The 138,810-nt window shown below is 41.9% G+C and overlaps 3 protein-coding genes across 4 annotated transcripts; 2 read left to right on the top strand and 1 right to left on the bottom strand.

Moving 5' to 3' along the window:
• The first annotated feature begins 1,762 nt into the window (after positions 1-1,762).
• On the top strand, positions 1,763-14,241 carry mmaa (metabolism of cobalamin associated A). 2 transcript variants are annotated; one of them, XM_050045419.1, is made up of 7 exons: positions 1,763-1,836; positions 2,175-2,604; positions 4,326-4,448; positions 4,663-4,833; positions 5,671-5,756; positions 7,988-8,137; positions 12,922-14,241. In XM_050045419.1, exons 1-7 carry the CDS (start codon positions 1,828-1,830, stop codon positions 13,219-13,221), a joined length of 1,269 nt encoding a protein of 422 aa, XP_049901376.1. In that variant the 5' UTR covers positions 1,763-1,827; the 3' UTR covers positions 13,222-14,241. The 2 variants fall into 2 exon arrangements, with proteins under 2 accessions (XP_049901376.1, XP_049901377.1); XM_050045420.1 differs by having other exon boundaries at positions 1,763-1,843; positions 12,922-14,240.
• A 17,155-nt stretch (positions 14,242-31,396) lies between these two features.
• Positions 31,397-110,741, bottom strand: znf827 (zinc finger protein 827). Its single transcript, XM_050044327.1, has 15 exons — positions 110,220-110,741; positions 89,150-90,424; positions 86,732-86,904; positions 85,940-86,435; positions 76,193-76,471; positions 63,298-63,537; positions 59,296-59,350; positions 59,064-59,164; positions 48,628-48,765; positions 47,513-47,542; positions 47,202-47,373; positions 44,944-45,110; positions 41,163-41,372; positions 39,256-39,433; positions 31,397-35,536 (listed from the first exon to the last, which is right to left on the bottom strand). Exons 1-15 carry the CDS (start codon positions 110,260-110,262, stop codon positions 34,516-34,518), a joined length of 4,578 nt encoding a protein of 1,525 aa, XP_049900284.1. The 5' UTR covers positions 110,263-110,741; the 3' UTR covers positions 31,397-34,515.
• Positions 110,742-124,741: 14,000 nt separating this feature from the next.
• On the top strand, positions 124,742-128,349 carry lsm6 (LSM6 homolog, U6 small nuclear RNA and mRNA degradation associated). Its single transcript, XM_050045438.1, has 4 exons — positions 124,742-124,862; positions 125,316-125,421; positions 125,532-125,645; positions 127,580-128,349. The coding sequence occupies exons 2-4, from the start codon at positions 125,328-125,330 to the stop codon at positions 127,612-127,614; spliced, it is 243 nt and encodes an 80-aa protein (XP_049901395.1). The 5' UTR covers positions 124,742-124,862; positions 125,316-125,327; the 3' UTR covers positions 127,615-128,349.
• Positions 128,350-138,810: the final 10,461 nt, after the last annotated feature.

Below are 138,810 nucleotides of genomic sequence, written 5' to 3'. Positions count from 1 at the left end.
AAATAGCAGGAAAACGCATGAAATGATGTGTTCTCCTTTGTTTTATGAGGCACATTGTGACAGTGCTGGAACAGTTACAACAATCTTCCAGGAAGCTCCCGTGGAAATCACCGACCCAACTGTGTGTGTGTGTGTTTGTGTGTGCGTGCTGGAGTTCCATTTGACTGTACATGACGTGGGTGGTATGGTTGCACAGTGGTTAGTGCTGTTGCCTCCCAAGAGTTTGCATGTTTCTCCCAAATTCCACAGAGAGGCACGTCAGGTGGACTCGATGCTCTGAATGTCTATGATTTAAAGTGTTGGTGAGCGTCTACACTTCACATTAACAGCCTTGATAATCTATCAAGGGTGTGTCTTCTTTGAACTTTTATTTTCAGTATTACACATCTACTTATAATCAAATTTCCATTGTTTTACCAAATAAAAACACAGTGTACTTATTATTGTAATGTATGCAATGTACTCTGAGAGTCCAAGAGCCCATCAAATAAAAGTTCTTCATAATGATACCTGCTTTGTACAAAAGTGTAGTGCATTCACCTGAGAAAAAAATGTCCTGTTTTTCCAGATTAACAGGATTATCGTGTTAATTCAGCAATAATAACCTCTGTAATTCAGAAAAACAGCAGATTTTTATTTCTCAAGTGAATGCATTACGTTTCTGTAGCTATAGCTAGGACAGGCCTTCTCTTAAAATCTGTTTTGAATGACTTAAGTGCTTTTGTTTACCAATCAAACGGTGATAATTAACAGGTTTGGTGAGATAAATTCAAGATGAACAAGGCTCAAAAGTTAAATAATGTTACATGAAACTGTCCAAGTTCTTTAAATGATCAAGACTGGATTACAAACTGGGCAACTGCTCTGTGGTGCAAGACCCTTAAGAGGGCCCCAAAAACCCAAGAAGCAATATGTGTACAATACATAAATTAAATACACAGATATGTTTTACAGTAAAGTCCAAATAGAACATGCAAGGCTAATGGATTTTCTAATGTAAAATATATGCTCCAAAAAGTTGTAGCTTTTAAGCATTTTCTGTATTTTCTTTATTTATTCGTTTTGGATATAGACATTCCAATTCTCACTACTTTTCTAAATGTTTGCCCAGTTTTTTGTCACTTACATAACAAGGAAAAGAGCTCAACATTTTTTTTATCCTTTATAATCAAACTATTTGGAGTAGCCTCTGTCAGTCCTCTCTTAAAACTTTGCATGATTTAGTGTTTTACCAAAGAGAGGATTAGGATAAACAAGTGTTAGTGATTAGGAATTCAAAAAGCAAGATAAATGCAACCTATTTTCTTTTGTAATTTCTGTCAAGAGAAATTGTACAAAAAAATCTCTGCAGCCCATGGTGACTCAAAGTCCCTCTTTGTTGAAGGTGGTGCATAGTTATAAATAAAAAGTGCATTGGCAGTAATACCTACAAACAAGCTACAATTAACCATCTGGGAGTCATAACATAACATATTGCTGCATGCTGTCAAGTTTGATGATTTTAGGGGAGAAGAACCAGCTGTGGGTTAAGATGTGAAAGTTAAAATCTGCTGCCACCTGCTGGCTAAAGTTAGCTACTGTCATCATCAGAGTTTCATTTTTATTTAACACGTTTCCTTAACGTTTAACATATTTTTAAAAAATATCGTTTTAGATAATTTTGTAGACGTATTTATTTGTAGAGTTTAAAGATAATTCATTTTAATGAATTTTATAAACAAATCGACGGAAGCCTTTGTCAGGGGCGGCGTCCTACGTCACCGGAAACAGGAAGAGGATGAATGAAACAGCCGTTGATATGTAACCTGTGGCACCCGTAACACCTCCATGCAACTGGTACGAGGTCAGCGTGTATTCTTGTTTTAAACAATTTCTGTGAAGTGTTTTATTATATTTGTGACAGTTGCTTTTACACTCACAGGACGGGCAAACGTAGCGTTAAAGTAACGTTAGCTTAACGTCCGGTGGAAGATAACCGTTAAAACAGTTGCTGTTAGGTTGCTGTGTGGAAGTTAGTTAGCCGTGTCACAGCTAATAATACATGTTGGAATGTGAGATAACTACCGCAAAATTCATGGGACATGATATTTTAATTGTAAAACATTATAGCAAGAGTTAATTAGTTTTAAAAATCACCTCTGACTCATTGTTTTTCATTGTATTACTTCTCCTAGATGCCCCACATTTACCATAAAATGCGACGGCTTGGCTTCTCCCTCCTCCTCCGCCACATCTCCTCCCTCCCCTCCTCATTGACTGCCCCGTCAGTCACCAGGACATGCTGCCTCCACCAGAGGGTCACTGGTCCCCACAACTGTTATCAGAGCACCTTACCAGGTCACAGCTGCCAGCCGAGGAGGGGTGTGAGCACAGCCATCAAGCAGCACATCCAGGACCTGAGTGGGCCTGAGCAGAGACTGTTGGATAAACTGTATGAGGGGCTGATCGGAGGACAGCGGGCCTCTCTGGCTGAGTCCATCACTTTGGTGGAGACCCAGCACCCCAGGAAGAAAGAGCTGGCCCAGGTGCTGCTGCAGAGGGTGCTGGCCTACAGGAGGGAGCAGGAGAGTCGAAATGGGGGGAAGCCGGTGGCCTTCAGAGTAGGTGTGTGGTTTGGGTTTGAGTGGCTAAAGGTGTTTGTATTCAGCTGGGCATGTAGACAACAACAAGGGAGCTGCACTATACTGTACACACCCTGCCGACTGTAGTAGATACCTCTGTACAATCAAATGCAACAGATCTGCTAGAAATTCTATATTTCGGATGATTGTACAGTTCAGTTTCTGTTGGCACTATCAGAAAGGTGTTAATCCAACTAGGCTATATGTTTAAAATTGTGGTTGCAGTATTTGGTGGTTCTGCATTGGACTGCATTATCCTGAAATGTGTTTCTAATCTTCTGCCCCTGTCGTGTTTGTAAAATGGGGTTGGCTATCAGAAACACCTTTCAGTAAAATGCAGTCCAGTTCAACATATACCTCTTTGAACGATGTACCTAATTGAGTTGTGACTGAGTGTACATATACGGACCATGTCTCTTTCAAGTTACCAGCAAGTAAAGTAACACACACTATACAAAGCCGTAGGCGAGGGGTGTCCAAACTTTTTTTTAATAGGGGCCAGCTTAGATAATGTGAAAATACCTGGGGGGGCTAACTGCTCGCATCATATGGGTAATGCGTCAATGAGCAAAATGCAACTGTTTCTTCTTTCACTGGAAAAATATTCAACTTTCCACCACTCCTGAAAGTAGCAGCCCTTGCTGTCAACTTCAAGCTTTTTTTGCTGTGGCCATGTCTGCGACCTTGCTGGAAATGTCTGCTGTTGTGTAACTATAAAGTGAACTTGCATGACTAGTAAATATTGCATGGTGGGCCAAATATAGTATATTTTGAACAACTAGCTGCAGGTCACGATTGCCCCCTTGACCAGACTTTGGACATGCCTGCCTTAGGCTCACTGTGTGTGAGTTAGTTTGTGGTCATTTGCTTAAACACAACTTTAATTGGGAATTTACACCTGTGAGAACAATATAAACTAAAATGATTAACTTCTTCAGAACAGGTTTTGACACAGGGCCCCTCTACAGGACAGGGCCGCAGCAATGTAGGCTGGTGGGAGGTGGGAAGAGTTGCCGGCTGTGAATAATTTTGTCCTGACTGCAAATTCCCATTTCAAAGTTTTCTTATCAAAATACAGTGTTCCACATGTTCCTCAACACAGAAACTAAGGAATCACAGGGATAATTTAACAATACTATAGATCTGTTGTATGCCGTAAGTTAAATTATTTCAACCTCTGAAGCAAATTGAAAATGCTTTGCCATTACTGTTGGAAACAAAACAATGTGCCCTAGTTTCTTGACTAATACAGAAGAACTGATCTAAAATCCAATGATTTTTAAGGATTTTTCTACAAAGTGTGCAACAGACTTTAAACTTGTCGATTGAATATTCCACCAACCTTTGCAGGCATACTTTTTATGTACAGTACCAAGTAAATGGGAAAGTGAGTCCAAACTTTTGACTGGTACTGGTGTTGTTGCTGTTTAAGTCATTCTCCTTGTCTGTGTTCAAAACATGACATGCAGTCAGTGAAAACAGTGCACCACACATGAATTTGACACATTATACCGATGACAGATAACAGTGATTTTTACAAGAGCTGCCACATAGGCTTAGTCACCAGTGTTAGTTGCAGATCTGTAGGGGTGAGATTTATGCTGCTTATCTTGTATTTAAATCTGGTATAAAGTTATACAAAGTCAGAACAATGAGTTCATAGTGCCATTTGTCGCTGAATCAATTGCTTTGTTGCTTTCTCAGGTCTGTCGGGTCCTCCAGGAGCAGGAAAGTCATCCTTCATTGAGGTGGTGGGGAAGATGCTGACAGGACGTGGACATAAAGTTTCAGTGCTGGCTGTCGACCCGTCGTCCTGCACGACAGGAGGTAAACACAGATCATCATCGTAAGATACTGAGGAAAAGCTGTTATTGGGTGCTTTACAATGCACAAAAGATTTATGTGGGAAATTGTATTGTGATGTGTGTGTATTTTGTTGTATTTATTAGGCTACAGCTATAATTGTAGAATCAACAGCAGCACCGTTACACTATTAAATGTTAAATTTATGCTACAGACTGACTCATCCCTCTTATTGCAGGGTCTCTGATGGGTGATAAGACTCGTATGACTGAACTGTCCAGGGACATGAGTGCTTTTATCAGACCATCTCCGGCCTCAGGAACACTTGGTGGAGTCACCAGAACAACTAATGAGGCCATTGTTCTCTGCGAAGGGGCGGGATATGACATCGTCCTTGTAGAGACCGTAGGTAGGACACGGTGATTCCAGGTGTATCTCAAAATGAATTTCTCTATCTTCTCTTATCCACATAAGACACATTTCTTTGAAGCAATCATGGTTTCACCCTGTTAACTGATTTTTCCTGCTGTAATATTCACCTTTTTAAAAACCAAAAATTTAATATTTTCTTCATGTAAACTTTTTCTTCCTTATCCCTCCGCACATTGTCTTGATGTTTATCAGTAGGTCAGCGTATTGATAAAACATTTCAGATTTCATTTGTCATTTTTATGCTCCACATAAAAACGAAATAGTGTTTCACACATGCCACCAATCGATAAATATGATCCTGTACAATATTTGAATTTATATATTGATACAGAATGTTTCAGTGCTAGTGTCAGATTGACACACTTACTTTTTTTGTGGTTAACAAAAAAAAGCCAAACCTCACATATTCAGAACTTTGTCAAATTAAAGTTTTGAAGTCAGGAAAAATAAGAATTTGAGAGTATTAATCTCAGCAATGATTCGTTGTAACCTTCAGTACTCTGTTTTTGATTCTTAGTGCTACAGACACAGTTTGGTCATTGTTACGTGTAGAGGTTTGATACCCGCTTCTATTGCATCTTAGAGACTAGTATTTATTCTGTGTGATTAATGAAATTTGGTGAAAGCTCATGATTGTTCAAAAGTGTTATTGAACTTCTGAACAAGTCCTGTCCAAGACATTTTTTTTACACAGTGAATTACTTTTATTTGTCTCTTGTTCAAACACAGCACTGTAAATTCAAATGAACTTGTATTGTAACTGCAGGAGACAGCATTAAATTCATCTGCCATTAATCTGTCGTTTTGTTTCCAGGCGTGGGCCAGTCAGAGTTTGCAGTGGCTGACATGGTTGACATGTTTGTGCTCCTGATTCCGCCAGCAGGGGGCGATGAACTCCAGGTCAGTGAAAAACATGAGCCGCAAGAAAAAGCTCACCAGTGTCAGATGTTTCAAACTGTTAGGAGCAGGAGGGAAGACAATACAGTGGAAACTTTTTAAAGTGATCACATCTGTCTGGGTCAATTAATCACTGTAAGTGGATGATTTTTATGACCAAAAATCTTTTTTTTATGTAATTTTTTTCTTATTGCTGAGTACCATATTATTGAGATCTGTATATTTAATACATTAATATAAGGTATTGAATGTACATCTTCTTCATCTATTGAGTTTTATTGACTGTTTCAAAATACAGTACAGCTGCCTCATTACTGGGGCATTGTATGACGGGGCATTGTCAATCCACATGACGAGGGCGGCTTCAACCACAGGTGCTTTCCTTGCGCACATTTGTTTTCTGTCTCCATCACTAGCAGCTATAAGCTTCAAGGATGCTGTTTTTCATTGAGAAGGAATGACTTTCTTTTTCCCATTATGATTTCAACGTGCGCACAGCACCAGCCTCAGGTAGCCAGCTGGAAGCAGATAGGTTACCGCGAGGCAAAGTATAATGAGAGTACAGTTAGAAAAAAAATAGAATTACCATAGTTTTAAATTGTTTTTCCAATGTCGTTGTGTATGCAAAGACCCAAAATAAACACTGTAAGCAGACTACTTGATTACTGTAAGCAAATTATTTCAGCAACATCTGTAGAGGAATGTTTCTGTCTCAAGCTTTTTGATCCATACAGGCAGTGGATCACTGTAATCATGATAGCTATTGGGTGTTTCCACTGTGTGAGATGTGCCAGGTTGACGAACGCTTGCATCTAATGTGGCAGGTTATGACGTTGGTTCTCATAACCTTTAACCAGTTAACCAAACATTAGTCATTACTGCTTTACTGCTGTTGTCTTTACACAAACTTGTTTACTTTTTCCACCCACAACTTTTGAGTTAAAAGTCTTAGTTTATAGTTTTTATGGCGATGGACGACATGACAGCGCCCCAAAGTGAAGCCAAAACATCTTGATCACCCTCTGGTGGCTGGCTGCAGTGTAGATCCTAAATTCCGCCCCTTCCATAGCAGCAGTTCGGACTATTGCCAAACTAAAAAGTCAAAGTACACTTCAAATGAACTTTTCCCAAAGATGGGTTCTGCCATTTTAGGTGGCTCTTTTAACACTGATGTTTGTTCAAGTGTTCATTTTTCTGATAACTTTGGTTTTAATTAGTTATTCAATGTTATAAAAGGGAAGGGGAGGGTTGACAGCTATGTGCCAATCTGTGTGCTCAAGACCAGTGGCACTGCTCATGATTGGCTGAACAGATATGCAGACTCCAGCTCCAAATGATGTTTTATTTTCTGAGGTGTGTTGAGAGAGCGTCAGCCTCATTATTCAACACTAACACAGAAAACAGATGATATAATTCTAATGTTTTGAATCATAACTTGCATAAGTGCACTTACAGATTTACATTATCAAGGAGAAACTCACTTTGGCGTCCACATTTGTATGTAAAGATGAGTGTGTTGAGGAACACTTTATGCTAATTATTTTATTTATTCGCTAGATTAACGACTTACATAGCCAGGCTCATTTGCATTAATATTATGGTGATTGTTGTGGAACAGCTCGAGTGGCATTTATATTAATTAATGTAATTATATCTAAAATGAAACACATTGTCATAGAAACATGGAAATTAATCAAACTAAAATATAAACAGTAAACATATGTTATTCATCTTGAAAGTAGAGTAATCCCAACAGTACAGTTGAACTTGTTTAAACTATAAATTGCAGGAGTGCCGCAAAACTATGTGACATATAGACATTAAATTTTTATTGTTATATGACATATTACATCACTCAAGTAGAGCTAAATAATTTAATTGTCACATCTTAATCAGTTAAAGTCAGCTGCAGTCACTTTGTACATCTACTCTGACCCCGAGTCACCTGCTGTATACAAAGACCCGAATTTCAACAGGTGAATGTTACTTTTAAGAATAACCCTTACAAATGATCACAAGTGCTTCCCTTGTTTTGGCTGACAACAGTGAGGGATGGATAGAAAGCAACAATATCAGAATAACAAATAAGTAAAGTGGCAGCTGACCGTGGCTCCATCCATCCATCACTCTGTACGCAGATCCCTCAGCAGATTAGGTGTCTAGACATCAGATTTATTTACAGTGTTTTGAGAAGTTAATGATCCTCCTCGTTTAATGCCAAAATCTCTGTCCAGGGTATCAAGAGGGGCATCATTGAGAGGGCCGACTTGGTGGTGGTGACGAAGTCGGATGGAGACCTGGTGGTGCCAGCCAGGAGGATCCAGACTGAGTACACCAGCGCACTCAAGCTGCTCAGGAGACAGTCCAAGTCCTGGAACCCTAAGGTGTGTGTGTGTAAGGGAATGTGTGTGTGATTGTGTGTGTGTGTGTGGGTGTGGGTGTGGGCAGTGTAATGAGGGAGGGAGCCAACAACACAATGATTAGGCATTAACAAAAAAAACACAAAAAGGATAATTGACAAGTGTTCAACATTTGACCTACTGGGCAGCCGCTGCAGAAGTATCACTGCTCTGTGGACCCAACAAGCCGTCCCACTGAGGGGTCAGCTGACCCAGGAAGAGGAGGGAGGATGATGATGATGATGATGATGATGGTGGTGGTGATGATGATGTCATGACATCATGGTTTCAGTGCTGCAGTGTCTCACCCCTCCCCGCATGTCCCAGCTCACCCGCCTGCCTGGCCTTGTCCCTTTGTTTTCCCAGCCCAATGCAGCATCTGCCCACTGGGCAGGCTGCCAGGAAACACCCCCACGTCCCACCCCTCTCCTCGCCCCCACCCCCACCCCCACCCCCTACTCCTGCTGCTCTGAATACTCGGCTGCTGTGTCATGCATTTCGCTGATTAGAAGCCTGCGCGCTCGACATAAAAGCTGATAGTCTGCTCTTCGTAGTCTTCTGTCTGTATTTATCTTTACTTTTGCCGTCTTGCCTTCTTTGTGTCTGTCTGCTGGGCCGACAGTCGCACCATCCATGATTCAGCTTTCACTGTCTCTCATCTTCATCAGTCTGCCGTGTATTGCTCCTCTTGCATGAATGGCATGCCATGACTTTGATTTATGAGTTCTTGATCATATGTGTTAAAAGCTTTTAGGCTTAATCATATACTGCTTTTACTAACAACTGGGGCTGTAACTAACAATCTTTTCTCAACTGATGAATTATGTGTTATATGAAATACCACAGGGTGTCTACAGGTTCTTAAAAAGTCTTTTAAAAAAGTCTTAAATTCAGTGTTACAACAATAAGGCCTTAAAAGTCATTAAATAGTTTTAAATGAATTTGTGAGGTCTTAAGTACGACAAACATTTTATCTAATTTGATTTATCCATTTTTAATTTCTTTTTTTGAAAATAGCTGAAGCCTCTCTATGTAAACATCCACAATTCTAATGTTACAAATCTTAAAAAAAACAAAAAAAAAAACCTACTAATACTGACATTTTACTTCATATTTGTACTTACCTGTTGGCAAAATGTAGATTGAGTTAACTCACTCTTATAATCATGTTCCTACTTAACACCTACTTCTGCACAAGACCACATGTACACCACTTGCCTGCAGTGCTTAGCTACGATGCTTAAATAAGGAAAACATGATTTGTCCAAAAAAAAAAAAAAAGTCAGAAATTCGGTTTACAGGTGTCTGGAATGGGTCTTAAAAAGCATTAAATATAACTCTCTGATACCTGTAGATACCCTGTATTAGAAAAATGTTAAAATAAGTACAATAAAACAACATAAAACCCAAAAGTTTCAATAGCCCAGGGATCCATCTTCAAATGCCTTGTTGTCCGACCGACAGTCAAATATCTAAAAAACAACTGACAACGATATAAAACATGAAAAGCAAAAAATCCTCAAGTTGAAGAATCACAGAATATTTTGATTTTTTTGCTTAAAAGTAGACATAAAAGATGAATTAATCACAAAGTAGTTCAGTCAGCTCCGCAAACAATAGGACAAACTCAACAAATTGGAAGTGTAAATTTCCAATCACCTCTCAGTAGCAGTCTCTTTTAATGTCTTGGTTTTAAAGGGTTACTCCACCAATATTACGTTAAACACATTTATCATTTACTTTGTCAAGTCGGAGAATTTTACCGAGAACTCACCACTCGCCCTAATTTATTCTTTACTTATCTTTAAATATTAATTAAAGTCATGTATTAATTGTCTTGTAACTAGGTGCTAGAGCACTTTGTAACCCTGGTTTTGCAAAGTGCTGTATAAATAAACTGTATGCTGCTGTATAAATCTGCTTACTTACTCTAGTTACATCTAATCTCAGTTTGAGTATGTAGATCATCATATTTTGAACCAAGAGCCGTTGCGGTGTTCAAAAGGTGTTTGAAAGGCATTAAATTATGGGTTTATGTGATTAAGTGATTTTAGAGCTTGATTTGTCTCATGCAAGTCCTTCAATGTTGAGGAAGTGCAATACTAAATTACTGTACTAGCCTTTATAGGGTCAGTTTACCAACTTTACAAAAAAAATGTAGTTTCTCACTTACCCCTCCAAACAGTTCCCATAAAAGGTAAATTCATCAGGAGAAAATAGTTTGAGTGAAAACTGTTCACAGTGAGGTTTATGGATTACCAAGAGAAACATTAACATTTGTTTCTTTTTATTAGGGTTTTCAAAGTTAAACAGATGGTGACAGAAGTATAAAAGTAAAAATAGACTTTCTTATACAAAAATCTAGAAAATATTCAACAAGTCAAAAATACTCTAAAAAAAACACAAGTATGGCAAACAAGTTTGCAAAATACAATTTTTACAGTTAAATGTATTGTTCTATTTTAAAATGATTGAAGCATAAAGCAAGAAAACTATAAAAAAAAAAAAGCAAACACAACTTCATTCACCTCCATTTTACTGGGGGGAAGCAGAAATTTCAGAGACAGATATGGTATGTTAAATGTTGGACAAATAAAACCAAACCTGGTAAACATCAGTCGGGGACCTTTAAAGAAGATAATTAGCGAGCATGACGTACATTTAGTCTCTCAAAGTTTGATTTCCTGTTTTTGCATCCGACTCAATCAAGTCCTTGTAAAATGATTAAGTTAATGATGTAATTAGAAGATTCATAATTGGCTGTTGATCACAGGCCTCTAATATTTATCAGGCTGTCACATTCAACTTTGTCGATTACCAGCTGATGTCAAATTATCTCCAAATGATACATGTAATTTCATTACACTTTAGCCGTCTGGAGATCGTTGAGTATCTGTGGGGTTTGTTTGACATCAGCTCTGAGGTCTTCTCTCCTCCTATAAACCACCTTTTCCCTTTTTCATTCACACAGGTGTGTAATGATGTGATAAAAAACAGAAGGTTATTCTTTTGTATAAGCGCCTCTATGGGCACGCGCCCTTTCTGTGTCTGTGTTGAATATGGACGTTACCCTGAATTTCATCATGTGCTCTTGAATCTGCAGCAAGCTCTGAAAAGAGACATGCAGTCATTTGAACTAAACACATAAGTGACATTTATCTCTGGGTCGTCATGTGAACAAGATGTTAAGAGGAGATGAATACTGGTGCTGTGTGTAAAGTGGTAGATATGACGGCTTCTTACAGATTAGAGGAGCATCGCGAAAATATATTTTACTTATAATATGAAAAAAGCAGCAACTTCACAGCCTAATCTGCAGTTAACTATATGCAAAATGCTTTTTTTATTACCAAAAATGAATGCACCTTTAAATAATGACTTTGTAAAAAGAAACCAACACTGTTTTGCTTTGCAGTGGAGAAAGAACAGCATTTCTGTCAATAGTTGCTTTGGTATTTTTTTGTTTTACATACAGTATATTGCTTAAGCTAAGACATATCCAGGACTGCTTTTTATTGTTTACTTGTTAATAAACAATACACATTAATCAACACTGACATTTTGAAAATAAAAATTTAAATGTATCGGCTGCACTCATAGGCCCAACATAAATAAAAACTGACAAACAAAACAAAAACATTATACAAAGTGAAGTCACAGTTAGAAATAAAATGAGATTAATCATAACACGTTTTCCTAACCTAACCTATCTTAAACAAACATTAAATTGTAGACTGTAAAAATTTAGAGTTGAATTAAAACTGACCGAAAAAAACACTATACATAATAAAGTCACAATCAGAAATAAAAGGAGATTCGTCGCACCATCTTGTCCTAACACTGTTAAACAAACGTTACCATCAAAATTAACAACAAGTCAAAATTAAATGTTAAAGATTTTTAGGCATTTTTGCCTTTTATTGGTCAAATTACAGTTCAGAGATAGACAGGAAACAAGGGCAGAAAGGAGAAGATATGAGGAGAGGATATGACATGCAACCAGGGTTCTCATCTGTAATCAAACTAGGGACTTCATAGTTATATTTCATGTCTCAACCATTTGGCTATTTGGACAATTTTAACCATAGTTTAAGTTTGATTTGACAAAATACCATTTACTTTCTTTTTCCATTAGATCACCATCAGCACCAGCATTAGCACTGACTATTCTTCCCTACAATCATACACACTTAAACACACAACAGCCACATTAACACAACAAAAATAGCTAATTTTTAACATTTTAACACAAAATTTTAAATCAATCACAATATCTTAAGAATTCATTGCAAATTTGATTTTTCTTTCTCATCCAAAAAATGTATTTATTTATAAATAAACATAAATACTTGTTTGAATGACCTTATTCAAGGTAACATGGACAAATGGTCATTTTGTTGGTGAAGTATTCCTTTAATTCCAAGAATAAATGTGTACTGTGTATTAACAGACTATTCCAGAGGTTTTCTGCACTCAAAAAAAGGGCTGATTGTCCAGTTGTGCAACATTTGAGTGAGACAATACAGTTGCCTCTGGCAGCGGCCTTTGTTTTCCTGGAGATAATGTCCATGAGTTTGACAAAGTGGATCAAAGTTGGACGTGCTGTTTTGTACTGAGTGATAAACATGAGCCAGAAGTCCATGTAATGTTTCAAACTTTCATACTAAGTTAAGTATGGAGGGCAGTTTGCTGTGCCTTGACATCCACAGGCTGAATGGTCAGATTAAAAGACCCTTTAAATTCACACATGCACCCAACTGCTTCTTCAGGTGGTGCGCGCCTCCTCACACACCAATGAGGGCATCCCAGAGGTCTGGGCCAAGATGGAGTCATACCGGGACACCATGTTAGCCAGCGGTGAGCTGCAGGGCCGGCGACGGGCTCAGCAGAAGGTTTGGATGTGGAGTTTGATCCAGGAGAACGTCCTCGCCCATTTCCAGAATCACCCCAGTGTCAGAGAGGCTCTACCCCATCTTGAAGAGAGGGTCACCACAGGAGCCACCTCTCCAGGCCTGGCCGCTGACCTGCTCCTCAAAGCCTTCTCATCATCATCATCATCATCACCATAGTAATCAGCGGGACTGCACTTTTGGAGAAGTATGACTGATCAGGGCCACTCAGTGCCAAGGAGAGCCAGGACAGAGTGAGAATATGTGACCTTGACTCTGTGGTTTTGCACAAAAAGAAGCAGTCTTGCTCTTTTTATACTTAATTTGAAATTTAAAATACCTAAAGATAGACGTCACCCCTCCACTGAAACTTCCAGTTTCTGCATGCTTTAATCCAAATCAGGAGTGGGAAGAGAGTGCTGACAGTTGTCACTTCTCACCTTCAGCTTCGGGACACATCCACATTTGGACAGTGGACAGTAGAATGAAACATTTAAATTGCTGTGAGATATGAAATGTTGTGCTGCCAGCAGCCTGGTTTTCTAAAGCAGATACTGGGATTGTCTTCCTGGACAAAGACTCAACAGAGGACTGTAAAACTGTTGTTACAGCTGGAGAATAGTTTGCACAATACCCATCACTTTCACAAAAAGTGTTATTAAATGGTGAAGCTGGGACTTGTTGGTCTTGCCATAAATACTGACATGACGTACTGTAGTGGAAGTATGAAGCTGTTTATGCTTACACTGCCCACCCTGATCATACAGTGATCCATAATACACACTATTTATAACTCAGAAAGCAAACTGTTAACGAAAGGATCAGGCTCAGAGAAATGGGATTTGTAATGGCCAGTTGTTTCTCTTGTTGAATGCTATGGACACAAATCTCCCTTTGAAACCACTGGACTTACAAAATGTTTCTTACTCACTATTTGTGCTTCTGAGTTGAATAAGAATGATGTGAATCTTACTTGGCTAAGTGAATAACATTAAATCTGTCAGTACAGTTGGCCAGGCTTTTCCCTCTCCTTGTGTTTGCTCATGATATGAAAAAAGGGGGAGTGATTAATGTTACCTCCACGAATATTAGTCCTGAGATTTGTCAAAGATGTAATGAAATATTTTTTTCCTGCACTCTGGAGCCAGAAATGTCAGCACTAGATATCCCCTGAATGAGTCAGCTGCTTCTAATTCAGGCAAAACACACTTTAATATTTTCAGAATTACTTTCATAATGCACTGCACTCCTGGACGCCACCAGAGAATTAAAGACAAAGAGAAGTCACACACTCATAACTCCAGTGCAGCTACTTTATTAATTTAAACAGACATGCTGCTTTATTCAGGGTAAAGCAGTAGACTCCCGGTGTCACTGGTATATGCTTCTGTTATCTCTATAAAGGGCATTTTCAAATCACTGTGATAATATCCTGCTTAGAATATCAGTGCAAACGAGGGCTGCAACTAAATCTTATTTTTACTATCTATTAATCTGTCAATTATTATGTTTTAATTAATCTATTAATCATTTAGTCCACGGATACTCAACCTGCTTTGCCCGAGGACCACTTTTGAAAATGACAGGAGGCCAGTTAATGAACAAAAAATAATATTTATCAGTGAATCTATTAAAGGAATTGCCTTTTCACCCATCTTGGCCAAGAGGCAAATTCAGCTGCAGCAGCCCTGCACAGGTCAGGTGTACGTGTCTGGGGGTCCCGGGATCTTCCCCTTGCACTTTTTTGTAAATATGATAGGGCTGTCAAAATAATGTGTTAATTTCGGTTAATTAATCACAAAGAAAATAGCGCCTTAAAAAAATGTATGCTGATTAATAGCGTTCTGTGGTGCCCTTTGACCCGGTGCGTCATTGAAGGCCACAGTGGCTTTGTCATATGATGGAGGCAGACAACATTACTTTGCTTGGTTGGCTCCGTAAATTGAACGTTTATATTTAAAAAAACATCCAGATGGAACTGTTGATAGGAGCACTGTTCTGCAGTAAGGAATCTTCGTACCATCAGAGCACTTCAAGCCTGAAATATCACCTCAACACAAAGCATTTAGCAGCAAACCCGGAGGTTCGAGCTAGCACAGCCTCTGATGCTCACACTAGCAGCCAGCCTCATCAAGCCACTCTCGACTAGGCGTCAGACACAAACTGAGTAAGTCTACCTCTGACCGACCCTTTCAAAATTGACTACAGTGGACTGCAGACCAGTTTTGGTGATAGTGGACAGGCGGACAATTGTGTCCAAAATCCAGCAGCTTTACTACGACACATCTGCCAGAATTCATTTGAAATGATTTTTTAAAAATACTGTCGCAGCAACAGTTGATGGATCCAATTAATTTAGATTAATTAATCACGGAGCATTTAATTAATTTGATTAATTTGTTTAATCACTCTACAGCCCTAATATATAAACAAGCTATTTTTTATGTTTCTAATGCACTCTGGCAACGTATTTACATTCAAAGAACAAATAAATCCCAGCAGGAATCAACCTATTTTCATTAAGAAATAGACAATGGTCATCGGGCCACCCAGAACCCTAACGTGGGCCAGATTTGGCCCTTGGACTGTATGTTCAGAATCACTGATTTAGTCTGTAAAATGCTCGGAGAAATGTGAAAAATACATCTCACAATTCCTGGAGCCAAAGATGGCTACAAATTGCTCAATATTTGTCCGACTTAATCAGTCCAGAAACCAAAAATATTCATATTATAATGATATAAAACAGAAAAAAGCAAGATTGGCCATTTTGGCATTTTTGCATGACAAATGACTTGTATGATTAATGGTTTATCAAAATTATGATGAATGATTCATTTTGTGAAGATGAAATAATTGCTTCCAGCTCTAGTGTGGACACAAATGTTAGCATTTTTTAGATTTTTTTCAGGACTTATGAGTGCAACTTCTCTTTTTATGAGTTTTGGTGTTCTTCCATTAAGCCATTATATACAGAGAATGCACAAAATAACAGGAAGTACAACATAATGCAAGCGAGTACTGTGGCCACAAAATATTACCTGTTGTAAAGCACATAATCAGGAAACTGTTAATAATGACAGTGATAATGATAATAAAAATAACAATATATGTAGTAAATTCAAATATTACAATACAAATACTATACAATGAATGTACATTTAAACATTACAATGATTCTTATAAGTTGAGTAAAAATGATGTAATTCAGGAAATATAAACATGTAATAATTTCAGTCGGTTAAAAGCCAGTTTAAAACTATGCTCAGGTGTTTTTAGTTTCAGACACTGTTGGCCTAATAGTGCTCTTCTGTACATATGGGCTCAATATGTCCGAAATATAAACTTTCTGGCACGTCAGTCATATCCAGCTTTTTTCCTTCAACAGCTTAATAGTTCAGCGCTCGGAAAATGTGACATTTTAGGGCTGAGGAGAGAGATATTTTTCCGAAACGTGTTGGCACAATAAAATTCAGTGAAGTGATCAAGTTGCCATATTGAACTTTCTGAACTTTCAGTACAGTGCTGCGAATCGGAGAGATCAATAGGATCTTCAACCTTATTTTAAAAGTAACTGGAAGCCAAAGAGGAATTATAAAGGTGGGGTGATTTGATTTTTGTATTCTGAACCAACTACAGATGATTTTGTACTTTTTAATTTAACGCAGACTATAAAATCTCGATGATTGGATTTTATTTTCTACTTTATATAGTGTTCATGGTACTGTATCTCTACCCCCCTGTGGGTGTGAGTTTCTACTTTCTTCAGCCACTAGAGGTCTCCCAAATTCCACTCAGCTCTGGATTCATTATCCTAATGACTGGGCCCTGAGTGCCAACCACCCTCCTCTCCATAATGCCCCCGCCTCCTGCCCTCCATCCATTCTTCATTGAGGTTGCCTAGGGTGCCAGGTCACTCAGAGGTGAGGACATCAGCAGCTGCCACTCTCCTGGAGCACAGGCTGTACTGTAGTCCTCACCCTCGGTGCCAAACCCTCCTCGGCTACTCTCAATCCTCGCTGAAAAGAAAAAGGGAACGATGCTTGGTACAGTACAGAAGAGGAGGGCTGAGCGTGTTACTGTACAGCTTTCAACTTCACCCCTCACTTAGAAAGTAGCCTATATTTCAGGCCAAAAAGAAGTGAATTCAGTACTAATCCATGCTTGTCCTTGCTGGTTTGCTTTGGAAATACTGAGCCTGAGCCCCCCAACCGCTGGACGCGCTCCCAGGTCGCTGCTCGTTTGCTCCCGCCTGCGTACGAGAGGAAGAATGCCCCTTGAATGCAGATGGATTCATTAGGTCTGAGTAACACCCTTCTCCTCCATCATGCTGACACAAACACATACACACTGTAACTGCTCTGGCTTTGCAAAAGGGAACAGTGAGTTCTGCAGCTCTGGACACACTCCACACACACACACATGCATATACGTACACACACAGTCGTCTCCAGTGTAAACAACACCATGCGGTTTCACTAAGGAAGATTAACTCAAATGCTGCCGGATCGTGTTCGGCCATTTTAGCCTAAACACAGGACCCATCCACATGTGTTTAGCATTTTGCTGGATCTCTCGAATGTAAGCAGAGGACAGAGACTGGCTCTTTGATGAGGTTTTTTCATGTTTAATGGAGGGGCTTACATTGACAGCCTTTCTTTGTGTCAGCAGTCTGAAGTCAGAATGCTTTCCTGGCTCCGGACAAAACAAAACGGTGCCCTCATACTGTTGTAATTGCAGTCCCAAAACTCAGCTTTTCCCCCTCAAAACCTCAAAGTCTGGAACAAGCGCCGAACAATCGGTGCTGCTACAAATGTCAGTAAACAAAGCGAGCATATCGTAGCACGGATAGACATCTATGTTTTCCTTCTTGTTGGTTGTGTCAGCGTTACAGTTTGGTTGTTTTCGGGTCAGATCAGAGCGTGAGGGAAGCCTGACACTGAGGGAAATGTCAGACTGGCCCTCCTACCAGGCTGATTTGGGAGCTGTGTGTGTAGTGTGACAACTGGTCATGGGCTGCTGATCCACAAAGCCTCACCCCGTCCCTGCTATGTTTGCTCTGCTCCTAACACACAAGCACATACCGCCGCACTCACCCACCCTCCCCTCTTTTTGAACACCCGTCCTGCTCACCTCCTACACATCTTGTACATACATACAAGCCATCCATCCCCTGTCACACACTCGCACACACATGCACCCACACACGCTGCCTGCCTTGTTGCCCACCCGGCCGCTCCGACTCGGCTGGCTGCACTGCTGTCTCTCTGTAGTGACAGATGAGTGTGTGAGAAGCATTTCCTCCACGCTCAGGGCTCACTTTCAAGACGGCTGCAAAACGATACAAGGAGCCACACGCTAATGGGGTTGGAGAGCTGCAGCGAAGCCCTGAGTGTGTGTATATGTGTGTGTGTGTGTGTGTGTGTGTGTGTGTGTGTGTGTGTGTGTGTGCTTGTAGATGTAACACCCCACTCATTATGCTGCTCTGATGGGTCACTGTGCAGCCTCTTTATAAGAAGACCCTTATGGCGACATGTCTTATTATATCAACTGCTGAGATGGATGTTAATACCAGGCTGCGCTGTGCATGCTGCGTGCTCTCTAGCCTGTAGAGTGATGAGACGTGGTTGGTATTCGAAGTGCGTCTCATTGCATGGGCTAATTCTATTTAACCTGGTGAAGTCTGCTAGATGGTACGGTCAGAATGCCCCAGGGAGACCACTATGTACCTCTGCTTTATTACCCACCTGAGGAGGCTCGCTCTCCCACACATGCACACTCCACTGTTTGCTATGTGTAATTTACTGTGCAGCCTGTGGGCCAGGCCTTCATCTGCAGGAAGGCGCGAATAGAGTCTTGGCGCCAGTAATTGGACTTTAGAACTGATTGGGGAACTTGATTGACCCCCGGTAATGGATTTGAGTGAATAATTATTTGTAGTTATGGTTGGAAGATGATATCAGGGAGAGAGAGACCAATCCCACCAGTGTGACTCACCCCTGCCGCCAGAGCAGAACGCTGCCAGCACTCAATTAATGAAATCCAGCTGCTCAGACTCCCCACGTGTAGTGGCTGATCAAAAAAACACACAGGGGTCTGGTCAGAAAAAGGGTTATCTTCATCCAACCTTTCCCTTTCGCACAACTGGCAGCCCGTGGCCCATCACAATAGTGATTATAAAATCTTCTCCACTCCAGGTACAAGACATTAAGGTTGATAATGTCTCCATTATTTTTTAACTGCCTGTGGCAGTGCTCAGCACAGCCCATGGCAGCCATGTTAATGAGACCTCTCAAGATGGCAGGCAGCGCCTCCTCAGGACACAAAATGCAATCACTCTTAATCCAGCACTTTAATTGCTGGCCAAGCCTGCCTAAGTGAATTCAGCTGTTCCATCTCTGCAGGCGAGTGGCTGCACCTCGAGAACGATCCAACATCATACTCACAAAGATAAACTGTGCTTCAAAACAAATGGGAAGTGATGCGCGGTGGTCTGTCTTGTTAAAACCGAGGCTTATTTTTCTGGTTTGAGGGTGTCGGACAGACACAGAGAGCTCAGAAAGCACAAGTCAGATTTTCTCTCCTCTCCCCTCACTGCCTTAACGCATAATTTTTAGCTCTCTTCAGAGGCTCGAGGAGGTAATATGCAGGGAGAACAGCAGCCACCTTCCTTACCTCTCTTTTATCTTCCTCTCTTTGCTCCTTGATTGACCCACTTGCTCCCACATCATTATCCTCACACCTCTCCTCACTACAGTACATTTCTCTTTCCTCTCTTCTTCTCCCTCTCACTCTCCTGCCTTCATCTTTCCACCAGTCCTCCTGTCATATGTCCTTGTCCCCCCCCTCTTCCTTCTCCCCCTCTCCCTCCATGTGACCCCTCATTGCCCTCTTGCCAGTCTCTATTATTTCTGGCTGCCCAGTGGCCTGGTCAGGCTGGTGCTCCGGGGCTCCAGGCAGCCCGTGTTATGACAGGTAACACTGGGCCGCACACTCTCTCTGGTAACATGCGGAGGTCAGCCTGTCATACCTGTCCACAGCTCCACTGTGCACACACGCACATGCGCGCACACACACAAGTGCCATGAATCACTGTGTATGGATAACTGCCAGACAGCCCTGGCCGTAACCTTAGATTCAGCAAAAGTGAGCGATGAGGCGCAGTGGAGTAGAAATACACCTTTCTCCATTCTGTTCTTTGTGCTTGCAAAACAATGTCTTTTTTTCTAAAGGTCTTTACATGATGTGTTGCTTTTACAGCCTTGGCAACCAGCAGGAATGCTGTGTAGTTGTTCCTGTTTAGCGCAGAGGAGGAGGATTTAACTGGATAGTGGCTGTTAACTACCGCTAGACTCCGCTCTCTCCTGGCATGGCCTGCTCCCCGTGTTAATGACCACTCACAGTTGCTGCCCTGAGGGGGCTGCAGGACAGAGTCAGCCAACATCAGACCCTCACAGCACCTCCAAGACCATCTGCTCAAACAACACAAAATATGTTCCGCATGTTATTTGTCTTTTGCGTCCATTGTTTTTGGCTTGTAAGAAGCGGCGCCAAGTTACAATTTGTTTCATTCATAACAATTTTTAATCGGATGGGATTGCTTCTGCGGAGGGTCCAAGCGTGTTCCCTGAATGCATTTCCTGCTCATGATGTCTCATTTCTGTCCAGCTGCCCTCTATCAACTAGTGAATAGCCAAGTTTTGTAAGGTTCAGGGCCAGTAATGAGAACAGTCATCCTCTCCCCGACCGAACAAGCTCTATCCACCCCGGACAAGATGGTAGCGCCCCGGTAGTCGATCAGCGGTTGTTGTTACCGTGGCATGTTCCTGGCTCCCCGTCTGATCCAGGGCAGCGCCCCTCACTACCAGGCCTGCGAGGGCCAAGGGGCCGGCATGGGTTTGTCACGCCAGGTTGACATTTCGGGGAGCTTTGCCAGGACACCACAGCACATTTCGTCCTCCTGGACAAGTGGTGTGGGAGCAAACGTGTCAACTTGGGCAGATGGGCAGGCGTCAGTGCCAACCGCACTGGACCGTACCGGACCGCTGGCCTGGCAACTGTCGGCCAGCCAGCCAGACGTAGCGCTTCCTGGCACATGGTGGAGGGGCAGGTGTCTCCCTCTAGCAGCGAGCTCTGGGAGCATGTCCGTCTGCATACAGTTTATGTGCCTGTGTGTGTGAGACGGCGAACAAAAGATCAAACCATATAAGTTATTGCAACTCAAAAATAAGTATGCAGAACAGAATTTAACTGACTTTGATAGCAGAGTTTCAGGGCAGCCAACACCAAAATGAAATCATTTAAACAAACCCAAACTGAAACCAGACCACTCGACCTTTAAGTCTAAGCAGCTCTCTGAGTTTGATATTATGGAGGTCTGGGGCTGCCAATGCTAAAATGAAATCTGGTAAAAATTAAAATAAAATAAAACCCCTGAACCCTGAAGTGAGCTATAACCAGACTGCTGTGTCTTTTTAAAGCAACTCTTTGGAATGAACAATATTTCCGTACACCTGAATTGTGACCCATCAGGAGGCAATACCACTCATAACATTGTGTCACTCATAAACACAGCACTATAGACCTTTTCAAAATTAACATAACCATTCTAAATGTGTCTCTGTGTGTTTCCTGTTGGAAAGTTTTGCAGAGTATATGAATGGCATCAGCTAACAGGAAGTAAAAATGGACCCAAGCTGTTGCCTTGCAATGAAGTTCCAATAAAACTTACCATAGCAATACAGATGTAACAACCTTGGACTGTCCTTTCCCTCCACTTACTGCTGATATATTTATTCACAATGTTTTAGCCTTTATCAGCTGTATGGACAAGCAACAGTTTGTTATAAATCCAGGGTAAATTATGGACCACAAAAATGTCTATGCTGTTTTATACATCTGTACAATACTACGCTGTCCAAAGGTAGCTCCAAAACCTACCTTAAGTTATTAGCGTTTGAGTCCTCGTCATGTGGCCTTCTCTTATGCGTGCCTGTGTGTGTTGTGTACCTGACAGTTATGTTACCTTTTAGCATTTTATAGCCTCTGAGTTGTTTTTAAATGTATAAATAAATTTGAGTGGAGTTGAGAAAAAGACACTAAAGCACTAAAGATAAATGTGGGCAAATACGTACATCATAAATCAATCTTCCAATTTCAACATGCATAAATGGAGCACTACAACAACATCCATGCCATCCCAGACAAAAAGAAATACACTGGTAAGCAAGAACGTGCTGGCCTTTTTCACTTTATTCAAGCAAGTCTGGAAAAATAAGCACAGATTTAGCTGGATGTGGTTTTGTTATTTAACTTTGGCAGATTTTATACGGGCAGACATCAAGGACGTGACCCTGAATAAAAAAACATTTTTTATTTAATTTTTAGGAGCAAAAATCAGGACATAATTAAAGTTTACATTTAAAAGTCAAGTTTTTGGCTGTACATTGTCTGTAAATTCAGCTCAGTTCATATTTAATTTCGTTATAATTACTACAGTGTTATGCTTTGGAGTAAACAGGAATTTGTTAGTGGAAGTCAGTTCAGGGGAAACTAGAAAAAAGCAATTTGTATAAAGCTTAAGGCTGAAGCTTTTGTTAGATTGAGAATGCCTGAGGATGATTTGTGAATGTATGTGCATATATGTTAGGATGTGCACATACGTCTGGCACCATTTCATTATCTGTGTTAGCGTACACCTGTGCTTCTGTAGGAGTGAGCCTGTGTTTTGCTGCACATCTCAGCCAGGCATGCTTGGAGGGAGAGCCATTAATCTTAGCTAAATCAAATAAATCAAGTGCACTTTAGAAAAGAGCTGTCAGTGTAATTGTTGTGATAGCCATTCCCCAGCTTCTCCAGGGGGAGCTCTATTGAAAATTGTGCCAGGGAATGCACACTCACCGCCGTCCAAAAAATGCAAGGGCTCTGACAAAAAAAAGAGATATAGCTGAGGCTGCCCTCCGAATGAAGACATCTGAAGCTGCTCAGTAACAAGATGAACACCGCTGAGGGTGATGAGATTGAAGTTTGCAGCCACGTTTGTGCCGCGGAGTCCATCATTGTGGGATGCTTGGACAAGGCCGCTTCAGTGTAGTGGGCCTGTCTTTTTGTTTGATCTTCCCCAATCTTAAATGTGGCCAAAATGCCCCTAATGCTCTGCTCTGCAGTTGGCGCTGCTGTTAAACGGTTTTGCTCAAGAGAAAGCCACCGCGGTGATAAAACATCAAACCTAATCTTCAGCTCCATCCGGTGCGTCTGCGCAGAAAGAGCACAATTTGGTATTTACATTTAAAAGAATGCTAAACCCTTTCAAGGAAAACCATATTGGTGGGTTGCAGGGATGAGACAGAGGAGATAATGGGGATGGAAAGAGCAGCATGTGAAAAGGCTGCCCTGCCCTCAGCGTCCCTCTCAACCAATGAGGGTTAAATGACTATCTGGGCACCTTGGCAACCATTTCTGTGCTTCTTCTTCTTCCACTAATTCGGCTGTGAACAGGCTGCATTCATCAGTCAAACATGCCTTTGCTTCTCTCTCAAAAAATAACCAACCTGCTGTGAAGGAGTCTTAAAATATGTTTAGTCTCACTTGAACAAACGAGTGATTTTGGTTTCAGGTTTTAGATTTTTATTTTCACCCATCCTTTTATTGTTTACTTTATTACAAATACCCTCTCGAGCTATTTCTCCGACATGTTTCTCAAGGTTCCAGCAGATGGTGCCAAACTGTGTGTGTGTGTGTGTGTGTGTGTGTGTGTGTGTGTGTGTGTGTGTGTGTGTGTGTGTGTATTCGTGTACAAAAGCGGGTGTTTGTGTGTGCATTGATCTCCTTAAGTGTGTGTCTTTGAGCGAGAGATGAAGAGAGCCCCTGTCACTCACCTTCACATCAGGTATCACAATAACCAGCAGAGAGGCGCAGGACAGAAGGGTTTTAGATAAAACACTATACTGTATTTATTCAAGGTTTCAGTTGAATACATTACAATCTCATTTTTTTGCAGATACATGGGTCAGAGTAGTTGTCGGCCCATATTGTTCCTATTTATAATGAAGTTAAAAATATTTAACTGTAGCTTCAGATGTTTTGGTTGAGAAAATGATCTGCCTGAAACCTTTTTTTGTCGAGGACACACAATGCAGCTATTCAACAAATCCTCTCCACACTCAAGAGTAACAAAGTAAAAGTAACAGAAAAAGGTTAGAAAAAAAGATGAAAAGACATGGATGGATGCGATCTCTGTTAATTTGTTTGACCCACTCTCGTCTCAAATGAGAATGGATGGAGGGATTCCCGATGTCCTGATTGGAAGATGGATGAGTGTGCAGCTATGGCTTTAATTGATTGAAGACAGGAATTCAGTTAGGGATAATTGAATCATGGAAATCATTAAAAGCTCAAGTGCATGAGATAATTAGGAGTGCGAGCCAGGTTGTAATCAACCCTCAGTACAAATCATCTTTAGGATAGAGACTAAAAGGAGCTTGTTATCCTGCAAGATTTAAGGTTTCGTGACATTTGGTGTAAAACATCAAACCCTTCCTTACACATAAAGGCACATTCGAGCGCTTTGAAGCGGCTCTTTTTTGGATGACTCGGATCATATTTATTAATAAGTGACCGCTCTGTTTTAATATTTCCGTTTACTTTTGGCTAATTGGTCTCCAGGCCAGATTTCCCTGCTACAGATTCCCAGGGTCGGCCGGGGGTCAGCGTTCTACTTCATTACCCCATCCAGGGAAATGAGGAGCCTGATTAGTTTGGGCTTGACCTTGGGCTATTCTGTTAAGCTCGCTATAACTAAATCTCCTCTCTTATAGATCTCAGCAGACTCGAATCATTGAAATTGTTGCATCTTGCATGGGAACACCGTAAACAAGCAAGAGCGCAAGAAGATGTTTCAAAATCTTGTTTCCTGTTTCAGTTGCAGAGGCTTTGCTTGTGAGCTGCTGACAATCGGTGGGCGATATCTTTAGGTTCAGTGTCACACAAGATGTGAATGAAGTGCAGCACCAACTGTTACCCATAGAAACCAAGTAACCTATGGCTGGTGACTGTCATGGAATGCCATGGTAACAGCAGAGCTTAACAACAGGGGAGTTGGCTGGCTTGTGTCCTATCTATTTCAAAGACACTATCATACTTAAGTAGAGCTGCTCTCCCTCTGCCCATTTACAACCGCTCCCCCCTCAACCCCCCCACCCCCTCTTCTATAATGTGTTTGTCATCCAGTTGGAGTGGCCAAGCAGTAGCTTTATATTTGAGGCAGCACCCAGCAGGGGGGTATGATCTGTCCTCCCTGCTGATTCAGGCTGCCCTAAGTCTGGATATGCTAGGCCCAGAGACTTGTGGGTAACCCCCCCCCTCTCTTTCCCCCCAAACACCCCCTGCAGTGCTTCCTGAATCAGATTGCTGCTGACCCCCACCGAGTGATGTCTCACCCCAGAGAACGGGGAACGGGCGCAGCGGGGGTTCGGGCAGGCACTGATGCTATGCCCGTGGGCTGGGCACCAAACATGCATGTAAATACATGCCCCACCATGCGTGTCCCACCCAACCCAAAGAGCGGCGAGTGAGTGACGCACCACACAAGCCTGCAGATCATCTCCCTCTGCTGCTCTCCCTCAGGTGCACCTCAGGTGTGGATTGCCTTTTTTTTTTTTTTTACACAGGCTTGAGCCTGACATCTTTGTTTTTAGTTTGCACTTTGCATAAAACTGCATGAATTTCCAGCAGCCTGTGCAGACTTGCACGACTTCCACACACTATTAAGGACTGAATAAACATGGAATATTTCATATTCACCAATTCATTTTGGTGCCTAATTTTTTTCCAAAGATGAATAGATTTACAAATCAACAAGCAGCCTCAGCGGAGCCTTATTCTGCGCTGTTTTTGCCCTGGCTTCAACCCATGCCAAATCGATTCCAGAGGTCATTTTCTTCCTTCATTTTCTCTTCCCCAAGTGCCAGTGGTCTTGCTCTGCAGCCTGTGCTGAAGGCTGTCTATGGCAGGACTTTGTGTGTTTATTTTCTCTGTCGAAGCAAAAAGAAAAAAGAAAAAGAGGAGATCTGTCTCCACTTAGCAAAGCCTCGGCTCCTTCACAGGGTAAAAACCTCGATGGTGGATGAGGGGCGGTGAGGAGGGGGAGTCGTAAGAAGTACTGATGCTGAGTGAAGCATGCATTTTGTTAACTGCAGGAGAAGGAGAGGGCACACAAAGATGAGGAGGTAACCAGGAGAGGACAAAAGGAGAGTGCTGAGTGAGGGGCAAGAGGAGAGATTCTGTGTGATAAAAAAGATGTATATTGAGCTATAAAGGGGGGAAAAGTGTGAGGCAGATGTAGTGAGCAAAATATAGAGAAAAAGAGAGACAGAGAGAGAGAGGCCAGGCAGCTGGGAGCTCCCACAGACACGCACTTCTGTCTAAGCAGCTTTCCTCTCAGGGCAGGGTCACGGCGGGTCACGGCGGGATTACACTTTTGGCAAACAAGAGGGAGCTCCTCTCTCACAAAGCCGTGCACGACTCCCCCATGACTCTCAGCAGCTGTAATAAAGCCAAGGCAGCCTGAACCTTCAAACAAAAAGCTAACACGCTATCGATCGACAGCGGCCAACTTTCGCGAGGTGGTGTCGAAAGGTCGACATTGTGCAGACAGCTCAGGCCGGGGTGAAGGGCTATTATTGGGATGAGGGAAAACTCCGGCGTTTAGTCTTATCACAGAAATTCCTCACTTAGTTGACAATTTCACCAAACTGTCAGCGCAGGAATGGAGTTATTGTTATTCAGCAAATGAAGAAAAACAGCCCCCGTGTACAGTGTGATATTCCAATCACAAAATCCAAATGAGGTTTTCTATCCTTTCAATCAATAGCCATCCCCTGCAGTGCCTGCATGTCTCTTCACTTCCTAATCAACACTTCCACTCATAGGGAGGTCAGCTGAGCAGGCGCACAGTGCCCCGAGCGCTGCTTTGAACTTAATTAAGCAGCTTTAAACACAGCCGAAAAGATTCATTATTACACAGGCAAGATGAGCAGCTAGATGAGAACATGGCCCTTCAACAGAAGAGATTCGGCTTCGGATGGCTGTTGAACCCACGAGGGTCAACACTGAGGTGACGGAGGTCCTGCAAGGACTGCCAAATCCTTTAGATTTGATAAAGGTTCCTCTAAATCACTTCCTTTTTTCAAGTTAAAACCTCACTCCGGCTTGTATAAACACTGTGGATGAGACTGTATACACATAGAGATGTAAACAGTGATATTATCCGCTGAAGCAATGCAAAACCTGCAACGAAAAAGAGAGAAAGAGAGGTAAAGATGGAGGTGTTCATGTGCCTGGAAGGCTGCAGCGTGCCACCAGGGTGCTGTGAGGCAGGGCCTGTTAAAGGAGAGCTCCAGACCAAGGTGTTCTATAGCTCGGGGGCTAACGGTGATAAATGAGTCCCTTAATGTCGGCAAACACTTTATCTCTGCTTCATCTGTTTTCATTAGGCAGGGCCAACCTTTGGCTGGGCGAGAACGTGCTGTAACTTTCATTACTACAACACAGAAAGGAGAGGGAGAGAGACCTCCCATCGGTCTAATAAAAACACCAGCTAGACACCATGACAGATCCTATTCCTTATTATTATGATGGCACGCCAACGTTATAAATTAGAGATTGCTATATCCCTCAAAGATGATCTACGCTGTTCCTTAACTCATGTCCCTGTCTCCCCACTGAATGATATCTGCCCTTACTGGTCTCAAACATGCATTTGATGCTTGATATCTCAGCCTTTATTTTTATGTTTTTATATGCTAGTCTCTCTGAGAGGAACGCTGAATGGACACCAAGGCTTTTGCATTTCTTGGTGATATTGGTGGCACAATTTGAGGGTATTTTATATTTGGGGTCCTTGTAATTTGATTTGAAGGTTATGAAATATGAGGATCCTTGTTTGGACAGTATGAGATTTTCACAGTATGACAACCATCTCCGAAAATATTGCAGTTTCTCTGTGTTACAGAATTTATATTACTATCAGTCAGAATGACACTGAAAGCAGTGATTCCCAGCTGGTGGGTCCTGGTTCAAAAGTGGGTCGCAGGTCCATTCTGAATGGGCTGCAAGTGACTCGAAAACATGTCAAGTTAAAAAAAAAAAAAAAAATTATTTTTAAGTACAGTGAATTTCCAGCACAAAGCTTATATTTTGAAGTGCTGTTTCCTGCTGTAGAGTGAGTGACTAACAGAAAGCTACTTGACAGAGGCAGCAAACTTGCTCAACAACAAGTATGACGCTGAAAATATTAAACGTTGTGGACCTTGAACAAACGACTAACGAGAAATCTGGACCCCATGTCTGGACCAGTTGTGAACCAAGGCCTTAAAGGAAAATGGAAGATTTATTGTTGGTTGAACAAACTATAAATTAAACTTGAAACCATTTTGTTAGTGGACATTTGTGTAAGAGGTCTCTCCTTAGAAAATAACCAACATAAAAAGGAGATTCTCCGTCCAGTTGAATTATTTTTTGAGTATCGTACATTAGCAAATGTACAACGTATGCTGACTTCTGCATCACGGTACACCTTAAAACAGGTATATCCTCGCAATCCTACATGATTGTTTATTGAATTTCAGTCATTTTTGTCATAGTATAGCATGTCTTCAAAAATCACGAAAAAACATCATAGTATAGTATATCATCAAAAATCATGAAAAAAAAGTCATAGTATAGTATGTTGTCAAAAATCATAAAAAATCGTCATTGTATAGTATGTCGTCAAAACTCATGAAAAAAAGTCTTAGTATAGCACGGAGTCCAAAATCATGAAAAAAAGGTCATAGTATAGCATATCGTCCAAAATCATGAAAAAACGTCATAGTAAAGTATGTCGTCCAAAATCCTGACAGAACATCATAGTATGAAAGGGAAAAATGGCACCACTCTCAGATGTCCTTTTAGTAAGTTTCATCATTCATTATTTCATCATTTCATCAACCAGCTTGGATGGCAGTACCAGTACTGGTACTGCCATCCAAGCTGGTTGATGAAACTTACTAAAAGGACATTTGAGAGTGCTGGCGTTTTTCCCTTTTTCACTGTTTGTGGCCGTGCACCTCACAAGTGTATTTATTTTGAGAGTGCTTGCTTGTTCCTACGTGATTTAGAACGTCATAGTATAGCATGTCATCCAAAATCATGGAAAAAACGTCATAGTATAGCATGTCATCAAAAATAATGAAAAAAGTCATAGTATAGCAAGTCATCAAAAATCATTAAAAATGTCATGGTATAGTATGTCATCCAAAATCGTGAAAAACAGTCATAGTATAGTATGTCGTCCAAAATCATGAAAAACGTCATAGTATAGCATGTCGTCAAAAATCATGAAAAAATCGTCATAGTATAGTATGTCATCAAAAATCATGAAAAAATGTCATACTATAGCATGTCACCAAAAATCATGAAAAAATCGACATAGTATAGCATGTCGTTCAAAATCATGAAAAAATCGTCATAGTATAGCATGTCACCAAAAATCATGAAAAAATCGTCATAGTATAGTATGTCGTCAAAACTCATGAAAAAATGTCATAGTATAGCATGTCACCAAAAATCAGGAAAAATCGTCATAGTATAGTATGTCGTCAAAAATCATGAAGAATCGTCATAGCATGTCGTCAAAAATCATGAAGAAACATCATAGTATAGCATGTCACCAAAAATCAGGGAAATGGTCATAGTATAGTATGTCGTCCAAAATCCTGAAAAAAAATCAGGAAAATGGTCATAGTATAGTATGTCGTCCAAAATCCTGAAAAAATGTCATCGTATAGCACGTCGTCCAAAATCATGAAAAAACGTCATAGTATAGCATGTCGTCAAAAATCATAAAAAAAAAACATCATAGTATAGCATGTCGTCAAAAATAATGAAAAAAAGTCATAGTGTAGCATGTCGTCCAAAATCATGAAAAAAAAACATCATATGTCAAAAATCATGAAAAAATGTCATAGTATAGCATGTCACGAAAAATCAGGAAAAATCGTCATAGCATAGCATGTCGTCACAAATCACGAAGAAACATCATAGTATAGCATGTCACCAGAAATCATGAAAAAATGTCATAGTATAGTATGTCGTCAAAACTCGTGAAAAATCGTCATAGCATAGCATGTCGTCAAAAATCATGAAGAAACATCATAGTATAGCATGTCGTCCGAAATCATGAAAAAACGTCATAGTATAGCATGTTGTCCAAAACTCATGAAGAAACGTCATAGTATAGTATGTCGTCAAAAATCATTAAAAAAGGTCATAGTATAGCATGTCGTCAAAAATCATTAAAAAAGGTCATAGTATAGTATGTCGTCAAAAACATTAAAAAATGGCATAGAATAGCATGTCATCAAAAATCATGAAAAAAACGTCATAGTATAACATGCCATCAAAAATCACGGAAAAACGTCATAGTCGAAAAAGGTTGGTTGGTCGTGGTTGAAAAATACCAAACTTACCCTTTAAGTACCGTACGACATCTGTACTTGGGAGGCTACTTCCAAATCAGATTGGGCTCTTGTCAGCCAAACTCAATGAATCCAGAAAGCCCAACACCATGCAATTTAACAAACTGTGAAAAAGTAATTTTACCAAAAGTATTTTTAAACAGTTTAAATGTCAGGACCTTTTCCGAAATTATGTCCTGACTAAAAATGAGTTTAACACAGGTCCATTTTATTTTTGAATTTATTTGTTTAGTGACATGAACACTATCTGAGAACTTTTTATTTATTTTATTTTTATTTTATTTCAACCGTTTACTGGACTGGATACTAAAACAAGGTTATTCAATCATTCAGCAGAAAAGAACTGCGGATGTTACATGTATTTAATCAGCCTACAGTATATTTTTAATTTACACAGTATAACCAGTAGCACCAGTATTATATCTATGCTAGCAGCTACAACACCAGCAACATACTATAGCTACCTGCTCACAGTCGGCTGAATAGTCTGTGTGGATCACCTTTCAACGTGAAAATAAATGTAACAGTAAAGATAACTAGAAATAAGTCTTAAGCTCCCCAAGGGATCTGAGACTACCTCTACCTCACACACTGTATAAAATGATCTGTTATATGTAGCACATATACTAGAAACTTAAACCAAATGACTGCTCTGTGTTTATGCATAAGAGACAATAAGTATTTGGGTCATTTAAATATTCACAGAAGAAACAGTGAGCTTGGAAAATGAAGAGAACAGTTTTGTTATATGTTTAGAAAAGTGAAAGAGAGACACAGTTTGAGGTCGTGGATACACATGATATTCACCATCAAAAGAATGAAAAGACAAACAAGCGACGTAATATTTGATGTAAGCTTTACTTTCAAATCCTGTTACATTTAGACCTGGCAAGTTGAACATAAAATAATGCCAAACAAAGAAAACAAATACAAAACCAAAAAAGTACAAATGATCTATTTACCAGTTATCGTCACAACCCTGTACAGCCTTAACAATGGAGTAATAAAAAAAAGCTTTGTACAGCACATACCAATCTTTACCGAGTGCCAAAAGATAGCTGAGCCTTTTTCTAATCATAAAATACAGCCAAACTTAAAGCTAACTGATTGTAGACAGTGCAGTGTGATGCTAACTAAATGCAACCGAGGGGAGTTAGTTTTAAACACAATTAAGTGCTGAGGGCAATGTCATGCATACTCTGAAGTGCTGAGAAGGTAGTCAAGCTTTAAAATAAAAAAAGGTCACTGTGCTGCTTACAAGTGGGCAAAAATAAACAGAATAAGTGCTTAAGAATATCGGTTTTTAAAAGGATAGAGCCCTGTTGCCTTTTTAAACATTACACTCAAACTAGGGGGGACAGAAAGAAGTGCAGCCATTCATGATTACGCTGTAATAAAAGGCAGACATTTTAAAAAGGTGTCAAGAGTGGACACATTCTTTTTATATTCATCTTTTTTTCTTTTGGACCCTGACAATTAGTTTGACTCATTCTCAGAAGTCTCAGGTGGTTTCCTTCCACCAAGTGGCACTAGAGTATAAAAGATAACGTAGATAGTACAAGGAGAGTGTGTGTGTGTGTGTGTGTGTGTTGGAGGGATGCTCCTTTCACTCCAGAGACAGCATGCCAGACATTGATAGAGCAAAAAGGAACAAACAAACAGCAGTGTAAAGGGGGACAATCGAGGCATCGCTCCAGAGGCAGGTAGTGACGGATTCAATCCTAACATCACATCCTGCGGCGACTTACATTTTGGTCTCGACAATTCATTTTCTCTGTCCAATCGACATTTTTCTGACATGATTTAAGTAGAAAAATAAACAAAAGCAACAATGATTCATTGTAAGAAAAAATGCATGAGTGAAATAAACAAAAGGAGAACATAAGGAAAATTAAAAAAAACCAATCCCTTTACAATAAGGGATTTTGGCTTGAAGACCACTTACAAACACAAGCGCCATCAGTAATGGGTAAAGCTTTTTTCATCTTTTCAAAATAAAATGCTTGTACTATGCTGCCCTGTCTCGCAAACATACTTCTTTTTGAGCAATTTACGGATAAATACATATTCTCTTAATCAAAAAGTGCAGCGCTGTGCAAAACTGGCTATCACAATTTAGCCTGGGACCTTTAGTTCCCAGGGAGAGCTTGACCTCTACTGTCTAATTCATGCAATTTGTATTCACTGACGTTCTCTGATTTCACAGAGGCAGACCCTTTTGCACCGCTCGAAATGCCTACATGTGAAACTAAGGGGTGTTGATTGAGTCATTTCCAGCAACTACTGTCCACTTCACATTACGGTAACCTGGTGGACCTAAGTTTGCACTTAAAAAAAAAGGAAAATAAAGATTTAAGTGCTTTTGGCTTGACGTATAACTACGTTAAGTGCAATTGAAACTCAAAGGGGGGTGGGGCAAAACGCAGTACCATGTCTGCCGGCCTAACAGAAGCCAGTGCCATTGAACGCAACGCTGTACAAGTGAATGGCTTTGCTTCATCATTGCACCTACAGGAGCTTTTTTCTCACGATGGGTTCCTCTATGAATGTTAGTAGAAAATGTTTTATTATGATGTAAAAGGCTCAGTAAAAAAACGTAATAATAATAAAAAAAAAATTGAAAGACAAAAAAAATAAAAACAAAAACAAACGAAAGACACAGAAGGCCACCAAACACACTAACTTTCTCGTCTTTATCCAGCACAGAAGACGTCCCTGTTCACACTTCTGTATCGCTTCTTTTTCATGTACATAAACAAAAATACATTCATTCAAGTCATTTTGGAACAGTTTTTTTCTTATTTTTTTTGTACACAAAAAATTACAAAAAGCTCCAAAAAGCACCATTGAATCGGCCTGTGGTGACCCTGGCTGTGGGTAGCTCGCTAACCCAGAGCTGGTCACCTCCACAAAACAGTTATCTCATATATCTCTTCTAAGTATAGGTGCGTCATACATAGTTCTGCACGTGGAGCTGCGCTGATATCCACCTGGTCTCAGACGTAATGAATTCATGTTTCTGTTTGTCGTGTCGTTATTTCACTGCTTATTCACCTGCGAGTGCAAATTCATAGTCAACATTTTACTTTCAAATTATTAGCAATAAATCTATATTTCTTGTCAGGATAGGTCAGATTTGTCTTATTTACATCATCACAGCTTATCTTCTGTTTTGTGAGAACTATTAAAATTAGCTAGTAACCCATTGAAATGACTCCGAGACGGGGGTGATATCAGGCAGCAGCGATGCATAATATGGTTTCACCATTATACAAAAAACCAACAGAAATCAAAAAGATGGGAAGGGGAAGGGCTACAAAACTATGTACAAGACTGATAAATAAGTAAGTGCGTGGTTTGAGGCGTTGCTTTGGAAACGTGCCTTTTACAATGAAAAGCATTCCGTTTCATTGGTTCTGTCCACGTTGCACCGCTAACACTTCAGGATATCTCGAATTTAGCTTCCTAATGACGTCAAAGCTAGTTGAAACACAGGCATGCTATTTCGATGCATAATAGCAAGAGACAAAAATGCACTAAAATATAGCACTTGCAAGTTTTGTTTCATCTTTTTATCTCGTCAAACGACTAAAGAAAAATATCTATAAAACTGAGATACGTTAGTTTCCTCAGATAATGCAACTGGGTCCAAGTCATTCAGACATTTAAAAACAGAAAAAAAGGTAATAGAGAGTAGTAGTTGAAGTAGTAATAATTCAATTGATAGAACTGATAAGAAAAGCAGCTTTTTGATATAAATGCATTTTTAGCATGTACAGCCTTTTTCTCTTATAAATGTTTTTTTTTCTTCTTTTCTTCAATATGTTTGTCTGGTCCAGCTTATTCTGCTGGTCTGATTGGAAAAGACGTTGCTCCCACTGCAGTGGTCAAGTGTCATTCACACCACCGTCCGAGGAGTGAGGGAAAAAGTGAGGAGGAGGAGAGGAGGTGGGCGAGGTCAAACAGTCTTGGCCCTCTCCATCAGTCCCAGGTAGGCCAGGAAGGAGTGTTTGTGGGAGGAGGGCGAGGAGGGAGAGCGGGAGGGGGACGCCGAGTTGGAGGAGAAGAGGAGAGGAGATGTGGCGGGCCGCCATCTGGAGTGGAGGTGCGAGTGGAATGTGAAGCGGCTGTTGTGGGTGAACAAGGTGGTGAGGGGGATCAGGTGCGCCCGGTCGCAGTTCCTGTACTGCTCGAACACGTGGCGGGAGGAGGGGAGGAAGAGGGAGGGGCTGCCGCTGCTCGGGCCGCTGGGGTTTCTGGTGGCGTTGCTGCCGTTCGTGCTGACCACACAGTGCAGAGGGCTGCCGGCGTCCAGCTGGTGGGACTTGCCCAATGTGAGTGACAGGGCAACGGACTGGAGCGCCTGGGACGCCGTTAGACTCATGAGTGGGCTGTTACTCCCACTCCCTCCGCTGCTCCCTCCTCCTCGGCTGAACAGGAAGTTCTCCTGTCTCTTCCGCAGTGAAGAGCCCCCTGGCGATGTTCCCTGGAGTGGCAGCTCCTCCTCTCCTGCCTCCTCATCGTCCTCCACCTCTTCTCCTCCTAAGCCTCCGTCCAGTTCCCCCGCTCCTCCACTCTGGTGTTTCTTGAGGTGGCGGCTGAAGACAAAGGGGTGTGTGGTGGTGAAAGGGCACTCTTGGCAGCCGAAAGTCTGGCGCGGCGCGTGCTTCAGCTTCTTGTGCAGGTTGAGGTTGTCCTTGCGCTTGCAGCTATAAGAGCAGCGGTCGCAGTGGAAGGGCCGCTCGCCCGTGTGCACACGCACATGCTCGATCAGCTTATTGGCCGTCTTGGACAAGTAGCCACACTGCTCACACTTGTAGTGGTTGCCCAGGCGGTGCCCGCGCATGTGGGCCTCCAATGAGGCCTGGTCGGGCCACAGTCCCTGGCAGATGCGGCAGCGGTACTCCATCTTACAGTGCGTCTTAAGGTGGCACTCCATGGCCGCTGGACGATTGGTGGAGTAGATGCAGAAAGGGCACCTAAGTAATGCAACAAAAAGGGAAGCAGGGAGGGAGGACACAGCACACAAAAGCAAAGGACAGTTGAAGAAAAGTGCACGTTCAAAACCACATAACACACCTTGAAATTTAATAACACAAAATGATGAAGAGGAGGAGGACAGGTAAAGGAAAAGTGTGTATCATGTACAGTTCTGTGTGCTCATGGTGGTATGTGTGGCAGTTTAATGGTGGGAGAATTGAAGTGATCAGGTATATGTGTGTGTGGAGGAGGAGGGGGGGTGACAGGCTGGAGAAAAGATTGGAGCAGTAGGACATGAAGGGAAATGAAGGAATGGAGTGGCACTTACATTTAAATAGCACCTTTCATCTGCTCTGGGCCCCAAAGCGCTTCACAAACCCTGCAGAACAGAATCACCTCAGAAAAACCTCGAAATGGTCAAGGCCCTCTCTCCCTTTCTACACACTCCTACATATATAGAAACACTTCACATTGCTCAAGTGTATACACATGTACACACTGGTCTAGGGAAAAAAATCTTGATCTGGACGTTGGAGATTAGAAAATATAGGCAATAGGAGTTTATTTAAAACCTGTTTGCCCTCAAGGTCCATTAACTCTCTCTACACCTGCTTGGCTAAATCCTGCCTGCTTTTAAAAGTAAATATAAATGTGGTTTACATAAATTAAGAGACTGTGTAAACCTTGAAGAGCTGGAAATATAACCCACATGTGCAGATATAAACAGAACAGCATAGAAGCATATATTCTGATAACTTTAAATATAAAAAATATCAAAACAGCTCATTTCTTCCATCTTTTTTCACCCTTGAATTAAAAAAAACAAATCGAAAATATCCTCTACCTGCTTCTTTCCCTTCTGAGTAGCTAGCTTAAAATCAATCTGGCTTCAAAAACATTAACACCAGACAGAAGAAACATTTAAAACCGTTATAAAACTCCTGTACATGTATTCACGCACACTCTACAGCTAGCAGCAAATCCTCGAGTTAGTGACTGAAGATGCTGTGTGGAGATCTTTGAGCTATGAAGGGGGCTTCTTGTGTGTTTGTGCTCTGTTAGCCACAGGATTTGTATAAAGTATAAATCATCATAACTGTGTTGGCAGCTTCCTGGTTTACATTTAGTGAAATGCTACCATTTCCAGACATTTAGCAATGTTTAGAACATCCTAACTCCACTGATGGCTGCACAGAAAGAAAAGAAATAAAACGATATAGAACACAGATCTTTGCTTATGACAAGATGAGGCGGTAATCATAATGATACTTAATGACTCTGCACATGCACAGACTGGAGTTATGAGAACAACTCAAAAACAAAAAAATGGCTCGTGTTACTTGAAATGAATCTTTACAAAATGTTTCATTTACTGCATTTTTTCACCCCTAAATATTTAGTCAAATATTGTCATGTGTTGGAGCTGTTCTGCTGTCGACTGCCACCCTGGGTTGGCCTGAGCTCAGACACTAACATCATCAGTGTGTGGTGTGGATGTTGAGATCAACAGATGGGCTTTATGTTAGCTTGACAGGCCTGAAATGGGACATAAACGTGTCACAGTACAACAAAGGCTCCTGTGGGACTGGAGTATGGAGATGGAGAGGGAAGCATGTGAGGAGACTGGAGCTGCATAAACAGTCACTATTAGGAGAGCGAGGCTGCCTTGTTAGAATTAGACAACTATATCCAATGTGCATGAGTACTTGTAGGGCTGCACGATTATAGCCAGAATGATGATTACAATTATTTTACACAGTAGCGAGATCACGATTATTTATCACGATTCTTCATTGATTGATTTTTACTGCAAATGAACAGAGCGCAGCTTTTACTTCCATGTTGTAAAAACATAAGACTTACGGTTTTCTAATAAGAATACGATTCAAATATTGTATTTGAAGCCCTGTAGTGAATTGTAACGGTCTAAATGAGTAGCAGTATTCCCTCTATCGCTGTATATATGTATTTCATTTTACTCGTAATATTTCAGTCCTAGGACTGTTTTTTGTTTTTCTACCTGTGAAGATATTTGTGACTGAGTTTTTAAAATGATGCACTGAGCGTTTGTTTTATATTGACAATCCAAAAATAAAGGTTAAAAAAATACAGTTCTTCTTCACCTAAATTCAGTGCATCTCCTAAAAGCAAAATATAAATAAACTGTAACATAACTTTACCAAAATATAAGCTGACTAAAAATAAAAATGCCATTACAGAATGCGACCACATGAAAACAGATTTTATTGGCACATATCTTTGGTCACATGGAATGCGATTGCACTGGTTATTTTAGTCCGTCTTTGGGAGCTGGATGGATCTTTCCACTGCTGTATTTAATTTTTTTTTTTTTTTACAGGGGTCACGGTATCGTGACGGGCTGTACAGAGTCACTGATATGGATGTCTGAGTTGACGCTGGCTAAAGAAGGAGATTCAGTGAGGAAATGTAAAGAGACATTATTGTTCTTGGCCTTTAATGTACCGCACATTATGGTGTTTCTTCAGATGGTTTAACAAGTTGGTTGTGTTGCTTTGTGGCGAGGACACGTCTCATACACTTTTTGAATATGATTTTTTTTCTCTTTTAAATTGGAAATACTTCCAAACAACATATGGTGATCATTGATGAAGGGATGATTTTCATTCTGCTGCAGCAGGGTGCACACATTAAAAGTGGAGGCTTTCAGTTAATTGATTGATAGCCAGCGGAGTTTTCTATGAGCAGAACACGCATTTTAAACATCAGTATCACAGCTGATCATGTTCATTTAATTGTGGGAAGCCAAAATCATTACGGTCATCAATTAATTGTGCAGCCCTAAGTACATGTTCATATGTTTGTATATATATTTGTGTGGGGGAGGTTTGGATGCTGTATTTAAAAGCTTTTTATCAGGGTTTCCACAAAATGCACGCTGTGTATCACAAAGCATGCATTAGTTTAATTTCATATACATTTGGACTGACTTGGCTATGATGTAAGTGATCTGACATTTGTGCTTCTCCTAAATGATTATCTTCTAGGGGTGTGCCAACAAATTTCATATTACTGTCTGTATTGGGGGGAAAAAAAGGGAGCTTTCTGGAATGCAGGTTTCATCAGACATTTTTCTTTGGCATGGCTGTTAGCTGTGGGCAGTGGAACAACAGACCCTGAGGGGAAGCCCATTTCCATCTCCTTTCCACTCTCCCTTCTGTTCATAGCAGCCACTGCAGACCCAGAGACCACTGTCTAATAAGTTACACTTGCCAAGAGAGGCTGTCGAGCAAAACTACAGCTTGTATCATTTCATTTGCTGGCTGCAGATAATGAACATTAAAGTGAGGTTAACTGATTAAGGACACATGGCTGGAATAATCTTCAAATAGGACCACAAATCTGTTTCTGTCTTCAGCTGTATGGCTGCTACAATCAGCTCTTAGTGAAAGAACCATAATAATGTCAGCCAGAATAATGTATATAACATTATGCATCTTTTTGTATCCTTTGTTATTTAACATGCATCGTTTTATCTATATCAAATGAGTTAAATGGTGCATGTAAAATAATTACTGAAACCATATGCCGTATGTAACTTGCACACCCCTAGCATTTGTCTGTGACTGTGACGTACTGTATATGTGTTTTTGTGTGTAGTGAATTGAAAGGGTGAGGGGGTGAGGGAGGGGGAGGACGGGCGGAGTTAGGAACCTCTGTCTGTACTTGCTTTCCTTACTTGAGCCCTCCGGAGGGGACGGTGTGGCACTTCTTGTGCTCCAGCAGCTGCTCGGGCGTCTTGAGGAACTTGTGGCAGACGTCGCACTCAAACATTCGCGTGATGAGGTGGATCTGGAGGTGCCGTTCATACATGCTACGCGTCTTGCACACAAAATTGCAGAAGACACACTCGAAGCCTGGAGGGGAAGGAAAGAGGAGAGGGTGAGATAAGACTGAGTCTGTTCCAATGATTTTTAATTTGATAATTTTGTTGCAGAGGCTGGTCGTGCTCTTCAGACTCAGCATGACTGAAACCTGACCCCAGAACCTGAAACAAAGGGAGTTCAGATTCAGGGAAAAGTCAGGTTCAACAATGTCCACCAGAGCATGTGAGCGGAGCACGAGTGGAAGAATTTTGGATGGAACGCAGAGCAGATTTTTTTAAAAGTCAGAGCGTCGCCTCATCTCCATCCCGCTCCAATTTCACTCTGGTACTGCTCACACCATGAGTTTAAATGCGTCTGTGTTTTACACACTCACAATTTCCTGTCAAAAATTGGCTGCTGCGAGCTCAACAATCAAGTTTCCTAAGTACTTTCAAAAGGAAACTGAGCAGTCATACAGGTGCACTATTCCTGTAACACTAACGGAGCTTTTTTGAGTGGAGCGGGGTGAAATCTGAGACGAGCACGGAGCGATATTGAGCGGAGCGGCTTGGAGCGCCTTTGAGCGAAGGAGCGGAGGGAACGAGCAGCTCTGTGAGCGAGGAGCGGAAATTCTCACCGCTCCACTCGGCTCACATGCTCTGATGCCCACTCACATAAAAAGAATATATATAATAAATTGATACAGATGGGCGAAGACATCCTGACTATCACTCCCTAACAGGGGTTGAGCTCCAAAAACAATGTATCTCACAAATATTTTTTCAGACCCTCAGTGCCTGGCATATGCCCGCAACTTTTAAACTCCACACCCCAAGATTGTAATGTAAACTTTTGGTTAGGAATCTGTACATCCAGATAATGCTGATGATATCATCTGGGATTTTTTCTTAGATTTTAGAAAGACACACAGAAGACTTCATACATTATAGTATAAAGTGTGCAGTTAAGTTACTTAATGGAAGATAAAAAAAAACTGCTTGGACTAGGCCACATATGAACGCAATTAAGTAAATGAACATGTCATTTCAGAACTCATTTGCATCGTTCTCCTACTGTTCTGATTTAACGGGTGTATAAATGACAGGAGTAATAATGAACGTCTTCTTTATGTCTGTTACAACAGTGTCGTCTTTTAAAAGCAGACTGAAAACTAATATTTTCTCAAGCTCTTAGTAGAGAGGTTTAAATTTCGTGGTTAATGGATACTTCAGTACTCTTATTATTCCCTTTTTAATAAAGCCTTCTTTTCTTGCATGTTTTTGTCACGTACGATCTTTACCTATTGTTTTTGCCTTTTATTTGAAGCACGTTGAGTTTAAGTCTGTCGTATGAAATATGCTACACAAATCAACTTTATTTCTCGATGTCCATATTTGGTCTGTCACCCAGTGCAAGCAGATTTCTGACCAAAGAGTAAGTGGTTAGTCTCAGTACAGCTCTAGAAGAGGAGGGTTATTAATTAAATAATACTTGTGTGCACCAGTCCAGATTTAGCAACTTCTGAAGCAGAATTTGATGACAGTTAGTGGGTTGTTTGGTCACTGTCAATCAAATCCCTTCAAATCACACCCACAAAATCCAGATGAAGCAGATAAGCTAAGATTTGACTGTGAAACTCTTCATTAATATAACCTGATGTGTTGTTTTATTGTCTATTCAGTCGTGACTATACAGCGCTGTAGAGACAGAATGGAGACGTTTTCAGTGGTTTTAAAATGGTGAAGTGTATGTGTTCGCAGTAATTCCCACGATTCCTTGCCTTTGTCAGACTTGTCCTCAGTTCCTGATCCCGAGTGGCTTCCAGAGCTGGACTGGCTGCCTGCGGAGGAGGGCGGGGCAAGCAGGCCCCTGAGTTCTTCGTTACCGTGGGTGAGGTCTCCGCCCTCCGAGCTGTTGAGTGAGTCGCTGAGGGCCGAGAGGGACGAGGAGGTGCTCTTGGTCTCGCTGAGGGGACTTCTTGAGTTCAGACCTGGACACGAGAGGAGAGATGGCAGAAGGTGAGAAATCTTTATCATTTCGATGGAAAGCAATGCTGGGGAAACAAATGCACCAGCCCTGACTAAAGAAGCTCCTGGAGCAAAGATATTACCTGAAACCCTGCAGAAATTGTGCTGAAAATCCGTTTCAAGAACACCATCGTTATATACATGCACACACACACCGGCATACACACAAACAGAACACAGGCAGGCAGCCTCGGCAGCCCTGTGCTCTGACCGAGGCCCTGCTGCCAGTCAAATCAAGATGCAGTGTGCTTTTATTGATCCCCTTCTCTAAGTCTGCAATTCACTGCGAAGAGAGAGGGAATTAGAAGGGGAGGGGGCCGAGAGGGAGGGAGGGGTGAGGAGCGCGGGTCATGGCCAAAGGAGCTAAGATGGCGGGAGCATCTCAGGGCACAGCTCAACAAAGGGCATTCACTCAGGAGGGAGTGAAAGCAGGGAGGAAAGGCTGCACGGATCCTGAAATGGTTGACCTATCTTTTTAATACAGGCACACACACACACACACACACACACACACACACGCTTGCCTAAAACATACAAGGATGTACACATGCAGTGCACACACAAGGAATTATACTGTAATAGAAGACATGATTAATTGCCTTCAATCAAATCTAAATAAACCAGGGTCAATCACACCGCAGTCTTAGCAGCATTTTGAATACAGTATTGAACCAGCTTGAGGGAGCTTTTATCTCCTCTGCTGCAGTATTTAACATACACTTGCCTTCTCTTATAATATCCAAAAGGCTAATGCCATAGAATATAAGCAAAAAGAGAGAAAAAAAAGGCACTGCTCTGAGCCAGTGGGCCTCGACCTTGAAACACACCTTAACTGAAAAATATTCCATTTTCTCTTTCACGAAAAGCTTCGTCTATGATTGCCCGGCAACAATCATGATATAGGAGCGGAAATAAAGAGGCAAAGCCTGCCTATCTGCCAAAGTATCCAAGGTAGATATCAAGTAGTACCATCACATAATTCACCACCTTCCCCCTACAGAGAAGGGCACCCAACCTACCCTCTCCCCGTGCAGAGTCCAGCCTTCACAGGGGGTCAGCTTGAACTATGACACCTGCTGCGCTCAGCCATCTCCCGCCTGGGCGTGTCCACACAGTTGACCAGATAACTAGCCTTTTACAGTCCATCTGGATTCACTCTAAGTGCTGCCTTAAACCTCAAGTAGAGACACTTTAACAAAACCTTAACAAATTACTAAAATCTCCACATACAGACGGCAGCAGGACGTGACCATAAGCCACACTTCTGTACATTTGTGTGTTTGTTGTTGGTGTCCATCTTGTGTGAGACTGAGATAAATGCCAAGCCAGGCTGAGAGACTTAAAAGATGGCCACAGTGGCATCGTAAACCCAGCTCGTCTCCAAAGGACCCAAGGCCTATTGATTTTTTCCCCTCAGGCACGATAAGGGCCAACCTTCTCAGATAAACAAGGCCACTGTGGCCTCTGAAAGACCCCTCAGCTGTCTACGCCGGACAATCCCACCCACCCACACAAGCAGCACACGCACTCACTCACACACACACTGAGGAACAGTGGAAGAGCAAAACGTCAGCAATAAACTGGACAAAGCTGTTTTAGACAAAAACACTCATATCGACTACCAGGGGTTCACACCAGCAGCTTTAAAAGTCCAAAGAAGGTCGACTGGAGGAGGATTGTTTGTGAAACCCAATTCTGCTGCTTGTCTTTCCCCGTGTCCTCTGAACTGACATACAACTACGTGTTTATGAAGTGTAAATTACTGTTTCATTAGGACATAAGGATGTTTTGACTTGGAACTAATGCTCAGTAAAAAACTGGGAAGGTGCATTAAAGTCTATTTAGTATTTAGACAGTGATGCTAATTGTGCTGGTTCTGTAATTAAACACTTTGGATCTGAATTGAAAGTAGAGCTGAAACTACGAGTAAGTTAGTTAATCTATTTATCTGAACAGATTTTGCTAATTGGTTTTCAGTCAAGTCATTATTTAAAGCAAAATGTCAAAACAAATTCAAGGTATCAGCTTCTCAAACACAGCTGCATCATGGACCTTTTTTACTGTAGTAATGATACAAGTATAGAGCATATTTTCCTCATATTCTGCCTCCTCATTTTAAAGAGTATCTTATACCTCATATTAAAGGACTATTCTCAAAGTCATATTTGACAGTCAATTAAATATCCTTTGTTTTGAACTGTTGGTCAGACAAAATACATTTACATGTGTCAATTTTGTCATTTTTCACTCTCATAGAACAAACAATTACTTGTAAAAATAATCAGCAGATGAATCCATAATCAATACTGACTTTGAGCTTCAGTTCAAGTGAGTAGTGTAGGATTTTTTATCTCTAGAAACAGATATCTTTGTATGTATGCAGAGTCTGTAGGCAACGGGACAAAATTTTGGCATCCAAAGTGCTCAGGTTTCCGTTTGTAGTCTGAGTAGTATTGACCAATCATGTTTGAATAGCAGGTTGACAGTGTGGTGTGTGAAGAGGCGGAACACACTGGCTGAAATACAATCTTGGAACCCATCGGCTATTGTCTGACTAAGAGTTAGCTTTATATTAGCTTTTTAAAAGTGTAGCTGCATTCATATGCAGATATGTTAATAGAGATTAGCTGCAATGATTGGCGCACAGAAGAGAAAGCCTTGGCCCGTATATCTGCTGGCTGCACCGGATCAGCCCGAAATATTGTCTCTCGCACTCCTCAGAGACTTTATCAGTCAGACATTAGCCGATGCACTCCGAGATTGAATGAATTGTAACCTCATCATTGTCAGAAATCAGAGCGACTGCGTATAAAAATTCATATCCACAATTTTCAAAAACCCTTAAAAATTGAGAGTCAGCTCTTTAACGTCAGTCACTGTTTAAATTTAAACCCCACGTGTTGGAGTGCAGAGCCAAAACAATACAAAATGTGTCACTGTCCAAGTACTGCACTGTATTTCTATTCTGAGTTGTGAACAAGAGCCACAATGTGTAAGCTACCACCCACTCTAACATGTGAGAGTAATTTTGAAAATAACTCCATAAATCATTTTTCTAGGGGTTGAATCATGCACTTTGCTACTATTCAGTACATGTTTGAGAAGCCTGCATGAGCAGCAAACACAGGAACATTACCCCAGAGCTGAAACGACAGGGCGATTTATCTTTTGGTCAGTCGAGAGAAAAGTCGAATCATCAAGTCTTAATGATCGATTTAGTTATTTTTTTTTTTAAGTTCTAGTGTCTGTCAGCTTCTTAGTTTGGAGGATTTGCTGCTTTTGTTTGTTATGTAATAGTAATAAATTGCAAATGTTAAGGTTTTGGACTATTGGATAGAAAAAAATAAGCAATTTGGAACAGTCACCATGAGCTTTAGGAAACTGTGATGAGTGTTTCATTATTTTCTGACAATTTATACACTAAACAACTAACTGATTAACTCAAAAAACAACCCAACACATTTAGAGAGGCTATTTCATTAATTCAGTCACTCAGGACCAGTGGACCACCACGTGTCACCAGGGATTGTGTACCTGCATGTCCAGTACTAATGTGGTTCTTCATGTCGTTCTCCTCCATGCAGACATAGTCACAGACGCTGCAGCAGAGCGAGAACATCCACTGCTCCTTGTCCACATGGAGCGACATGTGGCTGACAAACTGGGCATTCAGCTCCGTCTGGAAATCACACACATGGCAGCTGGACAGAGAACAGAGAGGAAAGGGAAGGATGGCGAGAATAACAAGGGGGTGGGGGGGGGGGGGGGGGGCCGTCAGCTTTAGTGTTATATTATGTCTGCATAAATTGGTAAGTGGTACAGCACGGATACATTTCTTTTAATTTGATTAAGATTATTGAATATTTCAACACTGCAGACGTGGTGCTATTTGACTCTTTCCAGATCATCATTAGCCACATAAAAGTATTCCAGTACACAAGTACAGCATTTTGGGAAATTCACTCATTCACTTCGAGAAGAAGATCAAGAACACTCTAACACACTAAAAATCACACTCAATATGAAGCTACAGCCAGGAGATGGTTAACTAACAAGGGTGTAACAATACATGTGTTGAACCTTTCTGTGCGAGGCGTTCGGCTCGGTATGCAATATGAGCCGAGTAATTTATTTTATTTTTTTAAAGATATTTTTTTGGGCATTTTTTGCCTTTATTTGACAGGACAGTTAAGTGTGACAGGGGGAGAGAGAGAGGGGATGACATGCAGCAAAAGGCCACAGGCTGGAATCGAACCCGGGCCGCTGCGGCATCAGCCTTGTACATGGGGCGTCTGCTCTACCACTAAGCCACTGATGCCCCACGAGCCGAGTAATTTGTTGACCTACTATTTGTTAGCGCCATTTCTAGCAAGTCCTAGTTTTCTATTATTTTTTGAGTCATTCTAATGCGGCAACCTTTGATTAAAGGCAGGTGGGCTAACGTTTGGAGCGTGGAAGACGCCATGGGGTTACAGTCTTTAACCGCAACCCATTTGGTTAGATTCTATTGTCTGATGAAGTCATTAAATACCCCATTGATTTGAATTAGTTTTTGTGAAGGCCTTTGTTTGGGGAATGTTTGTTTGGGGATTCTTGTTTCCATTTATTTTAAACGCGACAGTCAAGACAATCAGTTCATAGCGCCATCTTGCAAACCTGAAAATCAATCTACTCTCAAACCAACCAATGCACCCTGGATCATCAAACAGTGAGTAAAGCTAAACCAAAGACAGTGAGTTCATCTTATCTCCCGTTATGGCGTCTGTGGGCGGCTATTTTTTAACTTATTTGGAAGCTGCAATACTATTACATCTGCAGAAATAAAATATACATCTTAAACTGTGTGAAATGTTATGTTTTCAGCGCCACTACACACGACGTAACATGCCATGCGCTGTGTGCCCATCCCACCCCAAAGCAATACATTCTACTCCAATGAGACATGCTAGGATGCACGCTACGCTAAAAGAGCTCGTTACAAAGTGGTTAGTAACACCTGTAACGCCATAACCAGACCACAAATAGAAAATCCTCCTATAACCTACAGGTCTGGCGTTGGGTGTCACTTTGGTTTCGATGTGAAACATAAAGGGGGATGGTGAGAGACTTAAAATGACAACGGTATGTCACATCTGCTACACAACTGTACGTTACATCAATGGGAATACTTCAAACATGTTAACTCATTTCACTCCCCCCTGTGTGTCAGTGAGTGGAACAAAACGGAAACAAGGAGCAACACACATGCTACAAGCTAACGTTATCCCCGCAGCAATTAGGCAGACATTCCTACCTGATCACCAAAACGATTGATATGTTTATGGCCACAGATATGAGACCTGACTTTGTAGTGGAAAACTCTTTACGAACATGCTAAATGTAATTGAGCCCAGTTAGAATATTCCTTTATAAACCCATTACAGCCAGACTGTAATTTATGCTTTGTACAAAAAAAAAAAAAAAATAACAATGTTAGTTTTAAAACACTAAACATTTTAAAAACAAGTAAATTTATCTGGCATTTCATAAACAGAACTGTTTCTAGTGTTTGAATTTGTTTATAACTACCATAAAGAGCTGGTTTTGTTTTGTATACAATGTGTCTGGTTAATGTAACGTATAGAGACAGAAGTCTATTTTGGGAGGGTGTCTCGCTGATGAGACCAGCTACAGATGTGAAGAAACTGTTTTCGTGGCGTGAGGTGAGTGTTTCAAAGAGTTTACGACCCCTGATATTGGCTCGAGACATCCTAAAAGGATTTGTGTGTTGTGTTTTACTCTGTTATCACTACCTGTAGTAGTAGGGGCAGTTCTTGCGCTCAGCAGAGTCGGCTGTAACAGCGCTGACGATCTGCTCGGCGTCTGTGTTGACCAGCTTGACAGAGTGGATGGTCAGGTGCTGATTGAGGTTAGCCCTGCACTTGGCTGCATAAGGACACAGGTGACACTTGTACTTCCTCTCTTCTGCAAAAATAAACACAAACACAAAGACCTCGGGTTACTGTAAACATTACCTCAGATGATATTTCATTAAGCTGCACTCAGCCTCTGAGCCTTCAAAGCAAGTTTAAACCTAATTACTTAATGCCTAACCCTGCCTCACCTTCGCCCGACCCCAACTGTAACTCTGATCCTTGGAAGAGGAAGAAAAAAAAGAAGAAGGAAAAAAAAAACACCTTGTGATGTCTGACAAAATCAACTTTTCGGAGAAGCATCTGGATGATTCTGTAGATGATAGTGAAAATATGAGGCACGTACAGACATAATTTTAACGTATTTGCCAGCACTATAAAATAATTTGCATAAAAACCAATGCAAAATAACAATCTCTCCTTTAATCCCGCAACAAATCAACATAACAACATGTCTTCTCCCTCTAGCTCCCCCTCAAACACACACACACACTCACACACACACCATTTGCCCCAAGGACATGAAGCCAGGCAACCTTTATGTCGCCGGGGAAACCAAAAAGACCATCACACTGACATATGCCCCTGCTTCTGCTCTCTGTGGTGTGGCCAAGCTGTTCACAGCCAACGCTCTCAGATGGCGTGTGTGTGTGTCGTGTAGTGTGTGCACGCAAAATGTGAGAGCATGTCCAATTGTGCGGGGGCATTTTGTACACGAGTCTCCATTTGTGCGCCCAGTGATTTAGTCTGCAGTCCCAAGTAGGTTGCATTAATTTCTAATCCGGCATTCATTGGCTTTAAATAAAATTGCATAAGCGGGATGCTTATTAATTTATTTTCCTAATAAGGACGGAGAGAGGGATTGCGGAAGACAGTGACGGGAGAGAATGGATCAATTGGGAGCAAAGGAGGGCCAAGTTTGAAAACACAGTGTAATCAAGACACAGGGGAGTGTACAGCTTCATCCTGAGGAAGTCTCCCGTGTCCGAGTGTGAGAGAGAAAGTGAATGAGGGAACCAATCGTGACTGCATCAGAAATACTGGTGTGTGTGTGTGTGTGTGTGTGTGTGTGTGTGTGTGGATACTCTGTGAGGCATCCCTCTAGCTGGGTAATTAGACGGGCAGTTTTCCCAGTGAGACTAATCATGGTAGTAATCTCTTTAAAGGAAGGGTAATCTAGTCTAGTCAACCTTATTTACTTACTGTGGGCAGCACAAACACAAGTACACATGCACAAACACACCAGCTTACATCTATACATTCAACAAAGACATGCAAATGTGCGGCGGTGGTGTGTTTTATTTACCTGTGTGCAGAGACAGATGTCTGGAAAGGGTCTGCTGTCTACCGAACACCTTGCCACAGACAGGACAGGGGAAGAGCTGTTCGTTTAGTCTCCACTGGGCGATCCCGTTTCCCGGCTCGCCGTCATCCTTTTCTGAGTCTGGAGCACACACACACACGCACACAAACACAGAAAACCATCCTCATCACTCACTGCTGACACAATCAGCCACAGAAGCATCCAGCAGGTAGACCAAAGGCTGTAAAGTCATGACGCTATAAATCAAAGTAACTTAAGTATAATGTGTCTTGATGTTGAAACCGTAACTACCAAACCACAACACACTGCTGTGGTATGTGCTAATGTAGTGATAGTGGTGTTCTTTGAATTGTAGGGTATTTTTATCATCAGGAAGTTTTGCCTTTATTTATTTAATAGGGGATGTATGAGAGGTGACAGGAAGAAAGGGGATAAGGAGGACGAGGGGAATGAATGCAGCACAGGTCAGAAACAAACCAGGGAAAGTTGTGATCAGTGCAGAATATTGTGTGTGTGTTAACCACCAGGACGCCCCATTTACATCCATCTTTAATGAGATTTAACACCAGTAAAACAGCTGGAACAATACAACTGTTTCTTCACTTCATATTTGCTTAAAGAATACTTTGCAGTGTTTCCCCTATAATTGTACAAGCCTAATGGGGCCAGGCTAAGAGATCTGTGTTTGTGGGGGAGACTTTGAAATGATGAGGTATCATCTATTTCCAAATGGTTTCAGATGGACAAACTCTCTCAGTATAACAAAAATAAAAACACATAAAAGACAAAGTCAACATCGAAATATATCAGGGTCCTTGCATTAAATTCCTAAGAGTCATAGCAGATGAAAAACTAACATGGAGATATCGTATTGAACTTGTCTGCAAAAAGATGTCGGTTGGTATCTTATGTAGAGTATGTTCACTGGTTAATCATTCCTGTATTTGAACTCTTTATTACAGCTTAATTTATCCTCATATAATGTTGTGTGATACTGCTTAGGCTGCCACATGTCCCACTTATCCTAACGAGATTTTTCTAATTCAAAAGAAATTTTTGAGAGTGATTATCTTCGCTAAAAGACGCGACTCATCTGCTCCTCTCTTAAGAAATTATTAGCGTATATCTATCACTATCAATATCAGTTTTTAAGGTGAACATATACCAGACATGTGTATTCATGTATAAATATATACACCTGACTCATGACCTGCCCAGTGTTTTCCAGAACTTATTTAAGTCTTCCTCAGACAGTAACTGATATTCCACAAGACACTCTAAGCACTTAAATCTAAGGTATTGTCGGACGTCCCTTAACCAATATTCACTGAAATAGAGGACCATCTCACTGGAACAACCTTCTTTCTTCACTACACTTAACATGGACATAATCGTTATTCAAAAAACATCTGAAAAAGACCCTTAACATTTTACTGATGCATGTGTAATACATTTCAGAATGTAAATACAATTTTTTGTAATGAGTATATTTCTATCAATTTTGTGTCATTGCTTTGTTTTGAATTTTTGATCAGTTAAAATTTGTTTTTAACTTTTGCTTTTCACTTACAATCGCTGTTATTTTAAAGGGGAGGTATCTCCATAAGCCATTTTTGGCTTCTAACCTCTTCTGCACAATGTTTAAACTTTTTTAAACAATGTTTAAACTTTTCTGCATTCGCGGTCATTTAGGGTCACGCAAGTTTCTCTCCTCTCTGTGCTTCACCGAGGGCAGGGCTGGAGCCGCAGCGGAGTGGAGCACACGAAAGGAGAGACAAGTGAAATGAGCGTTACTTGTTACTCGAGTTGACAACTCTTTTTGTTGCGTGCAATAAAACCTGCTATAGCCTTATGGTAATAATGGTGACTAGCAAAAAAAAAATAAATATTTTTTTAACCTTGACAGTTACATTGTGCAAATTTGTATACTTTTATTTAATGTTCTTTTCAAATATTTTTCTTGTTGCCAACCTGCAGCCACCCCAAAGCAGTCAACCTCTGGGAAACACTGACTTTGACAACTTGGGGAAATATGTTTGTTCCCTTTCGTACAGAGAGTTAGATGACAACGTTGATGCCATTCTCATATCTGTCCACTAAGTATGAAGCTACAACCAGCTGGAAATTACCTTAGCTTGGCTCAAAGACTAGACACAAGGGGAAACAATAGACTTGCCAAGACACAAGAAAATGAAAACGTCCGGTCGAGAAATAGTCTGACACATAACCCCCCATAAACCACATCTTGTTTTTATATGTAACTGGTTGAGCTTTAAAGCTACCTGTATGTGTATCGTTGAATGTTGAACTTTTTCGTTACCTATCCCTTAAGTGATAAATAAATTGAGATATGTATTCTACCCAGCTTTAATAACCTCATACAGTATTCTCTTTCTGTTGAGGTGCCCGTGTGCTCTCCCACCGCTCATCAGTTCTAAGCCCTCCTATGGAGGCCGTGTGGCTCCCATGCTAATCAGCCTGCATTACTACGTACAGTGCTCTGCCTCTGGTCTCCACCCGACTACACAGACAGGCAGGAGAGGATGGAGGGGGACTGGAGATGGGACAAATGACACAGAAAAGAATCAATGACATGACGCAAGATACAGAAGAAATAAGCAGCCCTTTTTACACAGAGGTCAAACTATAGGGCCACTATGAAGTCCCCTTGGCATTTTTACACAGAACCATACCATTTACTGTCTCTTTTATGGCAGCTGACCTCATTGTTTTCCCAATTTGTGGACATTTGTGGCCATGTTCTTCGTCTTCGAGTTAGCTGCTAACTACAATCAGCTACTTTTTAAATCTTCTGCAGTGGGTCAGACACATAACACGCCCTCAAAACAGTACACCCGTGCTGCCACTGATCCCGTCCTGCTGGCTGTCCCTTTCATACAGACATCATTTCGGCACTGTTCGTGCCTCCGATTGCTGGCTTAAAAGCGAGACAACTCTGTCCCCCCACTCCACAATCGTACCTTTTATACAGAACGGCAAAGCAGCATGACAGCATGAAATTCCCACCCTGAAGAGGCAGTGTAAAAGGGGCTAGAGAGTGAAAGAGACAATACACTCACATCACATTTTACCAGCAGTGGATCTATCTATGATTAATCTAATTCCATTAAGATGCTGTGTAAGTACAACATGACATTCACTCATTTGGCTGCTTTAAATCATGGCAACGTGCTACTCTCTGGTAAAGTAGTGCTCAGCCAAAAACTAGGAGGTATACCAGTCTAGTCTATCAGGAAAAGTCTCATTCCCTTTTACTTCAGTGAGACAACAGAACTGACACACTGTGGGCTAATTTGCTAACCCACAAGACAGAAACCTGTCTGCTACCATTTGACAGATGCTCCTTGTCTCGCCTGCGGGTGGGATGCAGTGCAAATGCATTCTTAATGTTAACAGCAAGCACCAGTCCTTTGCTCTAAAGCCTGCAGCATACACGTTTCACTGTAGCTCTCGTTACTGTATGTCACCCCCCCTTCCCTCCCTCCCGCTGCACCCCATAATCAAAGAAATAAAAAGAATGAGAGCGACTATTTTCAGATGCTTTGATAGAGTCTGAAGAATTGAAGTTTCTGCTTTGAATTAAACCAGAATAAAAACGTATAGTACTTTTCTCATTGTGCTGTGCAACTTATGCAGATGGAGGGAGGATTTTTACTTCTCATCTGCAATGTGCAGAGAACACGCAACACGCACTGACCTTGGACAAAACTTTTTGTATTTGCGAGGCATTAGATTCTTTAAGTTATTCTGAGTTTTACTCTCAGTGTTCATAAAGGATGGAAAAACTCTGCTGCTTACTTTCCCCCTCTCACTTAAAGTTTTGATTCTTTGCAGATGGAAATCAGCGCACACGAGCCTGACAGTTCTGACTTTACAAAAGAGAGAGAAGAAATTGAATCTTTAAGTCACATAATGTACAGTTTATACCGAACACCAAGTTGTGGTAGCTTCTTGAAGTCACATTTCACCATTAAAAGGGCTTTTTCCTTTTAAAGCCGCCCTACAAAACCCATTGATGAGGTGTCTGTGGTGGTAAAGACGCCGCAATGAGGAAAAGCAGAATGTTTTCAGGAATTTGGGGGTATGTTTTATGTTAACCAAATGTTAAAGAACAGATGCATCGGCTTTGGAAGGTGGTGCGAAAGGACATTTTATTGTTGTGTCACTGACTCACAAACCCTGGAGCATTTTTTTTTTCCTGTATCTGTGTCACAGATTTAATCCCCTCTTTGCCCCTTAACATGCAAACTAATGAATTTATGGTGTGTGCCTTTGTCCGTTTGCTTTTATTTGCCCTCACACATCTTTTTTGGAGCTGTCAAAGCAAAACACAGCACACTCTGTTTGATTCAAGCACACTAAAGAAGTGTTTAAATTCTTATTTTAGAGGAGAATGGTTAGTGTACAGTGCATATGGAAGGTATCTGTTGTGTACGCAGACAGCTGGAAGGTAAAAAGGGACACAAAATAAGTGCGAGATGCATGTGCACTACCTATAGCCACATTTGTTTGTCTCCATATGCTCTTGTGTACTTTGTTTTTATTCTATTCTTATTACAGTTTTATATACCTCTCATTATGTATTTATTTTACTTTCTGTTTTTTATCTGTACTTAATGTCCTTCTGCTGCTGCAACAACTGAACCTCCCTGCTGGGAAGCAATATAGGTTTATCTTTTTTTTGCAATTTTGGTATGTGCCACAAATAGACTGTTTTAGAACTGGTCAAAAATAATCTAATTCAAGTGAATCTTAATCTTAATTTAAAAAAGGCATATATAACTATGATTCATTCTAAGATATACTAAATATGCTGCAAGGGAAATAACGCAGCTATCACAAATTCGAATACTGAACAGAAATGTATTTGAACTTTGAGGAGCTACATCAAGTTCAAACTGCTTTTGAATAAAGTAATGTTTGCATATTATTTTCACAGTGTTCCTTCTATGAAATATTGTTTCTAGGGTATCAAAAATGGACCGCAAATTAGGAAATAGTTTATAAGCAGAGCCTGTTTTTAACTGGAGCTGAAATTATTAGTCGATTGACACAATTTGACTGGGAAACTATTTTGATAATAAATCATTTAAGTTGATTTCTTAAACAGAGAAGAAAAAGGGCAAACACAATGTCTGATGAAGAGGCAGGCTCTCCAATGTAAGAACTTCCTGCTTTTCAGTTTTATATAACTGTGAGATGAATATCTTAATCGTCTGTCTCCAGTAGGTTTGTGACTCACCACTGTAATAAAGGTGAGTGAGGGCACATGTGTGATGGTAAATACATGTAAATGGACCAGTGCAAAGCAACATTTAGCTGAAAACTGTATGAGTAATCAGTACACACAGTGGCTATGTTTGTGGTTCCTCACGCAGAGTAAAGCCACACAGGCGGTGAAGGTGTCACAACACGAGACATGTCAAGAAACTTACTGCGACCCTGACCAACCTGCGGGTCGTGGACATCCTGACCTCCTGCATTAGCTGCAACCCGCCTCTCAACACGACCTGATATCCAAGTATAGCTGCCTGATTGCACTGCTTCTCTCCTAACTTATTGTCTGTGTGTGTGTTATTCTGAGAGTCCTAGACCTTCTTACGGAGCCTTGTTAGTTAAAGCTTAGCACATAAAGGCATTAACTTGTCCTGACTCATAAGTGAAACTAGGGGATGGCCTGGTCACACAAGGTGATGAGAAGCCGGATGGCAAGGGCTGGAGGCCACGACCTGGCTAACACACTGATGATTAAGCCAGTTAGGGTGTGGCGTGAGCCTTGAAGTGGTTAATGGTTTAATTAGTGCTATTAGAGCTGGAGGGAGAGGGAGAGGGACACAAACAAGAAATGAGGATCGTACGAAACCCCAGACTGAGGAGAGAAGACACTACCTCCTACTTATTGTTTCTTGCTTATAGGAATACATCACCCCCCAATGACCATTTGTCTATCAATTAATCACCAATGTTACATTGAATTAATGAAGAAAATGTGTTTTTCAGCATGTCTCCATGATGGAAAAATACAAAAATGGAGAAATTCTTGATGAATTTAAGGCATAGGTGTCTGTGTTTAACAACAGCAGTACTATATCAAAACATCTCATTTCAAACTCCCACACAACTCTTGCAGTGTTATCTGAGTTTCATTTATCCAGTCGTATACTCAGTACTACTCAAACAGACCACCCTTTCCAACAAGGAATAAGTGAAACTTATCAGTGCTCTCTTCAAAGCCATACTCCATTGACAAAAACAGTAATTTTACCTTTCTGAACATGGGAGTTGCTGGTCTATCACTGCCTCAAATAGTTAGTTTATTTGTGCTATTATGGGAATTTGCTGAATTCAAACTGACCTGTTAAAACATCAAAATCACACAATAACACAAACAAACAAACAGATCAAGGCAGTGATCAACAGTCAACGGAGTCTGGCTTTAAAGATAGTGTACCATAGATAAGCTTCACTTTTGGTTCAGTACCCTGTCGGAAAGGAAAGGGAAGGGATCCCTTTTTAGTCAACTCATCAAGAATTTCCCCAGTTTTTGGATTCTGGGTTCATTGGAGGTATGCAGGAAAAACAAAATTTCTTCATAAATTCAACGTAATACAAGGTAACTGAAATACAAATGATCATTGGAGAGGTAAGGTTTTGGCCTCGTGCAGCATTAGCAGCCATTAAAATTAACATTTTTTATGTCTCAGAAATACTATTAAGGGTGGTTGCCAATTATGTAGCTCACAGATAAATAGTTGTGGAGTGAACATAATCGTCTATAAGCGTATAAAACTACAACCCTTATCTCCTGGTGTTTAATCATAACTTGACTATAATAATATAAATAAAAATAACTATTTTGCATTCTAGAAAAAAACAGGTACATTGTCAAATACATTATTAAAATATCTGCAATAATGATGTCAGCTTTTCTTAAATACACGGCAAGTTTCAAGACAAAATAACGACAGCTAATCTCTTTAAACAGATATCTGTATGCTGAGTATGTGGGCAATGGGGCAAGATTTTGGTATTGGATGTGTTCTGGTTTCTGTTTGTCGTCCAGGTTGTTTTGACCACTCGTGTTTGAAGGGCAGGTAAACAGTCCATGTGGAGAGGCAGTACGCATTGGCTGAAATGCAATCTTGGAAACCATCAGTCATAGTTAACAGTTTAACTTTATATTTGTTATTCAGATATCTGTTTATGAAGATAAGTTGAAATGACCAGCGCACAGAAGAAGAAGTCTCACCCTGGATATCTGCTCTCTACACCGGATCAGCCTGAAATATTGTCTGTCGCCTCTAGAGGCTTTATTATTGTCAAACGATAGCCGATGGGTTCTGAGACTCTAACACAACAGTCAATTGTCACTCATTGCTCACCAACAAGTGGAAACTACAAGCGCTAAAAAAAAAAGACGCCGGCGTGAAAGTGCCAAAAACTGTAGTTCCTCTAATGCCCTGTTGAGGCTGGCTGCAAAAGTGAGTCAATCCCAATAGACACCAGGTTAAAATGCTCAACTTTATAGCAGAAATAAATATGTTTACAGCCTACGAGGCATCATCACAGTCTGTGAGTCAAATATGGTCACTTCTGCCTCCAAGAAACCAAGATGGTAATGGTTAAAATGCTGAACTGGAGGCTTCAAAACAGGAGTCACGGTGGCTACGTCTATAATTTCATACAGTTTTTGCTCACACATCATTTTAGGATCTAAATTAATAATACCACAATAAACTTAGCGAAACCAGTGAGTCTCTTTATGTTGTTGTTTTGGAAAGGTGGCATGAACTAACAGGAAAGGACAGTTAAGTTCAACATCCACTATACAGAAAATCTGTTTGATTGAAGATCTGCCTTCCTACAGCTGCAACTACAAACGCTCACCAATATTTAGAACAGCAGGGTGACAAAACTGACAGAAACCAAAATGCAGATAGACAAAAGAAAAAGAGCAGGCGTAGAGAGGCATACAGTGAAAAGAGTAAAACAGTAAAAGAGCGAGCAGCAGAGGCTGGATCTGAAGCTTAAACACACAAGGGAAAGGGGAGGTGGTCTGGGCGAATTAACTTTCAGGACACTCTTGACACCCAGAAGCCAATCAGATTTTCATTAACTGGCAGAGGGACAGGCAAAGCTGGCACAAGCTAATTAACCTCTGGATCTCTCACTGCCAAAGGAACATGGAGGGAAGTTCTGGGATGCCAGGGAAGAGGGGAGGAGAGGGAGACGGGGGATGCCCTGGGCAGAGGCCTTCGGGTTGGGAAATGCGTGAGAGTGCAGAAAGGCCGCATGGAGCTCTAAAAATGAAACGAAGAGAGGGGGTTTTACCAGAGAGGAGGGTGAGATCATGTTAAGTTGGAGGTGGTTAATTGAGATGTGTCCTTGTGGCCGTATACTAAGATTTAAAGGTGTCTTCATGTGTAACTGGATGTTGAGTAACTCGCCAAGCTACAAAGCTTCTGTGTGAGAGTGTATGTGTGCAAGGAGTGTCTGTAAATGTATGCATATGTATGTGTACAGCATGTGTATAATGAGCATCTCTGCATATACAATTATTGCTCTGAGCTACAGTGAAAATATCATGAAGACTTGGACATGTCTTTGAAGACACTGTGCTATGAATGATGCAACAGTACTGACTGTTGGCAGTTAATTACGTCCGCGTCTTGACCAGCTGCAGATCATTTTCTGTCTATTATTTATTTGGAGAAATGGTAAAACAACGTGAACAAACATAAAGACACTGTGTCTGCAACTAACGATCATTTTTACTGTCGATTACACTGACGATTATTTTCTCGGTTAATTGTTTTTGTCGATGAGGTGTTAAGAAGTAGTGAAAAAATGCAATTCACAACTTCTTACTCACACTGCACAAAAACCCACTAACATCTGGCTTTTGTATTTAATGGCAAAGGTTACAATCAGCATTTACTACTACGACAAATGACTCTGCAGTGGTCACAGGCGTTTATCAGCTCCAATCGGATGCGATTCAAGGTGCATCCGATCCAAAGTCAAGGTGGGTGAACGTGCCAACTTTAGCCCCTTTGCCGGTGTGATGAAATGACAGGCCGCCACAAAACACTGTCCATGTCTGCCTGAGCAGCGCTTGAAAGTCATTCCAAATTTAGTTGTCACTGATTCTGAGACTCGAGCCGTACACGTGCCACGTTTTTTGTGCCCTCAAATTCATCGTTTTTAATGTAGCCACGTGGCAGGTGTGCTCAAACGCCAAGCAACGCATTCCTGAAGGCCTATTTTTTAGGATGCAACAGCCACGCCCCAAGATAAACCGAGTTTAACTTTTGGAATACAGCACCGCATGTCATGTGACGAGCAACAACCAATCACAGCCAACAGATATCTTTCTCTTCTTCCATAAAAATCAGTCTGTGATAAATACAGAAAACTTGATCATTTTGGTGCAGAGCTGTCAGAGCTTTACATCTGTCCCACGGATGATATGCCCACACACATAAGATCAGCTCTGCACTCAGGATTTGAGGTAAATAGGTTATGATATTATGACTGTTAAGGCTGCTTTGCAACGTCAGACGCAACCTGCCGCCGCGCTCATGAAAGCTGGCTCAAAATAGGCACAAAAGTAGAGCCCAGCACCCGACCTTGCGTTTTCCAGGCGATTAAAGACGCAGCATGTGTGCGGCCCCTTAATAGGTAAGACAGATTTAAAAAAAAACAGAAGTAAACAGGCTTTTTTTTTGCCTTTAATGGATTAGGCAGATGAGGGGGGAGAGTGACACGCTGCCTGCTCTAACCACTAAGCCACAACACCGTTACATTTTCAATGACCTCCATGCTGCTTTCTAATGTTTACTAGCCTGGCGGTGATGTCGATCGGATGCAACAGAAATAAAAAATCAGAAAGGCACACTCATCCACTGCAGAGCCAGGGTACACAGCTCTGGTCTACTGGAAACAAGAAAGCAGCTACTGCCTATTTTTAACAGGTTTCCCATCTTTTAAAAAACCTGCATACACCCACTAATTTTGGTGAAAAAAGGGTATCAGATCCAGGATGATGTCTTCACACAATCAAGAGCCAGAGGATATCCAATTTACACTTCTACATTACAAAGGAAAAACAATAAATATTTACATCTGAGAAGCTGGAACCAGAAAATGTTTCACATATTAGCTTGAACACTGATCAAAACGTTAAATTGATCGTCACGATAGTTGCACATTAATTTTCTGTCAACTGACTAATCGATTCATTGACTAATAGTTGCATCTTTAAACAACACAATATGAGCTGATGCCCATCCTTCTACTGCCTACAAAAAAACTGCTAGTGATATGTCTGTTCCTCTACTACTACTCTAGTTATGTTCCTGTGCGTGTGTGTGTGTGTGTGTGCGTGTGTGTCTTACCGTGGAATGGTGCCCTGGTAGAGGAGCTGGCTTCTGCGGGGGAAGAGCTCTTGGAGCGCGAGTTAAAGGGTGATTGTCTGAAGCACTCGTCCAGGAACGGACTGAAACATGATGCATAATACTAACAGTTTATACAGCTACTAAATAAAACACATATTCAGACTGTATTTAATGCAGGATATTTCCTTATTGTGAAGCAAACACACACACACACAGGGTATTATTGACTCACCTGTTTATTCCCACCATGTTACTGTCTTTGTGGTTGTTGGCTTTGCTGACTTTTTCTGGAAAAACAAACAAACATATCAACCCAGTCAATACAGTAACATTAATATATTTCCACTTAACCATTTGTGTTAAACATTACACCATCTATTCAACCCATAGACAATCTGTAAACAGATACAGGAGTTACATCTACCTCATATGTACAAGCATTTGATCAAGTGACTGATGTTCCATTGTTAGGACACACGATGAAAACTGAGCTGTCTCCATGACAATTACGCACTCTCTATCTGCTGATGAAAATGTGGCTGTTGTCTCCAGTAAAAGTGGACCTTGAATTAAGAAGCTAGTGTTTTATGTTTTCACTCTGAGTCCTGAGTAACTGTAGAGAACAGATATGTGGATGTAGAAGCATCTTGATGCCCTATAAATTATTCTGTTAACAAATGGTTGCCAAAAATGTCCTAAAGCTTCCCCGCACATTGCCCATTATAGAGCAGAGAAACAAACACTATATGATCCTGATTCCTTGAAGTTTAACTCGGCTGGTAAAGCACAGGTTGGCCATGCCAGCAGGGGTGCACTGGCCATCTGGAGTAGTGGGAGTCTCTCTGGTGGGCCCGCCGACCTGTGGGCCGAGAGTTAGCCCAGGAACACCAATATGAGAAGATTTTTGAAAAGTAACAATGTGCATGAATGGTCAGATCAGACAACCCAGATGGCATGTGTGTGTATGTGTGTGTGTGTGTGTAGATGGTAAAACAAAAACATTACAAACACCTCTCAACACTATAGAGTTCAATATAAATCCTCTGACAGCAGCCTCAAGAAGCGTTAGAAGAGTTAAAACAACACCGCTAACATAATGTCAAAACACAGTTAAGATAATAAACTTGAGAAAGTTAGGATTTATTCTAAGGATGTCTTATTACATTGCATTATAGTGTACAGATCTACCTAACAGAAAAGTACCCAGTGTACAATAATATCCACCACCTTTGGACATGCAGGAAAAGTCTGTTGAAAGCCATTTATCAGGACGAAATATTCATATATCTCATGGTGCTACTTTAGGAGGAATAAAAGCGAAATGTGTTTCCAGCTGGTGATTATCAACCTAACCTGTGTCTGACCTGCAATGCAGAGATTTTCTCACACATCAGCACCTGGTTCTAACTAGCTGCGCTTTTCCTCTCTACTTTTCCCAACTTGTAAAAACTCAAAGGCTTTTTGTTTCCTGACATAACAACGTGCTGCTGAGAATAGTCTTAATGTAATCGATCAACTGAATTCGACATCTCCTGACACTTAAAGGGAGGTTTTGCCGGTTTTCAACCAGCCTTGTATCATGATACAGGTAGTATGTGTAAATGAACTACGGTGAACTTGTCACCATCTTGCCAGCACCAAGATCTCCCGCCAGATGACATGCCACTTGGGCTGTTGCTCAAACTACAGATTGTTCTTCCCTATTTTTATATACCCGCCACCACAGACACAAAGAGTACAGGTATGATATAGGAACAGTAAACTAAGCTCCACCTTCACATGCCTGTTGGGTCAGAGAGGTGACGGCACACCTAAAGCTACAAGAGCTGAGATATCGCAATCAGGGCTCTATTAAAAAATACTACACTGGACTACTTTAACAACCTTCCATGTGCCAGGTTGACTGAATAAGGCCTTCAACCCCACCCCCTTGATTTAGTTTATATTCAGTTATCAACTTATTCAATTATTATCTAATTTAGTTCAGTTTATTTTCTCTGATTTATCTATTTTACTGTTATTATTGATCTTAACATTGTTTTGAGTTACCTATGTCTGGTTTTACCTCTCCTACTTGTACTTTTTATTACTGTTTGCCCATGTGCCGTGTTCCTTTTGTACAGATTACCTGAAAAATGCAATAAAATCAGTTAAAATAAACAGTAAACTAAGTAGTTGATGCCTATTTCTCACCTAAAATGTTTTCAGAAACACTGTTTAGCTGTCATATAAGATTGCTGGTCACCAGCCAGCCGCCATATTTTTTTCGGACAGGCAACTCGCATTACGTCACCCACCAGGGGGAACCCTTATAGGTCCGGTGTGGCACAGTGCATTCTGGTAGTTGTAGGTTTTCTACCTCTTGAGCAAAAGCAAATGCCTCAGTCCTTCTTCTCTGTTTATCTGGTCATGTAGCACCAGTTTCAAAGTATGTGCGTCTTTCTCCTGCATAGACAGCCCCGTTTCATGAAGAGACCGTCTTTCCAGCAGTGAAATACTTCTTTAATAAGCCTTATATTATATTTCAATGGAATAGTTTGTCCTGATATTACTAGTGGCGCTTGTTTATTTCCAGTGCCTCCACTGCAAAATGCTGCAGGACACTGTTCAATAAAGATTAACAATAACTGCTTGTATTTTCCAAAAAGCCTTGATGCCTTGGGAGTGTTCACACCTGAGATCACACCTGTTCATGATCATGCACTAAGACAACTCTGTTCAAGAATAATTTAAATACTGTTGCATGCACCTGTAGTGACACAAGCAGAGGGCATCAAAGTCCACCTCAATACACCAGATATTTGGAGTGCTTCTTCCGAGTGAGTCACTTCAGGTCCGACATGCTTGCAGCTCATGATATGAATACTTGTAAAGTAGCAGCCATTTCTGGTTTCTCACAGAGCGGTTGAGTCTTAAATACAAACGATTTTAAGAGGTTTCTAAGTGGTAAGTAAAGTGAGAATTGTAAAATCAGCTCTAATACCACTACTTGGCCAGCTGCTGTGAGCATAGCGTATGGGTTTCTGTATTCAGCTGTAAAGAGTGCTATACAAAATGCCTGAGAATGGAGCCATATGTGTGAGTTTCAAGGCGATGCACTGAAGTGAATTTCAAAGCTGCAACCATCTCAGTGTTCAGAGCGACCTTGCTACTGATGTGTCTCTGAGGTCCTACTGCTCTGGGTAATTCATATTGATTGCTCATTGTGTGACAGCAGCCCACTCTGTTCCAGTCCCCCTCACATTCAAACCCAGTTCTAAGGGGGCGGTTGTCGCTGTTGCCAGGCTAGCGATGCCCTGGCCTCCCTGGGTGGGCATACTGTGTACCCCTGCTGCCCTCTCTACCCTCCTTATCCTCTGCCCCCCGCTACAACCCCCCACCCCCACCCCTAAACACCCCACTCCGTCACACTGCTCGCCAAGGACAGAGGTCTCTTTCCACGTTGCCATGGAGATGCCGCACGGGAGAAATGTAAAGGGAGGAGGGAGGAAGCGAGGGAGGGGAAGTGCAGGGGGCGAGCGTGTGCAGCCAAGTGTGCTTGAGCCGGCATGTCTGAAAACGAGTCAAGGGAGAGAGAGGGAGGGAGAGGGAGAGAGAATGAGAGAAAGGAGGAGAGGGAGGAGGGAAGAGGGGGCATTTGTGCAGACACCACTCCCCATGGGGCCTTGTGTGAGTGTGTAAAGGTGTGCATGCAAGACTGTGTGGGAAAGAAAGACTGCCAATGTGTGAATTTGTGAATATGTGTGAGAGCAAGACGAGGAAAAAGATTTTACACGAGCTTGTTTCACTATATGGCATTTCAGCGAAGCAATCAGAGGCTGGATAGAGCCGAGGTCACAGCCCAGGACTACAAGCCTGACCCCACACGCGCACACACACACACACACACACATCTGCACCTTCTCCCTGAGGGGGCGATGGTTCCACCTCAAAGCTCTGTCTTAATCTAGCAATACAAACAGCTGTCTGCAGCTTCAATGTCACTTTCATGGCCGCGCAGGTAAAAAGCAGGATGTCATTACATGTCATATATCCTCGACTTTACAAGAGAGCCACCAGGGGATGGAAATGGAAACATGTAGGTTTTATGGTCGAGTATCAAAAAACTGTCCAAGGTTTACACTGCGGCGCTGCGGGGGAAAAGAAGACATGTTACTGTGCATGTATGTGTGGATCTACCGTCCCTCGGAGAGCAGCGTGTGCCTGACAGCGTGCATGTCTTGAAGGAACATACCTGACAATTTGAACAGTAGTTCGGAGGCCATTTTGACCGATATGTCCTGGGAGAAGAGGTCTTTCTGGGGCCGGGCCAACGTCTCGGGGAGGTTACTCATTGGCTCAGTCTTCTCACTCGCCCCTAAAGTGCTGAAGGCCAGCAGGTGAGAGGCAGGTGGGGTGAGTTCTGCAGGGGGTGGGTCCACCTCCATGGGCTCTGCCTTTACTTTCACCTTCTGGTACTGATCTTTGTTGTTCTCTGCAGCAGATAATTGAACAAGAGAAGATTTACTGGTTAGACTCTGAGGAGATTCAACCGTTATACATTATCTAAGGGTAAACACGTTTTTGTTTTATTTAAAGAATCTGGGTTACTGTGACCAGTTTAAGGATTATACACTAACCAGCAAAAACAGAAACCTGTGTAATGTGATGCAATGCATTACCCTTGACTGAGGTAGGATTTTGAATGCAGGACTTTTACTTGTAAAGCACTATTTGCCTAGTTCTGACCAAGTTTTCATACACAATATATTCCAGCTTTTGCCCTTACTCTGAAAAAGACAATATTCCCACTAAGCTGTTTACAGTGCTGCTAATGAAAATGAATATTCTGGGGCACTCACTAGCTCGAAAAAAGAACTCCCGCACACTGTCTAACTTGCAAAAATAATGATTTTAATGCTGCTGCAACATTTCAGTGACTAGCTCTTCATCAGGCAAACAGTTTTGTAACAAAGAGAAGCCATCTTAAGTAGGAGTGGCTGTGAGTTTACACACATTACCCACGTGCAGTAGGAAGACATCAATACCAAACATCAGAAAGTTAACAATCAACATTATACACAGAAACAGAGGAACAAACAGCTTAGTGACAATCCTAAACACACCCCCACTAGCTCACCTGGTAGAGCAGGTGTCTCATGTACAAAGGCTGTGTCCTTGCTGTAGCAGCTGTGGGTTTGATTGCAACCAACAGCCCTTTGCTGCATGTCATACTCCCCCTATCTCTGCCACCTTAACGTTGTATCTGTCCTATCAAATAAAGGCAAAAGCCCCCCAAAAATAATCTAAAAAAAAAAAAAAAAAAAAAATGAATATGCTAGTATTTGTGTTGCATACTTTGATTTACATGTCAAAATACATGAAAATGTAACAATATAGTGTACCTGCATACCAAATTAAGGCCTTATTCGATGTGTTTTTTTGATGTGTTCATACAGCCCAAATTCACGCGTCCCACATCTGCCTCAAGAGGCTCTACACTCAGTAAGATATGACACGTGGTCTATGGTTGTAGACTCCACATGGAAAAAAATCCACACACACACACAAACAAAAAAAACATTAACACTCCGAAAAAGCAACAGAGGAGGGATCCCTCTGCTGTAAATGCCCTACATATCGAATGAGTCAGAGGATAACTTAAATTTTTTCATGAAGATTTGCAGACTTGAGAAGTATAAAAAATTTTAGGTAAAGACATACAACATTAGATAAACACTTGCTGACTTTCACCCGAATGTACAGGTAAATAATTTATCCAGCATACATGTTTAAAGAAGTTGTAAAGATAGAAATAAAACCAAAAGAGGGAAATCCAAATAACAGCCAAAACATTGCAGCCAAAGCCGAGCTGAGCCGGTTAGCATCTAGCTGTGTAATTATTAGGGCAAGAGGCCACCAGGAGGTCACACAGTCGCTCGGGGAGGGCTCCAGCAGCTCATGTAGGTTCACTGAAGCAAACAGGAAAGACACCAAAACACTCTGAATGTTAACGAAGACGGGATGAATCTATGTTTAGAATAACCAGAGGTGTTTGGATAGAAGAGGCTCTGATTGACAGTGGTTTTTCAGCACACGAACAATGGCCTGTAAGGGTGAAAACAGCTGTTGACTCACTTCTCATACAAGTTCAAGAGGTGAGGCGAAGTGAGCGGGCTAAAAATAGTCGAGATGGCATCTGTTAGGAATGTCCCGAGCCGATCTGCAGAATCAAACACTGACTCTCCTCTCTCTGTGGATATTAAACAAAAGACTATAGGCCGCCATAAAAAAATATTGGAAACTATTAAAGGGAAACTGTGTGCAGGCTATATTTTCTTAATGCGGAGCTATTCCACTGTAAGAAATTGGTTCTCTAATGGCCTCTGTGGCTAAATTTACTAGATTAAATGTAGGCCTACTTGAGGCTACAGTGAGTATACACTGTGCAGTTGTATGATTTGAAATAAATAAACTCACTGGTACATCTGTTAGCATCTGTGCATCACACACATCTGATCTTTGACTGCAGGGAAGGCAGTGTCTCAGTGTGGTGACAAGCAGGAGCAAGACAAAGCAGTGGGGTTGATACAGTGCTGCTGACATGGCGACTCAGCACGATTATGGGATATATGAATTTGGCAGGGCATCGGGAGCAGTGGGAGGGGTGGGGGGGAGGTTAGGAGAGCCGGAGAAAGAGTAGGGAGGGAGGGAGATACAAGGCAGTAACCCTGCGCTAACCCTGCCACCCCCCTCCCCTCACATTCTCCACTCCTCTGCTGAACGAGGCCAGTGTGAGACACCAAGACTGGACCTGCAGTACATGGTGTGCACGTGTGAAACATGCGAGAGTATCCACTGAATCAGTATGCATGCTACTGTGTTTACGTGGGCGAATTAAAGTGTAAACTCCCCCTCGCCGCCTCCCTGAGGTCCAGGTGTAGCCAGCATGTGGGGGACACTGACAACCATCAGCCTCACTAATCCTTTAATCAGGTGGCCAGAGTTGGCCAAGAGTAACCTAGGAGAGGCTGATGGAGGGGCAGAGCAGAGGAGGAGAGAGACGGGAGGGCGGAGGGGTGAGGGTGGGGGTGGGGGCACAGCTCTGCAAGGGTCAAAAAAGGGACACGCGAGCTTCCATCATTGGATCACCACCCTAACGACAGAGGCTGAGTGGACCGCTGCACTGCAAAAAACACACACAGTCACACACAAAAACGCATCCCCGGACTAACGGATACTATATGTGCCTGAGCTCCCAGCGCTGGGACAAACATGCTTACGACCCAAAGAGCAGTCCACGTGACGGAGAGAGAGAAAATATTTGATTCGTAAACACACAGACACCACGTTGAAAGCATCACATCACAGCAGGTCAGATCAGAAGTCTACCTGTCACACAATGAAAATGTGGCCTTACTCCCACACTGATAATAGCTATGGCTTTTTGGTCAGGGTCGTGACCTAATGTTCTGAAGCCATAAAAAGCAGCCCTCAGTCCGCCTGAATCCAGCTTGTGTGTGTCTGTAAGTGAGAGCGTGAGAGTGTGCGTGTCTGTGTGTGTGCCCTGTGTGTCTATGAGCGTATGTGTCATCCCCTCTGGAGCAGAAGCCTCTTCTGTGATACACCAGCTGCCATTAGGCCACAGAATCAGGTCTGGAGGAATGTGTGTCTGTGTGTGTGCCTGTGTGTGTGTGTGTGTTGGTGTGAATATACAAAGTGCCTGTGCCCTTTCTAAATAAATATCATAGCTTTTCTCTAGTTACAGTGTTGCTTCAATTCCTCTTATTATAACTTCAAAATACGCCATACCTACAGTTATTTTCACAAACTAAGGGACATATTGGAGTTTAACTGCAGGCTGTTATTTTATGTGTGTGCATTTTAGAAATTTGTGAGATAGTTGCACCACCACCGAAAATGAAAACTGGTATTTGGTGGTTTATATAATCGTGTAGATGGGAGCCACTGTTGTGGTTATATTTGAGGAATAAAAACCAGGGAAACTTACTTCCTATTTCATTACAAATAATCTACTTTATTACATTTTCAAGTTCAAAATTTGGCCTAGATGTGAAAGACTATTAATGTTACAACAAAATGCACAAAGTCCTCTGCAGAGTTTGGCTGGCTGTCCTCCTGTCTGAAGGGACAACATGGTCCAACGTAACTATCAGTACTATTAATGTTTAATGTATTAATGTCAATAAATTTTTTTAAAACTTTTGGTTTCAACAGTGAATTGCTAAAACTTTTTGTAAATTTAAGAGCAGGCATAACAACTGAAGACCCATTGAAACAGTAGTTAGAGCATCTTTAGCTTCTGCGCTGTGATGAATTTTCACGTTAGGATGGCAGGAGAAATGACACCCACATACCGATTCAACTGAGCTGGACAGCCACAAAAAAGGTTCACTGGCTGAGATTGATGCCAAAAGATGTCAATTTATTCAAAACATCCGTGCACAAAAAGAAAAGTGCTTAAAGTGCAAAAAATAAGTAATAAAAATTGATAAAACCAGCGTCAAACATTTCAGTTATTGACTCAGCCTGTGAACCTTTTTTGTCGCTGTCCAGCTCGGTGGAATTGGTGTGCAGGTACTTCTGCCATCCTCTCTTGATTGTCCATTGTACCGACACACCCAATTTTTTTTGTTGCCCTAAGTTGGCGCAGTTTCACAGCAGCCTTAAGACTATGTATTTTCTCATGAAATCGATTATTTGAGCCGAGTACAGTAACAACAAGAGATCAAATTCTTCGCATTTGGGACTGTTCGAAAGTGGGTGGGTGTTGTCTTTAACGTGATACAGCGGAGTCCGATGCTGAGCAAATTGTCGGCTCCTCAAACACCCCCCTCATCATAAGATCAGGAGGACGAGGGAGGGATGAATGAATTAGACCTCAACCACACAGTTTTGAAAATGAAAATTTTCAGATTTCGCCCGCTGATATCCAAACACACATCTCATTCTATCTCTCTCCATATTGCTGTTAGGTACGACAACCTACAAACAATGAAGTGTGGTTTTATATGACCAGTGTGGCTAGCTAGTCGCCCATTTGATTGGACAAACTGTTGCAAACTCCCCTGAGTGCAAAATGAGTTATCAAACATTTGAAACAGTTTCACGTAAAGAGGAAAGGCACAGATTTTGATGTAGAAAATGCTCTGATAGAGATTTTTCGACAAGTATTTAGCATATGACAAAAGATTAATGATCAATTAACACAGGGGCACAGGATTAAAACTAGGAAATTGTATATTTCATTTCATGGGGACTTGAAGTTCACATGCACACATCTGTTCGTTTGTTTGGTAAATAAAATGTGAACTTTTAGTTTTAATTGGGTTTTACTTTCAGTGTTTAAGATTCATGTCTCTGCTTAAACAGATGCACATGGACTCTATTCATGAAGCAGCACGTGCTTTAGAAACTAATGACAAACTGTTAGTTGAAGTCTCTCCGGATCAGACGGGTTAAAACTTGTCCAAATGTGACCCTTTAGGTAAAAGGCTGCAAACCAAAGCTTCTATCAGCTCCGTTTGGTTTGAAACCACAGCCGCACTACACGGTTTTACAATGTGTGTGAATGTGATTTGTACGCCAGGTTACTTTAAATGCACTATACATACCTTGTTCCCTCTGACGCAGCACTACTCAAGTTTTGAGTCAGAGCGAAAGTGACTGGGGTTTGTGCGATGTTCTGTTTTTAGTGATCAACTTTGACCTCAGGTGTCTACTCGAATCTGCGTGGACAGCGTGACAGCCTGTTTCGCTGAGAACATACAGTAGGAAGGTGCAGACCCAGGACAGATTTGTAACTACACTTAGATGAAAAAAGTCACACACAGTTAGCGACTTAATGCATGCAAAGTCAATTTATTGCACCACTTTGATGCGTCGATGGCACAGGAACAAAAACTTGGACAGACAGGCGGTTAGGGAGACAGACAGAGGAAGAGGCAAAGAGGGAAGAGAAAGAAAAACAAAAGTCAAACAGTGCCAGAAAAAGAACACCCGAGGGTAAGAGAGGAAACAAGAAAGTGGGATGAGAGAGAGGAGCTGGGGGAGGACAGGAGGATGAGGAATGGCTAGAGCCTAAATGACAACCTCTCCACCTCTCCCCCCCTCCCGTTATCCAAGTCTACCCTTCTCCCTGCTCTGTTATTCCACATCTCTCCATCCCTGCCCCCATCCCTCTCTCTCTCTCTCAATCTCTCTATTCTCCTGCTCTCTAGCCGACCTGCTCAGACAGGGGTGAAGAGTTCATGCGCTTCAAAGGCTGCAGTGTGGAGACTGCATGTCATGTGGGAGCCACAGCAGCCTTGCCTGCAGACTTCACAGACAGCTGCTGCTACAATTGATCCTCGACCAGCTAGCTCTCAGTAGTTCAGCCTTCCAACGGTCGCAAACTGCAGCTACATCTGACTCTAGAGCAGCAGGCTTGATAAACAGCCCATAAGGAACCAGATATGGCCTGTATAAAGTGGTCCTAAACAAAAAAACATTTGGCACAAGCCAGAGCTGATCCAAGGCTGGTGAAACTTCATCATATAAGGTCAAGACAAAAGCCGGCCGATGATTTGCCCTGGTAATTCCGGCTATCACTTCCGCATTTAAAACTGCCTACCCAGGAAACAAACAGATGCAGCGAGGGGCAAAAGGATTCAACTGTGTATTTCTCTAAATAGAACTTTAGGCAGTGATAAGGAGCTGGTGAGACAGAAAGAAAGATGTGGAGGTAGGAAGGGTGGGAGTAGGAGAGGTCAGCGAGCGGCCACACTGAGGGGGCATGATGAGGACACTGTCAGAGCAGTGTGGAGCTTAACATAAAGTAATACTCCACAGTAATGCCAGTGTTGTTGTGAATTAGAACGGTGAACTGCTTACACAGTCTGCTGTGATAATCCATGTTGAATAAATAGTGAATGCTTTTATGTGAGCGTACAGATGAATAATAAGCATTACATTCACTCTCTAAATAAAACGGGAGGGGCGATGTGCATTTTTAATACATACATATATTTTTACCATAATAAATATAATTATTTTCAGTGCTCCCTTTGTTTTGTTTTTAGTTTATTCCGAAAATGCTTGATGGTGTTTTTTCTGAAAGCCGAAGAAACTGAAGTCTCCAATATCATTTTAACTATTTCTGTTGTTTTAATAGGATTTAAGATCAAACCATTATATTTGTCACATAAAAGTTGCTGACCAGTGCAACCACTGCTGTTAGGGCTGGGCGATATGGTCAAAATCTTCCATCATGTTATATGTAATTATATATCATATATTTATATCACCATACATTAATTGTTCTGTAAATGTAATAAAAAATGGTTTAAAATAGTTTTAAATAGCCCTGTGATAGTCTGACCTGTCCAGGGTGTATACCACCTCTCGACCAATGTCAGCTGGGATAGGCTCCAGTCCCTCTGCGACCCCCAACAGGATAAGCAGTTACAGAAAACGAATAAATGGTTTAAAAATAAACATACTCTACTTCATCACATTTAATTATTTTCTTCTTTTTTGGGGGGGAATTTCCATGCAAACAACAACAAATAAACAACTGCCTCACATGCAAGAGCTCCTAGAGCTTAAGGTCAGGTAGATTTAAGACTTGTTTATGCCACTTGAAACGACATTTAAGATCAATTAAAAAAAAAAAAGCTGAAAAGAAAAACAATAAATGCCCATTTTTTGCTGTAACGCGCAATTTTGTGTTTCTCACTCTGCATGTGGGATCCCACTGCCCATTGAGTCGAGTTTGAAAAGCTTCTTGCGTAAAATACATTGAGCCTCAGATGCATTGCTTTGTGCCGGGTTCAGCCATGCTGTGAATTTTGGTTAAACAGCCGATTTTTGTTGAATCTGCACTGCCCCTTATCATCCAGGGTACAAAGACAGCTAGCTAGCAGACACTGGATCCTCTGCTCTGAGCATCCCTGCCATAGACAAAATAGTTTTAAAGTGTTTTTGGTTCTGCTTTCCTGATCTGTGTGACGTTAATACTAGAGACATTTGGTAAAATATATTTTTAAGAAGCAGGTTTTACAATGCAATGTCAGAAAAAATCCTACTTTCCATGTCTCAGCATTTTTAAGACTTCACACACTGATTTAAGCCACTTCCAATACAAATTAAGGCCTTATTTTTACATTAACAAATTCATTGGTTTTTCAGGCTATTAAAGGATCCGCACAACATTTTACAAATATTCAAGTTAAAACTGAAAAACTCCAAACAGTAACAACTAAAATTCTTTCAAAATGGAGGCTTTAAGGTTCTAGAGATCAATGACTTCAAGTGTTACAGGTTTCTGTATTTAAAACTTCACTCCTCCTCCTCGTCTGCCAAGATCAAATTACCTTGCGAGGCAGCTAGACTTGTGAGATCACACAAGAATCCAGCCCTGATTTACTACATAGCCTGCCCCAAATAATCCCCACAGAAGAAACAGTATTGCCAAATTTCTACCAGTGGATGTATTTCTATTGCCATTCAGTATATACCGTCATATCCCCCAACCCTAGGTGCTATGGTACTATGATACATTTTACTAAGCTTCAATTATGCTTTACTGTCAATGTTGCACAGTTGGTAGGAGTAGTGCTATGACATGTACGCTCCATACAAACAAGGTAGTGGTGGCAAGGTCTTGGTGAAAATTAGCTGTCTGAATATTTGAAATTGAAAAGCTTTAAAAGGGACCATGTTTGTTTTCAGTGCACAATCATTGAGTTGATCATTTGGACATTCTGTTATTAATTGCAATGAATATGTGTGGGTGCAAATATGCAGCATTACATAATAAAGCCCAATAATGTAAATAAACACATTCTACAATCAGCAGACACAAACATAAAAAACATGATTTAATGCAATGTAAGAAACAATTTCAATAAGTCTGTCTGCAGCTGTTACTAAACTGCTTTAAGACTTCACGAAAGCCTTCCACTTCGGTTGACTAAATCCCTACAACTACCTGAAGGCAGCAGGAGATGTACAATGTGTGTTTTATCTGTAACAAGTGCCGCATCAAAGAGCAGAGACATTACGCACCATGATCCGCTGAGGTTACCTCGAGGAAATCATGCACAACCAAACAGGGCGCTGCAATAAAAACCTGCACACATCAGGCTGGTCTGCTTCAACGTGGATGGTATTCTGCCACTTTATCTGTTGCATTTTAATAGCAAAATGAAGAGGTGGAGCGGACTTAAAATAGGAATGTTTTAGCAACATTTAACAGTGGTAAGTTAAGAGTTGACTTTTAAGCAGAACAAAACTCCCACAAAAAAGAAAAACTCTTGATGGAGAGTCGTGTAACTGTCAGAATATCCAGTTGACAGTGACGATTTCCACACTGTAGGCCGTCAACATGCGGTGTGTCAGTCAGTTGTGGCTCCTTCAGTAGAGGCAATCATGTGCAATCTTTTGAGGGGAGGCCAGGTGGAGCTGGCATCCTTTGATTATAAACAGCGTTAATTATCACTCAATCAATCAGCTTTGGCCACTGCTGCAAGAACTGCCAATGCTTCTGGAAATCAACACCCACTTTCCAGCTTTTTGCTGCGTTCAGCTAATTGCTCTGACACACAGACAAAACCGAAACAATACAGTTTTCTTATAAAACCATGTGCGTCGACTACCACTAGAGCTGGTAGACCAAACCAAGACTTACCACCGGTTAATATAAAACCTACATTTCAATGGTAACCACAGACAAGCCTTAGATACTGCTTTGTTCCTTCTGGACGTTTAAGTAGGTTGTTGTTTTCTATAATAATCACCAAAAAGAACCTCATAAGCTGAAAATTTGTTGCTGTCAGTTCACCGTCGTTCTGCTCCTTAGTGGTCAAAATTGCTTAATGCAACTTTTATTAGGAAGGTAACGAGCGCTGTAGAGGGGAGAGGGCCTGTAAAATGTCCTCAGAGATGGAAGGCCTGTTCCTAAGGAATGAGGAATGAGTTAAGCGAGTACAAAGTGTGATTTCACACCTATAGTGAGGGTGGCTGGATGGTGAGTGGGTGGCACGGCTGTTACCCACACGATGCCAGTCTGCCAGGGCACCACCTAGGGCCCTGTACCCCCTCCTTCCCCCTCCCTCCCTGTGACGCCATGTTCCCCTTGCCCTGCAACACCAGTGCCCATCTGCTAGGACACGTTAGCCTCTGGCGCCAGGGACTATTTAGCCTGGCGTAATTAGCCCCCAGACACCAGCAGCCTGGTTTTAAACAGATGTGGGGGAGGTAGCGCTTGCAAGGCGACTCAACACGACCAACCAATGTTTGATAAGGAAGAGAGAGAGAGGGGGGAAGGAGAGAGAGAGGAGAGAAGAGAAGAAGAAGTGACCTAGTTAAAGGGATGATGCAACTCATGTTACAACACAATGGGCAGTAATGATGACAACCCCACTTGCTCGGACTGTCCAATGCCATGGTCGAGGAAGGATGAGCAGCGGAAATCTAATTAGGCTGTGTCCATTTGCTGTACGACAAGCAAGGATGAGAAAATAAGCAGAAAAGTGATGTTCTGAACAAAGAAAATGCTCCCCAATGTGATTTCCCTATTCAAATATCCTTACTGAGTTTCTGTGCTCTGGGGCTGACCTTTAACAGGGGACAGAGAGAGGTTACGGTTTAGATGCCCTTGAACCTCACGACCGTAATCACACGTGACTGTAACGGCATTGACCTTTCCCTGGCTCTCTCCTTTCCTCCTCGCCATCTTTTTCTCCTTCCCTTCCCCCCAGGGTCATTTGAGGGTCCAGACTCTTGTCAAGGCTGTCACTCTAGACAGCCCTCTCCATCTACCGCCCCCGCTGTTGCCATGGCAATGGACGGCACTGCGCTCCGAGGACTGTGTGAGGGGGCAGAGGGAGCCAGCGGACGGATGAACGCTGCAGCATCTCTCCCTAACCTAGGTCAACCTTGCAGAGCTAGTGTAAGTGATGGGTGGGGATAAACGCTGGCCATGCTGCTTGAGGACCAAATAAACTGGCAGGATAACATCAGCGCAGGGATTGGAAATGGCAAAATTGATGGGAGAGGAAGAGGGCTAACAGTGATGAAACAAAGAACATAGGTGGAGGCAGTACAGTGGAGGAATTATATACTGCCCACATCATTCTCTCGGCTTCTTGCTCGCATTTAACACAAAGTCCAATATCTTAAATTTGGTCTTTCCGCTGTTTTTAAGTAGTAATCATGTCATCTTTGTCTTCATCAAATGCGCACGCAAAAGCACATGCGCACACACACAGGGAAACGTGACCTGGGGGCAGGCAGTGGAGCAGCACACGTGTAGTACCACAGAGCTCCCAGCCAGCATGAGTCACTCCGAACACCAGTCAACCCAGAGAGAACAATGGCAACCGGTGTGTGAGGTGTCTGTCAAGCACGCACACACTGGCACAGGATGAAGAGCCGCGGATGGAGTAACGCCCCACTGCGCCACCATCAGACTACCATTTGCTTTGTGCTTTTTAACACCGTGGATGCATATTTGCATGAGTGTGTCACATTGTAAATTTTACGGCTGCACAATTCTAGCGTACTAATCATTCCATTATTCAAACCAGTCTGTATTTCTTTCTACAGGAAAAGTAGTTCATGAGGCCTGATAGGTATCAGATCGACCAAAATTAGATTTTTGAATTAAAAAAAAATCAAACAGTACAGCAATATATTATTAAACCATGATAAAAAACAATCATATAGCTAGGGAAGCCAGCTCTGTTGGTACATACTGTTACATACTTCAGCAGATTTCATTCTTGACTGCCTGAGAGATACACTCCAGCAGCCCACAGCGGACAAACACCTGTCCATAATACACTTGAACTGGACCTGGCATTCACTGGTGATTTGGGATGTAGGCTAAAATAAGCAGCGGCTTTAAACTTTATTTAGCAGCCGCATAAAGTGTATGGTGATTGAAAAACAATAGATAAAACAACATAAGTGCAGCAGCACACGCGCTGTTCTACAAAATAAAGATGTAGGTTTGAGTCCCTGCCTGAGGACTTGTTACCAAAATTCTTGCGAAGCTCAAACCAGCAGCTGTAAAGGCAGAGTGGTCAACGCAGGTTGAAACAGGCTGCGTGTCAAATATCTCATTGTTTAACTGTCTGTCATGGAACAAGGGATGAGTGTTGAGCTTAACACAGCAAGCAGATACTGTAGATCAGTGATACTCAACTACTGGCCTGTGGGCCAAATGTGGCCAGTGATAGGGTGCCAGGTGGCCCAACAAATGTTTTATAATGAAAATAAACTTATTCAAACTGGAAATAGGAGGATATGGTGCCAGAGTGCATCAAAACATCAAAACAGAGATGGTTAATCAAAAACAATGGCCAGAGAGGATCCCCAGACCACCCAACAGACCCCGGTTAATTATTTATATATCAATTATTAATGTTTGTTTATTAACTGGCCCCTGGCCTCCTGTCATTTTGCAAAAGTGGCCTCGGGCAAAGCAAGTTGAGTATTCCTGCTGTAGGTCTTTTGCCATTTGATGGCATTGTTTTGAAGAGGAAACGGTTGCACAAAACAAAGCACAACTGATCCTCAACACGCTGCCTCTTGTTCACAAAAACTTGGGAGTAAACTATAGATGCACAGAGGGGTACTGTAGAAAGAAAAAAATCTGCAGCCACCATGTAGAGCAGAGGCCTCAGAGAAACAAGGACTATTTCACCACATACACTTTTTCCCCACAGGTACACTTTGCTCACCTCTGAGAAGCCCCCAATTTCAGCTTGGTTAGGTGTGCCCTGCTAGAAAACAACAGTACCCTTTGATGGCAGTCCGAGCCATGACCTTTGACCTACAGCTAACCTGCCGAGCTGCTATTGGCTGATCTGAAACTCACACAGCTGACCAGCACAACAAATATCAATAACAGAGAGCATGGCCTGTTCTTTCCTAGATATACTTCTGTGTAGAGATGAGATGCATTAAGGGTTTTACACAAACTCAATACTGTAAATGCATCCAGTAACGACCACACACTTTGCTTCACTTTAGAAGAATTAAATAATTGAATGGGTCAGATTGAGAGCTAAAAAGCTCATTTGCATTTCCCCCTTATCGCAAACATGCACAGATCCATAGAAACAGTGCGAATACAGCCTTACCTGAAAGCTTAATCAGCAGCTCAGAGGCCACCTTAACGTTGATATCCTGGCTCAGCAAGCTGTTCTTTGCCATGGGGCTCCCTTCCCTCGGTTTCAGCGACCCTGGACGCTCTGTGGCTGCTGTCGCCCCCGCTGGCCCCTCCTGGCAGAAAGTGGCAGGGAAGCTTGGCTGGACCTGGCTCTGGGACTGGGAGGATGGTCTCGGGCTCAGCGCTTCCTCCACTTTGGGCTCTTCCTTCAGGTGGAACGGAGACTTGAGCGTCTCCCTCTGGTTGGCTGCTGCAGTCGGAAAGAAAAGAATGAGAAGAATTAAGAAGGTTAATTTGAGGAAAGCAAGCAGAAAGGAGTCAAAATACTAGTTGTGACCAAACAAGTGAGGAGGTCTGTCGGGTAATTTGAAATGTGTAAGTTTAACCCAGAAATAATAAAAGGCCAAACGGAGGCGTTCTTTCTATCACCGCATCTGCCTTACATTACTTACTGAGTGTATGGCAAAAGGTCTCTAAAACTTGCATGCACCCAAGGGTCACATACTGCATTCTGTATATCCTTCAGCGTGTGGCGAGCATCTATCTGATGTAATGTTTTTAAATGGAAAGTGCTGTTAGTTTTATATGATGCAATGTTTTTTTATCTATACCCCTGTCTGAGATCTAACATCTGATGCCAGTATTCTTTTGTTGATTGGCCTGCGCAGGGACTGCTGAGACTCAACTGTCCCTGCTAAAAAAAATAAATGGAAAAACTTCTAAAATGTATTGTTTTCACTGAAAAAACAAACACCTGAAGTTAAGTGTAATACGCCACAAGGACATCACATCGCCGTTTTCAGACAACATAAAGTACAATACACGAAAATGCAAATTAAATGGAACAAAGTGGTCCACAGTGGATTGTCACAGCCCTATCGCCGCAACAGACACCACAGTTGGCTCGCTGTGGGCCAACACAGAGGGTGCAACCTCGTGACTGTCCTTCTCTCTCGGTCTTTAGGGCATCCACAACAAATTCCCAGTTCATTTCCCTCCTCTTTTCTCCTTCACACTGTCCCCTCCCCATCCCATTAACGTCCGTACACTCTAATTCTCGGCGCTATTCTGCTTTAAGTCTGGCTCCCTCATCCCGCCTGAATTGTCTGATTCCTCTTCAGATGTAAGAGCATAAAATAACTCCTGTACTTCTGTGGAGCGCGATAGCAATCTGGCTTATCTGCCATCTCTGCAGTGTGTAGCCTAGGTTAGGGAGTGAACTGTCACATGGATCCCTCTGCTCTAAAGTCATCTTGAAGAGAAACTGGGCCACATCTAATCCGCCTTAGATGAATAATTAATAATTAGACATGGAGCAACTTCCGATAGCCGCCAAGAAAAGAACAGCGGGGCAAGCGCCTCTCTTTGTGTCTCTCAGCACGTTCCAAATAAAACTCCGCACTAAAACGAAGGTTTACACAGGCTATAGCTTACACCATTGTTGACATTTAAAATGGCTATAAAGCACAGAGAGAAGCCGTAGAAATATGTTTTAAAATGCATTCTGCTCGCCTGTGCAAAGTCACTTGATATCTTCTTTTCATTCAGTGCAACTATGGGAACCATGGGGAAGGTTAAAGGATACTATTGTCCACTATTGTAACCTGATTTACAGGGGGTGCGCCACGCCATTTTTCAGAACCAATTACAGCACTAAGTACTTCATTAAGTAGATTGGCTGTTGGCAGTACAGATCTGAATACATGAAACTTTAAACACTTACATGCATGTGTGTTTAAGCTGTTGCTCAATATATATCTTTACAATATGCCATATTATTAAAAGTGTGTAAAATATTCATTGCATTTTGTCCTTTCTGGTTTTATGAGCCAATATATTTTGTAATTTTTTGACTTATTACGGTTAATTAGATAACAAACACCTGCTGTAGGAGGAAGTGGGGAAGCAGAGTTTATTTGAGCAAAGCATGAAGCTTGTAGGAAGTGTGTGTGTAGAACCTCATGTTCACTGCACTGTTGCCATGTTGTCGTCTGCCAAAAGTAAAAACAAATAAGCCACTATGGATGAATTAGTATCTGCAACTGAGGTGTTGTGGTTAAGACGGTTTCACACGTGAGTCACGAAGCAGAGCCTCGTTGCTATAGCGAAGTTTGAGAAGCAAAGGTTGCTTTCTATATTTTTCTTTAATTGTAAAAAATGTATGCACCTTTAGAGTTATTTCTCCTCACAGCAGAATACTACATGTATGGTATGATATGATGTTAATGTTATAGTAAACACACAAACACATTTTAGGAGCTGCAGAGGAGCTTCACAAAAGTTCACCTCTAAAATTACCTGTACATTTAAATTCAAAAATAAAATATAGGGCTGTACTGAAGGTCTTTGTTTTACATTTGAAGCTTCTATTGAGGTTTTTAAGTGAAGCTTTGAATGCCTGTCATCATATTTTATGAAATCATCACCCCAAAAAAGAAATAAAATCCTTGAACAAAATCCTTAATTTGAATACAGTGATTCATCGGATCAAATGAGTCTTTCTCTATTAAATCAAATTTCTATAATGAATACATGTGATTTATGGTGCTGTTGGATTACTGCTAGACTGTCTCGTTACTACAGGTGTGTGCCTCTTTTTGCAGCGGGAGAGCAAATAGTTTTTGTCTTCAGTGATAATATCATTTTTGTAAGGTTAAACACCAACAAATATGGATTTAAGATGAATATTTGTTCAGATAAAAACCTGTCGTGAATTTTGGAAATGATTACCTTTGTCTTTTTTCAATGAATTTTGACTTTTTTGACTTTACAATCTGGAGTTGGAAATGTTTGGCTGACACAAGTCGTAAAACAATCCTACATCGCCACCACTGAAATCTTATTCAACACATAATTTAATACTAAATAAATAGTATATCGTACTATATCTCTGTGTATTGCACATTCTTTGGACATTTTTTTTTTTTTTTTTACATATTTTTTACCACTTCTAAGAACTGCACAGCTAATTCAGATAGATTGTTCATATTTTTTTTCAGTATTTTTATCATAACTTTATTCTATCCTATATTTTTGTCTCTCAATTTTTGCAATACTTGTTTTTATTTTTTAATTTCATTTTCTCTTACTGTGTTTATGTTATGCATCAATACACCAAAGCAAATTCCTTGTGTGTAAAAACATATTTGGTGATAAACCAAATTCTGATTCTGATAAGTGTAACCTGATCTTTATCTGCAGCTGTGCAGAAATACCAGGTTTAAACAGACTGAACAAACATGCAAAAAAAAAAAAAAAAAATCTGTGCAGCATTCAAACTTTAATTTAGACAACACTATTTACAGCCCTAAAATTTGATTGAAATTACAATCTTAATAAACTTATTCCAATGGAGTTTGATTGTGTCTGAGCCAGGTACCAACAAACATATCTATATATCTCATGAACATCCTTCTGAACTCTTGACACATCAACAGTTTTCAAGCAATCTGTACACTCCTGCTATCTGTCACAAACACACACTCATGTGCACACACACAGACACAGGGCATGGATATAAGAGAGGCTATCACTCTTGGGCAGACTGCTGTCCAGTCTCCTCTGGCCCCAGCAGAGATCTGCTCTGCTCCTCACCCTACCGTCTCACCTAACATCTCTAACCGCCACAGGCCCGCCGCCCCCTGCCCGCATCATCAATCTGTGCCGGCTCCGGCCCCTCTGATTAATGATGATCTATGCCGGAGGGATAGAGGGCTCAGGGACGGGGGATACGGGGCAGGAAGAGGGGACAGGTGCTGGTGTTTTGACCACCCATGTGGTGCCACGATGCCACAGTGCCACACCATGGCGGGCCGGGACTGCAGTTCAAGNGTGAGGGGTGGGGGTGGGCAGTGACCTTCAAGTTCAGGGGCAGTGGCGCAGGGTCGCACGCGGCACCAGCTGGAAATGTCACACCGTCAGATGTCAGCGGGCAGGCTAAGTATAACCTGGTCAGCACCTGGAAGGACGTCCTCTAATTAGAAGCGTGTTGGGCCATGTCGGATCAGACAGGGACAGCACACTTGGTCACCGCCTTACAAACACACATAAAAATACACTATCCCGTTTACCCACGCAGACACACGCTTATCTATATCTTCAGAGAAATCCTGACTTGGTGTTGTCACATACAACAGTGCAGTGTCATGCTGCATTCAAACCATATGGGAATGCCGGGCTGCACATAAGCCACTGACAACTACAGACTCAACACAAACTTAAGATTCTCAAATTCTTCTCCTCTGTGGCCTCACGAGAACAAAAACAACCCCAGGACGTGCACTCACACACAAAGTCACACCACTCCGGTGACCTTTTGGATTGTCGCTATAAATAGAGTGTATTTCCACTCAGAATCTATGTTACAGAGCCCAATGAATTATTTAGTAGCCTAATCCAATGGGCAAGTTTTTTTATTCTTCTACGCTGATGGCTCAATAACAAAAAGTCAGAGAACACTACCAACAGGAACAATTCAGCCTGCAATGCCAAGCTTACACTTTGGCCTTTTGTCTGTCAGAATTTCACAATCACAATAGCATCATGAGCACTGTGAAGTGAGCACAGATCTGAGGAGGAGACGGGCATCTCTGGGTGACTGGGCATCTCCTCGGTGAGCTTCCTGCCTGCGCGAGTACGTACCCCGGCCAATGTCAGCTCCCTGTGCATGATACTGTACGGCTGGTTCTAGCTCAGGGTTGACGATGCTATCAGTTTGTCTCCATGTTATCACACCCTTCTGACACCTGCCACCAATGCCACTTTCATCCCCGTTCTCTTCCCTGTTCCTCTCCCCTTCACCACGCTCCTCTCTCGCGCCTCATCCGTCTCGCTGCCAGGCGCTTGTCCACTCCGCCTCACCTCTCGCTCCGTGGCCAGGGCTGCCGTCAAATAACTTCATTAGCTTTCCACCTCTGTCACGCCGGCCTGCTCCCCCTCTGACAATTGGCTGCTGTTTTCTCCCGGAGAAAAAAAAAAAAGCACAGGGCTACGTGGGGCAGGTTGAGAACCCAACAATAGCTGACAGTGTGCTAGACACCGGACAGTGATACTGATGGCTGCAGTGGGGATGTATGGACCAGAGGTCACACACAAAAGGCCTGCCTGTGTCTGCTCATGCAGAGCTGGAAAGCAAGGGACATGTAGATTAAATCTTGATGTTCACAAAGTGACAAAACTAAAGACGAGACATTTCAAGATTCTAAATATTCTGTGTCATCTGCACTACACTTCTACATTCAATAGATGCCTCTATGGTGTTTTAAAATACAGCAACACAAAAAATGCCTATATCTCGCATAATGACGTGACAAAAGAGTGAAGAAAAAAAATCTATGATCTCTAAAATTACTCAAGATTTTTCATGTACGATGATGAAATTCTGCCTGCGCGTCGTTTCATCGTAGCAAAGCAACACATGCAACATACTCTCTCAGGAAAAGGATAAATAAGACAACTGCAGAAGCATCATGACAGATGCAACACCTCCCACAACCCCCTGCATGCCAATTATTCACACCCAGCCAGGGTCAAGCTCGTTGTGCCTGTGTCACCGCAGCGGGGGGTGGGGGGGGGGGGTGTCGGTGTTTGGAGGGTGTGCAGTGCCCACTGTCATTATTAACTCAGGGTCCACTGGGCACAGGGTAGGGGCTGTGCATTTTCAAAGTGCCTCAGTGGCTTTCATCTCTGAATCAAAATGTGGATCACACTGGATAGCTAACGGTTGTGTCAGCGTGCAAGGATAAAAATCAAAGGGTATCAGTATAACACTCAATGGAAAGCAGGGCAGCCCAAAAAATGATATGCTTATTATGTCAGAGGTCAGGAAGAGTTCACTGGCTCTTTATGCCTGGGGAACTCGATGCAACTCCCTCTTTGCCTCTTTCTCCCTCTCCCTCGCTNCCCCCCCCCCCCCCTCTCCTCCTCCTCCTTCTCCTTCTTCCAGGCCTTGTGGGATTGAGGCACTGAGACAGCAGTGTAAAAGCAGGAGGGATGAGCTGCTCGTGTACACATTCAATCTGGGTTGGCAGGGAGGTCAAAAGAAATAGAGTCTAGAGGTCCCAGGAGGAACTTCCTCACCTCTCCCTCCCTGGCTGCTCTGTGGCATGGCTAAGTCTTACAAAGATCTGAGCCCAGTTCTTCTTAGTTTCATAACCCTCTATCTTTAACTCCGCCCCCCAACAAAGGGAGAACTTTGTGATCAAAGACACAGTATTCATTAAAACCCATCATCATGCATTGAAGTTCAACATCCTCTCGTTCTGTCTTTTTATATCCGTTCTCATTCTCCTTGAATGATGCCCTGACTAAGATGTCCGCCACTTGACACTGGACTGACATTGCGAGGAGCCATCTTGGCTCCTCGGGGACTTGCCTGGGCTTGATTGTGCAGTCTGGGAGCGAAGTGCAACTGGCACCCAGGGGGCATCCATGTGGAGCCCGGGCGTGCGAGATCGAGGGGGAGTTAACTAAGCCAGCCCAGTCCCTGTGCATCCTGGTGGGGTCACAGGATGGCGCTGAGGGCGCTAATCATTTCAAATTATGAATTCCTTTTTAATTATGAATTATGCATAAATTTTTAATTAATCTAATGTTCCCAGGGTTTTTTCCTCCCATCCGCGCTCAAGATCTCAATCTAATTACACAGCATTAAGTGGAAGAGTGGCAGCCGTAGCCTCGACCCCGACGCTGAACCTCGGTCAACCTTTTTCCATCAATCTTGCCATCGTCTCCGAGCTCATCCTTTGATATTTTGCAACATGGTGAAATGCATCTAAACACAGTGTGGACCTGGTGTACCTTAGAGCAGCATGTTCGTCCAGTTTATTAAAATAATGCTGTATCATTATGTTGTAAAGCTCGGGGGAAAAGTCCATGTCACAGTGCAACTTCTCCAGCGGCAGAAAATACTGAATTACATGTTAACTTGCAAGTGTTTAACTGTTTCATAATACTGCTACCATTACTGTTAGCCATAAGTTCTGAGGTGCAGACATCTAGGTGTACAGCATCAACTGCAAGAAAGGGCAAGACTTCACCAAAGTACAGTAGGGTCATATAAACAATCATTAATGCAAGGCTCCAGACCAACTTCTCATCATCAACTTTAGAACAGGGCTGAGTAATATATAGAAATTATATCGAAATCGCAATATGAGACTAGATATTATGTTAGATTCGGAGTCATGACATCATTAAGTGTCGTCTTTTATCACTGCAATATCGATATTATGGTTTTTGGTCAAAGATATTGTCGTATTTGATTTACTCTAAATCACCTAGACTTATTGTCATTTTGTCAGTCATAATAACAGCAACACACAGGCAAAGAGAACTGTTAACAGGACAAAGATGCCTAGAGGTTACAGATCTTCAACTCCCCCGACTACTGATAAGATGTGGGTGAGAAAAATTAATCCCCCAACAACTTTTGTCGAGGTGCCCTTGAGCGAATCATTTAGTCCCCAACTGATTCAGTGGAGCTAATCAGTGGCCGACAGCATAGGGCTGAGGATGTACTAACTGGGCGGCCATCAAGTGTCATTTGAACTGTGTGCAAAAGAAGCAAAACATATACAGTATACCCTTCAAGTATTCATCCTTGGGTGAATAAATTATGAAAACAATGTGAAGGGGAATGTAGAAGAATCTGGACATTGTAATGACATTGTTAAGCAGATAATATGTGGTTCAACAGACCATTTATCTATGAGATTAGACATGAACATACTGTACATGCTCTGATTTGGGTCATGACTTTAGTGCTTCTCAGTGGTACTTGAGTTGATTTTCATGTGCACGTTCTTCTCTGTCGCTACCAATCATGATAAATACCCCCCAAAAAACATCCCTGTTGACCATTTAGCAAAGCATAGTTTAGAGGCATGAAGCCACTGAAGCCTTAAGCAAGAAAAAAGCTTAATATCAGAAAATTCTCAGTCTATTTACTCCTTCAAGGTATGCGTGGAATCTGTTATCATGCTAAGAATGTCTCCTCTCTTTTGCTTATCCCATGACCCCTTCGTCATACACACGAGTGGCACGTCACAACGAGGGTGCCAGTGAATCAGTTAGCCCTGCTGGGCTTAACAGTATTCACCGTTTAGTATACATGGATGGAGCTTTCATTATTGAGATGCGTCATCTTTAGAATACAGATTTGCAAAATCAGGACTCACAGGTGACATCCTCCCTGTGTTTATCCCAGTGTTACATCAGCTGGGCAGTTTTCATTAGGGCTGACCTGAATGCGTCGAAGCTTGCATCGTTGCCATGGTGCGATGGCTTTGTGACTTTCATCTAACGTCAATTCCAAGCAGCCCAGTGCTACTCAAATCACTTTGAAGTTTGTCTTGAAATCATGGCTGCTGTTGCTGCGACCTGGACACTAACAAAGTGGCTAACTGTCGCATTATTTTAGATGCACTGACCAAAAACTGATATTTCAAAAAAGTTACTGATGCTTCGATGCCCAAAAACTAATATCCTTGACAGCACTAGTTGTTACTGATACTGGAATATTTCAGGCCTTTGTATCTCTGGCTGTCTACTCTAGTTTTCAGTGAATATAAGCAAACTCTATTTAGTCAAACATACAGTATGTTGTCCTCTTCAAATCAGTGTGCAAAGAGCAAGCTTAGAATTATTTGGGTGTTGCCCTAACCAGTTTAAAAAGGCATGTGGTACTTTTGAAAAGGCTAAAAGTCCATGGCCTACTTTTCCTCCATACTCAAGGGAGATATACAGAAACCAAGGTTGTGAGTAACCCTTGCGTACAAGTGAAGGCATCCCTGATATCTTCAAAATGCAAGATAATAGTTATGGTCTGAAAAACAGCTCAAACATACATGTCTGAACTTGAGAGACCCACGCAGCTTTGCCACCTATTTTGTAAATAATTTCTATTCACTTAGCTGCATAAAGCATAAGCAGGGTTTTACATTCAAATCCTATGTTAATGCCCACAAAACGTCTAAACACATTAATGTATTTGCAGCTGTCAAAAGCTGAAACTGTCTATTCACTAAAGGTTTGAACTAACTCTCAGACATTGTAGGCTCCCATTGTTTTAAAACCCATTAAAAACAGCTCACAGAGACATACTGCGGCCTTGACCTGAAACGATAAACATAAAACTGTTTACACTTCTTACGAATGTTATTTCTGGTGACAGTGAGGAATCAAAACAAAACTTGAGGCAAAGGGGAGACAACTTCTAGCTGGAGATCAGAATGGATGTCTTCACGTTTAAGTCTGGAAGAAGCGCAATACTTTTGATAAAAGTGGGACTGCAATGACTGGAGATAGAAAGTCAAGTTGAGAAAACGGCACAATAAACAAAACAATTATGGATCACAGGAGTCAAGCTGGTGTGTCTGTGCACGCTGTTTTTCCATGTATTTCTCAAAACTCACTTACTTGATGCAATCTGTCTTTCATTTAGAGAGTGGTAACTTTAAACTGCAGCACAGAACATACTGTACATTGATGGGTTTGTGCTTTTTACAGGCAGTAAAGAAAACAAACTGGCAACTATTTGATAATTTAGAAATTAAGCAAGTATTTGTAAGGAAAATGGCAAAAATTCAAAATTTCCAGAGTTCCAACAGTGAATATTTTCTGGTTTTCTTGGTCCTCTGTGATACCAAACTGAATATCTTTGACTTTTTGACTCTTCTTAGAACAAAACCAAACATGCAAACTTGAAAATGATGCAAACCTGAAAGCTTCATAAGCAGGTCAGTGGCCGTCTTGGTGGTGATGTCAGGGCTGAAGAGGGAGGCTGTTGTTGGACCGCTAGGACTGGATCTGACCCCGACTCCTACCCCAACTCCAGGTAGGTCCAGGGAGTTGGCACTGCTGCTGGGACGGTCCCTGCACATGCTAAAGGGGGACAGCACCGACAGATCTCTTTCTTGTGGTTCCTCCTTGATGTGGACGTGATTGGAGGAAGCCTCGACCGGAGGGGACGTCTGCTGCTGGGTGTCTGAGTGCAGCGGGGACAAGTCGGTGCCTCTCAGGTCTGCGGAGCCGCTGTCGCCCATCAGGGAGCCCTCGCCCTCCGTGTCGGTGGTGAGCTCCTCTTTCACCTTGACGTCTGTGCGAGGGAAGTGCTGGTGGCAGCGCATGTGAAGCTTCAGGCTGAAGTGACGGGAGGAGGTGAAGGGGCAAAGTTCGCACTGAAAAGTCTCACCCCGGTCCTGGTGCTGATGTACCTGGAAAAGGAGGACAGGTTTGTGTCAAATCGCTTCTCCTCTCCGGCACTACAGGACATCACGAGGAAAGACAGGACTCTTGGCTTCATTTCAGTTAAATTCATCTACAACAAACATGCAGTCGTGTTTAATTATGCCATGTAGAGGATATATTACACGTTTAACTAAAGCATGAGTATCCTTTAATGTTAACAATTATTTTCCAAGAGCCGTAATGGCTGCTAATTAAAAATGATGTGGATGGGGGTGACAAGGGGTGCAGGGTCACAAGATGAAGAAAATCCATATCATCTCACCTTCATGTGGGACTTAAGATTGTCTTTGCGAGCACAGCGGAAGGGACACAAGGGACACTGGTGGCTTTTCAAGCCTGTGTGGATGACCATGTGTCTCTTCCAGTAGCTCTTGCGTTTGATGACCAGTCCACACACAGGACACTGGAATGGTTTGCCACCATCCTCAGGAGAGCCTTGAGGGCACCAAAGAACATTGTTACAAGGAGAGTCATTAGTCTTTTAGTGCATGGAAATACAGCATGTACTGTGTGTTGCTGAAATGTGCCTGTGTTACTGTAGCAAAATAAAAACCATGCCTTTCCAAACACAGACTACAGTATTCACTGATCTAAAAGAGACAACTACTCCACACCTAATGGTGAAAACTATCAAGGGAAATGCCAGCTGGAAGCAATGGAACAATGGAAGTAAAAACTCAAGCATGTTTTAGTATCTCGATTATTGTTGTTGGCTTCATATCCGGCATCCATTACTGTTTAATTGGTCTTATTAGAAAGAGGCATGATTGCATTACAAATTCTACAAGGGCCTGTCAGGATGGCTTCATAAGTATTCCAGTGCCGTTCCTTGAAAAACATCTGGTAATCAGTGTTTGGTGAAATTACTGTGCTCAGCCATTCATTGACCTGAGGTGTAAAACCTCGAGACTGCCTATTTGCAACAATAAACCGCCATCTGCGGCCCAACCTCTCCAAGCACAGCAGAGATCACAATGCAAAAATGACTTCTGCTTATTCTGAGTCGAGCCGAGTGGAGCGGAAATAAAACAGAAGAGAGGAAATGTGCGTCGGTTTAGTGCCTTCGTCTTAGCGCTTAACACGTTTGTTTCCTATGTAATCACAACCATGTTTGAGAAGAAGGGAGAAAGCATTCCCTTATATATTCAAAGTGCAGAACATGCCTGTGCAATAGAGTTTTATAGTGGAACTGGCAAGGGACGACAATAAAACAAGACATGACGGTCAATAATCAAGGTCACATTTTTCAGTCTGGCGACCAAACAACTACCTGCATTTTTACAGCGCTGCTCGACCTTGACGGCTCACGGGTTAGAGCAGACCCCCTTTTTAGCATGCAGATCACAGAATATTACATCGACTGCCTCATCTGTCTGAAGTCAATTTGATCCAGCCATTTTAGATTTGGCGGGGTTGCGACACAATCCCTCAAAAGTGCCCATCCATCTCCCTGAAAACATTCTGTTCTCCCTAAAGGCTACTTAGCGAGAGCGTGCACTATGAGGCTTTCTCTCTCCCTGTGCACGAGTGGGATCTTTGTGTGCACCCTTGTTTGGTTATATGTCTACATCTGAGTACACACTTACAGAATATACTGCATGGCCATTTGTGAGTAACTGAGGAGGAGAGAATAAGAGGGGGAGAGAGAAAGAGAGAGTGTGTGTGCACGCATCTGTATCCAGTCAGTGGAAAGTATGATGTGTTTGGCCTTAAGTCTGCTGTGCTGATCAGTGCAGAGGGCTCTGGCTAGTGGGGGTTGAAGCCAGGAGGAGGCTGCCGAGATGGATATGGACTCCAGGGCTCCCCACTGTGCCGAGCACACACTGACGGCCCCCTTTTGGCAGCACGCACATCCGAGCACAAACGAGCTGGTCTGGGAAGGCAGTGAGGTCTCAGTCGGAACCCCCCGTCGAGCCCACAGACCATTTCCCAGACTAGAAGGCCAGCCAGGGCTGTTTTCTCTCGGCTATGCTCTCTGCTCGGCTGACAGTTAAGCTGAGGCTACACTACTCGCTACTTCAGCGCCAGTGAGGTGAGAACAAAACCATTACAAAACTAGAGAAAACATGTCATGGAAGTTCAGAATTGTGCTTTTTTGGTGACAAGTAAACCTGCTACTCTCCCACACAATGACAGCGAAGACATCAAGCTGCCGTTGCAATATTAGTTTTAACTTATCAGTACTAACAGTTTTGATTTGCTCGTCATGACTTAAGTGGCATTAGTTCTTTAGTAAATGCTGAATGGGAAGAAGTATAATGAGAGGGGAGAGTTCTCTTGAACTTCAGGTAAATTTGTATGATTATTTTTCAAAAGAAAACGGCATGATGAAGGAAGATGAAAACTTTTCATATAGTGCATGATGTGCAGCAGAAACGATCTTGAACCTTCATAGACTCTCTCTTCTATACAAAGATAAGGTCATTTTGTTTCATTGTAGCAACCTTGTTTAAGCGTAAGTAGCATGATTCTGTGTTTAATATCAGGCAACAATTCAGTGTGTTTTAGTGTTTTGCAATGAACAGAAAAATACGACTTTTCTCTGCAAAAAATATCCAAAAATGTACCTAACCTAAGCTGGGCTTTACTCTTATCATCAATACTGATGCAACTATAATATTGATGAATGTAGTATTACTGTTACAGTGATCGCAGTACAGACATTATTCCTTTAGATTACCTGCTTGGCTGTTGGGTTTGCCTCTGCCCTTTGGAGTAGAGGGCAACAGCAGGTCTAGGCTCTGGGTGGGTGTAGAGGGCGTGGGAGCCTTCTGGTTCTTGTCCAGCAGGGGCTTCACATCCTCTTGGAGGACCCCAGGAGTCGCCAAGGAGGAACCATCCTTCTTCTCTGCCAGCAGGTTTCCCGCTGCCCTGGCTGCCACCTCTTTGAGCAAGGCAGCAGAGGAGGTCATTGAAACAAGTGAGAGAAAGGAACTAGCCGAGGACTGGTGGTCAGTAGCAGCACTGGCGGTTGACGAGGCTTGGCTCCGCTCGCTGACTTTCTTGGAAAGTGCAGCGAGGGTGGAGCTAGCTGACTGTGGGCTGAACGGAGAGTTGAAGGCATCAAAGCGCACCACGTCTTCTCCCCGACCACCCCCTCCGAGGGCGGGCACTGCAGATGAGGCAGAAGTGGAGGAGGAGGAAGGAGTCGTTGAGGAGGAGGCCACGGCATTCTTGTCTTGAAGCACGGCATTCGCTGCTGCTTTTAACTTCTGGATTGCAGAATCTGGGGACAAGCTGGAGCCGCAGGGTGTGGAGCAGCTGGCCGGTGGCCACTTATCTGCAACACCTGCCCATACGAAGCCACTGCCGTTGCTAGGGGTGACAGAGTTAAAGGGGTCAAGGGGCTCTTGCTTAATGTTGGTGACTGAGGGTGCCAAGGAGGCTGGTGAGGCTGAGCCGCTGTTGTTGTTATTGGCCAGTTTTCGGGCAAGAGCACTTAACTGCTGGGCGTGGTGGGAAGACGGGGAGAGAGTCAACGGTGGGGCTAGACCTATCGGAGGAGACTCCCCCCCAGCACCTCCCCTGGATGACCGACCCAGAAGCTCCCCAGTGTCAAGTTTCAGCGACCCAGCCTCTAGGAGGCGCCGTAGGTTGCTGCTGAGGGGTTTTCCCAGGGCACGAGATGCTGCCTCGCCATACAGTGACGATACCACAGAGGAGAGTGTGTCCTGGGTCGAGAATGCACCTCCATCCAGTCCAAGAAGTTCCAAAGAGGCACGATGGACGGGCGTGGGGCAACCCAATGAGCTCTCACCTCCACAGGTATCATGGTCCCCGGACCCAGTGCTGACTCCAGGCCGTTCATCAGGAGAGGAGCCCCTGGCCAAGAGAAGCTCATCCTGGGTGTCTCCGTAGGACGACGACTCTGAGCGTGTGTCAGAAGCATTCCCAAACCAGCCTTCTTCCTCCACAGGACCGTCATCTGGCCCTCCTTCCTCGTTGCTGTCCACATCTGAAAGAGGAGAGAGATCATGCATACAGATATCTCCATGTTGCTCAAGAAAAAACAGTTAGACTAGGCATTATCTGTCAGCTTAACACTTAAGCATCCTAAGTATGAATTGTGAAAGCCAAACACTTAAGAGTTCAGTTGCGGGCATGGTCATAGCCTCTGGATAGACAGCTTTTAACAGTGGAAATTACTATTTACTATTAACTTTAATTATTTCTCATCCTTGCTCGTCTGATATTGCAGAGCAGTTAGTAATCTGTCCTATGTGGAAGCCTAATTGAGACCACGATTTTGAACATTCATAAACGCAAACACATTACCTGCCCAAACCAAGTCAAACGGCCAATTGAAGCTGCAAAAAATACACTTTATTGCTCAGCAAGGAGAACACTAAAATGACTTCCAACACAAATTGAACCTCTTTTTATACAATGGCAGCTTTCCACCAGGCGCATCCAAGATGTTTGAGTAATTTAGATTTTTCTGTCCTTTTTTAACCATATTTTTCCCACCCTTGGTCTGGAAGAGTCTAGTAAAGGGGTTACCATGACAACGGGTCCTTCTGGGAGGCTAGACAGCAAAGATTAGGGTAATGGAGGTTACAGAACTAGATTAATATTCATGAGCCTGCAGATACCACCGGGGAGCCAATAAGGATAGGGTTAAGGTCACCAAGGGTCATTAATATACACTTCATGTATCAATATTCATAAGCAAAACATTACAGCTTGCCAGACAAGGGCGAACAAAGAAAAGTGAATATTCCTGATACATATTAACAAACCTCCATAAGAATATGTCAAAAGCACCAAGCCTGGGCAAAACAAAATGTCAAAACTGACTTTTTTTCCCCTCCTCTTTGGGTTCGTGTACACAACCTCACAAAACATCTGATAAAAAGCAAACTGGCTGAGATTTCTCAGAAAATTGGGCACTCATGCAGCTGCAAAAACATGTGGCAATGAAAGAATTATTTAAAATGTCTCACACGCCAACATACATGCAGTATATCCACACACACCAAAGCCGTCTTCACCCTCGCGACCCTGACAGAGGCCTGGTGGGTCTGCTCTCTGTTTACAGGCAACGGCAAAACGGTTGCCTGGCAACCCAGCCCAGCGACCTGTTGGGATCATTAGAGTTGGCTGACATCTGGCCAGCGTGGCTCGCCATGGTCCACAAAGGTGACCACAATCACAACCCACTATGACCGCTACTCTCCTGCTGCAACAGATATCAAACAGGGCTTACACACTTCCACAAAGCATCTTCTCATCTCTGTCTTTCACGCACACACATCTTACATTTTTCAGCAACACACAACCAAAAGCTGACAGGAAACATCAGATGCCAAAAACCAAAACAATGGATTATGTTATAACACTGGCCTTAGGGGTCTCCAACCCGTCTGTGACCCTGTGTCTAATAGACATCACCTACACAAACAATGCAAGATGTAAGAGACTGATGAGCAAGACAGCGTGTATGATCCTTCTCATTTCTTACTACTGTTCTAAAGGTGAATGGAAACGTCCTAATGCGACGATTGTGAGCGCAATTTTCCCATGCTCCTTGAAGCCATTTTGCCACCTGAGTAGGGTTAACAGGAATGAAAGAGAAGGAGCGGGAGAAAGAGCCAGTGAGTCATGCAGGGCAGGGCTTGACCCATTTCCATGTGACATGCGAAAAAGCAGCAAGAGCCACTAATGGCTGTAATGTGGTTAGAGGGAAATCGCTAGATTGCTGACCCAAGGTCTCAGCTTTGAGGCTGAACTCTCTAGCTTCCTAGGTTCACTCTTAAACCTCAGGGTTAGGTACAGCTGAACGCAACACTACACCACTAGGCTTCTGCCAGAGTGCTACAGTGCACTGATGCACTCCACTACCATGGCTTTGTGTGTCACAAGTGAGCCACCCCTGTGGGCGGAATGACATTTCCCAAGGTCATGGTCTCCGGCCCAAGCTCTAAGGGGGCTTCGTCTGAGCTCTGCTCTCACAACTGCTGCTGTATGCCCACCACACGCATGGGGACAAACATATGCACGTGCATACATATGTTTAGACTCCAAATGCACAGCCAAGAATGTGATTTAATACTGAAGTCCTCCCCTCACTGCATTTCTGACACACATTCAAATGCTTTGCCTCCAGTGTGGTGGCTGGCTCTGCGACAGTAACTGTAACCCCCCCCAAGTGATGAAGGCATGGAGATACGGGCCGAGGCGGCAAGCGTCTGCCACTGAAAGGGAACCATTTAGCGGTGTAATGGCGGGGATGACTTGCATGTTGAGACAAACAGCTGCGGGGTGCTCAGCAGTCTGGTTCTGTTATCACTCACACACGGGTGATTCAGTGGTGCAGCGGCAGGGGATTTTCTCTCTGGGCCACAAAGATGTATAGCGCCACCACATTATAGACAAAAAGAGAGCCATAACAAGTCAAAGTGCAAGTTGAGGCTACATAAAGAAGGGGCCGTGAGGCTTCGAGACCGGCTAAAATAAACTGCCTTGAGCTTGAACAGAGATGTACACCAAGCAGCTAAAAATATTTTGATGTAGCACCTCTGTGACTTACGGTGTTTGGAAACCTGTGTGTTGTGTTAACCTGTCACAAAAAAAGAGACAGGGAGCTCACAGCCTGCAACTACAGCTAAAAACAGTTGGACATTACAGGTAGTGTGCTTGTTCATTGTTTCACCACGCAGTGCTGTCAACAATCTCCATTTGTGAACTTGGCAGGATTATTTTGGCCGTGGCTTTTCTAGGTCAGAGAGGGGTGCGTGTGTGTGTGTGTGTGTGTGTGTGTGTACGCACATACATACAAGTTTAGTACGGGAGTCAGCCAGATTTCCTTGTCAAACAGAATGATTGCTGGTAAAGGGAAGAGTGCGAGTTAGAGAAGGGAGAGAAGAGCAAGGGACTGGAGTAAAGGTAGGTCAGGAGGTCACTCACCACATGACTTGTGTGAGGCTGCTGACTAACATATTCCCTCTCTCTCTCTCTGTCACACACACAGACACACACACACACACACACACACACACACACAAAGCTATTCTGTGACTTAGCCAGGCATGAAAATTGGCCTCGCTGACCCCAGGCCTGAACAGGGTAGGGGGAGAGGAGACGGGAAGGCGAAGGAAGGAAGGGACAGATACAGGGATGGTTAAGGGAGGGGTTGATTTGGCTTGGCAGGAAAGAAGAGGAGGCCATTAGCCGATTAAGGCTGGACAGGGGTGCATCAATACTGTGCCGATGTCAAAACGAGAGTCATGCCCATGAGCTAATATAGCAATGAGAGTAAGAGAGTCAAAGGGAGAGGGAGCACGAGCTAGAGGGAGGTAGCGCAGGTCAGGGAATCACTAAAATCGCAAAGATTGCTGACCGCAAAAGCCATTAAAAGTGAGATAACATAAAAGACTGCCACAACATACCAAGACTAAAGCCATCACATCTACATCGGCAAAATGATTAGTCTTACATCTTTGCTGCTGCGACTGGGAGGGGGAGACTGTGGTGGTATGTGTGTGTCTTTGGGTGTGGGTTAAGGAGGTAGAGCAGGGGGTGAGGATATAGGAAGGAGGGCAGTGAGCATGGATGCAGTGAGGAAGGAGCCACAGTGGTAATTAAGTGTCCGGCTGGGCCCTGGCGGGGGTTGCCACGGCCGCGGGCTATGCTAATGAGCACGCCCGGCGGTCAGGGCTGCCTTATTAGCGCCTGCTGGACAATATGGTGGGAGAGACGCTCTACTGGCGGGCTCACGTCTCTGCAAATGACTAACAGTCCTCCCGAGGAGGAAGGTAATTCCATTAATTGGGACACACTGGATCAGGATCGCTTCCCTTCCCTTTTCCATAATCTCTCACCAGCTTGATCTCTTTCACACCCACATGTTTTTTTTTCTTGTATAGATCATTCCCTTCATCCCTGTCCCTCTTTCTCCCGACTCCATAACTTGGAATACAGATATTAAAAATAAATAAACAAATGAATCGCAGATGCTCTAAATAAATCCAGCTGGATGTGTGGGAGCTAGCAGACATACTTTCCCCCCTTCACATGAAATTATACGCCATCAATCTGTTAAATGCTGTCTTTTGCAGGAGCAACATGATAATTGCTCCAAAGTTTTTCCATCATGTTATTTCCATTAGGAAGTTGATGAAACATGACAACCAACAAGGCTGGGCAAGACATGTGATCACTAAAACAAAATGTCACACAATGGAGCATTTACTTTTGATGAACTTGGTGATGGTGTGATAGCCTTTGTCTTGTGTTGGGATGCAATGCCACTCCCTTCTACATTAACCTATTAAAGTAAGTGCCTATCAGACAGATTGTACTCTTAAAAGCAGCAATTCCATATACATACACATGGCATACGTGTAGTCACTTATATTCTTGTCAAGGCCTTTACTTTCAGCGACTTGAAAAACTGACAATTTTTCTTCCACGCAAGAGTAAGCTGAGCCATTAAACATTCCTCTAGCAATTAATTATGTTGACACGATGTCTTGATCCAGAGGAAAAAAAAAACCCTGCTGGTTATTGATCGAGGTTCACATTAGACTTCATGAAAACTAAGAATCAACTCTTCCATTTCAACTCCAGCTACCTCCGTCATCCTGCACAACTGGCAGTCTGTGACAAAGACGAAAAAGAGCACATCTTTTAGCTGGAATCTGAGGTGAGGCGATACTCTTGGTGAGGATCAGGGTTCAGGCAGCAGGGCTATATATAATGGCGGTTGAGTCGTATTGAAATGTAGTGCAAATTACCATCTGTGTATTTTCGGCCTTGGCCTCCGTGGTTTGTGGGTACTTTGGGCGGCATGCCAGAGGTGAAACAGGAAGGAGAAGTGTTCTTGGAAGAGAATGAGACGACTGAGAGCCCCAGACCTCTGAAATTCCTCATTGCAGATGAAGTGCACTTTACCCCCTGGTTTATTTTTCCCTTCCATTTTTAGCATCTCATGTTAAAAAAAAAAATACTTGCTCATAACCTCAGATGTGTCATCAAAGCTATAGACCTAAACTGCTGGAGGGAGAGAAGTGGTATGTCTATTGCATCTTTGCAGCATAAACTGACATATTACAAAGATTGTGATTAGAGGAGATAACAACTGAATCTGATCAGTGACTTTATTGTCCCACCCTGAAATGATTCAACCTGGGCTGGAAGTTAGTGCGTCTCACATGTTTGGACAAACCGTGTATTTATACTATCACCTTCTGTAATGGCTATACCATTCATTTATTATTTACTGTGTCTCCAATGTGACATCTGAATGTTACTACATAAAACAAGCATAAAAAACTTAAATTCAGATATATCTGCTGCCAGGTATCATAGTATAGGAGTTTAGTTCAACTGCAGTGGGCTGTGCAGTTAATGTGGCTCCTGCAGTTATGGCCAATTTAAAATTTTTTCCATATTCCTGAACAGTGAAAGCCAATTTCCATTTCACATGCAACAACATCCTGATGCAAATGTGTGAATATGATGTGAGACCATTACAGGAAAGCCCACATAAGCAACCAATCGCCCAGAAATAGACATACATATTGCGATTTTAGAACTTTTTCATCTCGCTTAAGAACACCCTCTGTCGCTGAACACAGACAGTATCTCGCTAAATGATTAGGAGTATCATTCTAGCAATAATCTACAGCCCAGGCTTGAGGCGAACTGCAGTATCCAGCTAATGACACTAATTGGTGACTGGAAACGGGGCCAACGCTCGCTGTCACAGTCCCAAAAACAGCATCAAAATGTTTGAAACATCTTTTACACATGAGACTGTCAAACCCCATGTCTTTCTACCAATTCCCATTTCAACTGAGCAGACAAAGGGCATTCACGTTCTAATCACTGTGCCATACTATCAGAGACCTTCAGTGTCATGGTTGTGTATTTTTCTTCTTCAAAGTCTACAATAAAACGCAATTGAAAAGGCAGAATGATGAAAAGTCCACCAGATTGGTGCATTAACGTGCCACTGTATAAACTAGATGAAGTGACTTCCTAAACAGTTTGTGAAGTATTAAATGTTAGAAATCAATTCTGTAAATTCTCAACATGTGGAAAACACTGACTTCACTGAGTTCTCTCAAACAGCTTATAGATAATATATTTTAATGTCAGTTTATCAGGCTGCTGCCCAATTTGCAAAAGCAAACATGCTATAAACAGGGAGATCTGCAACACCAAAGGAAAGCAAATGAATATCTTGAAAAAACTTAAGGCCATAAGGCTCAACAACAACCTGTCCGATGTACTGGACAGTCAGCGGTGTGTGAATGGCAGCCAAAAAAGCCTAAAGGCATCTACACACCAGGTTCTATTTGTCAGCCGGACGAAAACCAAAACAGCTTCGACAGATCTGGTTGTCTGTGGACGGATTTGTAAAAAGTATATTTTGATTTTATTCAATGTTTTATTTAGAAAACTGCACGCTTAGTTAGTTTATGTTATACAGCCACTTTGCATCTTACTATTTCGTCTTTAGCAGCAGTGGCACCCCAGAAATGTGTCATAGTGATGGCCAAATGAAGCCGCTAAAATCTTGGTTGTGGCACACCAAAAGCAAAATTTAAAATATAACAGTAACACACACCAAGGATTATAGCGAGGTGCTGATCACTGGCAGTAGACTTGATTATCAAAAACAAGTGTCGCACACTCTGGCTCAATATGCATTTCTTTTATTTCGTTTTTCACATTTCTTTTATTTCTTCAAGATCAACAATCTGTTGGTCTTGAAGAACGTCTGAGGGCTGAAACATCACCGACATAAAAGAAATGCATATGGAGCCAGAGTGTGTGATACCTGTTTTATATAATTACACCAAAAGCAAAAGCCCTGACTGAGTTTCAGTAACTATATTATAGTGTTGAAGTATATAAGCTAGTTGAAAATAATGTCAATACGAGAGTTAAGGAATCACATACTGATATACTTTGTTTTGTTATTTTACAGCTAATATTACAAATTATCTGGGGCGTTGGTGGCTTGGTGGTGGATCGGGCGCCCCATGTGCAGGGCTATTGCCGCCGCGGCCCGGGTTTGGCTCCTGCCTGTGGCCCTTTGCTGCGTGTCGCTCCCTCTCTCTCTCCCCCTTTCACACTTGTCTGTCCTATCCATTAAAGGCTAAAAAATGCCCAAAAAAATATCTTTAAAAAAAAATATATTACAAATTATCTGATGTGCATAGACTAATACTGGTACAGTTAACATTTTGAGTTCCATAAACAATCCTGTTTTAAAGTATTATGTATCTGTGTATACATGTGTCACGCAATTCATTGTTCTTCATATGGGCTAGTTGTCCTTTGTTTGAAAAAAAAAAAACAATATTCAGCTTTAATTTAAAGGAGTACATTAACCGTAAGGAACATAACATCTACTTGGAACAAGACTATTCAAGTTTAAAAACACCACACAGATGCCTCCAATTATTTTTGACTATTTTCACGATGGAGGGCCAGTGATTGTTTCAGTTTGGCCCTTGACGACACCACTGTTTGGCAGTCTGTAATAACCTGCGTGAATTATTTTCTAATCTAATTGTGCAGCTGATCTCAGTTGTAAAATGTGCAAATACTGACTGCCAATGACATCACAGTGGGCGACTTCTGCATATGGTGACATCTTGGGCATTCCCTTCATAATGACAAGCCACTGGCGTCCATTACCAACTGTTATCAAGTCCAACAATGGCAGCTATCAGCCAATTAACAAATTATCAATGCATAATATAACCAGAGAGGAATGTCATTCAAAGTGATAAATCACATTAAAACCAAAACCATAATTCAATATCGCCACTAATCAAATATTACCATTAACTGCCCTGCTCATTGGTTTACATCAGTGGCCATGACATGCACAGTATTTGCTGCTAGCGCCAATCGTGTACATCCTGTGCCTTTGTGGTGACGGCTCTCTTAAAAATCAACCAGATTAAACTTCCTAATATCACTAACAAACATATGATATGTATGATCAACATCCCAAGCACTGTCATGTGTATGTGGAATGAGTCGCTTTAAATAGCTCTTCAAGCTACTGGATCCTTGACTAACTCTGAGGTGGCATTGATTCTGACTGGGCACATAAAACACAACATAAAGGAGAGTGGGCCTGTGCCGCAGCAGAGAGGCAAGGATTAACTGGCTAATTACAAGGTGAGAAATACTAAAACCAGCATACTGGTGGTAAATCCCAAAGGCACTGGTTTGGACAGTCAACTGGCCCTGGGTCAACTTTGTTCTGGATGGTTTTACTGTCAAACTCTGTGCCAAAGGATTTATTTTATTATGAATGACTTATTCACTGCTTGCAGTGTTTTTGGTTACGATGAGTCATGCTTTTTTATTGAATCTACTTTACAAGCACTGGTAAATAATCTAAGCAGCCAATAGAAAGGAAGATCTCATGTCCGACAAGGTTGTCCTTTTATCTTTGAAAGCAATTCTATGTACAGTTCTCCACTTAATGAATAAGAAAAAGATTATTTGACTGACAAAAACAGCTACAATGACTATCTGTGGATCACCATAGCCCACACTACTAAACTGATAGCACTAACATTTTAAAAATCAGAAAAAAATCATTTTAAGAGTATTAAATGTCAAGAGGTCAAATGTAATATGTAGTGCGTGTCACAGGGTTAAGTCTCCCACTCATTGGATATCATTTACTGGTTCGTTGGTTGGTGAAGTGAACATTTACTGACATAATTTTAAAAAAATTCAATTGCCCGTGTATTTAGAAAAAAACTGGCAGAAAAAGGTTTCCACCCGAGGAATGCATGCAAGGAAGAAACCCCAAAACAGATGAGTGTGCTGGGGTCTTTAACAGCATGGTGTCGGTCAGGGGTATTACTCAACAGCGTAAATCCAATCCCAGCATTTAAAACTGCTGACCAGCCATTACTCAAAAAAGGTCACTCGGCCACATGGGTTTAAAAAGTGCCAAATTTCTTCAAATATTTTCATGTTGCATTGTACAACTGTGTCTCTTGTACTCTTCACTGCTTCCGTTTCCACACTTTTTTTTGTGAAGTGTTTTTAGTGCCCCGTCTTGTTTCATTGCTTGCGGGCTTGAGGCACTGTACAATGTTGCTTTAATTTCAGTATAGTACAAATGCAGTCTATCCAAAATTTGATATCATGAATCATAATATAACACATTTATTGTGGATAAAAGCCAGATGCCAAGTCTGTCTGTAACCAGCCAAAACACAACCCTTTCATTTTTTAAAGAAGTAGTAGAATATTCAGAGGAATGCTGCGTAAATGGCATGTTCCCTCAGACGAATTAAGGACGACCGAGTGAAAATAAAATTCAGTGTTTAGATTTTTTGACCTATTGATTTACACCATGGATTTAGGAACTTTTATAACCGCTGCTGATGCACATTAAGATAGTTCTTCATCTATCAGCATACATGCACAGATGATATAACCATTCTCAAAGTGACCAGTTTAATAAGTAAAAAAAGAAAAAGGTCCAGTTTTTAAACGTAAGTGCTTTGGGGGAAAAATATCATTCATATGTTGCTAGATAAATGGGATTCATTGCCAGCATAGTGTCTGAACACTAGACACAAACCAATCTCTTGATTCTGTGAGAAAGAGCTGTTCATATTCATCAAGACTCAAGCCGTTGCCTCTCATAGGAATAGGCATATGTGGGTGGCATCCTTCTTTGTGAAACTGAATACAAGCAAACACATGCAGCACACTTTAAAACACCACATATGGTAGAAAAAAAAACTTTAGTGTTTTTTTTACATGCACATGTCCTAGGGATGAAACAAATAATGCCTCTGACACAACATGTCCAGTGCTGCTCTGCTTACCTAAAAACTGCTTGGTGGTGTTACATTTTCATTGACATAACCAGATCAATTTGCTGTACTGCAGTGGTTGTTTCACAGGGTGCCGTGTATACAGTGTTTCCTACTGTACAGACTGACATAGCACCACATCTAAAGGACAGCAGGATGATAACCACTTCATTACGGCCACTACGGAGAATTATTTTTTAACAATTTCCTCTTCGCAAGCACAGAGTGACTAACATATGTATGTGACTGTTTAACTAACACAACTCCCTCGCGTATTTGCTTTCTATCAACCAAAATTGTCATGACCACAGCTCAGATTACCATTTCATGTGGTTTTACAAACTACTAATTATAAGCCACTTGACATACTAGTCAGATCCCATCAATTTGTCTTCCGGTTGACAAAGTAACCTCATTCAACCAAGACGTGGATGTCGCGCTAGCATTCTCAAGTAGACAGGGTACATTCTTTGGAACAAGTGCGAAAAAGAACAGGCCATCACCCTGCTGCGTAGTTTTCTGGCATACTGAAGCTCCTCACAGAGGTGATTGTGTGTCTGTGGAAGAGAAGTGAGAGAGAGTGGGAGGGTGGAAGGTGGGAGTGTGTACAGCGTTCATGTATTGTTTGTAAATCACCCTACTGGCAAAAGGGACACTCGGCTCTATAGCAGCCAGTCCACCCAGGGATACAAAGCAAGGTCCGGTGGGAGGTGGGGGTAGAGTGAGAGGTAATTCTATATGTGCGCGCATGTATGTGAGGGGACAGTGTATTAGAGCGATGGAGGCAGTGTCTATTAGAGACACTCAGAATGGACGGCAAGGGAGAATGAGCAGAGGANTTGAGGAGGAGGAGGGGGGGGGGGGGGGGGGATGCCTTTTTTATGGTGGTATTGCTTTGACGGCTGTTTGGCAGAGGCGCCCAAGGCAGTGCCTGCTTGGATTTTAGCCTGTCACTTAGGACAGGGACACTAATCAGGATTGGTCCCGGTCCCTACCCCGGGAAAGGGGGGAGCACTTTCAGGCCATTATTAAAAAAAAAAGAAAAAGAGGGAGCAAGAGAGGGAGAAGAATTGCTGTGGCACAGCAGGAAATGCTAACCGCTAACCTCATTTACATGCAGGTCCAGGGAGAATGGGGGGGAGCTTATTCCGTTTCCAATCTCCATGTTAAATGCTGGCCAGGGCAGCTGATGGGAATGAGAGGCATTGTTCGCCCCATGCTGCTCTTCCCCTCTCCGTTACACCAATACCTGCCTCGCTTTCTTCAAGGTATAAAAAGAGACATTGCCTCAGTAATTCTAACCCCATCTATATGAACTTGACATGTGATGTATGCGGCTGTTTACTTTGTGCAGACCGTGTACTGCAACCAATCCTCATAGGTCTATCTGTTCTGTCATAACCAGGTTGTGACCTGAGGCTGCCGCATTCAAAGCCATCCTTCACCCACTGAGTCTGTTCTGTGGCATAATGATTGCTATGACAACCATCACTTAAAGCCATGGGTAGGTGGAGGAGAGATGTCAGCTTCTCGTCTACTCTTCTGATGATCTCATTTCTGGCTGGCAGGTACAACAAGGTCAAACCACTGAAACTGGAAAAGTGGCTGCTTGCTACATGCAAATGACAAAACCGAGTTTCCAAACAATTACACTGCCCTGTCCAAATCGACATGGGGCTAAGCTCTGAGAACCACCAGGTTGGGGGGTGGGGGGTGGGGGGTGGGGGGTGGGGGGGTAAAAAAAAATAAATAAATAAAAAATCAGGGGAGTCACAGAGAATGAGATGTAGAGGGAGGGATGGCTGTCTTTGGCCAGCTATGAGCACAAAGTCTGGCTGTGCGTGCCAAATGAGGTTTTTAAACGGTTTTTCTGGGAGGATTTGTGCTAATCTAGAAAACCTTCTGGAGGAAGTGCAAATACATCTGCCGCTGACCACTCCCCTGTAGAGTACGAGGGATTAATGACATGGCAATCTGAACCAACATGGCCCCCATTCAAAACACTCGTGGGGAGTGGGAACATACGGGCAATCATGAACTGAGCCATTAGATCCAGTTCTTTTTAGGATAGCCTGTTACCTAAAACCATTCATTCATTACCGCACTCTGTTAATTTGTCCAGCTTCATTTGTTCCTGCGTATGTTTATGGTTCTTACAGGTACCATAAGCTACAGGGCTCCTCGCTCAGAATGAAATATCCAGTGATTAGCTAATCTCATTAGCATCACAAGGACAAAATCAAGTGACCAAATGCCCTTGGTAAACAATGAAAGGATGAGACCTGAGTCGCATCGTTCTTTAATGCACTGGGAGTTGCGACGACTACATTGTGCAAATGGGGAAGCCTCCGCTACGAGACTGAATTAGTCAAGATGCTCACCTGCATTTTCAACATCATAAATAACCTCACACTGCACTGACAATGGCTTTCTCCGAGATGACATCACATCAATGATTTTAACTTCTCTGGATTTTTGTCCCGGAGCCAAACACTTCCACTCTCCTCTTAGAGGTGATATATTGTTTCCCTAGAGAGCTGTCACTGCCTTATGGTCCTACTATCCTGTGTCTGTAACAGACCCCCCCCCCCTTCTCTTTACTTTTAATCTCCCTATAAAACTGATCCTACGTCCCAAAAAGCTGCAGACACACAGCTGTTAGCCCAGCTAGTTAAAGACATTAGCCTGTGCCTTGCTCTTGACTGCCTAAATGTGCAATGTGGAAACACTTCCACACCGAGAGGAGAGAGGGGTTAGCCTGGCTAGTGCACTAAAGGCTAACTAGAGCCAGGCTGTGCTTGAGAGAGAAACTCTGTGTGCATGTGTGTGTAAGAGGCCTCCTGCCCTGCTCTACCCACACAGGAAGTGAGGTCATCTCATAGCACTGCGCTGTGCAAGTGCATTCAGCGAGGGCGACAAAGATCAACGTGTTGGCCAAAAGCCATTTTAAGCCCCCTGGCAAGATGCACATACTCTGATGACCCACGCTAGATTACTACGTTTCATAAAGCAGCTGTATGGACAGTTAACTTATAATATGCAAATAAAGCTGTAGGTTTGTAGAGACGGTCAAAAAGCAATAACCAAAGCAGAATCCATAGCCAAAAAAACTATAATCAGATGCCACCATATGCCAAAAACTTCTTAATTTCATGCACCAGTTAAAGATGTACCACATGCTGCAAAATATTCTTCGGAGCCCACAGGCACTGGTCTTTCTTCTAAGACAATTGAGGAAGTTCTTTATCTCTGTAAAATGTAATTTTAGTGTCTTTCTAGGAGTGAAACGTGAGACAGAGTCCAACAATAAATCACATCCCTGTTTAGAGCGGGCGTCTGGCACGACTGGCCGGCTTCAGCTCCCCAGACCACTACCTCCTCCACCGCCGCCTCCTCCTCCTCCTCCTCCTCTCCTCTCATGCTCTCCATCCCTCATGCCTGTTAAAGGCTTGTCCTGCAGGGCCTGGATGCACTTGTGTGGTACAACAACAGAGAAACCGCCCAAAGCTCTTAACAGCTCTTCCTCTCCACTTCCTCCCTCCCTCCATCTCCACTGCTACCACCACCAGCTCCTCTCTCCCTCTCCACTCTGCTCTGTCTTTCCCAGCTGCACCGGCGAGCTGTTCCGTATGAACTGCTGCCAGCTGAAAGCCTGCTACTCCTGTGAGATTGCTATTACTCAGTGCAAGCAGGGCTCTGCGTAGCCAAAGGGCTGCTCTCCGAGCTGTAGATCTCCATGTTGTGACTTGTCAACACGGGAAAAATCGTTACCAAGGCTGAGGCACTTCCATTCCACACAGAGGGGGTTCTGATTGAGACCAGGCAGACAGGCAGGTACTGTACTGGAGGTATTAGGACGAATACTGTAACCTGATTTTGTGCTGCAGAGGATTCTCTGCTTGGAGAAGGCACTTTGAAATTATTAGATAACAAAACATCTGAAGGAGAAAAAATACATTTCCGATGACTTTCAACTTCAGTTATTGACACTGAATTAAGTAACAGCTGAGCAACATGAATCAGATGTTTTCATCCTTTTTTCAACACTTTAAAAGTTGACCACAAGGTTTTTTACCTTACAATTTTAACTAAACTGTGGTGCAGATTTCGCAATTTACTTTTTAAAGATGCAAGCAGACAACTAATAAATCACAAACTGGAAGGAGCAACTTGTGTTTTTCCACCCTCGCTGGTAAATGCAGGGCTGTGTGAACGTTTACTCGCACTGAGAATATCTGATTACAAATACATTATTCATTAAAATAACCTGAACTTAACTGCATCACAGTTTACAGCCCTATGCCTACATTAAAAAAAATAGTACAAAATTGACAAAATAATGTTATAAGTTGAGCCAAAGTTGATAAAAGAACAAGTAAACTACACAAAGAATCTGAACAAGCACTCAGCAGCAACTTTTGTTGGACAGTCTTTGATGACTGGGGCAACAAACCCGTTTCAGCTGGTATTAAAAAGTATTCAGATTCCAGCCTTGGTATATTAAGCCTGTTTTGTTGCCTGCAATTAGATGTCTGAGAAAACTTTGGTTAAACTACTTTCCACTTCTGGGACACAACTAGCCTCTCGCATGCACATATAAACTCTTGACCAGCTCCTCTGCCGAAAACACATTTGTGTTGCTACATTATTAAACACTCAGGTCTCCTTCCACTGACCTCAAACATTCTGTGATCAAAAAAAATTGTGGTTTATGAGACAAGATAAGAGCAACAATTTAGGAGTGTGAGTCAAGTCCGTTTTATTTATAAAGCCCAATATAACAAATCACTAACTCGGTTCTGTCTGATCCACTACTTGTTGCCCGGAGATGCTATAATTTAACAGGAATTCACAATGTTCCCTAAACAGGTGACCTAAATCAAACGGGACGCTCTTCCAGCTCCGGTTTCTCATTTACTTTTTCAATACTATTTATATTTGATAGATGTGTTAGGCTACCCTGATTGCCTTAACCAACAGCGAACAATTACAGCACCATTAAAGCTTTTCTTCCAAGACACAGGCCGCACATCGGCAGTTTACAGGTCGGACTGAGGCTAACATCCTGTACGGGACAATCTACTAAACTTAACCAAAAACTACACCCTGAAATTCATAGTTATTGTCCATATACAAGAATCACACCTATAAGAATCAGCCATTATTTTTGAGCAGAGAGTTATTAAAGGCTAGAAAGTTGTATGACATTCTAGATGGGGGGCTTTAAAAACAATGTGGATATATGACAATTACGAAACACAAAGTTTGTCCTACATCAACGCTCTATTCCCTGAGTTAGTTTAAGGAATAGTAAAGGCATTGTGACTACACGCTCTCTGATTTGAATAAGTGAATGGGCGGTGAAAATATGGGAATAGTGAAAAACTGTGCAGTCTCCTTTAACATCTACAATCAATGCAATGACGAACCAAGTACGTCACCATAACTTTTACGATACTGTACTCTGCAGGTCCCAAATGACAACTTGACAAAACTTATCAAAAGCAGCTATGATGCTCACCAAGATACAGGAATCTGCACCAATATTTCATGCATTAGCCTAGCTCTATAGTGACACTACAAGGTGCTATGTGAAATAAATGGGCACTCAAGTTCAAATGAATTATTCAACGGTAATGTGAAAGAGGTAATCCTGAGAAAACTCCAATTTCACGTGTTATTCTAGGGTAACATACGGACCGGACCCGCAGAGAGCTTTGATTCTTGAGAAACATTTATTTTTAAGTTGTATTTACCCTGAAACGCATCACTGACACCATGATAAACCACCCTGCTGCTTATGTGCCTTGCCAATTGTCTAAAGTAGCAAATAAGGTTACCGTTCGCGCATAAGATCCACACCCTGAGGCTTGTCCAGGCCCATTTAATTTACCCATTTACTATCAAGTAAAACACAAAAGCCAGAGTCCAGTTTGGCCACTGAATGTTCAATGAGAGCCTGTTTCTATGCTCTCTGTGACAGCGTATGGTGAGCGAGGCATCCGACACCTTTCCCCTGCCCTTTAATTCATTTCTAAGTTAAAGCCTGTGTATCATTATTCGCTTGAGCTCCACTCGTCCAACACCGCCAGAGCACCCAAGCCCCATCAACTTGAGGTGGGGGGGCATAGCGGTGGTGGTGAGGTACGGGATTCTTGGCAGAAATTCCCCACAAATTTTATGCCAAGAGCGAAATGGAAACCTCCTCTAATTTTCCCTTCCCCTTAATCCAATGTTTTCAAGCCCCAGCCCCACCAAGGTCATTATAATCATAGCAAGTGGAAGGGAGCCAGTGACCCGCCATTACGGTAAGGTAGAGAGCCACACAGCCAGTCAGCTATTGGCTGACGAAGAGCGGCCAATATCTGTCTAGAAATGTAAAAAATCTCTCCATCTCAAATGTAGATTACCGGGGGATAAGTAAGCAGAATACAAATGTTCCTCCCAATACACTTAAGGTTGTGCTCTTTATGATATGGACTCTCTCTCAGTCTATATTTTTAACATACTCACCCACTTACTTTAAAAGACTCTGAGGATGAGAATGTCGACTGGTTGAGAAATACTGAGGGGACTTGCTTGAACTAAAGGCTGTAAGATGTACATTTTGGAATATAAAATGCCAAACAATACAGAATATTAAGGTTCATTCTCACTAACCTAATGTCATTTCTTTAAAAAATCAGAAACCAACCTACACAAAACATTAAACCTTACAAGCATTTTCACTAACGCTAACTTTAAAGAGTGAGTAATAAGGCAGCAAAATTACACAAACAATAACACACTGCAAGGTCATAAAGAATGGCAGTTTTCATTGTGGCACCAAAGGTCATGTTTACTTGTCAGAGTGAAGGCGCCATACTGTACTGTGACCTCCATAGCCGGCTTATGTACCCACAGACGCGCGCACACACACAAACACAAACACACAAGGGTTGCCTGTTCACTTTCACATGTGCGTGCCGTGCACACACACTTAAAGAATAGTCTCCTCTCACAAGCTGTGCCACAGACAATAGGACAGTGCACACCAGGCAACACAGCCCATATATCTGGGTCTGTGCTAAGATAAAGCACCTCCAGCATTAAAGCCAGTGTATTAGCTTGCCCTTTTTCACCACAGATGAAGAGATTTGAAGCTCGATATTGTGCTTGTTGGCTGGCACACCACCAGGGTGTTGTTGGCTGAATAATGAAAACACACAGACTGACAGCGAATGGCATGAGGTGACACTTCCATTCTAGAGTGGGAAGATCCAAAACAAAGCGCAAAAAGCTTCTGACAAATTCATACTTTCCTGTGACAGTTTGTTGACTGAGGAGGGAAACAACTCCTAAATCAGAAAAGGCTTTCATTTAAGCCCAGGAACACAGGCACAGCAGTGCTCCAGTACAGTGCCTACACAGGAGTACATGGTTTCAGATACGTGGGTGAAGGGTATTTTTGTTCCAGACCAATTAGGAAGCAGCTTAATTGAGAGGTTGACACAGGCTAACTTTGGTACTCCTTGCCCAAAAAAAAAAGAGGGGGAAATATTGGATGTTTGACTGATCTAGTCTGCATAATCATGACGCTGTGTGAAATACAGCTAAACGGTGCACCATCTGAGTGGTCTAAAATCAGGAAGCTTTAGCAAACACAATCTCAAACAACTTAATTGTAGGATCTCACCATTTTCCCAACATGTTACAACAATTTATTTAAAATCCTACTCAAGCTGATTTAACCTTTAAATTACTTTACATTGAAACTGACAAAGCATATACTTCAATATTGTAATCATCATAAAGCAGGGCTTGTTTTTGCTTTTTAAAAATTCCTGGTAACATCTCCTGCACAACAACATGAAATTCATTTATTTATATCACAAAAATACCCAATAAACTATGAGCATACATGTGTCCCTGTTAACACGGTGTCATAAAATCCTACGCAGTGACTCACTCCAATTGATCAGGAGACTTTTTTTCTTATCTGGGGAAAAAAAATGTAGCCTACAACTTATCAAAGCATCAGTTAGCCATACTGTACTCCATACTGTATTCTCCACCTAACCATAAACAGGAGCATGAACGTCACTACGGAAGAAGGGAAATTCAGGAAATGGAACCCAGTTTCAGTTATTTAAATAAGAAATTACTGCTTGTATTTCATGATAACGCTGCACACTTGATATGCTTCGTAAAACACTGATTTTGGAGGACGATGTTCAGTGGACAAGCTCCCTAAACGAAGCCTCGGTATGCAGATCGGTGGTAAAAAGGCTGCAGTGGATTACCTTTGGTTATATATATATATATATATATGATACATAAATATCACGACCCTGTTCTGTGCAGTTCAACCATACAGCTTACATACTCCTAATGCAGCATATGAGTGAGGGCTCACTGTCCAAATATCTCCCTGCCACTCAGTCACATACACACACAGATGCACTCACAGTCACTCACTACTGTCACCCAGTCTCCACCTCTATGCCTCCCAGCCAACCGCTGCTATTTCCCAAGTTCAACCCTAGGTCAAACACCTGGGCAGTGCATCAGTGACCACAAAATAATATGTGTGTATTGTGTGAATGACTCTGTAAGGCACATTTTGATTTAAGGTGTCAGGCGCTGGAGCTCATTCATTCCTCAAAGCCTTTGAAATTAAAACTATGTGAGCAAACTGAGAGACAACTTTAAGTGCTTTTTCTTTTTTATGGTGGCTGGCAGTGATGAACAGCTGGCGTGCTTTGACATTTAAGAAATGAAGAAGAAGACAGTGTCATAAGATAAATGTATCAAGCCGTCGTTGATTTTAAAGATGAATCACAGTTATTCATTACATTTGCATAGCAATATGACTAATTGAGCTGTTTGCTTACGCATGTATTGAGCAGAAATGATCAAGAGCAGAGAGATGTCACTCTCTGGGGATAATTCCTTTAATATTCCTTGTCATTGCCCACTACCATCTAAAAGCAATCCTCTAGTGGCCGGAGTGTGTTATCGCAGCTTTTCATTATCTGGACTGATAAAGGCACAATACGAACATCCAAGATACGGAGGGTCAAATGTACAAAAGTAAACCAACCTCCTGCTAAAATCAACTACACGGGGATTACAATGGGTTTCTGCTGCGGCACGATGTTGTTTCGAGCAACGTAGCGGAGCATAACTGCCGTTTCCCTTTTCTAACCGCGTTATTGATCGTAGTCTGTCTGCAATGAATGGCTGCAAAGGGAAGGGGGAAAAACCCTGAACTTCAGGTGACCGACCATGGCTCTGACATAGCCTGCATGCAGACTGGGAGGGGTAGAAAAAAATACACTGGCTTGGAGGCAAGAGAGGAAAAAAAACCCTCTCCACACTTTTTAAAGTCGACGACAAACAAGCGCGAACAAAATTCGGTTCCGCGATTTCTGGAAGCAGCGAAAAACTATGAGGCGAAAGTTACACGTTTAATCGCCGAGGAAATGAAGTTTACCGAGCGTTGCTAGATAGCGCTATTGCTAACTAGGAACACTAGGGTACGGGTAGCCAGACTCTGGCTTGTCTGATCCGACTGACCCTTCATTTTATTGCGGCCAGACTCCCAGATCCTCCCCTTTCTACCCGAAAAGCGACCTAGCAGAGGCGAACACATTGCCCGAAAACGCTCGGCCGTTAGCCCTCAGACACACACAACCGACACATATGCCAACTGACCGCAACCTTTAGCGGAACCGGACCTTTATCGATTATACTCTTTAATAAAGCCACGTATAATTTATCCACTCACTGCCTAGCTAACGTTACCCATCGCCAACAACATGGCTGCCTCGCTCGGACCTAAAAAGGGAGAAATAACCTACGCCGAGTCTTTTGTCTGTTTCACCTCTTTAACCCTAAACTACTGCGCAAAACACACGGAGAGCCGTTAAAATAGAACAAATCGAGTGAAGGACTTACGTGAAGGCAGGCGCTTGGGTTGCTCCTGCTTCCTCCTTGGCATTTTCCACCGTTTTTAATCACATTCTCGTCCTTGTTTGGGGATAAGAAGAAAAAAGGTTTTTCCCATTGAGACTGGAGGCGCCAGTGATGGCAGGGACTTGGTCGTGCACCTGGCTTTGCTCGGTTTAAAGTGTATTGTTGGGGAATGGGAACACAGGCGGAGGAGGTGCCGCTGTTGTTGTTGCCGTGTCTTGACTATGGCTGCTCTCGGTGCAAGTGTGTCTCCGAGCCCCTAACTAACACTAATGCAGGGATCAAAGGGCAGCAACAGCAGAGCAGACACACACACGCGCGCACAAATACACGCACGCACACACACACACACACACACACACACACACACACACACGCTCACACTCACTCACACCGCGTTCACACGCTCTCTCACACACATACACACTCACGCACACGCTCTCTCTCGCGCACGCACACATTCGAGGAGCTCGCCCCCGAGAGCAGCGTACGGACAAGGTGCCCCCAAGCTTTCAGGGTGTATTGCTGAAAAGAAAATGTATTTGAAAAAAGAAAAAAGCAAAAGAGGGTATAAATCAGCAGAGAGAGCATATTGATCCGGACGAATTACATTAACGGATTCTATTTAATTTCCTTTAAAAAAAATAATATAACAGTAAGTGACGATAATAATTAATGCGAATGATGCAAACATGAATTTAGACGCTGTGAAATACATAAAGCAGCTTGCTTTAGCAAAACAGACAATGAACCACTGCACTTAAACCTTTATTTAAATTAAAGTTAAGTATCCTAATTTCAGCATGGTGAAATATAAATGCTCAAAATGAATTTTAGTTGCCAAATATTGACTGGATGACTTAGTTAACGCAACAATTTTGCAAACTTACACATTAAATGTACGCTGCTGTAATGTTGTAACTCTAAAAATACTTAATTTTATTTAGCACATTAGTATTTATAGTGTTATAGTACATTCAAGTTATTTATAAACTCAAAGAGGAGGACATTTCAAATCTAACACCCACTCTTTCCCCTGAAAAGTTTCTATTAGGCTGCCATTTCACCATGATTCATAAACTATATAAAAGTTGCATTTAAAAAAAAAAGGAAAGCTGCAAGTTGAGGTGAGCACTGATTAATAATAAAACATCATTGTCAAGCATCTGATATTTTTCATTTATAGTTTATAGTCTAGTTTATTTCTGTCATCACATTCTACCTCTTTTTCATACACACAGGAAACCTTTGTAAGAAACATACATGTCAAGCTGCTAATTTAAAAACTGCCTGCTGAGTTATACCTAGAATTTGTCTATTAAAAGAACAGTAAAAAAAAAAAAAAGAAGGTACATTGTGTGGGAACCAGTATCAAGTCAGGTGGGGATGATAACAGGTGTCAGTGTCAGAGAGACGTCCAACAATTATCCAACCCAATGTAGTCATCTCCTCATCAAAGTTGAGAGACCAAAACTGGCCAGAGCTGAATCCTCCTCCCTCTCAGCTGGGTGTTGGGGCTTTTTCACAGCGCAGGCTGTCCCCCACTCCCTGCTGTTGGACTCCTCCAGGCTGCGTTCTGTTGGCCTGCCGCGTTCTTTCACACCTCGGCCGTGTGTGAGGAGAGCTGTGTCTTCATCCCTCCATCCTTCTATCCTCCAGTCCTCCTCCTGCCATGCCTTCCACCCACCCCCAGCGGAGGCGCAGGAGGCTCGTTACCGTGGCAATTAGTGAAAAGCCCAAATTAGCCCTCTTGGCTGTCCACAGGTGACAAAGACACTTTGCATTTCTGCTAATTAGGAAACAGAACAACATGATTAAATGGGGCCTATCAGGAGGAGAGTGGACAAACATGTTCCACAAATAGAAAAGAGTTATATATTATTGCATCTCCTGCATGAAATGATTAAGACATCCCATTAGGTTTTTCATTTGTGGCGAGGATAATGCAGGGTTGTGATACTGAATATTATAATGGTTTACATTACAATTTTAATGGACTTGTGTGAGTGTGTTTGTGTGTCTGTGTGTGTGCGTAGACAGCTGTGTTTCTCACCTTCAGCTGCAGATGGATACTCCACGGACAGGTGCTCTGACCAAAGTGTGGATGAGCTGCTACAAGGGAAAGGTTAAATTCTTTTTGGTTTTTGCATTTCTTGCACATTGTCTGTATTTCTGTACACAGCACAAAATATGCATATGGCAAGACCTCTAGACGATTTCTCAAAGTACCTCAGGGAAATAGTAGTACTATAGTTCTGGTAGAACATTCAACTTGGGCAAACAGTTATAAATTAAACACTTTGTCCAGCACATATATATGTTTGAGATTTTATGAGATTTTGTAGAAACAAGTTGAGAGATGGAAAAGGTGACTTTAAGAGCACACAGACACATTTTCTGGTTCAGATCAGTTACCATGTCTATAAAACGCAGCACAGTGCAAACAATATTTTTATGATTCCACTAAATCATTGTAATGCAGCAGCTCTGGTTCGTACGTCTTGATGAAATTACAGATGAATGTCGTTGTTCTCTCACTTTCTAGATTTCCGAGAGTGATGTTTATGCTCACAAATTAGGTATTAACTATCCTACAGAAGCTGAAATTCTCCTGCTGGATGAGTGTTAAATCTTGCTCTGTGTATCCACCCTTTGCTTATTACACCACATTAGTGCTAATTAATGATGGCAAACTCAGTGTAATAGCCAACTTCATTTACCAGGCTGACTTAACCCAGATGGAAATCTGTGTGGAAATCTAAAAATTCTGCACCCATAATTTCCACTAAACATTTTCATGAACAGAAAATAAGATACACTGGACTAATAGTGTCTCATGGTGTTTTTGTCCCTAGTTGAGTTTGGTTACGACAGGGAGGTCACAGCCTGTTCTCTGACCCCGACAATGCCAGGCAGCTGAGGTAATGCTGGCAACAGAACAGTCTGCTGATAGTAGCCATGGCAACACTGACATGACCTCACTCAGGGTTGAACCTAAAGGTCATTCCTCATTGCTCCTAAGACGAGTGCTCCAGCTACATTACCAGTGACAGTTCTCAGGTTTCCCAGCAGGAACACTGTACACATACGCTAATGCAAAAAGGCTCTCACCCAATAGGCTTTAAATAACGCCACAATAAGTGCTGTGCATTGGTGTCTGCTTTTCTAACTAAGTGAAGCTGTAGAATAAACTTGAGGTCAATTAGAATTGTTTTGTTTCAGTCCCCAACAACTGGCGCAGGTTCCCCGCTTTGAAAACGGCTCATATTGTCAGTCGACATTATTACTACTTATTAAAATGGTTCCCTATAGTGGCACAACAGTTAGTGGGGGCTAAATGAGTTTCAGGTGCTTCAGTGGAGGATGGAGCAGACTGGAGAGAAATGAGCTAACTTGCTTATGTGCCTTGGGGGCAAACTGAACATCCTCCAGTTTCTTCTGCTTTCCTCTCTCTTTTTCTTCCTCTCCTCTATCCTCTCAGGCCCTGTCCTGTGCGGGCAAGGCTGGTTGGGCTAACGTTAGGCTCGGCCAGTCAGATGTTGCCCTGGGGTAAACAGAAACATCTGTCCCCTGCCCAGCCGTGACTGTCGCTGAGTGATAAATCCTGGGGTGGCTTGTGCCAGCGCTGTCCGGCGTGCCACCTGTCCCCCTCCTACACAATATCCCCAACCCAACCCCGACACATACACACACACTTCACCCTATTTGCACTCGTCCGCCTTCATCCTGACAGTGTGACAGAAGCAGGTGGTTCACTCCCTTTTTGCCCTCTGGCCTTCTATGCTCTCGTCCTCAGTTGGCACATTTATGCAGGGAGCGAGAAGGGTTGTCGCCTCTAGCAAATACCAGCGGAGAGATCCCTACCAGGTTATTCAGCAACAGTCCTGAGAAACTCAAAAGCCTGTAGCGGTCGTTTTCTTTAATCAGGCATGAAGTCTGCAGATCAGATAAACTAAGTTTCACAAAGGTCAACAAAAACCTCGGTGAAAAAGAGAAACCCAGGAGAAAGTGCTGGAGATTTTACAGAATGTGACTTAAATGACAATGATTTTTACGTATTCAAGGATTCTTATTCTACAACCCGTCTGACCTTCTTGTAAGTTCAGCTGTCAGACAAAAGCACGGACATACACTGACATATACTCATACTTTATCTCTGCCTGTCATGTCTTACTCTCTTGCTACCACTTCCTCTCTCTGCTCAACTACTTTTACTAAAGTGACAGAGGCAGGTGGCCAACTTCCTGCCCTTTGACCTTCAGCAGTTTCCCCGCAGTAAGAAGACATGCACACTCACTTCCACACAAACACTCACAGAGAGAGCGAGAGAGGAGGAGCCTAGGTTGGCCTGGGTGAACTGGGGCAGAGGTCTTGCAAAAAGGCCCTGGAGGGAAGCGAAGGTCCTTCAACTCAGGGACAAGAGTTATTTTAGCAGTGCCAAACCTGACAGGCTGAATGATAATCCTCGCAGTGTCAACACAGTGCATATGCACATCAGGAAGAAAGCGATATGCACAGTATCAAATGCAGCCCAGTCCAACGAAAAACTGACTAGAAACTGAAAGGAATCGGTGAGCTGATTAGTGGCACACTCCTTGCGAGGAGAGTTCTAAAAACAGTGTGCTCTTTTATCATTTCAAGCAGTTTGCATACTAAATTGCAGGACATTTTTCACAGAAACTCACAAAGAACTATACAGTAACACTGTCTGCCACCTGCCTCTAAATCACTTTTTTATTCCAGAGGCAGGGTGAGCAAAAATTATTATAATATATAATATAATAATTACAAAAACTGTTATGAACAGCTATTCATTTGTCCGCCCTTCTGCCCTTGGCTGCTTGACTATCTTTTTTCTTTACAATATGTCTGAATTAATCTCGCAAAAGGCCAGTGATAAATTCTTTACACCGTTTAAAATAATATCAAATGAAAGAGCACTTCAACACTAAAACGTGTGTTCTTTTGAGCTGTACTTTAGGCTTGTGCACGCCTGTGTGTATGATTTGCATGTTTGTTTTATGCCTCTATGTGTGTGTAAGAGGACCCCCGCTGATTAATGTCACTTCATATTGTAATGGAGCGTGCTGAACATGTTCTGATATCTGTAATGTGTTACCAGTCTCAGCTTGATTTTATTGCCATGGTCTAATAGGATATTGCCACTATCACAATTTGGATTAACTTCCATATCACTGCTGTTAAACTGAGTGAGGTTTTGTATGTGTGCGCGCACAAATGATAGAGAAGTGGGGATGTCTATCAGGGTGGGCTGCTCTGGTCGATTAATTTCACATTCAGCACCTCCTTCATAATGCGTCTCTTCTGTTTGTCACCACAATAGTTTTCATTATGAACAGTTACAGCTGCTGTTTTTTTCCCCCTCTCATTGATGCTGTGGTGAAGGAGGAAACATTTTGACCCTGTGTAAAATAAGGCACTGCTGTCTGAATTTGCTACAGGGGACACTGTACTGGCAAGCACTTTCGTTTTTTTTGACCAGTCTTTTATGATTGGCTTGCCTCTGATGCACACACACACACACACACACACACACACGCACACGCACACACAGGTATAACGAACCCTGGTAAAGAGGTCTGGCATGCTTTTGTACGAACATTTTTTTGTCAGCGGGGAGCAGGGAACTCTATGCAGAGGAGGCTGCCCTTGCTCTGTGAGTCCTTTGTCTCCCTACATCCCCAAGCTCCACCTCTCTCTCAGCCAGCCCTCCAATGGGAGAGCCTTCAGGTGTTGACCTTATCGGGTGGAGGTCAAAGCCAGGTCAGGGATCTGTTGCTAGGCTACCATCAGATAAGTGGCTGGGGTAGGCAGCAGTGGGTAGCTCTGTCATTCAGGGCTTGTCATGTAATCTTGTTCATTTGCAGACAATTGTCTGGACGTCAGAAAGGCTATCTGGCCCATACTGTTGTAATGAAACACATTAAAATATTAAAACCAGCCATGCTGAGCATTGGCAGCTCCACTTGGCACATGCCTTTTTTTTACAGTCATGCCAACTGTCATGCAGTAACATGAACCCCTTAAATACGCTTGTGTGGTTGGCTGTGTTAAAATTGCTGTAGAGGATAGGGTGCTATTCCTTTGGGGTTTTTAATTTTTTCCTACATCATTTGATAGTTTTAAATGTTAAGGAAATGCCACATTAATAATAAAATTAGTAAAACCTTGTAAGAATGTTAACTTTAGGAAAAAATATTTATATAATTAGCATTTAAAAACTTGATTGGGAAAGAACTGTAGCTACACTCATATCCATCTGTGTATGTACAGTATGTATGTATTTTTGCTGTAAATACTGTACATAAATAAATGGATGAATTCATTCATGACTCGTGACTCATTTAGGGGTACAGGTGGGAAGGCATCTTGTTGTTTGCTAACCTACAACCTTTAAATAGAGTACAAAGAGTGCTACAGCAGTCTGTTTGAAGAGGGAGAGGGAGGGGGGAGGGAGGGAGGGAAGGAGGGAGGGAGAAAGAAAGAAAAAGAGAGAGATAGTTGTTGCATCTTCACACAAACATGGTCTGTTCTCCCACTCTGCCATTCCACCACCTGGACCGAGCTATGTGGGAGACTGCGCCACACAGTGATGAACGACACCAAAAAGGACAATTTCTGTTCACACTGCGGGTCATGTAGAGTAAGACGGGTTGACACAGCATCTGTGTCATATCACAGGTTCCTCTTTTGTGACACCTGCATTTTGTCAATGTCACCCACTCAGCCGTTCAGGTTAACCGGCAGGGTCTGGGAGGAAGTGGCCTTTGGAGGCCGAGTGAGGAGCAAGACCTCAGACAGTGAGACATAAAGAGACCTAGATAAGGCACGTGGCAATTTATCCATGCCAGTCCTTGTACTGTAGCTCCAACATGGGATCTCGTCTGTTAGATTGGCGCATTGTGAAAAGAGGTTCTCAGTGTCTGGGCGCTTGCCAGCTGACATTCCACGGAGACAAATTGAGAGAGAGGCTCCGGCAGATTTATCGGGCCATTGGCTCGCCTCAGGAATTCTCTTGTAACATGGCACTCCTGTGAAAGGGATAAAGAAATTAGTGTAAAACAGCCCCCCACGCCCCCTCTCCCACTGCACCCGTTTAGATATCTAGTACTACTTGTAGCCCCCCCCCCCCCCTTCCCTAACACACACTTCCTTTTTTTATATAAATGTGGATGAATACAAGATGGATGGGTCTGAGCTTGAGTCCTCTTATTTCTATGAATATTCAAGAGGGTGGGCAAGAGAACGTTGCTGTATTCTGGCTGTTGAGTCACAGGTCCTCAGTGGCAGGAAGCACTGCTGGTCAAATGACAGAGAGAGAGAAGGAGAGAGAGACATGGAGGGGAGAGAGAGATATGCGTGTGTGTGGGATTTGAAAGGAACTGCTCCTGGCTGTCTTGGATATTTATTCCTTTCTAAAGCAATGAGGTGTTTGGAGAAAGAGGCCAGTTATGTTCTTAATGCTACAGTGAGAACAGGGAGCATTCTTCTACACTTGCCCTAACAGACTCCAGGTCTGTGAATGTGAGATCATGTCTCCTCCTCTGACCTGTTACTGATCAATAGAGAAACGTGATTGACTCTTTCCAAACTGTCTGGAGAGCATGCAAATACACAACGTGACCTTCTTTTGAAATATTCATACAACCATACATTATATACACCATAAAATAATAAGGATTAATTATTAATTACTGGTATAAGCATCCCGGCTGGAAATTCACTTCCTGGTTTTGCATACAATAGAGCCCTAATGCCAGCCCCCATATCATCTGTCAGCATCTAGAGGTTATCTGCCAAGTTGATGAACAGAGAGATTGGCTATGAAACACAAGGTGTGACAGTATGGCAATATGTTATAGTATGCAGGCAGAGCTCATCAGGAAAGAGAGGACGAGCGGCTTTGTTCCAAATGTCACGATGCATATTTATGGGCGCACTGGAGTGGCTCCTTGTATAAGCACCATTCACCATCTATCAAGCAAAACCACTACAGTGTCTCTCTTTGACAACTTGGTAGGATAGTGTTGTGTGACAAAGTGATCAAACTGGGCGATCTGCTCATGGCTCCAGCCAAATTTTCTTGTGAAACTGACTGTCATTTAGACAGTTGAGACAATAAAGCATGCTGAGGTTAACAAAGTGTAATTATTAGTTACTGCGCACATAATTATTTTCATGACAGGATGCTTCGAAGCAAACTTATCCACACAAGCTTGTCGTGTTGCTGAGAATAGTTTATTTTAAGGATTTTATAATGCTGTTTTTCTTCCCTAATGTGACAAAAGAAATCACTGGATGTGGAGCCTTAAAAATGCCTTCCCTCCTTGCCTAAGATTGAGATATTAAAGGCAAGTGAGAGAGGATAAGGTGACATGAGAGGGTGTCAGACAGAAAGACAGACAGACAGCCAGATACAAGCAGAGCCCTCAGCATAAGCTCCACTGAGCTCTCTTTCCACTAAGGAGGATCTCAGGAGAGTTGTGTGCTGGCTGGCTGGCTGCGCCTGGGCCATATAGCACAGGATGGGCAGTCTGACTGTCTGTCTGTGGTGCCACTCCTTGGGGAAAGAACATGGCTCCAGGGCTGTAGCTGATTTGAGATGGTCCCAGGACTAACCCCTGGGGGACACCAACCAGGCAGAATTGGTTCTCTGAACCGCTCTTTTTAGGGCTTTGAAAGCAGTGGAGCTTGGTGGCTGAGGAGAGGCGGAACAAGAGGAGGCTTTCATTTTGACTGTGAGCAGCTCAGTGGATTTCCTCCAAATTACAGGGAGTGATTACATCCCACCTCGTCTGCCTCGCGCCACCCCCTTCTCTCAGCATGGGGGCCCCCGGGCAGCCAACCACTGTCAACTGTCGGCGCTCACAGCTGAGTCATTAAGTGGAAGTTGAGCGATGTGTCATTGGCACGGAAATAATAAGGAGCAAAACCCAATGCGCAGGGACACTCGTTGCACCCCATGGGTAATTCACCACTGCTCATACATTTTGATTCTCTATTCCACAGTTACAGGCTGTGACGAAGTGATTCAGAGCTCTTATAGGGGATGTATGGATGTGACGGTCCGACCACCTGTTTTGGCATGTGCTGCTGTACAGTCACATGAACAGAGGGCATGCATGGAGGGAGTCACAAGCGCTTTGAACAAGTCAGCCATCTAAAACAACCTTCGGTGCCACAAAGGCAACAGATCCAAGCATCAAGCCATGCAGCTGAGGTTTCCTGGCCCCTTTTTGATGGAAGAAAGGTTTCCCATCACTTCCAAGCTATTACCTCCATACAGTTAGGGATTACATAGAGGCAAGAGCAGGGACACTCTGTCTACCAATCTGTTTTTTTTTATTTGAAAACTCCCCCAAGCTTTTCCATTATCTTCTCCATATCAAGCTTGACCTGAAGAGAAAACCTGGCTTCAGAAGGGTCAATGCAGTCTAGACTTTCTCCTCATCCTGCACAGCTGACCCCCACCTCCACCCACATCCTGCATATTGCCTTAGGATACAAGAGGGATGTGCCTCTCCCCCCCTTCTTATTCCCACTCACCTCAAGCCCCTGCCTCCTTTGGTCCAGTCCCCCATTTCCCACCTACAATAGCATCTCCCGTCACCATAATCTTTCTATTTCACTAGCCCGCCCCTTGGGCTTAAGAGGTCTGGAGATGGAGATGGGATTTGTCTCTCAATTGACAGCACTGCTGTTGTGCTTTCTGACTGTCCACTCTTACACTGCAACGGTCAACGGTCCCCCGCTGTTTGTCCAGACATCTTTATGTTAGATGTTGAAGACATTTGGCTTCATACAACTGATGAGCATATAGGAGCAGCTAGAAGAAAACGATTTTCAGTTATCTAATGATATTAATAATTCTATCATTTACGGGCGATAAAATATTATATAAAGGACAATTACGCATTATAATGACATGCTGCTGTTTCTGCGACTTCCTGACTACTACTGCTACTGAAAAAAATATGTTTTTGGTTATTACAGGAACCATTTTAAAACATAATGAATATTTAATTTACTGTAACCCATGGGCTTTAAACCTGAATTAATTGACTTCTGGCCACTTGGGGGCAGCGAGCTGTGAATACAACACTGACATATTATCTAACACCTTTTACGTAAGCTGATATTGCGTAACTTGTTAGCAAACAGCTGCTTATTTACACATCCAGCACTTACTGAGCAACATTATCATTCATTTCAAGTCAAGTTTCTGGCCACTTGATGAATGTAAGTCCAATATTCACACTCTTTTAGCTCTGTTTCTGGTCTCCACCAACTCCCGACTAACGTATCTGACTCTTACACTTCACTATGCTCATCAACTAGTCAACAACTGTCTATCTGCTGTTTGGTGCTGAGCAGGGAGTGTAGCCTACATTGAATTTTTTAAGTATTTTTTTCAGAGAACAGTTGCCTGCTGCAACTGGAGACGATGCTTTCAAGTGAAACTGGACAAAAACAGTAAAGTTGTGTGCCGTAAACCCAAAACAGTGAACTGAAAGACACCAAAATGCTTTATGAAGCTGAGAGGAACTGCAGTGTCAGATAATGGGTTTGTCACTACAAGCAAGCAAATGAAATTCAGTAGTCTATAGCAGCTATAAAGTAAAAATAAAAACAGACATCTAAATGAATTGCATTACAAACAATAACTAATATGTCCCAATGATAACTACTGTAAGAATTATCATACAATAAGACAGTAAAAAACTAAAGCAATTAGACACAAAACAGGAAAATGTGCTCACTCAAAAAATCCTGCAAACGTGTGATCTGTAACTAAGTCAGTGTAACAGAAATGGTGAGGTTGCTAACTGGTCTTTAGAGGAAATTAATTGGTATAGATGCAAATTAACTTAATTAGCGGTGATACCAAAATTAGTGTACACAGCACATTGTTAAATCGTATATTTTAAATACTGACTGTGAGCCTTCAGATGGGTCAGAGAGAGAAGCAAAAACAAAGCCTTCTAATGCTAATGTGTTTAACTGCTATTATAGGGCATGTAAAAAAGGCTTGGCATTTTAAAGGTGTACTCCTACGCGCTTCAATTGTAAATAATGTATAGGCTGCAGAATGTGTGGTCATCACTGACATGTAATCCGTGGTAAAATGGGATGTGATGTTGACGGTGATTTCAGACCACAGTGTCAATGTTTACAATTAACCCCCATTTCAGCTGAATGATTATCTTGCCTTGGTGAATTTTCTGCAGGTTACAAGCAAAACACACTTATCTCAGGGCCCCTGGATACTGCGATTTGTCTGGGATTGCTCAGTTCAAGCGCATTTTCTCATCGCCTGCCCAGTTACCAAACTGCATATTAAAACATCTGAAACAAATGCTGGTGAGGACGCAGCCTTGGTCTTAAGTTTAAGTTTTATTTTAACCACAAATTTTACGACCTGGAAAATAAATCATCACATTATTATTACATTATTGGTTTTATTGTATGAAGCAATCAAATTATGGGTAGTTACATTTGGTGCATTCAGGGACAGAGCTGCATAATGAGTGTGCCACATTTCAAATAGCAAAAAGCCAATTTCTATTACGACTAAGGCCATCTATTATGATAACAAAGGACGAGTAAATGTAAGTGCACAGAGGTCATTTTTGAAGGCAACAGAGATAAACTGGGATTTTTTTCTTTCCTAAAATTTCCCTCAAAGCGAGAAACAACGAAGGGAACAGGGGACAAGGGAGAAAAAAATCTTCATTGAATATTCATTAACCGGTGCCTAGGTGTATACATGGCTCTTAACCACTCTTGTTTATGACTTAAGGACTTGTAGTACTGACCTTAGTTTAACACAGCAGCAGATACCAAATTAACCTCTAGCCTCCACAGGGCTAGCCATGCCCTGCTAACAAGCAACCTGTCTAGACACACAAGAAGTACTTTATGATTCCACCTCTCACAATCCTCTCTCTCTCTGCCTCCCTCCGTCTCTCTCTCTTTCTCTCAACCTCTCGGTCTCTGTTAACACGTACTGGCACATCCTCCCTCCCTCTATCCTCTTCTATCTTTCACCTCACCATTTCATCCCTATTTCGCCCCTGCACCATTTTTCATGTACCTCCCAAGCTGTGCAGTGTTTGGGTCATGCACCCAGTAACCAGAGTTTTATCAGATGGTAGACTTTCTCTTATCCTTCACAACACAGCTCGGCCAGAGCAGAATAAAATGATGAAAAGATCTAAAACCTCTAGGATGCTTGATTTCAATTACACTCACAAAAAAAATTGAAACCACAGTAAAGCTATAATGCATTTAAAATATACTATATACATTTCAAAGCAGATAGCAGATGCTCCTTTTACAATATTATAAGACCAGGAACAAGAATTCCATTAGAGATTTAAAGATATATTAAATTTAAGGTGCAATAAGATGACTAAACTCACTTTTGGGTATTATATGTACAGTATAATTATAACACTGTTACAACAATATTATAATGGGTTATGCTAAAGGAACTAAATGTGAGCAAATAATCATACAACTGAGAATTAGAGCTGGGGAAATTAAAATATCCTCCTGAGACCCGATCTTTTGTTTGGTATGCATTTTTAATTTCTCCTAACTATTTGGGATCAGTAGGACCCGATAAGTATAAAAAACGAAACATCGTCAATGATAAATAAGCCCCAATGTCCTTAAACGAGACGAAAATAAAGTTGCAAGGCCTTCAAACGAGCACCTTCTAATTAACAGTGTCTTGGCTTGTTACTGTTGCTAAAATTGGTCAAATTTGTTGCAATATCAAACTACAAATATTATTAATCACAAATAAACAAGTTTCAACCATAAAATGTGATCAGGTTTTGGTCCACTTTTCTGTCGGGATGGGCTGCAGACTGACTTGGCAGAGATGGCTGCCATCTTCTTTTTACGTGGATTAGTGTATTGAGCCACTACTACTACCACTAGATGGCACAAAAAAGTGTCCACGAACGAGGACAACAGGCCTAAATTAAGCAAAATGAAGTATAAGGTCAAGTAAACCCAAAATGAGATATCCTCATATGATGATGCAGGGTCTCAGGAGGATATAATGTTCAGTTCATGGCAGGAGAAGTCTGTTATAAAGTCAAATATTGAGGCATTTTTAATAGTTTTACTATAATTTATACTGATATCATTAATATCTTTTGTTCTTGTTGAGGAACAAAATACTGCACTATAGTCTTGAATTTGTTTTGGCAGAAGAAAGTGAAAAATGCTTGTTATCATTCCCCTAACCCAATGTGATGTATTAATGTTTTACTCAGTTTACTATCTGACAAAGAAAAGCATTAAATCCTCACATTTGAGACAAATCAATTCACTTATTGTTGCAGCTCTCCTGTACTTACAGTTCACACTAAGATCCAGACATTGCTCTCTTTTCCATGCTGGCAGATCAGACCTCAACCCAGTATATGTACATCTGGTGACCAGCTCCAAGTCCACTGTCCAGCAGCAGCCAAATACTGTGGAGGTTTGCATGGCTCCATGAAGGCTGTGCTGTAACAAACTAAACATAGTGCAAAAACACAGGAACAGATTTCTCAGATTCTGAGGCATACATGTCTGTGAGATTCAGAGCATTCCAGGAATCACTTTGCTGGAAGTAAAATAGGGTTGGTCAGAATTTAATACTAGCTTCTATCATCTTTCCATATTATAAGTTTGACAACAAAACTATCAGACGTTAAGGTTTATATTTCTATTTAAAAAATAATAAGTAAAATGTAAAAGATACATTCATATTTGTACAGGATTTTATAGAAAATATGATAAATCTGAACTCTGAACTTGAAGTTACTAAAGATAATGCTGTGTAAATGACCACAATAGCAATGTTGTGCATATTGTGTTTGTTTTTATGGGCTTTTTTTTTTATTTTTATTTTTTTAAATTCTCTCTTGGTTTGTTTTTTGCTGAAGATGCCTTTACTTCTTTTTTTATTTGTATGTTTCTAATAATGATTTCAAACAGTCTGCAGCTAAAAATATCTTGCTGTGGTCATGATCTCACAAGATGGCTAGCAATATGAATTGAAAATATGAAACACACACTTACAAATTACCAAACACCAAGGGGAAAAGTCTGTTATGGTTTTCCTGTGCACATGTCCATTTGGAGCTGGAATTATATTACTGTTACATGCGCAACCTCGGGATCAGACTACTTACATGTACTACTAATCTGTCTAGAATTCGTAAGAATCAAATATTGAATCAATATGATCTTATCCTAGTTTTAGGTAGAAACATAGGGACTGATCTTTTCACCTGCTTGTAAAATGTACAAAAACCTACAGGGTAATCTGCATAAATAAAGTGCCACTGTGTTGTAATTTATTGATCTGCTGACTAAAATGTGTCTTAAACACAGTTAAATATGTCAAACTCTCACACCAGAACATATCTATATAGTCTTTGTCTCTATAACCACTTAAAACTACAGGTCTGGCTCTCTCTCAATCAATCTGTATCACTGCGCTCCACAGATTTTTGTCCTCAATCTGTCGCCGTATACTACTCGCCTCTGATTGGTCAGTTCCCGGTCCATGCCAAATACAATCGTTTGAAGAACGTCTATCGGGTAAGTGAAATGCTACCAAACATATAGCTAATTATAACAATTTCTAAACGCATATATCTCCATGAGCTCCCGCTTCAATTCCAATAAACGTATATAATGCATTTACCAAATTTACGACCGTCTTACACCAAGAATTGAAGGCATATTCACTAAAGAGTTGGCAGTTAGCCGGTTAGCTTCACAAATTAGCAAGCAGCTAACGCTACTTTTCCACATAGCTTTTAACTTGCTATCACTTATTACGGTAGTGTTTGGTCACATCAGAAATATTGCCAAGTTACGTGCTCCCACACGCAATACTTAGAGTAAATATAGCTCTAATAGATTGAACGAAGGGACGCCATCGAGCACGAGTTAGCTGATGTAATGCTAATAAGCTAATGCTAATGTAGCTCTTTTAATTGTACTGCAACCATAACATTTGACGTTACAGTTAATGTGCTGCCTTTTCAGATCACAGTCAAGATGAGTCTCAGAAAGCAGACCCCGAGCGACTTCCTGAAGCAGATAATTGGGAGACCTGTGGTGGTCAAACTGAACTCTGGTGTCGATTACAGAGGTAATGCACCTGACATGAACAACCTATCCACTTGTTGTTTCCATATTGTTATTTTGAAGTGATTAGTTACTCTTTAGCTCACAAACTGCACATGCATGGTGTGTTCACAGGTGTCCTGGCCTGCCTGGATGGTTACATGAACATTGCCATAGAGCAGACTGAGGAGTATGTCAACGGACAGCTCAAGAACAAGTATGGAGATGCTTTTCTAAGAGGAAACAATGGTAAGATTCTTAGATTTATACTCATATTTCTGATTTGTAGACATTTTTGCACTTTGATACTTGAGGTGCATGGTTCTTTTCATCATTGTTACATGTGTGCAAGTTTTCTCATACACGCCACAATGAGGCACTCAGATTATAACAGTGTATGGACAGTGGAGGTCTGCAGACTAGACCAGAAAGTTTGTTGACACGTAGGCCAACAACATTTTGTCTCATCCTAGTTCTCTGTCCTATTCGAGTGTTTCAGTATGACATTTAAGTAATACCATCCTTAAATGAATAACTTCACCCACAAAATGACCATTTGGATTCTAATAGTCAGGTCATGTTACATTAAATTTGTGGAGAACAATTTTGTTTTCTCGCATGCCACCACAGAAAACAGCTAACATATTGATTACTTAGGGACCACGTATATCAGTGTAAGTGTATATCATATAAGAAGTATATCAAAACATCTGTTCACAAACTCACACAAGTTGCGCAGTGTAATCCAATTCTCATTTATCTAGACGTATGGTCATTACTTCCCAGTCACTCAGTAGATGAATGTTTGCCTTTTTTAGTGGAGCCATGCGAGATAAACACATTTTTCTTTATGAAAGTAAGGTATCAAAATGGTCATATTGTGGGTGAAGTATTTCTTGAAGAGATTTCCTTTAAACTTTCCTTTTTAAACTTTAATTGTTTAAAAAAATAATGATAACAAAATAATGTTATCATTATTTTTTTAAACAATTAAAGTGCCCCTTTCACAAAAAAAAAAGTATTTTAATGGCAGTGATATTGATGCAAATATATCAGCTCAATCTGAGGATCTCTGGAGCAGAGATATCCCAGGAAGTGTGATACTGTAGATCGAAATGAAATGCTTCAGATGATATGTTATGATTCAGATAATAAAACAGTTTGAGTGACAACACAAAGCTCCACTTTTCAACAAACAAAAAAAATCATGATGGGTAAATCAACCATCAGAAATACAACAACACTTTATTGAAATGTTTTCTTTCTTTTTATTTTAAAGTGTTCCTTTAGCTGGCCCCATTCGCAAATTAGAAATGTCTGAACTCCGTAAATCTATGTAACAGGCTCTGCTGTGAAATATTAAGAATGTGGGAAGCTTAAAGCAGCCAACATTAGGAGCTCTCCGGTGTGTTTTTTTTTAAACGTTTGTCTGCTGTCAATCTTTGATAAATAAAAGATTTATTAAGATTTATATGAAATAAAAGTCTATTTAATAAGTTCTGTAGTCATCATAATAGTCAGAATGTGAAGACTCTGTTGTTTTAACTTGATTCCCCCGTCTAGAATTTTCCTTACACCAGCTACATACTGTATTTACTGTGTGATTTCCCTCTGGAACATGAGTCATGCTGGCCAGTGGAGTTCTCGGTGTGATAAAAGGGCCAACAGCAAAAGATGAGGCTATTTTAGTCAAAACAGAGCAGGTTGATAAAAGTAGATTTAAGTAAAAGGAATAATTGGTTTACCTGACTGCTTTTCTGCACAGTCTGCAGACTCACACCTCCACCTAGATTGACCAGTCAAAACCAGCACACAGTTTATGTCAGGGATGAGAAATGTGGCTGTTTTTTAACAATAAGATCTGTGTGAGTGGGTCTGTGTTTCCCGCAGAGAATTTATTAGTGGTGTGTCATGGGAGGTGAAGGGTGGGGTGACGGCAACCAGCAATGAGCATCAATAATGAGCTGTAAAGTTGCATTACGTGTACTCACAATCCAACTGTAAAATTCTATATGAATGCACTATGCAGCAAAGTTGGTTGGGCCACTTAAATTATTGACCTCATCTTTTGAAAACTGAGAAATTTTAATTTGATGCATAAGCACACCAAAAGACCACAAAACAAGAAAGTATGTGATTAAATATCAGTAAAAATTCTAATGCTTTTCCCTCTCTCTCCACAGTCCTTTACATCAGCACTCAGAAGAGGAAAGTGTAGTGAAGACCATCCTTCTTTTTTTTTTTTTTTTTTTTTTATTCTTACATTTTAATTTTCCAGTGTTTGATGTGTCAGTGGACAGCAGTCCTGTGTTTTTGGTTCTGTAAAGCCTAACGTCCTGAGGAATGTTTGTTTTTGTAAAAGTGGAATAACTTAATAAATCCTGAGTTTTGATTTATGTCTGATTTGGTGAATATTTTTACATATTTTGATGTTAACAGTACAAGGAAACAATACTTTTTTTCCCCTGATCTCAATTGTTCTTTGTTTAAAGAAAGTATGGTTTAAAAATAACAGTATCATTTCAACAGGCCTCATTTTGAAAAAAAAAAGGTTGTCATTCCTGTGAGGAGTTGTGGTTTATATTGTTACATCTTGTGAGTTAATTCTTGAATATATCAGGCTTCCACAGTGCCAGTGGGATTGTAGCAGTGGAATAAAAGATGGGTGTTTTTCAGCCAAATCATTCACTCAAAGTTTATCCCTGGAGCAAGCGAGGAGCAAGCAAATCTGCCACTGTTTTACCACAAGGCTTCAAAAGGATTAGAACATAATTTTGTAATTTGTCACTACTAACGTGCTAATTTTGTAATTGATCTTGATACGACTCGCCTGAAGAAACCCATTACTGAATGGCCTGTGTACAAATGTTCTCATCATCCTGCATTTACTTTATATTACACAGTAATTTAATGAACAGCTGTTTTGTATAATTCAAAATAAAACTGTGAAAGTTTGACATTTAGGTTTTTATCTTAAGCTTACTTGCTTTTACACTGAACATGATTGATGTTGCTGAAAGTATTCCTACAGGTTTATATGACGAATCAGTGTGGTAACGTCCCTGCATCTGACCTTTGTCAGTATCCAGCAGCATAAATCATACAGCATGGGCCTGCGTGATGGAGCACCCGTACACACAAAAGTAACTTGTTGCTTGTTTTAATGCAGCATTATGGAACAATTCAATATGTACCTGTGAAAGAAAATTCTTCACTTACTGGCCATTTAAATATCCATTACTGAGTAACACAAAAAGAATGTGACTGCAGGGCTGATCCATAAATGGTGCCACCTGCAGGCTGCATTAACATGTAAACAGATCCGTCAGATCAACTCCCACTGCCCTCTGCAGCAGACCTCCATGTTTTAGTGCTTTCAAATGTCTCCGAACACACAGCTTACCTTTTGTCATCTGTGACTGCACACGGATGCTCTTTGTTCATAAGTCTGCTTTGGATCGGCCCTGCCGCCTCCATTGCACTGTGAATATGAATGCAGCAGCATATGCAAGGAATTGGAAGTTTATTCCATTTCAGTGTGGCCTGTGGTAATTTAGCAAATGAGTTCAAAAGTGGCATCACCTCATTACGCTAAGATAAGAACGCTATAAATATATGATTCATTAGGCTCTTAATGAGAATGCTGTAGTGAGGAGGCAGTGAGGGGAATTCTTTTCCTTCCAAGGGTGGATTTTTGAGAGCCTTGTTTTCCAACCTGTACATGCGCACTCTGGCCCCTGGAAGGAGACAAAAGGCTGCCAAGGTCAGGCCCGACTTGAGAATGAAGGACGCGTTATTGATCAAACTCTGCCGAGCTGCAGCTGTAGAGAGGGAATGTTGGGAGGGAGATTGAGCCGCAACACAGACACACACACACACACACACAGACACACACACACACACACACACACACACAGGCAGACATAGGCACTGAGTGATGTGTACACAGAAACGCATTGTACACAGTGCAACACACAAAGAATCATTATGGCACCTAGTGAGGGTTAGTACAGGCAAATATTTACCCACTGGAATCATAACTGAGCCGCTGGCTGTGTGGCCTCGCAGGGAACCCAATTAATACCATTCACGCAAATGACCTAGTGGCAGACATCACGCTATTGAACCAAAAAACACTGTGAACTGATGCAGTCACTTTTTCATTTTGCATGTCCATGTCAACATCTGAGTATTGATTTCAGCCTCGCAGCCCCTTTTCAAACCCACATTTTTTTCTGTCGGATCATTGACATAATGCGCAGAATGAATGAGAGAAATAACCCCCTTTTTATTCCATTTTTTTTTTCAAGCTGCCTTTTCTTCTTGTGTGGCGTAGTTTGTTTAGGGCACTGGTCTGTTCCCACTCACCCCATAAAGGCAGACTAGCTCAGGGGCTGCCTGGCAGAGGATGCTGCAGTGGCTCAGCGTTGACGTATGGAGGTGAGTGATGGAGGGGAGAGGACAAAGGAGGATAGAATAGGTGACAGCCTTGTTATGTAGGAGAAAAAGCAAACGGGGGAGACTCAAGTCTTACAGCACCACCAGCTGCCAGAGCTACAACACTACAGTGGAGTCACAGGAGGGAGGAAGGATGGGGGGAGGGAGGGAAAGTGGAGTATGACTTTGACCCTGACTGATCACTGCAGCATGACTGTCTAGCCTTTTCACAAGGGATCAAAGGATGACAAGGACAACCTGAAAATCAGTGATTCCCCCCCCCCATGTTTAGCTGTACCATGTTCTCATTCGGACAAGGACAAATCTCTGTTTCCTTCTATGCAAATCTATTCAGAGTGGATCTTTTCATATGAATGGCTTTTGCCAGGGTTGATGGAGAGTTTGCTACACATCGGGAACATTCAAGTATTTTTTCTCTTCCTCTTTTTTTTATCTCTTGTTGCACATATTCAGCAGTATCAAGGTGAATTACTGCACGGTAAACGAATGCATCGTGTGTGCATAGCTGAAATAATGTAGCGAATGTACAGAGATCGACAAAATATCAGAAACACCTTAAATGCAGCACCACAGATTACAGCCTCATCGACACCTCTCTGTTAGAAAAAGCACAATAAGTTAAACAAGGATCATGTTGCATTACATTACACTATCATTACATCCAGTGCCTGTGTGTGTAGATGTAAGCAACAATCTGTTTTCGCATGTGTAAAGAGACCTCCCTCCTCACAGTGCACTGGGATCTGTGCTGTCCTGTGTGAACTTGACCAGTGTTAACCTCTGCCTGACAGCCTGTCATGTGTTTAGGATGTAAATGATGGCAGTGACCTCCCACACTGTGTCTCTGCTCTCACAATCCACCGGCTGGGTCAGAGGTCATGTTAGGTTAGCGCAGAATAAACAAACACCTTAGAAACAGCGTAACAATGGCCGACTAATGTTGAAAACAGCTGCCTCTGATTATTAAACTGACGCTCTTTGTTTTGTCTATTAATCCATTAATCAGATGTGGTTATTTGTATCAAAATATATCAGGATAAAGTGTGTGTTACTGGTGGTTTGATCCAGACGGCTCCCTGCTCCACTTCCTTGTCTTTCAGTAACCTAAATCCAAGTTCAAGTTTGACGGTTGTTTTGATCCTAATTGAGTGTGAGGGCCTGTGCTAGCCTCTGCCGCTCTGCAACCCCTAGGCTCTTTATTTAGCCCCGAGGACAGTCAACCTTGGCCAGAAATGTGACCCTTGACCTTCTTATCTGGAAGAAGCTATTCCCAGCATGGACAGGGGCTTCCGTGATTTATCTTGGCTCCAAATGGCAGCGTGATGCAGATGGTGAGGTTAGGGGGAGCGTAACTAGGTACCCTTCAGGAGGCCAGAGAGCAGTACTGTTGCACTCACAGAGCATTTTTATGTGTTGCATGGGCTCCAACGCTATGAACAGCAACAGACTTTCAGACAACAGCCAGGAAAAAGTCTTGCGTGCTACGGTAACGTGGTCCACGTGAGTCCTTGAACCTTGACCTCCAAAAGGCTCTCCAGCTGTCCCACAACAGAAGGGTCTATTTTGGAAACACACTTGCTTGAAATCTCTTACTAGATTATGACCATATTGTATTATTGACCATGACCTGACCCACTTACAACACAATGAGCCCGGTGGAATACAAAGCACACCGTCACTATTCTGCTCAACAGGTTAAAAGTTGTTTTGTTGATTGTACGTGTTTCTGGTGTGTCTTACTGAACTTTTCATACCTATTACAACTCAAAGAGATGAGGCTTCAGGGCTGGAACAAGGTGTGGCTCCATGATCGACTCCTGTATCCTAAAATATAAAACAATGAAGAATATTTCCTTTATGTATTTAATTTTGTGTAAGAGGCCATCTTACAAAGCTATAGACTTAACACCAGGGGTCAAGTCAGACTTAAAGGGTAACTACGGTATTTTTCAACCTGGCCCTGATTTCCCATTTTCTGTATCCAAGCAACTAATGGGAACAAAAAATGTTCGTAATTGGTCCAGTATTGAGGCAGAGTGCTGCTGCCGTCAGCCATGAAAACAGGCTGCAATGTAACCACTCAGGGGCATGTTCACACCGTCCACTAAAAGTGCTTGCTTTTGCCACTGACAGGCTCCGATTATTATTGTAAATGTCTGACATTATAGACTGCATCCCTACAAAGATAACACTATTTGTTTAAGAGTAAGTCCCTTTTTGTTAAACCAGAAACAGCCCTGAAATTGCTACCACCAATTCCACCAGACTCCATTTAAATAAACAGTAATTTTGGCAAGTAGAGAACTGGCATATTTTCACATCTAACTGGGTAAATTAAGAGTTTATTTTAGCCAAACCAGTGTTGGTAATTGTTGGAACGGTGGAAAGCTGAACCAAGATAGCTTTTGTGAAGTTTATTTAGTCTCTGTCGACTGTGAATTACGTGTGTTTTATGATGATAAAATGACCATTTATTTATATGGAGTCTGGTGGCTGAGGCGATGGCTGCTTCTGGTTTACTCTTGAACAAAAAGGTCTATCTCTGTCGGGATTCTTTCCATAATGTCGTCAGACGCTTAAAATAATATTCTGAGCCTGTCAGTGGCAAAAAAAAGCACTTTAAGTAGTCGTACACAGAGGGGCGAACGTGCCCTGAGTGGTTACACTGCAGCCTGTTTTGCTGCTGCTGGCTGCAGACTTCTCGCTAAATACAAGAACAATTTCAAAAATTGTTGTTCCCATTTGTCACTTAGACACGAAAACATGGGAAAATAGGGTCCTGGTTAGAAAATACTGATGTTGCACTTCATTTATTTTTTTATTTGTAATTTTGAGAATTATTCAACATATGTAAAGACAAAAAAATAAGGTCAAAGCAAATTACTCATACATCATTTCATAGGATATAGTTAAAAAACCCCCCATAAATTTAAGTTTAAGTTAGATGATACATTATATAACATTTAGGTATACCTTAGGTACTCATAGATATAAACACACATGACACCCACATGCCTAATCATACATGCTCGCACCATTGAATGTGTGTGTACCCAAACATGGACACATAGTTACCCATATGTTTATGTGAACGATAAAGAACAAGAAAACACTTCTATGCTTTCAATCTTATTACCTCAGCTGTCATATAATCAAAGATCATTGGGAACATCGTCTTTTATATATCTCAACCATTTTTCCCATCTTTCTTTAAAAATATAGACTTGATTTCTAACTCTCATGAAATTTTTTTCCATTTCAAATATCTCCTTCACAAGATTTTTCCATTTAACATTGGTTACGTTTTTAACTAGTTCCTTGTTTTTTGTTTAATCATCGCTCCCCTGATTATTAAAAATGTTGCACTTTCAGTCACAAAATAAGGACTTGATACTTCGCATGATTTGCTTTGGTACTTGACTTACTTACCCAAACATTAAAGTCTCCATCAGCTGATGAAGATCATGCAATATGACTGAAAGCTCCAGACCAGCCACTAAATAGTCATTGAGGTGAGGTTGTTTTGCCAACTAATGGTTCCAGTGGTTAAGATGAACTTTTAAACTCATTTTTTTAGTGAACCTGGACAAGAAGTCCCAAACAAAGCTGAGAAAAAACAGAATTTTGAACATTTACAGCGTATGACAAGACAACAGAACAAATTCCTAACACTCATGATGAGCTACTAAACTGACCTTGAGGTGAGATAGGTTTGTCGAATTTTAGGTCTTGACCTGATAAAATCTCTGAACAATAACAAACAAATAGCAATGCCAGGCAGGCCTTGAATAACCACACAGCTTGAATATTTAATTTTTTGGCTTAATCATTAAAAGGACTGCTTCTCGACTTTCTGAACACAGATTCGAAAGCGAAATCTGACAGATCTGAAAGAGCTGCTTTTCACTTGCACTTTGACATGACATGATTTAAAACTTGACTTCTGCCTCTTGTTTGGGAAGTAATTCGTATCCTAATGCTCTAAAGTTAAATTTAAAAACTTTCTTAAGCTGAAAGAGAAATAGACATGGCACAATATAATCACTTCAATTAAAAAAAAAGCTGCAAAGAAATAATTGTGCTCTACCTCTCTGTATTTCTGTTTTATTCCAGGTTATACAAAAAGTACTTAGTAGCATAAAATCCAAGGTTTAGGAAGGTTACTGAATGACTGTCTCGGGACCTTATCTCACGAAATAGTATATTTAAGAATGAGGTCATCAGCGCTTGTGAGCAATAATTAGTGAATATGAAGTAAACAGCCCGTGTCAAAGAGCCATTTTCAATCGCCTTTTTGCTTCAGAAAGGCGATTGCTTGTTCTGTTTGTCAGCCAAGTCTCACTACTATGCACATGAGATTTGCATGAAATACAAACTAACCCTGCACTCGGGCAATTAGCCTCCATTACGCTGGCGTTCCAATTGCCAATTTGTCTGCCATGCAAGGTAATCCGGAGTGTTGCTGGCAAGCACCCAAAATGGTAATAATGGTATTGCAAGAGTCTTTTGTTGTTGTTTCCTCTCAGACTAACGGCCACAGGCGGCTGGTGTGTCACTGGATGAAATGTTGAGGAAGTGGAAATGTTTGCACGGCAGTCAGGAGTCACGACATGACCCTTTGCCCTCGAATGCTACAGTCCAAAGGCTTGTAGGCTGCAGTTGTTTAGAATTTGGTTTGACTCTGTCTCACTGAGTTATTCAGTTTTGGTCTCATGTCTTCTTCTGTTGTAGCATTTTTGGTCTTGTTCTGAATCTGGTTTTAGGAGGACCAAAAAAAAAAGCTGCTTTAATTAATATTTTTATATTAACAATGGATTAATTAACCTAATCACCAGACTAAACGTTGGCAGTGCAAACTACCTATATTACATTTATACGTTTCATATGTGGCAGATATGTGGAAACATCTCTTTACAGTTCGCGAAAACTGCTTGGTTATGGTTAGAAACAAAATAATGTTTTGACTTGAAATACTCAGATCACTACAAAAACAGCTCCAAATGTCTTGACGTCTCGTAAAACAATACCCAGTTTGGTCAACACAAGCACGGCTGGAAATGTCACTGGTCTCGAACATTGCTCCACTTCTTGGCAGCCTGCTTGACAGCTGTCTCGCCCAGGTTTCGCGCCATCCACCATCCCCTCCTCCTGCTGATGAGAAACCTCGCTCATGTACATGTAATATGAACTCTGTCACTCTTGAACCACTGATGATACATATGAAACCTACAAATGTAACATATCCATGATTTGCAGAGACCTACAATGTGGACATTTTATTCTGGTGACTGTGCTGGATCAAGTGACTGTGTACATGTGAGAGGTGTTGCTATAGAGAGTTGAAGTAACACAGATAATTATCACCTCATTGTGTATTTCCCCTCAGCTCTATGGAGAGTTTCAGCATGTTCCAGCTCATTGTTTTGGTTTTAAGGCCTGCAACTTTACTGGTCTGGTTCACTCACAGCTGTTTCCATACCTCTAGAAACCCACTGTAGAGGGGCAGCTAGGTTAAAATATTCATAACAATTGTGCGTTTAGCAATAAAAGCAACAGAACGATGAACGATGTCGAAAAGTGATTTTATGACTCCTGATGATTGCCGAGGTGTGTGCAAGCTGATGATTAGACCTGATATCAGAGGACCACAGACATGTTTTTTCCCAATGTATTTTTTCAGCATGCTTTTAAAAGCTTTTAACCTGAGAAGAACATGAAAACCAAATGACAGGAGCATGGGCACTTCAGGGTCAAACTTCACCCCCTTGCCTTGACGACAGAGATACAACCAATACACCTGTAGAATGTCAAGATATCCTGTTTTCCATCAGTGCATTTTTCTTTACATTAGCAGAACAACTACCAGAGATACTGCTGGATAAACTGCAGGATCATCGATAACCTCTGGTCACAGACTGCATGAGAGCTTCTAGTTGTGGTAAGAACTTCAGGGTCATATGATAATGAATTATTTTTGCAGTAGCCTTCAGATCTATACAAGGGAGCTGTATTCTTGCTCAGCTCCAAACAGCAGACAGACAGTGTTAGCGACTAGCTGGTGAACATAGCGGAGCATATCAGGAGTTGGTTAAAAGTAAAGCAAAACCAGGATGAGAGTGAATATTGGACATTCATCAGGTGGCCAGAAACACGACTTTGACTGGCTGAAGTTGTGCTCACTGTGTTCTTCTGCAATGAGGAATTATTGCCACTATTTTGGGCTTGTTTAATGTCGGGTTAAAGAGCTAAAAACAGTGTTGTACTGTAAGTATTTTTTGGGAGTGTCGTTACTTTACTTAAGTTTTTACATTTCTGTCAACTTTTACTTTTTAGTCCATTACATTTCCTAAAAAAAAAAAAAAGTATACTTTTACTCCAATACATTTAACCTAAGCATTTTAATTACTTTCTACAAAATAGGAAAGGAAGCGAGGAAGGGATGGAAATAATGAAAGAATAGGAGGGAAGGAAAAACTGGATTTTTTTTCATGTTAAATCCTTTCAGTTGTAATGTAGGCTCCAGTTTTAACCTTATGAAACCTGAGCTAATTGGCTTGGTTTCCTTCAAAAACATGAAAAGAAGGTAATGAGCAGTGAAAGCAGAAATGACCCCCAAAATTTGCAAGGAATTAGTAAAAAGAAAATATTAACAAGAAAATTCATTTTAAAAAAAAAGAAAGAAAGAAAAAAGTAAAAACAAACAAACAAACAAACAAACAACAGCCTGGAAAAAGTGCTTAAAAATTATAAATTAATAATTTTTTTTTTTTTTAAAAATGTAATAATAATATTTATAGCTGTTAGCTGTTTTCATTCATTCATTCATTTCTAGTCTTTTTTTTTTTTTTTTTTAAATAACTTTCTGCATCTATTATATTTTTTGCAATTTGTTGGACATTTATTACCGAGTTGCTCATTGCCTTTTTTCCCATATTTCTTAGAAAAACTGCTCAGGGTTTAAAGGTTTAAGTACTTGCGAAAGGTGTCTAAAAGCAGCACAAGAAAAATGATGTCACTCCAGGTTCCACTTCCTTTGTTATAGCAGCACTTACTTGTACTTTTACTTTAACATTTAATATCCTAAAATTACTTTTAATACTTAAGTACAGTGAACAGTAAATACTTTAAGACTTTTACTCAAGTAATATTTCAATGGGTGATTTTAACTTTCACTAAAGTCATTTTCAAGTAACACGTGTGCTTTTATTTAAGTTTGGTTTTCAGGTACTTATCCATCAGTGGTTAAAAATGGTTAACACAACCTGTCTGAACACCTGACTGCTTGTGTTTCTCGCCCTGTCAGTCTTTGCTGTAGTGATATCACAGTGAGCCTTGATGTCAACGACTGCTTGGATGAGTAAAATGTTATTATAGCTGATAGAATGGTCACGACTATGAAAATAAGACCCAAGTTGTTACACCATAAACGGGAATTACCCTTTAATGGTGCTTCTCTGACAGCTTATAATGTAAGCCTATTATTGTTGGCTGTGCGTGCCTCTGTATGTGTGTTTGCTTCACTCTGTGTGTCCACAGTTATGGAGAGAGAGGCTCAGTGGTTTGACTCGCTGCACTCAGACTGCCTGTGATATTGCTCAAGGGTAAAGCCAGACAGAAGAGTTATGACTTCAGCTCATCTCTGGCCATCAGGGAGGTCATAAGGAGGCTACAGTCACACACACACACACATTTACCTAACACTCAGGAACACACACTAAGCAACCTAATCTATCACAAACACACACACACATACATGCACGAATGCACACGCTTGGACACTGGACTAGGGCCAGTATTAGAGTCAGGGCACTGTCATAAACACAATTACAGTGCTTCAGTCTTGGGCCTGGGCTGGGTCTCTCCTCCGTCTGTTTGTGTGAGTGTGTGTTAGAGAGAAAGACAGATAGAGAGCCTGCATGTGAACATTTGCGTCACAACATATTATGAGGCAGACGAGGGAGAGCACCTTTCACATCAAGATATGATTTCCCGTAGAGCGCGGCGCAGGAACAAGAGGCCATTAAATTCAATGTGACACTCCCCAGGTTAGCCACTGATGCTTTTTACGTGGGCGTGTCACTTTGAGACTTTTTAACGACCGTCATGGAAAGTGGAGAGGGGATGCTCTCCAGCTCTCTCTCACACACACACACACACACACACACACACACACACACACACACACACACACACACACACACAGCTCCTGCAGAAGTAGCTGGCAGGATTTGAGGAGCAGCTTTTATAGGGAAGACACATATAAAGGTAAAACCTGGGAGAGACTTTTATAAAGTGCCAAAAGTGAAGGCTTTTAACTGTGCATACCAATTGCAGCTTGAGCATTGATGTAGGCTTGTATAACCTTAAGTCAAATGTGTAAGGTGATGTTTTGGGTGTTTGCATGTTATCTGGGTTGCCACTAGTCCCTTGACTGCTGTACTGTATTGCTCTAAGATGTGTTTGCTACCTTTCTGAGACATATCTGAGCCCCTTGTGCCCTCTTGTGGCAGATCTCGGCGGTGATCTGACTCTCAGCCAGCCACTCAGCCCTCTTGTTCCTTATTTTAATTGACCTGGATTTGTTCCTTTGCTTTGCTGTAATGAAAAAGCACGAGGTGCCCCGAGACTGAAAATCCTGTCAGCTTCGCCCTGCAGCAATTCCCACACCCCAAAACTGGGTCCCCTTTACAAGATCTACTGTTTGAAGCTGAGCAGAAATAAAAAATTTAAAAGACCTGGGTGCTTCAATGCCTTTGCGATGAATAATTAAGAAATATGCATTTCCAGATAATGGAGAAGGGAATTTTAATACAATTGGATGTAAATTCATTGAAGAAACACTTTGGCATATATTTGTGTGGGGCTTGTACATGAGTTTGTCTTGTATCCTTATTTCTCTGTGTAAAGAGATGGTAAAATATTCATCCGGCGTTTCACACTGAGTTTGCCTTTATGT

This window comes from Epinephelus moara, chromosome 5 (genome assembly GCF_006386435.1).
Source record: "Epinephelus moara isolate mb chromosome 5, YSFRI_EMoa_1.0, whole genome shotgun sequence".
Taxonomy (NCBI): Eukaryota; Metazoa; Chordata; class Actinopteri; order Perciformes; family Serranidae; genus Epinephelus; species Epinephelus moara.
The sequence above is the reverse complement of the archived record's forward strand: the minus strand, read 5'-3'. Positions and strand labels throughout refer to the sequence as shown.

Excerpts from the sequence above, each read along its gene's own strand:
- mmaa (XM_050045419.1), top strand. Across the intron at positions 5,757-7,987 it reads CAGGGGGCGATGAACTCCAG|GGTATCAAGAGGGGCATCAT; the intron begins GTCAGTGAAAAA and ends ATCTCTGTCCAG. Across the intron at positions 8,138-12,921 it reads CCAAGTCCTGGAACCCTAAG|GTGGTGCGCGCCTCCTCACA; the intron begins GTGTGTGTGTGT and ends CTGCTTCTTCAG.
- lsm6 (XM_050045438.1), top strand. The coding sequence starts at position 125,328 with ATGAGTCTCAGAAAGCAGACCCCGAGCGACTTCCTGAAGCAGATAATT. Across the intron at positions 125,422-125,531 it reads CTCTGGTGTCGATTACAGAG|GTGTCCTGGCCTGCCTGGAT; the intron begins GTAATGCACCTG and ends GTGTGTTCACAG. Across the intron at positions 125,646-127,579 it reads TTTTCTAAGAGGAAACAATG|TCCTTTACATCAGCACTCAG; the intron begins GTAAGATTCTTA and ends CTCTCTCCACAG.
- znf827 (XM_050044327.1), bottom strand. The coding sequence starts at position 110,262 with ATGCCAAGGAGGAAGCAGGAGCAACCCAAGCGCCTGCCTTCAC. Across the intron at positions 45,111-47,201 it reads AACTGCCCCTACTACTACAG|CTGCCATGTGTGTGATTTCC; the intron begins GTAGTGATAACA and ends TTCTCTGTCCAG. Across the intron at positions 39,434-41,162 it reads TGAGGACAAGTCTGACAAAG|GCTTCGAGTGTGTCTTCTGC; the intron begins GCAAGGAATCGT and ends CTTCCCCTCCAG.